Raw genomic sequence first — 144,179 nt, forward strand, 5'->3', positions numbered from 1 at the left:
CCGCACTACAGCCAAATCGCTGCCCCACTGACAGACCTAACCAAAAAGAAACAGCCAAATGCTGTTCAGTGGACCGGAAAGTGTCAGAAGGCCTTTAACAAGCTTAAAGCGACACTCATGTCTGACCCTGTACTAAGGGCCCCAGACTTTGACAAACCGTTCCTAGTAACCACAGATGCATCCGAGCGTGGTGTGGGAGCAGTTTTAATGCAGAAAGGACCTGATCAAGAATTCCACCCTGTAGTGTTTCTCAGCAAAAAACTGTCTGAGAGGGAAAGCAACTGGTCAGTCACTGAAAAAGAATGTTATGCCATTGTCTACGCTCTGGAAAAGCTACGCCCATATGTTTGGGGACGGCGTTTCCACCTGCAAACCGACCATGCTGCACTAAAGTGGCTTCACACCGTCAAAGAAACTAACAAAAAACTTCTTCGGTGGAGTTTAGCTCTCCAAGATTTTGATTTCGACATCCAACACATCTCAGGAGCTTCTAACAAAGTGGCTGATGCACTCTCCCGTGAAAGTTTCCCAGAATCAACTGGTTAAAATCGTCCTTGAGATGTGGAAAATATTGTTAGTCTTTATGTACTTGGTAGTATATTTAGAGATGCATGTGTCTTATTAACTCTGTTTTTCCTAGAGCTCCAGGAAGAAATCCCAGCCAGTGTTTCACCCTAGCTGAGATTTGGGGGGCGTGTCATAAATATAAAGGGAAGGGTAAACCCCTTTGAAATCCCTCCTGGCCAGGGGAAAGCTCCTCTCACCTGTAAAGGGTTAAGAAGCTAAAGGTAACCTCGCTGGCACCTGACCAAAATGACCAATGAGGAGACAAGATACTTTCAAAAGCTGGGAGGAGGGAGAGAAACAATGGGTTTGTGTGTCTGTCTGTAGTCGTCTTGGCCAGGGACAGAACAGGAATGGAGCCTTAGAACTTTTAGTAAGTAATCTAGCTAGGTATGTGTTAGATTATGATTTCTTTAAATGGCTGAGAAAAGAATTGTGCTGAATAGAATAACTATTTCTGTCTGTGTATCTTTTTTGTAACTTAAGGTTTTGCCTAGAGGGGTTCTCTATGTTTTTGAATCTAATTACCCTGTAAGATATCTACCATCCTGATTTTACAGGGGGGATTTCTTTATTTCTATTTACTTCTATTTTTTATTAAAAGTCTTCTTGTAAAACACTGAATGCTTTTTCATTGTTCTCAGATCCAAGGGTTTGGGTCTGTGGTCACCTATGCAAATTGGTGAGGCTTTTTATCCAACATTTCCCAGGAAAGGGGGAGTGCAAGTGTTGGGAGGATTGTTCATTGTTCTTAAGATCCAAGGGTCTGGGTCTGTAGTCACCTAGGCGAATTGGTGAGGCTTTTTACCAAACCTTGTCCAGGAAGTAGGGTGCAAGGTTTTGGGAAGTATTTTGGGGGGAAGGACGCGTCCAAACAGCTCTTCCCCAGTAACCAGTATTAGTTTGGTGGTGGTAGCGGCCATTCCAAGGATAACGGGGGTAATATTTTGTACCTTGGGGAAGTTTTGACCTAAGCTGGTAAAGATAAGCTTAGGAGGTTTTTCATGCAGGTCCCCACATCTGTACCCTAGAGTTCAGAGTGGGGGAGGAACCTTGACAACTCCGATTATATTTAGCTAGATAAATTTCATTTTACTAACTTTTGTAACAATTTTTTTGAATTCTTTGAAGCTGTGATATTGAGAGTGTACATGCACACAAAAACTGGAATGAGACTGAATAATTTGCAACTTTATTGTTTTAAGCACAAGTTCTGAAAAAATACTATGCATTCCCAATAGTTAATTCTATTAAACAAGCTTACACATTTGGTTATTTTTTTGTTTGTTTTAAAACAACAGTGAGCTGAAACCATTACAGAAAGGCTGCTGTATGGCCATCTTCAGAGAAATTTGAAACAACCAGTTCATTGAAGATTGCTAACATTGATCTCAGGTTCCAATATTCCTTTGCTCACTGTTTTTTTTCTGTATGTTTACTGTAGGCACACATTCTGAATGACTGGTTTCTGAGCATGTGGACAGAGTGTTGGAATAAGATTTTATAAAAGATTTTATTGTAAATCAATGCACAAGAATATTTTATGAGCAATTTTGAGAAATGTGACAGTTTAGTTCTTTACAAAAGTTTACACAGATGCCTTTTATATTTTTGATATACATGCTAATATACCCAAACTGAAAAATCTTTCACTACAGTTAAGATGCCTTTTTACACATATTTATAAGTAATAGATTTTAATCCCTTCACTTCAGTTGAAAATCGAATAAGCAACACTTAGGAAAATGTCTGATTTATTTGTGTGTTTGTTGCAGTTACGTTTTTTTAAATGCATAACAAAATGGTATATTAAAGTGCAGGGGTTAAAGAGGCTCTGATGTCTCATGGAAAACATTCTATTTAGGAACAGTTCCACTTAAGTACAATTTTCTGGTGTTCTACCCTCTCTGTTGAATGTTAAAGGCTTTTGCTTAAAGACAGGAATGAAATCCTGGCTTCACCGAAATTAGTGTTAAAACTCCCATTGATTTCAGTGGGGCCAGAATTTCATCTGAGAGCTTATTCCTTAAAAATTAATCTCCTCTTCTTAATTCTTCATTTTAAAATACAATGATCTGTGTGACATCATAATTATAGCAACTAATTGTGATTCACAGACATTCCCTTGGCCTAAATTACTGCGGGTGTAATACATAATTTCACTGGAGTCAGTGGAGTTGTGCCCATTTACACCAGTAATAATTTTTTAATTAAGGAACATGGGCCTGATAGTGCTTTAGTACCTTCTCCAAAATGAATGCTGAGTGCCCTCAATTTCCAAACAGGAGCAAAGACAGCTTAACAGCTGACAATAGATACTCTACCTCTTGCAGAAATGGAACCCTAGGAAAAGAGGCACAGGAGAACTCCAAAAAGCAACAAAGATTCTGTTTTCATATATCTGTTCCCTTTTAACAACAGAACAAGAGAAATGCAGAATTTAAGTTTTCTGTGAGACATCACCACATCTTTAAGTGGTCTGTTGTCATGCAAAAATAGTGTATTCTTTCTGAATTTACATTCATCTTATCGTAGTTTATTTACATATAGATCACAAGTTTGTGCTTTTCACACATGGAAAAGAAATTAACTCAATTTGTTTCATTCTAGAAGAATTATTAAAGAAAAATTACTTTGTTGTATGCAGCAAAATCATACCCAAGGCAGTAATGACACTGGACCTTACTGTTGCTGAGATAGTAGCAATTGCACAATGTACTGTAAAAGCATACTTTAGCAGCAAAGGAATTACCACTTCTCTATAATATACACTATAGAATCAAATATTTCACCCTGAACATTTATTTGCCCTTCAATACTGCATTACTTAATTACACATATTGCCCGTCCTGTAAGGTTAGGACTCAGTACTGTGTGAGTTCTATCATGTATCTTCTTTGTTTCTTTGCATCCGATGAAATGAGCTGAAGCTCACGAAAGCTTATGCTCAAATAAATTGGTTAGTCTCTAAGGTGCCACAAGTCCTCCTTTTCTTTTTGCGGTTACAGACTAACACGGCTGCTACTCTGAAACCTTTGTTTCTTTGATGGTTTCTGGGGCAGGAGAGGTATGTTGGCTGTGCAATATACTGAGTGAAGAACATCAGATAGATATATCTAACGATGCATTATTCTGTCAAGGGGATTGGGTTTGAAGGTTCACTATGTTTGAATCTGGTTTTCTCATATGAGCACAGGAGGCAACCTTTTTCAGTGGACATAGTATCAGGCCCAAGGAAACTCTTTTTTGACTATATAAAGGGGAAGAGCACATCGTATTATGAAGGAAAATGATTTGTAGAACTACCTCAACATACTAGTCTGCTCAAGGTAATGCCATCTTTGGGGGACCAGACGGACGGCACGCCACATAGGCCCTATTCTGATCTCACCCTGATTTCACACCAGTGTAACTCCATTGACTTCAGTGGAGTTACTACCTTTTCTTCTCTCTGGTTTGTATCAGAATCAGCCCCTATACCAGGGGTCGGCAACCTATGGCACGCGTGCCAAAGACAGCACGCGAGCCCATTTTTAATGGCACGCTGCTGCCTGCCGGGGTGCCAGCAGGCAGCAGGGTGCCATTAAAAATCCGGCCCTGCCCTGCCCGCTCTTCTCCACTCCCTGCCCCCTCCCGCAGGGGCAGCGGGCAAGGCGCAGAAGCTTGGTCCTGCTGGCTCCCCTGCCTCTTCCCGCAGTGTGCTGGATCCCTGCCCTTCCTCCTCCTCTCCGTCCCTACCAGCCACTCAGCTGATGGCCCTTGCGAGGGAGGAGCGGAGTCAACCTGCTCGCTGCTCCTGGTGGAGGCAGAGAAGAAGCGGGGGCAGGGCCTTGGGGAAGCGGGGCATATCCCCTCCAGCCCCCTGCCATGAGCACCCCACGACCCCAGCCCACACCCCCAGCCCTCTGCCCTGACACCCCCTCACACACACCCAGCCCTCTGCCCTGAGCCCCGCAGCCCCGCACACCCCAAGGCCACTGCCCTGAGCCCTGTACCCCCCTCACACACATCCAGCCCTCTGCTTGACTCCTTCACCCCCCCCCATGACCCCAGCCCTGACTTGGCACCCCCACACATACCCAGGCCCCCCACACCTCATGCCCTGACACCTGCACCCCCCTCACATGCCCCCAGCCCTCTGCCCTGACTCTTGCACCCCCCCACATACCCAGCCTTTCCACACCCCATGCACCCCCCCACATCCCCACCCCTACCCTGAGCACCAAATGGGAGCTCTTGCACCTCCCCCCCCACACACATATTCCCACCTGCACCCCTCCCACCAAATGGGAGCTGCCCAGGTAAGCACTCCACACCCAAACCTCCTGCCCCAACCCTGAGCCCCCTCCCTCATTCTAGCTCCTGGCCAGACCCTGCACCCCAACCCCCAGTCTGCTCCTTCACCCCCAGCCCTGTGCTCAGTGCACTCCCACCCTCAGCTCAGTGCAGAGAGAGAGGAAGAGAATGGCCAGAACTAGGGAGAAGGTAAGTAGGGCCGGGACCTCAGACCAGCAGCGGGTCCGGCAGCCGGGACCCCGGCTGGCAGGAGCCGGCGGACAGAACCCCTGAGCAGCAGTGGGCTGAGCCGCTCAGCCCACTGCCGGTCTGGGGTTCTGGCTGCCGGCCCCTTGCCAGCCAGGATCCCGGCCCTAGGCCCCGCTCAGCCCGCTGCCGGCCTAGGTGAACAGAACCCCACACCAGCAGCAGGCTGAGCGGGTCGGCGGCGTAAGATCAACATTTTAATTTAATTTTTAAATGAAGCTTCTTAAACATTTTGAAAACCTTGTTTATTTTACAATACAACAATAGTTTAGTTATATAATATATAGAGAGAGACCTTCTAAAAAACATTAAAATGTATTACCGGCACGTGAAACCTTAAATTAAAGTGAATAAATGAAGACTCAGCACACCACTTCTGAAAGGTTGCCGACCCCTGCCCTATACCTTCAAGTGATAAGATTAAAATACCTATTTTTAAGCCACCCAGAGTGGAAATGCTTTAGGAGAAGACCAGTACATACTATCATTTCTTTGATAGCACTTGAGTTTTGAAGGGGAATTCTCAAATAAGACAAAGATACATAACACACTGTGTAAATTATTACCCTGAGATACTATAAAGAGGTCGTAGGGGAACTCAAACCTAACGAACACTGGGATTTTCCTTGCAGTGGCTACAATAAATATTTTCACTTAAGGAAAAAACAAAGCATGCAAAAGGAAGACAGGTGTGCCAGATGTCTGAAGGAAAGCATATTAGTGCTTATGTTAAAGAACATATTTAGGCACATTCATTTGAGGTTTTTTATCCCTTCTAACGTTTCCGAGGTTAATGAGCTAAGAATGATCTGCAGAGGAAGTTCTAATTACACAAGATAAAATGACTGGAGGGTGGGGGTGGCTTTATTTCATGTACCAAGGGTTTCCCCCAAGATTTAAAAATTTACACACTTTCAGGATATGGCTGTAAAAAAATGTTCATTTGAGCCAATTCTTTCCAAATTTTACATCACCTTGGTGTGGTCATGTACATAGTTTCTTCCTACTCCCACCCCCTCTAGTATTAAAGTTAACAAGCATGTAAGCCATAAGTAAATTCAAATAAGGATCCTCAATATTTATACAAAATTAGATATCAGTTGTCTGGACAGGTCAGGTGGACTGAATCACTTTAGAGGAAAAGGAAAGTAAATTAAATTCATGCTGTAGAGAAAGGTCAGTGGAAAATAGCTTCTTTTTTACACATCTGTTTATTTAAGGAACTAGTTACTAGTTCCTAAAGTAGATCATATTTGCTTAAAGGAGAAAAAAGGTATTGCACCTGATGCTTTGCACTGTGGATAATCATTTATATCGGTGTAACATGAGTGTAAAACACTACCGGATTACAATGGTTGTGTTTTACACCAATTTTGTACTGATAGAAATGACTATACAAGATGCAGGGCAATGAAGAATCAGGCCCATAGAATGCACATTTGATAAATCAGATAAACACGTGCTGTACAAGTGAGATTATGTAACAGATGCAGTCGCCTGTGTAGTTTTAGCTGTTTGCTCTGAAATCTCTTTAATAGAACAGACTCTGCATAAAACTAGCTCATTAGTTCAATTATTTCATTTCTTTTAAAGCATGCAATGGAATTTCAGAAGGAAGGTATATGACAATTTAGATTAATAATTTAATTTAGGCTTTTTAGTATGAAAAGTAATGATGGACTTGTCTCAGACAGAAAAATAAGTTCATATTTACTGCCCTAGCAAACCAGGTCATCTAGCAGCCCCATGCAAGTGTGTGGATTGGCATAACTAATAGCAGTTATTAAAAAAAATAATTTAGGACCCTGTTCAGCTGGAAGAAGCCACCAAGGCTGTTGGCTCATGGAGTGTCCTCAGGTTCCTTGAATGGTGTAAGCCTGCAGCTTTTAACACCATGCAGTTGAGCATGTAGTTCCAGAGTCTGCTCCTATTCCACTGGGGAGATATTGCCTTTCTAGTGGCTTCCCCTTTGCCACAGTGAAGGCTAAGGCTTTATCTAGACCAACGGCTTTATATGGTAATTGGGATCATGGAATTGTATTAGAGCTCTGCAAATGTCCAAAATATAGGGAAGGTCCTTCTTTGATAGATCTTGATTCAGTCAGTGACAAATTTTAAAGTGGTTGTAGCACAAAGATCAATCTTTCCCTAGCTGAAGCTCAATTTCCAAGACTCATCAGAAAGAAAAAGAAAGAAACCTGTGCCCCCTCCCACTAGGGTTTCCACTTTTGAAATGCAAAAAAACCCAGTGCCTTCCCCCCACTACGCCTGCTGCAACCCCAACCATAAGGTAACTCTGCAACCCTCCTCCCCTTCAAACAGCCACCTATAATATCTAGAGAGAAAACTGGGGTGACCATACGTCCCATTTTGGCCAGGACAGTCTCTTTTTTAAGCCCCGTCCTGACTTTTTTTTTTTTTTTTTTTTTGGCGCGAAAGTGGGCATTTGTCCTGTTTGTTCTTGCCAACTTAATCAGTTGGCAAGAGCAATCAGGACAAATGCCCACTTTTGCAGAAAAGCGGGTTGCGATGTGGAGGACCATGCGGTGGAGGCGAGTAGAGATGCCAGCCACGTGCAAGGGGGAGGTAGAGTTGGGGAGGGGGAAGGGAAGCATTCAAGCATGCAGGGATCCGGGAGGGTTCCAGCAACCGGGCAACAACCTTGTGGAGGGGGCAGGGTTCAGGTGACCAGCAACAGCCTTGCATGGGGAGGGAAGGGGGGAGTGGCAGGGTTCCAGTGACCGGCATCGGCCTCGTGCCAGGAGGGGCGGCAGCTCGAGTAAGCGGCTGGGGGTGTCCCATTTTCCCCTTGGGAAATAGGGTCACCCTAAAGATAACACATGATACTATCACTCTCGCATGACTCAAGCCCTCTCTCACACACATGCATGCTGCGCTTGCCTGGGCAGACAGCTACTGTATTTTCAAACACTTTTGAGCGGTTATCGCTTAAACTGCAGAAGTGGGAACACCGCAGCATCTTTAACTGGATGCCGACTTTTGACATTAGATATCCAAGTGTATTATGATAATAATGCAAATCCTTAGGCCCACATTAAAAAAAACAACCTGGCAGACTAAAGTATTTTTCTGGTAAATCCATAAAAAAACTGGCCAGGCCGGTCAAATACCAGCCAGGTGGTAACCTTACCTCCCACCATGCCATCTCACCATGGTGGTGGGAAGGAAAACCGTCAAGGAAGCTTCCCCCTCAGCAACATGGGTACTCAGGAGTAACACTCCAGCAACACAAGGGAGGCCCTTTACCATTGCGCTACAGCAATGGGGATATGATGCCATCATTTCTAGCAAGTAAATTTGTTTTACTGAACACTGTTCACAATTATGGTTCATACACTGAGCCAGAGCTCCATTCCTCTGCCTGCAGCTGTGCCAGGGCATTAATCCGGCTGGACTGCATAGCACTAGCATCATGTGAAGCAATAAATTAAGAATCAGGAGTGTATAGGATGGTGAGGGCTCATTTACACTAGTTCTGCTCCTCTTGTGAAGCTTTTTATTTTGTAGCTCCCACAGAAAGCTGACCCTTATGAGTAGATCAGTCTGCCACAGAGCCACCAATGCGTCCACATTCTTCCCAGCTTGTGCGTTTGTGAGCCAATGGGCATACTGTGCTGAGTCAGCATCTCAAGGAAGATCTATCTGCCATGCTATAAACTGAATTCAGATGCATTGAAAAAAAGGAATACAGGAAATGTATAACTTCCTAAAATATTTTTGCAATTACGAAGTGGTATTAATCTGGCTTTTTCCATTACGCCTAATATGCTGATGGGCATATTGCATACAAATGAAATCAGGAAATTTATTCCTGGTTCTCTGTTAGTCAGGTCTTTGATGATTACATAAAGTCAGTGGAATTTATGTCTTGCAGAGTATAAAAGCTGTCACTTAAAAAAAACAAAACAAAACGACCAAAGATCTAACTTGAAGTTCTAGGTTAGGGAAAACAGATTTAGTTATGATTTTAATTATCAGCCTTTGAATGTTTGAGGTAGACCACATTATTGAATTATCCAGGATTTTAGTCATAATCTATAATGTTATATACAATCATATCAACAGATATATCACATACCTTTTTCCTGATGTGTAATCAATACTGTTTGGGGGCATTAATAATAATGTAACCTTCCATGATATACTTTAAGATGTGCTGGAATTTATGTATCTTTATATGGCTATGTAGCGTAGTTTTCAGTAGTCTCCTATAGCGTACTACAGCTGATGAAAAAGGAAATTTACTGTTATATCAGTGATGAGGCCTTGGAACAACAAAAGGTTCAGACATAAGGGCAGATGCTTGTTCATTTCAACTGTGTCATTCTGGCTCTGTACTTTTGAGTATGTACTTTAATATTGCTACAAAGTACATTATTCAGAAGAATTTTTCTGCCGCTTCACATGGAGACACTTGAATAAAGCTCTTCTATTTGTTTTTTGAAGTAATCTCTTAGCTCTCGTCTCCTAGCCTTTAGCGTTGGTGTCAGCAAGCCATTTTGTACTGAGAATAGATCAGAGTGGATGTAAATGGCTTTGACCTGAAATAGAAAATAAATATATTTATGGCAAGACTAAACTAACATCATCCACTATTAATAATTAGTACTAATCAAAACTCCTGAAATCATAACGATCCTGCTTAGGTTATCAGCAAAAATGACTTTGCTGGGTCCATCTTCAATCCTACTAGTTGTCTGTCCATATCACAAAGCATCCACACACTCTTCTTGTTTAACAGAATTCTCAGGACGGATATAATATTTGTGTTGCAGGTTGGAATTAAGAAGCACTAACACAGTGGCATGATGAAGTGTGAACACCACCTGTCCATACTATGGCTGTATCTCACCACTTCTCAATCAGTCCTTCATACTTTTATTAGCATCATCTTCTCCCTGCACCGTAAACCTTTGTCCACATGCTCCCCGCAAAATATTGCCCCCGTCCCTAAAATAAATATGCATTCAGTCTGCTGTGCTCTTGTTCCACTGCGTGGTATGCAAAGGAGCGTATCCCCAAAAAACTCAGAGTGGCTCAAGCAGAGGGGAAATGTGGCTATATGTGATGTTGCCCCATCCACAATATTTCCACATAGCTGAAGAGTCACAGAAGACGGGAGGGTGTCACAGAGTCAGGAGAAGGAGAAAGGATTTAAATCTGCCCAAAGACACTAAACAGCACTGATTCAGCCTTGCAAAGCTGTCATGAAGCTTTACTAGCCAGCATAAAAGTCTTCTGATCCAAAGTTAACATGATAATGATCATGCAAAAAAAGATGGTGTTTTAGTGACCAGTTACAGTGATAAAAATCACTCATCCCAGGCAAAGAGAATTTTACAAGGCTGCCCTTACTAATCCACGGCGTCTGAGCACAGCAGGAAGCTTGGTGGCACAAATGGGGGTGGGTTGTGTTTCCACTATATTTATGGTGGTGCTGGTGGTGGGAGACAGTAGAAAACTATTCTGTATGGCTGGCCACAATCTACATCATTCAGACAGGACTCCTTAGCCATCTTCTCCTTTTTTTGTCCATCACCAATCCTCTTCACATTTGGACAGACTAGGAGTTGTAGGAAATGTGGTTTAAGAATGACCTTTTTATTCCATTAAATTCTGTGGCTCTCTTTTCCTTGTGTGCATTTTATTCCAGGGGCAAAATGTAGGGACCACAAATAATTTCTTTATATACTGTGGCCAAGTGACTTTTAAAAGGGACTGATGATTTTGAGTTCTGTAATTTTTGGGTGCTTAACTTGAGACGCACTAAGGGGGCATGATTTTGGAACACCCATCCTCTAAACTGTCTCCGAGTTGAGCACTCAAAAACTGCAGAACCTTTTGAAACTCGTGACTTATATGTAGTTATATACAAAATCTTTACATAAAAGAACAACATAGTGGTACAGCAATTATTTTTAAAGTTCTTAAAATGGTAAACTTTGTGCATTAATGTTATAGCTAGTTAAAAGATTATGAAAGAGTCTGATTAAAATTACATGACCCCTCAAACTAACACTGTCCTGCCTAAATTCAAGAAAAGTTCACATATCACTTGTGACTGTCTTCTTTTAATAATAATAAAAAAATCCCTATGACAGACATCCAGAATATATTGGCCTGGATCTACTAAAAATCTCCAAAGGATTTTATATATCAGAAATTCAGGTCTTTTCTGCTCAGAAGTGCTTTTCTGCTCAGAAGGCTTACTGGAGAACTAGTGAAATGGTGACATCACAAGAATCAAGGTAGTGAAAGTGGAGCAATTGTGAGGGGAATGGATTTTTAATTAGACTTGTTTAAAAACTCTTGGGTTTGCTTGTTTTAGTTAATGCCTATTTAAGCGGTCATTAGACCAGAGAGTGAGAATGACTCTATAGTCTAGTGGTTAGGGCACTCACCGGGGAGGTGTGAGACCGAAGGTCATGTCTAATTATTTATACTCAGTGGAATAGCTTAAATAGGAGAGTCTGAGAAAGACCTGCCCCAGAACATCCCACTGCCCAATGACTGGAGTAATCTCCGAGACCCAAATTTAAATCCCTTCTCCACACTAGGCAGAGGGGTCAAATAGTGAATAGTTTTGGGTTGATTGAAACTACATTTTTTGGCAAATAAACTACTTGTCTGAAAAATTTCACACAACTCCATCTATGGGAAAGGTGGACCTGTGCAGTGGGACATCTCTGTATGGTCCATACTGGTGAGATAATCTGGCCCAATGTTAGGTCATAACAATCACATACTGCTCTACATATGAGGCTCTACACAATAGACCCTTGTTTTTGAACTGCAATACATTCAGGTACTGTATTTCCATTTCATATGGTTTCTTTCTATATTTTTTAGCACTGCAGCAGAGTTCATCTCATAACCTCACAGTTTATTTAATGCATGTCAGTAGAACTGTTGTGTTAAGGGTATTCATAGTGTGAAGATTAGGGCAGGAACAACCCAGGTAATTACTAGACAGCCAATTTCATGTATTATGATCCATGCTCCATGTGGAATTTCTTTTATCAGTTATGGAACTGTCAGAAAAATGGAGACAAAGAGATTTAAGGTTTCAGGAGCTTCTGCAAACTCTTTAACACAGTGGATTTTCACTGGACTTCTCAAGCAAAAACAGACAAATAAATGAAGCTTACTAGTGATATTTAAATAATGTCTTAGATATTCACTTTTATATTAATATTTTAATAACAGATATGCAATAAAACATTAACTTTTAAAGAAACATTTGATGTTAGCCTTTTTATGTGTTTTGATCTATATTATTGCTACCATGAAATACTGCATCAGTTTCAGAATTTTCCTGTTTGAACGTTTGTAAGTCTGTTGCACAAAATATTTAGGCAAGCCTTAGAAAAGGATTAGTGCATGCACTGAAAATAAGCAGAGCAGCTGTATTTTCTAGGTCAGTTACATGAATGGTACTGTAAACCTGATCCTACTTTGCCACATTGCTTTCAATGGGAGTAGGATCAGGCTCCTAAAAATACCTCTTGACCTCTGGTGATTATATCAGGGATTATATAGGGCCTGCTCTTGTATTCCCTATGCACCCATAACTCCCACTGAATCTACTCTGACTCCTGCTGTGTGCAGAAAACAGGATCAGGGACTATAGTCCTTATTTAATCAAAAATGACAAAAATAATTTGTCAGTGGCATAGTGGTGCTTTCACAAAATTCCTGCATAGAACCATCAAAATAATAATGAGGCTTTTATTACTGTGGACCTTTGTGGCAATATTCATGCATTCTTAGGGGCTAAAGAGTTTAAGAAATACACAAATGCAAGCTATAATTACTTACAGACACAACATAATCTGACATTTAGGCTTTATATGATGCATACTAACAACTGCCTATTCATCATAAAGGGTCAAGTTTTCTGACCATAGGGAATAATGTTATCATACCTGCTCAAAAGAATGAAGTCCACCTTCCTTCCCTAGCCGCACCATATCTTCCATTATTGCTTGTGTCAGCTCCTGGGTTAGAACACATAGTTTTCCATTACCCTTCAAGAGACATCTTTACATCCAATGATATTATTCAGCAGGAAAATAAAGTTTACTGATCAAAGCACAAATACACTGTTGATTCTGGCAGTTCATACATTAATTAGCAAATGTTGCTTTAAAAGAAATTCCTTTATAAATAGAAAACGTATGAATGCTTTATAAATAAATAATGTGATAATATTTTTATACAGCAGAAAATGTAAGGCTAACGTTTTCAAACTTTGGTTGAGGATAGACATTTAAAGCCTTAATCCTTCAAACTCTTAAGTGCCCGAATAGTCCCATTGACTTCAGTGGTATTCATGTGCTTTTAAAGTTAAGTGCGTGTGTAAATGGATTGTGGCTTAAATCATCTATGTTTCATGACTCTAGTTGGTGCTCAATACTTCTTAAAAACCATTCTGCTTATTAAGGTGCCTAAATATGAATATAAGTGCCTCACTTTAGCCACCAACGTAGAATATTTTCACTTAAAAACTTTGCATCTTGCCATTATTTATAACAACTACTTTGAATTTTTTAGCTGAGTTAAACATTAATAGGAAAGAAGTGTTACCTTTCATACGAGTCTAAAAAGAGATTGCATAAAAAAGAACCGTATGATATGTATTCACAGAAACATTCAGAAGAATGGTCATAATGACACAGACAAATGACCATCTAGTTCAGTATTCTGTCTATGACAGCAGGTGATGCTCAGTGCTTGAGGGGAAAAAAGTGGAATATGCAGGTGTAAGATCACTGAAGACCTTGTCTTCTTACATATTTGGAAAGTGCCATTAGTAGTGCTACTAAATAAGAACGATGTTAAGGAGCTTAAGGGCTTGGTTTGCCTATTCTCTTTTATGTGAGCATACCTTTATTTCAGTGCTATCGTTTCCTAGTGCTGCATCTTACAGATCACTGTTAATTAAACGCACACACATATGTATTTTTAAGGACACACCGTATTTTTACAGAGCTCTGCATATGTTCCCTCAAACCCTCTTTTCTTTGCCCAGCCTGGCATGACTTCAGAATCAGGTACAACAATTCCCACCAAGAAGGCCTGCATCAGAAAAAAAAAAAATGTATCAGCTGAGGAAAGAACCATATTTAAAATATAATATTCCAGGACATAAATAATCTTGGTTTGCCGGGTTTAATCATTTCAATGCAGCACTGTATTTGGCTAAATTTCATGATGAAGTATTTATGATGAACATTTCTTCTCCTCAGATAAAAGAGCCCTAAAGTGACAGTTAATATATTTGCCAGAAAAAATATAATACATTGTTAGCTTCAGTGCAGAGTAGAATTCAAATTGCAGAATCTGAGCCAAAGTTACTTTGCTTTTACGCTGGTGTAAGTGAGAGCAGAACTTGGTCCATTTTGTTTATTACTATTCCATTCATGGATCTCTGACCATCCGGGGAAATCATATTGATGTCAAAGAGAAATATGTATTTGGCTCAAGGGCATGATCGGTGGGTAAAGGTTAGTTGTTACAGTGTCTGAAATTGTACCTGTTGGTATGTAAAAACACCAGCCGTTGCATATGTAAACTGGATGCTTACACACGCAGCTATCTCCAATGTGTGCACAAAAGCAAGTTTTTCCACACACAAAGCTTTAGCGAGCAGAATTTTGTGGGCAGAATTTCAGAAGCCCCTTTTGAAAACATGCCCCTAACTATTCTGTTTTAATACAGAGAATAGTTCTGCCCACCTGCGTAAGCACTTGGCAGACAGATCTCTCACATGCAGGTACTATGCAGGACTTAAGTGATGAAGGGTCCTGCACTTGTGAATTAAAGTGCAGCTCTAGCATGTTCTCTGCTGTCCTCTATTTCTAAAAGTTGATGCCAGTAGGCTCAGCACCCCAGCAGCCTGACCTTTGTCAAGTTATTTGTAGGCCTCATGGCACAGGAGAGTTTTAAGGAGGGATTTGAAGGAGGAAAATGAGGTAGCTTTAGAGGCTAGATTGTCGCCCATTCCCCAAGCTGTGTATAGTCATTCGAGTGGTTGGGGGCCTAACTAGCTTTGAGCCCATTCCAGAGTTGGGGAGGAGGATGGTGAGGGATAGAAAGGTCACCTTTACTGACCCCTTGGTGCCAGGTGCAGAACCTGTCAAGCAGAGGGTCTGGCTCTAAAATTATTTTGAAGTGTTACATTTTACCTGTAAACTGTCTCCATGCACATATATCTGGGCAATAGGCTCACTGCGGATGTAGATATTCTCAATCTTTTCAGGTGCAATATATTCTCCCTGAGCAAGTTTAAATATATGCTTTTTCCGATCAATAATTTTAAGTGTCCCATTCTGTTGGGAAAGAGAGATAATGGTTACCAAAATGGTTATTTGAATATACAGGCCCAGTAAACAATGTATTTTTTGCACTTGACTCTACATTTCATTAAAAAGCTAACAATAAAACTGGGAGGAGGTGCACAATCCCCTGTCTACCAGCAAGACTGGACCATCCAGGCAGAGCAAAGATCAGAGCAAGAGTGTCTGAACCCAGGAAACTGGCCCTACTATGGGTTTATTGGTGGTGAACTGCCCAGCAGAAAAGGTTGAATTTAATCAGTCTTCCAGCCCTCACTTGGACAAGAGATTTTCAGGATCAGGAGGACATTTTTGATAAATATAGTCTCTTAAACACAGGTTGTATTTTCAGCCCATCAGCCATGATGGAGTCTTTTTAAGGGTAAGTCCAAACTTCCATTATAAACTCAACCGTCATCACACAGGGAAGGAAAGTGCTATTCTGGTAGTCAGAACTGTTTAAAAATACCAAAAAATACTTCATGACCACATTTGTCATTTTGTCCCAGGCCATCATGCTGCCCAGAAATTTTGCTTTTTGTGACATTTCTGCCAAATGCCCATTTATACATTGAAACCAGCAAGTTTTTGATATACATTGTCTTTCTTCTGAAAGACAGAAGAAAATAAGAAATTTCATTGGGGCGGAGAAAAGAAAGTCTTTTCTCCCCTCACTTTTCAGTCTGAAAAAGTGCTCTGTGCGCCTGCATTTATATGCAGGGTCCAGAATAATGGTGTTTAAAGAACTCAAAAGATAATGAAAATGCTTTGGTATTCAGAAGTTTCCCAGTTTTGTTTTGAGTTTGTCCTCCCACCTCTTGTTCTGGGTAGGATACTTTTTTCACCTGATAATTTTTAAAAATTATTCTTTAGTGCAGATGTTGCTGTTTAGACAGAGTCTTTATCAAATACTATTAGAATTTAAATATGAAAAAAAATCGCAGAAAGCAGTAACTTTATTTTCAAAAGTGCTGAGAACCTGCCGTTCTCATGGACTTGAATGGTATTTGAGAGCATTCAGTACTTCTAAAAAAAAAAAAAAATCAAGCTGTTTGGTCTTTAAACAAGTGAGTTGATTTCAGAATGCCACTGTAGAGGTGGCTCGATTTCAGAAGCAGTTGAACTGACCTCTGTCAAGCAGAGGGTAGATTGTCATCTCTACCAAAGTGTCATCTCTTCCAAAGATTAATTAAAGATGGAGTGATTGGCTTTGGATATTAAAATAGCCTCTGGGGAGAGGCAAATCTGCTTGATACCTTACATGAACTAATGAGATATCACAGAAACTTTTCTTTATGCTTTGCTTAAAACCTGGAATGCTGAGGCCTGAAGCAGACCTGTAACTGGGGCCAAGGTGCATGGACTTGACTCTGAGGACGCACCAACTCCTGGTGATTGACATAGGGTTATTCCACAAAAAACTGTCAGACAAAGATTTGCTTGAAAATACAAGAGTACTACCTTAGAATTTACATAGGAATATACAATTTACAAAAGAACTGAGAATCTGATCAGTACATACAGGTAACCATTTCCCAATGTCTCCAGTATGAAGCCAGCCTTCTTTATCCAGCGCTTCAGCTGTCTTCTCGTCATCTTTTAGATAACCTTTGAAAACATTGGGTCCTTTCACACATATCTGCAAAAGAGACCTGGTTGCTGACAAAGTCTCGCGCTTTTGTATGGAATTGCGTGGATTCTTTCCCATATGAGTGCTCCAACAAAATAAAATATTTCAAATTATGCTACCACCCACCCTATTTTTTAAACTAATGTAGGTGTAAAGCAGGAAAACAAGACTGTGCAGAACTGCAGTCTATTTGTGTCCGAAATTTTCTGGACTTTTCTTGTTTGTTTTTCTCAGCCCCAAAATTGTCTTTTGACAATATTTCATGAGAACAGAAAAACTGACTGCAAATGCATGTGATATCACAACCTTCCTCATATTTTTTACAAAGACAACAATTTTGCTGAAAAATGTGATCATTGTTACTAAAAATGAACTAGCTTTAGTGCTAAAAGAAAAGGAGTACTTGTGGCACCTTAGAGACTAACCAATTTATTTGAGCATGAGCTTTCGCTGCAGCTCACGAAAGCTCATGCTCAGATAAATTGGTTAGTCTCTAAGGTGCCACAAGTACTCCTTTTCTTTTTGCGAATACAGACTAACACGGCTGTTACTCTGAAACCTAGCTTTAGTGCTGATATTTTGCACTAAAAATTGGTCCATATTTTGCATTTACAGTGAAATAGGAAAACTCTTAGATTTTGAACATTTTGAATGTTGTTGTGAACATTTTGATCACCTCTAGTTAAAACCTAAATGCACTAGCAAGAATAAAGTGTCAAAGCTTTCAGGGTAAGCTGTGAACATAATTAGGGAGTATAGAGTACTCTGTGGTGAATCATATCACTGCACACTGTACATCCAGATGCTGGATGAAATCTTGGCCCCACTGAAGTCAATGGGAGTATTACCATTCACTTCAGTGGGGATGGGATTTCACCCACCAAGTTTGTGAGCTAAACTGTACATATGGGGCATTGGGAACAGAACTTAGGACTTGTCCTAAAATATGAACCCTTTACCTCTGGAGCCTAAGGAGTCCTCATTAGCTGAAGAGTTTTCATGAGCATTAAAAGTATTAACGGGTTTATTCTTTGTGAGACTTCAGCTGCTAATTTAGGCCTCAGTCCTGCGTTGGGATCCACTAGGACAACTGCATATGACTGCAAAGAGTCCTACTACAAATCAGTGGGACTCTGCAAGGGTGCAAGGATCCATGCTACCAGATCCCCATTCTATGGTATTAAGCACTCGCCAGTAAATTGCAGTGTGCTGGGATTTTGTTGCTGAAGGAAAACTAGAAATGCAGAACTCTGGGATAATATGAAATTACACTATTTCTCTTTAACGTAGCCTGCGTGATATTATAGGTTATGAAATGGGCTGACAACCATTGACATTAAAAGGAAAATTTAAATATAATCCTCAGCTTTGATTTTATTCTGTGAATCAATGGCCTTTCATTGAATTTGAAAATATAAATGGAAAAAAGAAAAATAGTTATGTTAAAAAGTACATAAATTAGTTCCAGTGCAGTATAAAAATAACTAAGCTTGATCCCACAAAGTCCTGCGTGCCTATTGCAAGCTGCTGAAAGCCCTCAGTGGGACAGGATAGCAGTCAGTATCTACCAGGACCAGAACCTAGGCCTTGATTCAACAAGCCATCCCTATTCTGCAAACTACATAAGCATATGCTTAACTTTAATGGGACTTAAACACATACTTAAAGTGAAGCATGAGGTTAAATGCTTTGCTGAATTGGGACCTTAAACATGTAGAGCCAAGTCTTACAATCCTAATGCTGTTCTTACTCAGAGGAAAGTCCTATTGACTTCATTGTTTATTTCAATAAAAGTTTTCACTGTACTAGGGATGCATGAGGACTGGATGAGTTGATCCTTATATAACGAGGCCCTAATCTTGTGAAGGGCTCCACTTAGGTGAACCCTTATGCCTCTATGGGATCCCATTGGAGTCAATGGGATTCTGTGTGAGTGTAAGGGTCTGCCTGTGTGAAACCCTCAGCCCCTTCAAAAATAATTAGCTGTAGCACTTGCTGGAGGTTCTGTAATACCCTTGTATTTGTAATTAACATTATGATGCTCTACTGCTGCCGGACCGGTTCATCTGTTCTGCTTTTTTCCTTTCATTTCTCAACTGGAGTATAGAACACATCTATGACAAGGGGCACTTAAAAAGGATTCTCAGATACAAGTAGTAACAAATGGCTCACAGATTTTTTATGACAGCCTGCCTCAAAGAATTAACTACCGAGGAGCTGTATATAATGTTTGAGATGATACCTCTCCTTCTCCTTTCAAAGCAAAATAATTCATCTCTTCCACATCCATCAGTTTGATTAAATTGCAGGGCAGAGGAGCTCCTACGTGACCTGCAAATTAAAGTTATTTGTCATTTCTTTCTAAAAATGGCACTCATTAGATTATTATTAGCACATCACCCATTTCTAGCTGAACTTCCTGAAGTTCAGTGTTCTTGAAGCATATGTGTCTGTGTGCAGAATCCTTTAACCTGTCTGGATAGGATTCCTATTTTTCAGTGTAACAATACAGGACCCTTTTGCCTTACCATCTTCCTCTGACCAACAGGAAATTAAATCAACCCCTCTTTTAAAGACTTAACTCAGAGTAACTTGTTAATAACAGAGCCCAAAGTTCTGTTTTGTGCATCATCTAGAAAAGTCAAAGGCTTTGAGTTACAATGGCTTTAAATTCAACCTTTTTCCAATTTCTCCAAAGTAAACTATAACGGCTTAAGCTACTCTAAATTATGCTAGCTGTCAATGACCAAAATGGAATGTTCTGGTAGACAAAGATCATAGGAGCACAAAGGTGTTCTGGCCCACCCCAAAGAATGGTCACTCTGAAGGGCAAGGTACACTGGTTCTCTGCCACCCAGGGTTTTGTCCACAATAGGGGACTCCTTCACAGATCTGCCCAGGTTTAAGTCTGCTTAGGACCAGCAGATTTAACAAAGTGAGGCTCCAGTCCTTAATATATATTTGTGAATGTGTGTTCAGTAATTATGTGCTGGGTAGGGCACCAAAATGAAGACAGTGTGAGACAAACATAGTGAAAGTATAACTGGAAAAATTTATACATCTCATAACAGGTAATTGGCCTTTTCTGCTGTGTAGAAAACAAGCTGATATACAGCAATCTGTACTGGAAATCATATTGTGTGCTCTACTCCAATCACAGAAAATTAGTGTTGAAAAGGGAGGTTTTTAGATTATTAATGGGACTAATAAACTATGTCCAATTGTTGTGCAGGTATTCATTTGAATGAATTTGATCATACCTGTTCCAAAGCCATTCTATAAATATTAATAATTAATACTGCAGTACTCTTATTATTTAAGATTTGCTGAACACTGACTACATGCTGGGTGCTGATTGAAGTTTTCATCTGATTATATTAACCATCATAAGATCCCAAAGGTTTGAAAGTGTAATAGCCTAGAATCCTTAAACCAGACTAACCGTAAACCTCTAAGCATCCTCTTTTTCCCCCCCATTATCTGGCATTGGATCTGTGCTCAAAGCCTGATTTTGGTGACAAGTGAATATGAATTTGTTAGATGTAATACTGGAACAAAGATTAGGCTAACAAACACAATTCAATAGCACTAGTAGTCTCTGCCCAAGGCAGGCCCGAAGTGGAAAGGACAGGGGATTTTTGCAGATCAAGACCAAGGCATAGTTCTAGATCTCTCTAGCAAAACTTGCAGAGCATCTGATCAAATTCTACCTTTCTTTGGCTAGTGCTATTAATACCTCACTTTCATAAATACTGAATTCACCCAAATTACTCAGCACAATGATAAAGTGTTGAATAGTATCCTATAGGTATTACAGCCCCCTAAAAGTGTTCCAAATACACTAACACAGGGGTTCTCAAACTGGTGGTCAGGACCTCTCAGAGGGTTGCAAGGTTATTATATGGGGGGGTCACAAGTTGTCAGCCCCCACCCCAAACCCCGCTTTGCCTCCAGCATTTATAATGGTGTTAAATATATAAAAAAGTGTTTTTAATTTATAAGAGGGGGGTCACACTCAGAGGCTTGCTATGTGTAAGGGGTCATCTGTACAAAAGTCTGAGAACCCCTGCACTAACAATTCTGTCCTTTCTTTGGAGAGACCGTCATTTTTACCTGAAGTCCAGTCACCTGGAGTGGTAAAGGTACATCCTGCTGTGCACTCTGTTTGACCGTAACCTTCATAAATCTGACAAAGAGATATATAGCTTTGAGTCTGTTGACAGATTAATACTTACATATGATTTGAACATTGTTCAGTTTCCTTCTTGTTGCACAATGCTGTGAATGTGAACCACAATGCAGTATGTTGATTAGAGAGACAAGCTGGGTGAGGTAATATTTAGATATTACCTCCTCTCCCACCTGTCACTCTAATATCCTGGGAGCGACGTGGCTACAACTACACTATATACAGTGTACGGACTGACAAGGAAAGTTGCTCTGGTCTTCATTGTATGGGAAACATTGTTAGGAATTATTCTGAATGAACATCACTGTAAGAATCTGAAAATAGTGGGAAGAGAGGACAGTTGTACTGATAGCAGTTGCTTGAATAAAGTAGTATGTACCTCTGTGAGAGAAACCAGATTCTTTGCACTAATATGAAATACAGTTTTGAAGACTGTCTTTTTGGAAACTTTTTTCTGGCAAGCTTCAGGCATCTGAGAAGGGTAGGGCTTGTTTGCCACTTCCTTCTAAAGGCCACTTGCTTTGCTAACCACCTGAGCAGAATTCTAGTACCAGGCAAGCTATGTGTTCTCAGACTCCTTGGATTCTGCAGTAAGTGGTTTGGCCCACACCATCTTCCCAGGACACTAGACAGGTCCCTTCAGTATGTGTCTGGTTTTCAGTGCCCAGGAAATAGGCATCTCCAAAGTATTATGCTAGTTCTTAATCAGTGTGACTTTTGAAAATTGACAAGTTCCACCATCTTATTGCCGCTGATCTTTCCCCCCCCTCTAGATATGGATGCAAACCTTAGATCCAAATATTCCTGAATTTGCTTCCAGATCCGAACTTTGTCACTGGCTGTCTCTCGCTATAAAGAACTGAAAGTCCTGGATCCAAACTCCTCTCAACTTTGGGAGAGTTTGGAGCCGTGTCTGACCTATGTGGTTGGAGCCCATTCTTACTATTTATATCTTTGACCATCAGAAATATACAATTTCTATTGTGGTTTGTGTTGGTAAATGTTATTTTAAATATACGTTTCCCTTGATTTCTTAACAACTTGAAGAGCTAGTACAACAGTGCGTCTGAATAACTGCATAGGTGAAGTGTACCTGACATCCAAGTGCTGCCCGAAGGAACCCCAGAACAGTTGGAGAAGCAGGGGCAGCTCCCGTTATAATCATCCTAACACACCCACCAAGGCTTGCCTGTTAGATAATAAGAGAAAATAAAACTCTTAGCCTCCCATATGAGCATACACCTTCAGTCAAATATTGAAAGAAAAAGCACTAACTGCATATAACTGGAAGTACCCCAAAAGAAACAACCCTTCTGACACGGAATATTATAATCACCACCATAGTGCCTAGGAGCCACATCATGGACCAGGAACCCATTGTACTAAACATTGTACAAACAGAACAAAAAGTCCATGTGCTTTGGCTCGTTGCTGTTCATATAAAGAATGGGGATTCCATAGTTTTCCTCAAGATTATTACAGTCTTAGATTCCAGTCCTGCAATTGACTCTGCAAGGGCAGACCTTTCTGCCCAAATAGAGCCCCTTCGAAGTCAACACTGCCTGGCACAGATGCAAGGGTGTGCCTGCATAGAATCATAGAAATGTAGGGCTGGAAGGGACCTCAAGAAGTCATCTAGTCCATCCTTCTGTGCTGAGGCAGGCATGAATCCATCTGGCTCTATATGACTTCATGGTTAGGACCAAAAAAAAAAACAACAAAACCCCACCCTAATGTACTGCCTCCATTCTTTTTTTGCTCATTTTCATCCCATTGTTTTGGTAATTCCTCCCTGAACAACCCAAACAATTCTGTCTGCTTTTTAATGTTGATGTCCTTCAAGTATGTGTAGTGTAGATGATATCACATCAACCCCTTTGTCACTTTTCAGCTATGCTGTAAGTCAAAAAAAGGAAGACAAAGAATTTCTTGTAATTTTTAGACTTTGAGGTTAGAAGGTCACGGTCACAGATCCCGAATCAATGCGGAGCCTGATTTGCCTTACATCTGTGAAGGACAAATGCCTCATCTGCATCATTTGAACTCTTATCTTTGCAGACTGTGGGTGAGCAGTTCACAAATGAAAGGAGCGATCAGTTTCGCTGGCTAAACATAAAGTGACATGTCATGGGATAAGTCATCCAATTAAGAAAATTAATTAAACCAGAGCTTGCTGGAGTGATACAGCATATCAGTGATTTAGCTGACCTAGGAATGCTTTACTGTGGGACCCTGTGGCAAATAGCAGGACTGTTCAGATTGCACCCAACAGGCCCTCAGATATTCTGTTTTCCTTTCCCTCTTGTTCAATTGCATGTTAAATGCACAGGCTTTCCTTTATGGCCTTGTATGCTTTTTCTTAGGGGAAAAAATGGTTTGGGATATGTACTGACTAAGGCCCTAATCCAAAAGCTACTGAAATCAATGGGAACCTTTCAGTGGACTTTGGAACAGGCCTAAATGTCTTCAGCAAAAATACTTCCCCCCGCCCCCTTTCTCTTTTTAACTTCCCCTCCACCTTTCTTTTATTTCAGCTTGGCTGGTGAGGAGCCAGAGTATTGCCACAAATACATATAGTACTTGCTGCTGGGGTTCAATGGAAAAAACACAATTCTATCTCATTAATAGACCGAATTCACAGGAGCAAGACCCTGTAAACCTGAGAGAGGCTGGATGATTAAGGAGGCAGGAAGCCCCAAAGAAAATAAGTTTGTTAACCTCATTTTTGTGCCATTCCTTCTTTCATGCCCAGTATTTTATTCATTGTTTTATAGTGGCCCACCTAGGGCATTTAGATATATGAAGTATATATTGAATTTCAATATAAAGCTAAACTTCTGGGTGAAATTCTCTGCTGACTTAATTTCTGTGGAGCAGAGGCCCTTATGCCGATACCTAAAAATACATAAAAATGTGCTCAGATTCCTGAGATTTTACATGAAAAAGCGAAGTGTTCTGCTGCCTCTTCACCATCTTAGATTTCATGTTATGCACCCCTTAAGGCCATAAAACAGCGCTTAAGCAATACTTCAGTGATGCCTACACCTTGTGCTGACCCTCCGCATAGGGATGGATTGCACCCAAATACCCAAAGTGAATAGCAAAAATAAGCAGAGTAAACAAATGCCTCTATTAAAAGAGAAACAAAAATGGTGCTCTCTCCTCTCTAGGTTCCTTTTTTTCAATTCCACTGTTTCTAAATCAGCCAAGCTGACTTCACTGATTTTAAACTACTAGTAGAAAACTGCAATTTTTCATTCCATCTATTTTCTTGAGCAACAGCTATACAGTCACTTTTCCCAAGTTCTTACCTGGATTTTATTAAAAAATAGTTTATCCCATAAACTGTCATTTCTAATGATTCCACTTTGGACTTCAGCCTTTTTACGTTCTGCAGCAAATTCCAGAAGCCAACGTTTCAATGGAGTATTTGCTTGGCTAAAGATCTAAGAGAATGCAGGATGGCATGAAAGATTACACAGCTAAGAAAGAAAACAGGGTGTATTAATATCTTTATGATAACAGTCACAGAATCAGATTTACCACTGGGCAAAGCAGACACCACTCTACTGATGTCAATGAAGTTACCGTTATGCCAGCTGTATCATTAAGACTACTACACTGCAGTTGTAGGTGTACAAATTATGTTTTGTTGCAATCTATTCTGAAATATACTTACTTTTCCCTTAGACAAAAGAGGGGAGAAATCAAGAGAATAGAGGCATTGACTACATTTATATGATCAGTGTTTCTTTATGATTTCTATTATATGCAACCATTAGGTGAAACTATGATACAGTTCTAGGGTTGAGCAACTTGAATGAGAATATTTGGCACCAAGCACACATATTGTTATTTGTTGAGGTGATGATGGCCTTTATGTTTTATCTTTATGTTTTATCAGAGAGCAACCAGAACCGGATCTCCATATCAGTACCCCCTCATATCCATCTTGATAATGAGGAACCAGAACTGCAGATCCAAACAGACCTGAACTTGCAGAAAGCTTAAATCAGTAGTTTGTGCCTTTAGATCCATCTCTTACTTTTAGGATAAAAACTCTACACATATTGAACATGGCTACAAAATATGCTATCCTCTTAAATACCTTCCATGGAGTTCTCAGATGACCGTCTCTTAGTATGAAGGATTTTTAGCCACAAAGCTAGCCTAGACCATGAAATATTTAAGCCCTTTTAAGAATGCTCATTATATCTCTCCTGTCACTGCCAGCAGCGAGTGAGGACCAAGCTCCAGCACAGGCTCAAAAGTAGAGAAAGCATTAGCACATCCAAGTTTGATACGTGCTACTCTGGGGCTCAGATCCTGTACCAGTGAAATCACTGGGAATGTCACCATTGACTGTAGTGGGAGCAGGAACAGGACCTACATGCACAGAATTTCACTTTAAAACACAATGGGCCAGGTCCTCAACTGGTATAAGCTGACATAACTCCATTGACTTCAGAAAGGCTATGAAGATTTACACCAGCTAGGATCTGGTCTAATGTATTTGCAGTGAGGCAAAAAGTGTACGAGAGTTAGGGGAAAAGGCCAAACCTAAGGGAAGTCTCTAAGTTAACTACTAGACAATTATTGACTTTATTACTACAAACAGAATAAATGAAACTTACCTTATCATACATTCTATTTAATAATCGAGGTACAACAGGGAAAACGGTTGGACGCAATGTTTTCATATCATCCGATAAGAGACGGATATCTCCTTGAAAGAATCCAATTCGCCCCCCATGGCAATATATGATAGACTGTGATGGGCGGGGGGAGAAACGGAATACTTATTTCCTTGCATTTAATCACTGTGGCAAAGCACCCCATCCCTGTTTTAAAGTCGCATTCCTGAAATTTTATTTACAATTGTGGCTAATGGTTTTTTTAAAAAACAACTAAACCACATAGTAAATTGGGTAGAAACACACTGATTTTGTATGAACCTTGATCATAGATTCTTTACTTAGCATTCATGTTTAGAAAACAAAATTTAGCACAATTTGTGGGAGAAAAAGGAATCAAAGCTGAAAGGTGCGATTTTCAAAAGCACTTGAATAACCTAGGAACCCAAAGTCCCATTGCACTCAATGGGGCTTGAGCTTTTAAGCCACTTTTGAAATTCCCACCCTAAGTTCCCAATTTCTGCTTTTTTATTTTTACCATATGACTCATTATGCAACTTTTCTGACTCCACAATTAAATCTCTTTACTAGGTTGTCATGTAATCAGATTGCACAGTTCTCTTACATGATCACTCCAGGACCACTGCATCAGATTGGGGACAAACTGTCTTTCAGTGGAGCATACTTCACAGACAGCTCTTTGTATGGCTGTGGGGTTCTACTGGATTCTGGCAAGATTGAGGTGAATGTTAGGTTGACCAGCCTGTGATTCCATGTTCTGTTGGACACCATTTTCTTTAGACTCACCTTTGATGCTGGGGACTAGGAAAACATTTAGTCTTTAATGTATAATTCCTCATGAAATCTCTATGCTAGCCCTTTTGTGATTAACAGAGGTTCCTTCATGTCTTTTTATGCCTACTGAGACTATCTTCATGCAGCTGTTAGAATATCCTATAACCCAATATGCATTTCCTTTGAGGAGAGGATGTACCTGTTGTTAACCCAATGGCAAATGGGAGATCCAACTGTGATTCCCAGCACATGGGCATGCATTCCACTGTTGCGGAGGCTGAGAGCACTGTGAAGGTATCTACTCAGCCCTGGGATGCAAGCATTAAGTCAGTTCTGAGTCTTCTGGCCTACAAAAGATTCCTTGTCTGGGTGCAGTGTGGAGCCATGAGGGCCTCAGGGGGGAAAAAGGGAGTTTCAGGTAGTGAGAAAAGAGGTAAAAATAATAAGAGCTCCCAGTCTGTGTCACATACCATATACACAGTTATTTGCACACTCTTATTTTGGTGAAAAGAAGCATTCCTTTGTAAAAAACCTTAGAGCATATTTAAAATGAAATTACTGGCTAGCAATCAAGGATATTCTGAGTCAAGTGTGGAGAGTTAATTCTTAACTCCCCCTGTACATTTTAGGCTTTGAAAAAAACGCAGTGTCTAATATCAGAGCCCTGTAGTATTTAGGTATCAGTGAGTGACCAGTTTTATTTATCTCTGAAATTGCTGGATTTTTGTTGGCATGGAGGGGAAATTTTCAGGACACAAAGGACAATAAGGAATAGGCACTCAACTCCCATTGGAAGTCATTGGGAGTTGACCACCTAAACTCTCTTATGTGCCTGTGAAAATCCTCCCCCATCTTAAATCTTACATTTCCAAAGCCATGAGGGAGTAGCCGTATAACTCCTACTGAGTTAATGGGATTTATGCAGCTATACCACATTTAAGAGCTCTGCATAAGCTTGTCTCTCATCAAGAGAAGTTGGTTCAATCAAAGGTATTACCTCACCTACCTTCTCTCTTTAATATCCTGAGATCAGCACGGCTACAACAACATGGTTAATACTTACTCTCCAGGTACTGACTATAAAACCATAGGAATTTAACCAATAGAAGCTTGTGGGTTTAAGAAATATCACCCTGTCCTATCCACATACTGTACTTCACATGTGCAGCAGGTTCCTGGCTAAATAATTAAAGATCCATATGGAAAAAATAGTCACTGTATATGCACAGGGAGCACTTAAAAAAAGTAAGTAGTCGAGATACTGAGGTTTAAAGAGTAATCCCAGGAGCCTGCAGGTTTCTTAACATGGCAAACAGTAATTTAAGTCTGGTTTAGCTGTTATTAGAGTTAGGCCCAAAGCAGCACTCCAAATCTAAAATCCCACCCAAAAACACAAAAAAAAAAGCAAAAAACTTTGGGAAAGCTTGGGTTCAGATTCTGATCCAAAAAACATGGCGTACGTCCAAATCTGACCACAGAATCTGAGCCCCCGCTACGTTTTGGGAAATTTGAGTCAGAACTGAATCCAGATCCAATCTCTAGTTCATGGATTTTCAGACCGGCAGCTATCATCTGCCTTATTTGGAAAGAAAGTGAAGTCACTTATATGGGCTGGCATGAGTCAGTACTTCTACTTGTCATTATTTCCAAGAGATGATGGCTTCCACTTATTGTGCATTATACACTGATCTGCCAGGAAGACTGCATGTGTCACCACTGTGGGGTTTTTTCCTGCTTTTCAGTTTCTGCAAATCTGACACCATAAAAAGAGTGGAGTTGATAAAGAATACGTGCAATATTATTTTAACCACCATGATTGCTGGTTCTATAATACTTTGAAAAGCTGCCCTCCCAAAATAATAGATATCTTTTGCCTCCAAAACATAATTATTTCTGCACGTGCCATTTTCTAATCTCAGTTACACTCCAGAGACTCTATTAGAGTTGCCCCAGATTTACCTGTGCAAATGAGATCAGAATCTGCACCCATGAAAATTTTGGAGTACAATCTGTTTGAGCTCTCCAGTATATTGTGGAGTATTTTGCCGTGTTTACAATTTTATTTCGTTATTTTTTAGTGTGGAAACAGAGGACTTCCACTGACCCCATGACCTTACCTGTACCATTTTCTCAAATATGTGTGCTAAAGGCAAATAGGAAATGTATACATCCTCACAAGAAGGAGCCCACTGACTCTGGAAGAAAACACAAGGAGCCCCACAAGGCCTAGTTAGTTCAGACAGGTTTCTTACCTGTATAACTCTTTCAAACATGTGAGCCAGAGGCAGGAAGGAGATGAGCACATCGTCCTGTCTCGGAAAGATCACTTTCTGCAGGTGAAGGGCATGGGAGACAGAAAGGAAAGAAACACTGACAGGAAGACAACAAGAGAGTCATAAAATAATAAAAAGAAAAAGGCACTAGAGGAGCAAAAGGGTAAAGATTATCGAGAGAGAGAGAAAGAGAGCAGCATACGAAGCGAAGCGTTAGGCCACAACATCAATGAAGCTAAGTTAGCAGGAGTAGTAAAGAGTGCAAGGATGTACATAGAGAGCAATGGAGAACTCTCCCCGCTGCAAAAGTGTATTTATCAAGCTCATACTGCAGACAGTTGCTGACACCGAGGAACAAATTTTCCTACATAGGCTTTTAAAGTGAGGTGATCAAATAAAGATTTGCACACTCAAATTGGCATTTGCCTCAAAATGGGTGTCTGGCATTTCAAGTGCCCAGATTCAGAATTTAACTATTACGGCACAGTGCTCAGCTGCACGGAGTACACATTCACACTTCCCCTCAGGCTCAGTGCAGCCGAGGTAGGGAAGAGCTCTGTCAATACTGGGACTGCCAGGGGCCAAAATGGCCCCCGAGATAAGTTTGAATGGTGCCCCAGGGCTGCTCTGCTGGCTGGGGACTGGTGGAATACTTTCTGTTCTATCTTGAACTTTCTTTTGCTCCTGGAATACCTTTTTCTTCATCCATCCGACCCTTACATGCCCCTGAACCAAGGGTTAGCAGGGGGATTGCATAAAGCTGGCTACCCCAGCTTTACACTAGGCCAGCATTCCTCCATCTTGGTGGGATCTTCAAGATGTCCCATTAGGGTAGCTTTAAAGTTGTTTTGTGCCACTCTGCCAGTGTGGAGTGAGCTTAACACAGCTGACAGTCTGGCTCCTAGCCATGATGTCTAGGTTTGAAGATTTGGGCTTATTAAGCAGAAAATTTGTATCAAAAGTTTAATCGTGTACAGAGATGGGTTCTTTCCTCCTAATTACAACCCTGATCCTGCAACTGGATTCAAACAGACGGCCCCTTTAGCCCATGTGCATCCCCCCTGAAGTTAGTGGAGCTCTGCAGAAGCACAAGGGCCACTTGTGCAGATCCAAGTGCAGATTCAGGCCGTTAGATTGAAAGATGCCAGATTTTTTGCAGAGGTTAATTATTGATTTTAGTCAGAATAATATGTTGGATTACTGAGCTGCAAAAATTAATTTGTTTTGGTTAGTGTTTCTTCCAATTTTAAGCATCTACGTTATCGGTGCCCCAGAGACAGATGTGGGGGAAGAAAGAGGCTGAATAAATTATAAAAAGAAAAAAAACTGTTTGGTTTGCTAAGATTTCGTATTGTGTCTTATTGGACTGTAATTTAACAAAGGCCCTTAGCCTCACATATTCCATACAACACAAGGAAAGCTAAAAAACAAAAAAGAAACTTCTCTACATAAAACAGTTCCCCAAGGTGTAGGGATAGCCATGGGCTTACAACGATTACAGAAACTGATGGCTTGATTATCCATTACGCTGCACCTTGTACACAGGGCAAAGGGGGTTTAAAACCTTGCTCAATCACAATGGTATCGTTTCACATCCACTTTGCACTCCCATTACTCTGCTGTATATGTCAACACAAGGTACAAAATAATGGCGTGTAACAGAAGCGCCTTAGTTGCTTTCCCATGGAAAGGAATATTGAGATTGACTCTCTTTGGGGCAGGTTTTCCTGTCACCGCCTGAGGTCAGGTGTGATAAGAATTTAGTGTTTTCAGGGTCTTTTTTTCACCTGTTCTTTTATACAGCAGCCTGAATATTCTCTTGTGTACAGGAAACTAAGGTACTGCGATCTGCTAGTCTACCCGCAAGTGTTTCTTCAAACTGGTCTCCTTATCCATACGTACAGCTGCGAAAAACCAGTCTCATCACTGAAGAAAAAGTCATATTTTTCCAGTTTTGCTAAAAAGAAAATATTTTGTGCCTTTGATGCAATATTTTTCAAAAAATGAAAATCTTTGTTTTTTCTCCCCAAAACCAACGACTGTATTTTATTTTATATTTGGCAAATATGATCAGGCTTGTTCCAGGGTAAACACTTGGCTGCTGTGGAAGTGCCTTTCCTTGGCATTTGACAAACACTTTTTAGAAAAATAAAAGAAAAAGTCAGTTCATTTGTAAAACGCAGCCAATGGGAGCTGCGGGGGGCGGTGCCTGCACGCGAAGGCAGCACTCACCGCACTGAGCCGCGCCTAACCCTAGGAGCCAAGGAACATGTCACCGCTTCCATGGAGCCCCCGAAACTAAGCACTGCCTGGAACCTGCACCCCCTCCTGCATTCCAACCCCCTGCTCCAGCCTGGAGCTCCCTCCCACACGCTGAACCCCTCAGCTCAACCCCCAGCCCCGAGCCCCCTCCTGCACCCCTCATCCCTGGCCCCACCCCAGAGCCCGCACCCAATCCCCTGGCCCAGCCTGCAATCCTAAGCTCCCTCCCGCACACACTCTCCCTCCCGGAGCCTGCACACCGCATCCCCTCCCCTGCCCCAGCCCTAAGCCCCCTCCCACACCCAAACTCCCTCCTGGAGCCACACCCCCTCCCACACAACTGCCCCAGCCCTGAGTGCCCTCCCATACCCAAACTCCCTCCAGAAGCCCACACCCCCTCCCGCACCTTGAACTCCTGGTTTCTGGCCCCACCGCAGAACCTGCACCCCCAGCCCAGAGCCAGTACCCCCCTCCCACACCCCAACCTCCTATCTCAGCCTGGAGCCCCTTCCCACACTTCAAACTCCTCGGCTCCACACCCCCCCCAGCCCAGAGCCCTCTCCTGTACCCCAAACCCCTCCTCCCTGGCCACACCCCTGAGCACGCACCCAATCCCCTGACCCAGCCCGGAGCCCCCTCCCATATCCTGAACCCCTCATTTCTAGGCCGTCCCCCCCAGAAGCCCTCACCCTCCCCTGCACTGCAACCCCCTGCCCCAGCCTGGTAAAAATGAGCGAGAGAGTGAGAGTGCAGGACAGCGAGCGACAGGGCGGGGATGGAGTAAGTGGGGGTGGGGCCTCAGAGAATGGGCAAGGTAGGGGCAGAGCAAGGGTGTTCAGTTTTGTGCAGTTAGAAAGTTAGCAACCCTATTAATGGCAGTCTGAGGTCTTGAACCAATACCCTTTGAAATCAATGGAAAAAATCCTATTTCCTGCAATGGACATTGTATCAGGCCTTTGGGGCTTGATTCTGCAAAATTCAGAATAGCCTCAAACTCCCTTGAACTTGAGGGTGCTCAGTATCTTGCAGGGTCAAGCTCTTAGTTCTTACTACTGTCAACGGTCCCATTGACACTTTATGGTGATCATTAATGAGGCCCCAATCCTGCAGATACTTAAACAAGTTCAGTGGGATTACTCTCATCACATGCATGAGTATTTGCAGGACTGGGATTTACACCCGGGAACCTTTACAGATTCAAGCCAGGAAACAGGTGGGTGTGTTAACAGTACATTGTTTCTTTAACTGTAATAGTTCAGCCAATGGACCTTTTACGGTGTACCAGTAGATTCTTTCCACCACTTAATTATTAGCAGTCTATTAACATGATTAATCTGTGCTTCAGCAATGCTGTTTCCCATATAGGAAGTATGGTCTCCAAATGCATGTTTTAAATGTACTGCACCATATAAAAACTGGCCAGTTATCTATTTTTTAAAAATTATGTTACACAGTGTCACATATATCATACTCAAAATACAGGATGTAACAAGTTGTGTTTTAATATAAATAAAACGATTTTTGTAATATTTAAAATATGTTGCATAGGTTATAATATACGTTATATACATTGTGTGCAGAACGATGGCTAGCAAACAAATAACGAACATGTGGGAAATTAATTTTCTCTAGGGGTTGGTTTATTGTATGGGCATCCCTGGGAAGCTTGTCGTCATTTTTTAAGTTCTAAGCACGAGTCACAATTTTACTGGGTTCTTTGGCCTTGACCAGGGGCCCAGTACTGCAAGATCAACTCATTGACTTAATGAGAGTTGAGGGTGCTCCCTAAAAGCAGTCAGCATCTCGCAGGAGCAGGCCCCAAATGCATGTGCCGTAGTTGAGGGGGAAAATCTACTGTCATTCACCACTAAGGGCTTAACCTTGCTCCCATTTCAATGACTTGGGCCCCAAGAGTGAGATTTCACTTATCTCCTTGAGCATATTTCCACATCTTTGATAGATCTGAAATAACCCAAAAATTCAAACTGAAAAAGTCAAAGGATGCGGTAACACTCTCTAGATCAAGGTATTCACCTCTGTCACTTTCAGAAAGCCTGCCAAATCAGCAATCATATTCCTGTGAGTCAGCATAGCACCTTTGGGGTTCCCTGAAAAGAAAAAAAAAAGAAAAAAGAAACAGCATTAATAAAAGACCCTGTAGTAAATTTTCAAAGGCTTCTAAGACCTGGAGATGTTAAAATTCTTTTCAGTGTCCCTTCCTGAATTCTAAAATAGCAATTTTCACAAATGAGTTGTTTCTATGCAATAAAATATACAAAGATATAATATATACATGTTCAATATAAACACACAGAAGACCAACAACATGATTTTATTGCCCATTCTCTGGGCCAGATACTGTGAATCAGCCATTGAATCAGAGGATTTAAGAATGATATGCAACTTTTTATAAAGTATTACTGTAAAATAAGCATAGCATGTTTTAACTGAAGGTTTTCTTCTCTGTTTGCAGCTGCTCAAGATACCATTTGACACACAGACCAGTCACCGAGATTTTGGCTAAGAATGAGCTCTTAACATGAAGGTTTCTTTGGCAGTTCACTGACATTAGCACCACTGTCTTCTCTATTCTGAGTTTTGGCTTCTTCATGGCCATTTGAATAACGTTTCTGATGTTCACACCTCTCAATACACCAAAGTGTAGAGATTACTGGGTAACACACAGGGCCACAGATAAAACTGCAGCACTTCTTACCCCTAGGCAAATAGGACACAGTCAGCACAGAACATTAAATACTTCTGAGCATGTAAATAATAGAAAACACCTAGCATCGATCCATTCGCAGGACCATGGTCAGGAGGAATAAAGGGACTCCCGACCTTGAAGTGCTAGTGACTAGGACTTGACATATCTTCCTTTGCTTCAGCACCAACCCTCTTCATCACTCTTAAAAGGGACTAGTCACAGAGTAAGTTGCTACTCAGTGTGAGTAAATTGTCAGAAGGGGGCCGTATTTCCCCTCCATAAATGGTAAGTAGATTAGTTTTAAAATCAGACTGAGCCACTGTATTGTACTTCCTGGGACGGGCTGGGTGGAACTGGCCCTCAAAGAAGCCTTCATTCTTTAACAAAAAGTAGATGGAGCAGTTTGTCATATAACAGGTGCATGATGAATCAAACCATGCCATGTTGAATCCCACTGAAGTAAATGGGCCTGCCCAAACTATACGTCCAGGCAGAATTTGCTCCCTAGATAAATGAATTATGCCCCTGGCATTTAGAAGGGGTCTCAGTGGCTTGGAAGTTAATGTATCAGGCTATCTTTTAGGGACTGGGCTTCAATTCCTCTTCAGTTCACAAACTTTGCAGGTACCATGCCACTCCCTCTGTGGATACTTCTTCAGATCACAAAGACGCTGCACAGGTCAGCACTATCAGCAGTTACTGCCCAGGAACAGCAGGGGTGTTGAGCTCAGTTAGAGCCTCATGGACAAGACTGCACAACGCGTGTTCTCTTCGTTCTCCCTTCATTGCATGAACACCAAATTCACACAACATTCAGACGAATTAAGTGAACCCTGAACACAAACATTTGCCACTGAACATATTTATTGGAATGAACTGGACATTTATAACATGTAGAGTATTTTAGAACATGTCTTTAAACAGTGTTCCAAGCACTTTAATCCCATCTTTAAAACCAAAAAATTTTTACCAAAAAATTGGCAAAGTTACTATATTACATAGAAAGAGTTCTAAAATGTTGTACTATTTTGGTGTAACGTACATGCATGCCATTCTGTTTCATAACCCATAGTCAGGGAGAGAGCTAACCATTCTGCCACCAGCAAGTTTCAGTGCTACACGCAGACTGTCAGATGCTTGCTTGATAAGGCAGGTTTTCTTATAAAGTACGAATATATTCATGGGTGGGGGAAAAGGCAGCCTCACAGGCATGGGAATCCAGACAGAAAGAGAATTCTGTGAGCCAAGCTAAAAAGTAGATGTGCATAGGAGACCAAGAAACTGCTCGTCTTACATTGTGTGTCTTGCCAAAAAAAATTTTCTCAAATCAGCCTGTACAATTCAGAGGGTAGCTGTACTTCCACAGAGTTGACTTCAGGAGAAACTTGTGAATGCACCAGTCCACTCATCCATTTCTTGTTCAGACCAGCAAGAGAAACCTGCCCCCGTGAATTTTTCTTCAAAACAATTATTGGATACTCTTCCTTAGTTTGATTACCTCGCTGAAATGCATCCTAGAATATATACCCCCAACTATATCAATTAAGTGTTTTTCTTTCAGTACCCAGCGAGAAATCTTCAGACATCCTGGGAAATGAGATAGATTCTTAGTTTCTTTCAACACTTGAATTCACTTATTCGGTCCGTGAAGATTTTCATTGCATATTCAGATAATCCAGAACATCTGCTCCGTTTGCTCAAACCATCATCATCACCACTGCAAATAGGAAATTCGGTAAATATATCCCTTCCTTCCTCCCCTTTTTTCTATGTGAATAACAGCTGAATTCAGTGTCCCAGAGTATTTGTGACACTATACACATCAGAGAAGAGCACCAGTTTTCATAACCTTAATCACCAGAAGCCTGGGACTATTTGACAGAATGTCCAGGCAAACAGAGTTCCCTTTGCTACAAGTCCTTTCCCAGAACCCATCCTGGATGGAACAACAGCATATTAGTGATATAGCTTTTCCCCCCTTTATTTTTAAGTCATTCATAGATTCATAGATATTTAGGTCAGAAGGGACCATTATGATCATCTAGTCTGACCTCCTGCACAACACAGGCCACAGAATTTCACCCACCACTCCTGCAAAAAACCTCTCACCTATGTCTGTGCTATTGAAGTCCTCAAATCATGGTTTAAAGACTTCAAGGAGCAGAGAATCCTCCAGCAAGTGACCCGTGCCCCAGAGGAAGGCGAAAAACCTCCAGGGCCTCTTCCAATCTGCCCTGGAGGAAAATTCCTTCCCGACCCCAAATATGGCAATCAGCTAAACTCTGAGCATATGGGCAAGATTCATCAGCCAGATAGTACAGAAAATTCTTTCCTGGGTAACTCAGATCCCACCCCATCTAATATCCCATCACAGGCCATTGGGCCTATTTACCATGAATATTTAATTACCAAAACCATGTTATCCCATCATACCATCTCCTCCATAAACTTATCGAGTTTAATCTTAAAGCCAGATAGATCTTTTGCCCCCACTGCTTCCCTTGGAAGGCTGTTCCAAAACTTCACTCCTCTGATGGTTAGAAACCTTCGTCTAATTTCTAGTCTAAATTTCCTGGTAGCCAGATTATATCCATTTGTTCTTGTGTCCACATTGGTACTGAGTTTAAATAATTCCTCTCCCTCTCTGGTATTTATCCCTCTGATATATCTATAGGGAGCAATCATATCTCCCCTCAACCTTCTTTTAGTTAGGATAAACAAGCCAAGCTCCTTGAGTCTTCTTTCATAAGACAAGTTTTCCATTCCTCGGATCATCCTAGTAGCCCTTCTCTGTACCTGTTCCAGTTTGAATTCATCCTTCTTATACTGGGAGACCAGAACTGCACACAGTATTCCAGGTGAGGTCTCACCACTGCCTTGTATAACGGTACTAAGACCTCCTTATCCCTCCTGGAAATACCTCTCCTAATGCATCCCAAGACTGCATTAGCTTTTTTCACGACCATATCACATTGGCGGCTCATAGTCATCCTGTGATCAACCAGTACTCATCATTAAAGTATCCTCTACTTGAATTTGCTTCACAGAGATGACAGCACAAAATATCCTCAAGATAGCACAGCACATGGACACAGATGCACAACTGAGGAGTATCAACAATGGTAAGTGATTCCGGGCAGTTAATCAATAACCAGAATATGACAGTCTTCAGATAGGTTTCCTTGGAAGATTAGTCACTGGTCTGTACTTGAAAAACTGAAGGGTGTTTTTTCAGAGCAGTCAGTACACAGAGTTGCATAAAAATGTTTCATGTACATTTCCACTCTTAGCAACAACCATTGCCTCATGCGCAGTTAGGAGTTGTGTTGACAAATCAGGAAAAAAAAAATGAAGGTGAGTCCAAACATCTCAGAGTCAACCTCTCTCTTCCTTCTGTGAAGGCATTTTGTATGTCTGATCCTATGAATCATATACAAAAATTAAAATCCACTCCTTAGTTTACTAATAAACATCCTCTCTGAGCATGGAGGATCCTACAGTTCTTCCTTCAGTTGCTGTCCCAACTCCTAGAGGATGTGTTTAGTGTCTGGACAAGGAGTTCTGGACACAGCTCTGTGCACACAATGTGAGTGCAGAACCTGAGTTGCCCAGGGGCTCGCGGCTGAGAAGTGAAATGATTTCATCCCCCATGCAGGCTGAGCAGACTGTGTCCACAACATTCTCAGCCCAGAACACAGCAAAGGCTCTGTGATTGCTGTGTTCTATTGCCTACCATCGTAGTGTGTCATTTTACCACTAGTCTGTCAGGCTAGCCTCTGGGACTCATATATGTACGGTGGATGCCATTAAACTAAAAGCAAATACCTGACAGTTATAGTGACTTTGCCGTGGTTTGTCCAATATTTAGAATGTACACCACCGTGAGGCATTTATTCCATACCATGGTCACTCTTTACTTTATAAAGGACACTCATTATAAAGTTCTTAATGGAACAAAAAAACCTCCCTTCGTTCATTGGTTTGCATTCTCTGCAACGCAGAACACTTCAGGTATAACTTCCCACAGTAAAACATATATGATGCAGAGGAAAAGATGCTTTTAATAGACTTGCAGCATTAAATACTGTATTTGGAACTGATAAACACATTTACCTATTCTGCAATACACATTCTCCCCAGTAGATGGCAGGTCACAGCCTAGACTCTTGTGCTGCCTACATTCTGTGCTTATCAAGCAATAGACAATTCTGTTCTTGGAAGGTAACTCAGAACAAGGCCGTTCAGTTTCAGTTGTTGACTCTTGCTTGGCTACCACAAAGGAAGCCATTTTGAGGACACTAGTGGGTAGTACAGAGTGATAGACAACCCCAAGAACAGACAGTTAAAGAAGTAGGGGCTGGATGAATGGACTATATGATGGATAGAAAGCTGGCTAGATCATCAGGCTCAACGGATAGTGATCAATGACTCCATGTCTAGTTGGCAGCCGGTATCAAGTGGAGTGCCCCAAGGGTTAGTCCTGGGGCCAGTTTGTTCAATATCTTCATTAATGATCTGGAGGATGGTGTGGATTGCACCCTCAGCAAGTTTGCAGACGACACTAAACTGGGAGGAGTGGTAGATACGCTGGAGGGTAGGGATAGGATACAGAGGGACCTAGACAAATTAGAAGATTGGGCCAAAAGAAATCTGATGAGGTTCAACAAGGACGAGGGCAGAGTCCTGCACTTAGGACAGAAGAATCCCATGCACTGCTACAGATTAGGGACCGAGTGGCTAGGCAGCAGTTCTGCAGAAAAGGACCTAGAGGTTTCAGTGGACGAGAAGCTGGATATGAGTCAACAGTGTGCCCTTGTTGCCAAGAAGGCTAATGGCATTTTGGGCTGTATAAGTCGGGGCATTGCCAGCAGATTGAGGGACGTGATCATTCCCCTCTATTCGGCATTGGTGAGGCCTCATCTGGAGTACTGTGTCCAGTTTGGGGCCCCACACAACAAGAAGGATGTGAAAAAATTGGAAAGAGTCCAGCAGAGGGCAACAAAAATGATTAGGGGGCTGGAGCACATGACTTATGAGGAGAGGCTGAGGGAACTGGGATTGTTTAGTCTGCAGAAGAAAAGAAATGAGGGGGGATTTGATAGCTGCTTTCAACTACCTGAAAGGGGATTTCAAAGAGGATGGATCTAGGCTGTTCTCAGTGGTAGCAGATGACAGAACAAGGAGTAATGGTGTCAAGTTGCAGTGGGGGAGGTTTAGGTTGGATATTAGGAAAAACGTTTTCGCTAGGAGGGTGGTGAAGCACTGGAATGGGTTACCTAGGGAGGTGGTAGAATCTCCTTCCTTAGAGTTTTTAAGGTCAGGCTTGACAAAACCCTGGCTGGGATGGTTTAGTTGAGGATTGGTCCTGCGTTGAGCAGGGGGTTGGACTAGATGAGCTCCTGGGGTCCCTTCCAACCCTGATATTCTATGATTCTATGACAGATGTGGACAAAAGAGTGGTATTTTAATCAGTATTTCAGGACTAAAGTGCATTTCTGGAATGTGTTCCTAATCCACAGATAACTGCTGCATGCTGCAATATGAATTTGGATTGATGCTTGAAGAACTCTTGGAAGAGGATTAGCTCTAGGTTTCTATTTTTGCTTTTCTATTTTGAAGTGTTATGCTTTTATGTCATGGTGGATACTGGGAATAAGTATCAGTTATGCTCTTTTTTTTTTACATCTGCAGAGAGAAATTTTTAAAAAAATCCAACAGATACACACAGAGTACATTTTCATACACTTGGAAAATCATATTGCCAAAATATATTATTTAAGGAGTTACAAAAAATAATTTTTCTGCATTTTTATACCAGTGTAGTCTAAGTTTTTTATTTGATTATAATTTTATATATATTTGGATATAACACACACACACTTAATAGACATAAAACAAATACCATTGTTCTATATATGCCAGAGCTAGATTGTGTTTATACATGGTGAGCTGTATTCAGATTGATTTTGGTAGTCTAATGTAATGTATTTCGATTAAAATGTCTGTTCTGTTACCTGTAGTGCCACTAGTAAAACAGACAATTGACAGATCTTCTGGTCGAGGAGGCTAGAAATACACAAAGAAAAAGGAAATTATAGAGTCACAGGTTAGCATCATTAGCCTTTGTGCTCACTTCTTTATTGAACCAATAATATCTCAACCCTGTCCTTTCGATTTTTTCCTGGAGTTTTCAAAAACACATAATGTAATTCTTCCTCTGGTACGTTTATCCATTTGGTCTAGTTTCCTTCTTTTCCCCTAGGTTTAAGTGCGTTAAAGGAGTGTGCTTTAGTGTGACGAGTCCATCATGCAAGATTCTTGCCTACTTATAATATGCTATATTCCCTAATGAAAGAAAACCACAGTCCTCAAGCTTCTGCATGACAGCTGTTTGAACTCCTTGTTAAAAATAATATTTAAGCATTTGGCCCCTTTGGGGATTAGGACATTATTTGCTAACAGATCCTGATTTTCTTCATCTGTATTTGTTATTCATGAGTGTCTCACAGTTGGGATGAATAATATATAGATGATGAGTTTGAAAACAGATATTTTCTATTTGTTATTCATGTCATGTGTTGGGTTCTCTAAGTCACATGGCATTTTTTCTGGTCCCTAACTGGATGATAAACTTTTTATTAAGAACAACAACAAATATTGTTCTAATTTCTGGCTGAATGCTCATTCATTCTAAAAATTAGGGACATTTTTGGAAGGTACCAGCATTTGCACAAATAGCCACAAGCACCAAATGCATGCAAGTAACAAATAATAAGACTGTAGGAAATTAAACTCAGCATTTTTACCTGTAAAGTATTTGGAAGTCAGGTTTCTGTCTACCATGCATCCAGCCTTAATCTGACAATGTAGTTAATATGTTTAAATGTTTGGGGGCCTTAGTTTTTGGAAGTCCAGTTTGAGACATGTTGGGCCTAACTTTCACTGCTGAGTGCTGCTATCTGCAATTGAAGTCAATAAGATCGGTGAGTGCTCAGCAGCTATGAAGATCAAGCCCTGTGTGTGTCAAGTTGGGCCACCAAAAAGTAACACACCCAAAATTACAGGCCTCTTTTGCATAATTGGCCGTGAGTGCACCCAGCAGTACCACAGTCATTCTTAGTAAAACCATACCTAATTCAACAGCTTTCAAAATGCTCTTGACTGGCGCTGCCGTGGTGCATTTTTCAGTTACAGAAACCCCAAGAAGTCTCCAAAGGTGGCGGTAGTGGAGGAATCCACTCATACGCATCGGGTAAACTTTGCTAATTACCATTTAAATATTATACTTAATATTAGAATTGAATCCGGCTACACATAGCTGGCTCTGCAGGGATGAGGCACGTCATCTTTCATTTGATCAGAAGATAACTCATGACTGTGCCGTGGCCACCCATTGTGATTTGTCTTTTCTGGTTATTGTTTTGTTTCCTAAGGAACATTTACTGTGAGTTGACGTGCTGTGGAGTGTAAAATTAGACACAGTGTCACCAAGACCATGAAGGTGACTTGTGTCGGCACATGAATCCTATTCTTCTGTAATTCTGGAACTGCTGTTTTAGGGTCCAGTCTTACAGTGTAGGAAGTTCAATAGGGTAGACCTCTAAAACAAATGTACATGTGTAAGTGTTTGCAGGACCTGTCCCATTTTTACTCTGTGAGAACACCCCTCGCTGTAGTACAAACAAAGCCCTTTGATTCCTAGTATGGCTAATGACAGTATGCTGAGCACTTTAAATGGTAGTGTCAGGGAAATAGAGGGTTTCAGTGCAGTCAGGATATGTTTTCCTTGTGGGGAGATTGTCTTGGAAACAAGGACAGGAGGTGAATAAAAGGGAGTTCTGCTACTAGAGATTACATTAGAGTACTAGCTCTTAGTCTGATTTGTAGGACTGAGTGCTCAGAAATCATACAAGAACAAAATAAAGTAGGAAGAGAAACGGGAAGATAAAAGGATTCGGGGATACAACTAATAAAGGGCTATGGGTTTTGACCACTAGACTCTGCTGTAAAGGGCCACTCTCATAAAAGAATGAAAGTTATCCCTTATCCTCAAATACATCACAAGTCTCCACTGAAATAGAGAGAGGAAGTAATTCTCAGATAACAGTAACTTGTCTTTTATTATTACAAGATTTAGAGATGTCCATATGCAAACCACAAAGTCTGAGTTAATGACTTCAGGGCTGAGTTAATGACTTCTGAGTTAATGACCACAAGGAGTTTGCCTGAGTAAGGATTGAAGGTATGGACCCTTAATGTCCACCACAGTTTTTTTTAACTCCACAAAACTAATAACAGCCCCATCTGTAATTCTGTTCTTTGCTTTAGAATGTAGTAAACGAACATGACAGATTGACCAATCCAAGTCCAGCTCTAAAACGGTGGAAGAATGAAAGGGGCAGTGCTAACAGGAAACCATTGGATTGCATTGTGCACACCTCATAAATAGTCTCTTCTCTAGTGAAAGGTGCTTAGGGCCCAATCCAAACCGAGTGAAGTCAACAGTAGAGCCACTTGAAATTTTTTCCCTCACAAAAGGTTTTTCAAAGAGAAAATGCTTTTTAAAAATGAACCTAGAATATTCATTTCCAGCCACAAACTTAGCCTGAGGCAGTCACCCAGCCCCAATGCTAAACTTATTCCAAACTAGCCAACTGGGATGCACCCTACCTAATCAAAGCTAACAAGCCAGCCTCAGACCCAAAGGTAGATTTTTCTGGCCAATACATCTGAACCCTATCACAGCCAGAACTGGCCAGCTAAACCAACATCAAATGTCTCAACCTCAGCATCTATAACCATCAAAAGCCAGGATGGCCCAAAGGCACAAACTCTAAAAACAGAATGTCAACCAGCCTCAAGCCTAACTCTGGTCAGAAGCCATTAGCACACACCATCACTAGCCCTGCCTAGGAAAAGCAAGAAGGCCCAACCATAATATTCAACCATACTACTAGCCCCAAACAAGCTTTGATCAAGGTAGCTCACTAAAGATAGCAACATAGCTGTGGTAGCAAGGGCAGGAGCACTGGATAGCAAGCTGAGTACATCACAAGAGACTGTACTTGGATAGTTAGACTGTGCTGCCTAACTTTAGCCCAGGGCCCCCTGGCAGCCCCAGCCCTAGCCTGGGCCTCCCCACAAGCCTTTACTATTATCATAGCCTGCCCTCCCATTCCCATCACGCCCAGTCCTACTCAGAGCCCTGTTGCTGCTCTACTCCTAATTGTCGTCTGGGTCCACGTGCTGGTTCTGACTAGAACCCTCATCTGTGCCCACATATCCAGCCCAGGCCAGCATTTGAACCTCATTTGTGTAAAATCAGGCTCCAAAAATCTTGAGATTGGGTTAAAAATCCTGGGATTATAATTTTAAAAAGAGTGTGGTTTTTATTTGCGGCTGGGGTTTAAACCGTTAGGATTCACTCAGGACATGTTTTCAAGCTTTTCTCTCAATCAGGCTAAAATTTACTTCCCCCCCAAAAAGGAAAATGGAGATTCTTATGAAATAACATGACTCCAGGATCTGAGGCTTTATTAAAATCACCATATATGAGATTTGCAATAAAAAAGCCATCTCTCCCCTAACATTAATCCACATTTAATTCCTAATGCTAGCTCACTCCTTTATGTTTACCATAACCCATGACTTCCTACTAGCCCCAACCTTATGTCTGGAGCTATTTGGTGGGCAAAAGTGAGACAGAAGATTGAGGTGGGTCAGTGTCCTGAGGTTCATGGCGTAGGATCACACTGCAGGTGAAGGTTACGAGTTCATGCCAGTTGACAGGCATCAGTTAGGTTAGGATAGAGGGCAGGCTGAAGAGCTTTGTCTAGTGTTATTGTTGGGATAATACAGGGGTCAGCAACCTTCAGCATGCGGCCCATCAGTAATCCACTGGCAGGCTGCCAGATATTTTGTTTACATTGACTGTCCACAGGCATGGCCCCCTGCAGCTCCCAGTGGCCGCAGTTCGCCATTCCCGGCCAACGAGAGCTGCAGGAAGCTGCAGGCCACAGGGACGTGCTGGCCACCGCTTCCTGCAGCTCCCATTGGCTGGGAACGGTGAACTGCAGCCACTGGAAGTTGCGGGGGGCCATGCCTGTGGACGGTCAATGCAAACAAAGTGTCTCGCGGCCTGCCAGCGGATTACCTTGATGGACCATGTGCTGAAGGTTGCTGACCCCTGGGATAGTAGGTGGGTCCATATTCTGATTAGGGTTTGAGTTAGGATTCAGGCTTGTTAGCAGGCTGGGGCAAGAGTTAAGGATGGGACCAGTTAGCAGATGTGAACAAGGATTAGGATTGGGGATGGATGGAGCTCTCAAACTAGGGTTAGGGATTGGGTTTGTATGTGGACCCAGATGAACCTATAGGAATCTAGTCTGAGATGTTTCCTGTTTTTTTCTGACTGGCAATCGAGATGTCTTAACTGGAGCCATTAATTATTATTACGTTGTTTTTATACTGTCTTATTGTTGACTTGTAGCTCATTTGCCTTTCATAAATGACACTATTAAATTCATGTAGTCTGAAATCTATTCTAAAGTCAGGAATTTTGTTTAGCAGTTTTTTGAAGATGGTTCGTTTAATTTGTCCTACTTATTCTCACACTTAGCATTCACAAAGCTCTCTAAAGAACACTGTAGAGTCTCATCCTCTATTATTGCTTCCTTGGGTTTATGTCCTGAAGTTCTAATTAAGGATTCAGGGGATATAATTTATGAAGCAAATAACATACATTTCAGCAAATGAGATCCACTACTCAGACCATTAGTAGAAGATAATGGAGCATCTTTAGGATCCTTCATTGTCAGTCACCTCCTGCTGAGGAATATACCAGACACTACATTTAATGAACATGCAAACACAGTGCAGGGTTGGTGTGCACACTCTGGCAAATTATTCTCTCTTTCATTTGTGAAATTTGTTTAAAGTAACTACACGCAATTAAAGGTTGGAGAAAAGAATGATTGGACTCACCACAGGGACATGCCGACTCTCACGGCCACAAGCCTGAAAGAATATTAACAAAATCATTTCCATTCTAACATATGCAGATTAACGTGCTTGTTAATAAACTGCAAATGACCGAGGAAGCTGGAGACAGAAAGGGAGAAAGAAGAGCAGGAAAATCCTGCCCTGACATCTCTACAGGATCCGGTTTAGAACAAAGTTTAGTTGCAGTAAAACCTCTGAGAAAAATACATAAAACAAAAGAATCCAGCATAAAAGAGAAAAAGTAGCTGATCAATGTGCCTACTAATAATAATGTAACTTTATTCATGAGAAGCAGCTTCTTGCTTTAACTGAACATCCATCTCCTGGATTTCATCAAATAATATCTGAGCTGATTATTTCTGAGTCTAACATTAAACAAGAGGGATAGGAACTTCACCTCTACTTCCTGCATGGATTGGACCTGAACACCACATCTTTGCCCTCTTTCCTTTAGGTCCTTCTCAAAAGGGTCCATCAGAATAATAGACTTTAAGCTTGGCATTTCTCTTTTCTCCACGTGATCCAGGAGGATTCTGGCTTTTTCTGGTTTGTCACAGATTATTGTGGAAATATCAGCTAAAAAACAAAAACAAAATAATTTTTTTTAACTTAAATTTAACACTAGCTGCACCTTCACAGTAATCTCTGCTAATCAGTCTTTGACAGTCATCTTATATTTATACCGTGAGAGCTTGGAATATAATATATATTTTCTCTTAGGAAACAAGTACATTTTAATATTTAACCCTAGTCACCATAAATCAACACTGAACAGAGCACACTACTGTATCTGAAATTGAATGAGTGGTAAGGCAAATATTTGTTTGTAGCACAAAGTGCATCAAACCGACAGCTACAATTATTTTAGGATTCAATTAAAAATATTAAAACTGAATCTCCCACCCCAAAAAAAACCCCAACCCTGAATGGTATGAAGTGGTTGTTAGAAACTCAAAGCCAAAATGATAAAAGAACAGATAGTAGCACTGAGATAATTCTTCTCACTGGAATGATCTTGTCAGTGCCTGGTTGCTGTTATGAGCCTGAGCTATCCTGCAGCCACAGAAATAACAGCCAAGCTCTCCTTGAGCCAAATTGAAATGCACACTGGGCCAAACCCTGGTCCCACGGAAGTCAATAAAAAAAGCTCTCGCTGTCCTCAATTGGAATTGGCCATCTGTACAACATGTAAGATGCAGTGGAAAGAAAGGGCATAAAAAGAGAAAGGACATTTAAAAAAAAGAAAGAAATACATCCTCAACTTGTGTCCGCGATTAATTGTAAATCGACAGTTTGCATCCTCAGAGGATCTGGCCCATTCTTTAAAAATATACATCAAACGAGTGTCCAGAAGTCTTGAGGGAAGTGATTATAGCACAAAAACCTTCCTTCTGAGAAAGCAGTGTGTATTCAGGATTCTCATTTTCATATGGGTTATAAAGTTAGATGCCACTAAAAATCAGCCCTGCTTTTGCATTATTATGGCTCAGACCAGTCCCTGCAAAACAATTGTACAGCCTTGTGCTCAGTTTTTGAGCCTTTATAAAAGACTTTATAAAAGTCTTTATATTTTGCTCTTACGGTCCTGAACCCTGATCTTGCAAAGTTTGAAGAAGGGGCTTAACTTTAAGCTTGTGAGTTGTCCCATTGGCTCCGATGCTTAAAGTTAAGCATGTGCTTAAGTGCTTTGCAGGATTGGGACCCTAGAACTTTAAAATTCTATTTGTAGGGAGAGAGAGTCTCATTTTTTTGGGGAAGTCTATTACATAATAGAATTTACCCTGCCAGGCAGAAATCCCAGTAAGACGGGTGCAATGTTAAGGCTCAAGACCCATAATGTTCAAAATAAAATACATGCATAAAGTGAGGTTACTAAATGATAGATTAATTGTTAGCTCTTGTCATTGGAACAAAATATGTAGTAATTGGCTAATGTTGTTACAGAAAAAATGTATAAGGGAAAACTTATAAACACTACACTAAGTTCAGCAATAGAACAAGCTGCAAGACGATGCATGGCTGCAAATATACAAAGTTTATCCATTAGGGATAATTTCAGAATAATAAAGCCGATCCTGCCATGATACATAGAGATATACTATATAACCCAGCTCAGGTTACTTCCAGCCAAAACGATTCACTGAGACAAAGCATCTGCCTTTAGGAAAGCTGAAGAGAAATCAGTCATTCTGCATAGCAAAAATGATTTTCTGAAAACCTCAATGATATTTATGCATGTCTGTTTTTACCTGTGTTGATAATGTAACGAATGGCTCCATGGCCCAATGTGTCATACAGGGGGACCACCACCATAGAATAGGTATAACAACCCAGCTCAGAAATGATCCACTGGAAGGAGATGTTACAAAGAGAAAAGGGGTAAGGGATGAGGAGTGATTAAAACACTTAATGAGTTTAAAATTTAAAGTGAGATCAAAACTCAAGAATATTGTTAATACTGCATGAGGTTACAGCAACATCTCACCTCTGGACGATTTTGTGCAAAGATCCCAATAAACTGACTTGTTTGTTTACATCCCTGTTGGAGTAACCCTGATCCTAAAGCTTCTGCTCTTTCAAAGACCTAAAAGTGGGAGAAAAATGGATAAGAGAGAGGAATGTAAGCAGCAGACACAAATGAAACCTAATCTACAGTGGTGGGCTCTAATATTAGTTTGTTGGATAACACATAAAACAGACTCTGGTCTCCTGTAACCATTAAGGAACTCATGACACTTTTGGCATTCACTCTAGAGCCCTGGCTAAATTCCAACTTGAGCAATTAAATTCTGCGTACTTAAAACTCCCCCACCACGTGAAATTGTTTTGATGCTCTTTATTTCTGGTCTTAGAGCTAATCAGTAGTTTATTTATTTCAGTGTGCATAATACTTTGAGTGCTATTACACGGCTGCTCCACCCAGAAGTGGCTGCATAACAGTGGTGAGTGAGGCAAAGTAATCACATTTGATCAAATCTGTACACCTTACACACACGTATGCCCACTGAAGTCAGTGGAACTACTTCCATGAGTGAAGCCATCAGGATACAAGTTTGTAATTCTCCAAATTTGGCTTGCGAAAGATGCTCTGTAAATCAGTACCACTACTAGTCAACACTAAGCTCCCAATCCTGTTAAGTGCTGAGACAGCTCCATGGAAGTGAAGAGTGCTTATAGCAGCTGCCAGAAGAAGGTGTGCAGCATCTTGGAGGATCCTGACTCAAATGAAAACAAGCAGGTAATTGAAAGTGGTAAAATAATACATGATCCCCCTGCTCTCCAGGATAGCACTAGAGGTTTCTTTTAAAAACAGCTACGTTTAGACAGAAAGGATAAGAATTCTTGGTGAAAGAAAGATTCATGATAACCTCACCTCTTTATACGACAACCATTGGTAAGGCTGCTTGGGCTTTCTGAATCCTAGACAGGGGCCATTCTCTAAACAAAATAAACAGATTACAAAATTATGGGGGGGTCTTAGAGCCAAGTGCTAATGAATTCTAGGACCCTGAGCACCTTAACAGTAGGAGGTTGCTCTAAAAGTTACACCCATTGTTATTATCAAGGTCAATCCATGTTTCTCTGAGGCAGAGTTCACACAGAGTGCTGCCAGATTAAAAAGGAAGACAGCCCTGTATAATGGTGCACTGGGTTATGGACCATTTTGAGCCTTCATTCAAAATTGCAGAGGTGGTGGTGACACTGAACAGGCCCAGTGCCCTGTTAAACCAGCTTTTCCTTAAGACAGCGTGAACATCATTATCTGACAATGGCTTTCATCCTAAATGTCACCTCCCACAGATCTGACTGCCCTTTCATTGAAGCTCTAGGAAATCAAAATTATTCCTAATAAAAATTCACTTCTCTGGGAGAGGAGTGGAGAACATAAGTGTCTCACTGTGGAAAAGGGGACAGCAATACTTGGAATGTTAAATTGCCTTTCTTCCCATACCTCACCACACATAACCCACCTGTCCACTGAGGTACTTACATGTGCCTCATCACCGAAGAACAAACTGCATCATATACAGCAGTTATTCTGTTGAGGGTTCTGGTGGCATTAAAACACCAACCATTTGAGAACAAAGCTCATGTGTTTTGTTCAAGTCCAAAAAGGATCACAGCAAGGGCCCCATTAAATCGGTGGCCAGGAGCCTAGATACTCAGATTGTGAGCTTTTTGGGGCAGGTCTTTTTGTTCTGTTTCCACAGTACCTAGCACAAAGGGTCCTGGTCCATAACTAGGGGTCCTAGGGGCTATGGAAATGCAAATAATAATAAATAATGACACACTTCAGGGTACCAGACAGGAAATGCTCAGAAAGCTTCAAATACATGTTAAATATGGAGGGTTTTACTGCATTTAATGTAGAACCGATACAGTATTCCAGGTGTAATTTAATTTTATACTGAATGTAATTAAATTTACTCTGCCTGTACATTTAATTTTCAATGTACTGCAAAATTTTGTATTGAAAACCTATAACTGCTTTGTAAAAGCGGTCAAGGCTGAGAGGTTTGGCAGCTGGGAAAGACATAGTGGGAGCTTTTGGCATCTGGGAAGGTGTGGGAGGCAGTTGAGGACTGTGGGACTCATTTACCGGGTGTTCCTGCTAAATGATCAGTTACCAATGTTGCCATTTAAACTGTCATCATTAGGTTTCAAAGTTAACATCTCACAGAGATGAGGGCAAGATCGCACACACCTCTCAAAGCTATTGTTTCAGGCTGTCTGCAGACTCAGGCAGGCATCGCTATGCTGGTTTATACTTGGTTCAAGTTTGGAAGGTCCCCCCCCCCCCAACCCCATAACCATGAAAGCTAGAAACCTTTTTTCTTGACATTAGTGCTTAGATTCCAAGGCCCAATTCTGCAACATGAGACAGACTCTGAGGCAAATTCCACTGTGCAGATCACAGGGCTCTGACTAGAACCTGTACTTGCATGCATTCCTTTCACTTAGTCCCATACATTACATCCTCTTCGCCTCCCTCTCTTTCACCCCTGTTCCTGTTCCTCTTTTCCTCAGCTTATCAGTTCAAACATTATTCATGTAGTTACATTTTTAAGATTTTTCACCTTAAACTTCAGGTGCAGTAATAAAGAACAAAAAGGTGTCAAGACCAGTTTATTTATATAAAGATGGGGAAACAGAATTTAAGAATTCAGGCTGCGTTAGGACTCTGGCATTAGGACTCTGAAATTCACAGCTTCCAGTTCAAGAGCTCTCAGACTCAAAAACCCCATCTTATCAGGACCTGTGTTTGGAAAGTCCTCATTAATAAAAGGTCCAAGGTACTTTTCAGGTACTTTCCTCCTCCCCACTCCTTTTGTGCTCTTGCAAGGCTCTGATAGGAAAAGCTGATACTTAGAAGGGTGACAAAGGCATCCTTTAAGAGTCATAATCTTGGAGCTACTCAGACTCTCCCCTGCTCCTGGCTCCTAGTGTCCTATCCACTGGACCAGTCCTGCCATTCCAAAATCACAGTTCAAATAAAGGAATGCAGACAAAAAATGCTTAATAATTCTATCCATCTAAACCACCCGTTGGCAGGGTTTGTGTCAACTGTAATTTTTAATAGCACTAACATGATGCTTTCTTGAGGACATTTCAAGCTACAAAATTAGTATCAACCTAGGCCAGAGAGAGATTTATTGCTTGCTCCCTTTAGTTTAATTACTGCAAGATAAATATATCATTCCTGCTTTCTGTTCCCTGTAGCCACTGTTTTATCCCTAGACAATTAAAACAGCACTTTTTACAGTGAAGTGTGTCAGATGTAGGTCAACTGAGAAAGATCAGTGGTGGAAGGGGTGTAGTTTATTTGCTAAGTTATGCAGATGGAACCTTGCAAAATTTCTGCCATTTACCCAAGCAGGGTCAGATGCAAGCCCTCTGTATGTGGAACTCCACGATCATTGCCAGGGGATTGGAAGGTGCTCAGCAGCTCTGGAAGCCAAACTACTTATTCAGGTGCTTAAATCTGAATTTAGGCACCCAAGATTAAAAATGATGGCCGTAAGATAACATCTTCTAAAGTGCCAAAGGGATTGAAGTGTTTATGAAAGCCAATGGGATTTAGGGGCCTCAGCCATTTTGCCACTTTTGAGTTTCACCCACACGCCCCACTTCAGTAAAAATACCATGGCTTCCATGCTTGCTGTAGCCTGTGAAGCTCTTCCATGGCTGTATGCTGGTTTCTGCAGTTAAGAAGCTGATTGTGGCCTGAATTTGCTTCACTTCTTCACTCAAAACTCCTACAGGCCCACATTTTTTTGGACCGGTTGTTTCCCTAGCCAGCAAGGCCCAATCTTGGTCAACAGCAGACCTCTTATTGACTTCACTGGGAGTGGGATTAAGCCCCAATCTGTACAGCTGTTTTCTCCAAGGACATCAGACCCAATTCGATGCTCTGACCAGTGCTGAGATAGCAGCGTTGAAGCCCAGTGGGGTTTTAGTCAATACAATGATATTTACATATCCTCATCACTTACCAGATATGTTAAAACCCCTTCTAAATACTTCATACATTGTCCTTACATCATCATAGTAGTTAGATAATAATTCTGGGCTGTCACCTATCACGGACCGCCGAGCTCCATCCCAGCCCTATGGAAACCAAAAACAACATATAATGATCGGATCAGAACCTTTGGAAAGAGAGAGACTAAAAAAACCAAACAAACCCAGCACACATCTTCGGAACCTGGTCCCATAGTGCAGTACTTAGGCCATGACAGCCTGAGCATAAAATGCAGGATCAGGCAAGCTGGCCTCATAAACCTAGAGGCAGAGAGAATTTAATCATGAACCTGCCTTAAGCTTATATTATAACCTGCATGATGGATTAGCCTCCAAATTACAAGTGCTCTAATATTTTTTGTGGGAAAACATATTGAATTATATTCCGGTGTTAGCCTTGACATGAATATTTGCTTTTGTCTAAAACTGTATAAAAGTCAGACAGGCGGGTTTGTTATGATTTTCCTTAACCCACCAAAAAAATTCCCGCTGTTCTGTTTCTGTAAAAAATAAAAAAGACAAGACAAGCCATAAGGGCTTTATAAAATGAAACACAAAACACAGCCTATGTGATTCACTTTGTAAGCACATTTATTCTTCACTCATAAATGCAGTTCTTTAAGTAAAAACCAAGGAAAACAACAACTGAGCCCCAAGCCTACTGACTAGTTAGGCTACTGGGTTTTTGTGTTTGCCCAGAGATACTAATGCACTTGCACCAGCTTCACCACTGATTTTGCTCTCTAGCCATGCCCCAAGGATTTAGCCCATTCCTTCCCTCCAAGGCTCTAGATCTGATGTGGGGGACTGGCAATTTTTTTTCCAATGTGCGCGCAGGTCCGCGGACCGCCACTTTGAGTAGCACTGCTCTAGATGATTGTATAGCTTTCTTACTCTCTCCTAGTACATGGAACAAGAATCTTTACATGCTCATCATTTAGAGCAGCTGTCGGTTTTATTCACAGATTGAAATTAGAGACTAATGTTTCTAGTCTCAAAAATCATTTAAATAGTTCCTACATTCATGGAAATATTTTAGGCTGATATAGAAGGAACAGACTAGATAACAAAGCCCCTCAAATTGCATTGAATCTCCCTTACACCTCCCACTCTTCACAGAGAAATCTCCTGGTTTTTCATGATAGGGAGCAAATTTCCATTCCATGTCTTTCTTTGCTTTAAACAGAGTTTGATTAAAACTGATTTGACATTTTTTAGTTTTATTATTTTTTTTCCATCCTCTCTTTGGTGGGTTTCAGCCTAGCTTTGCTCTCCTATAAGGATGCTACTTTTAAAAATGAAGAATTGAAGGCTTTCAGGACATAATTTATTTTAAAAAAATAATTCAGTAACATAAATGTTGTGCATTTATATTCCGTCCATCATTCAGAAGGATTTCAGAATGCTTTTTTATGAACTTTACACCAGAATTCACCACGGACATGCAGCTATTTCTATTCAGCAGCTGCTGTATTCCGTCCCAGAATACAGAAACATTAATTCTTGTATAATGATCCAAAACATCTTATCCATTTATAAATTGAGAGGCAATGCGAGTAGGCAAAATGTAATTAATTAATCAGTCTAAAATTTGGTCTGCTCCCTGGAGTTATCATACCATACTCTTGCAAAAGTTGCCATGAGGTTTTTTTTAAAAAATGGTCTGACTCCATTGAACATCTTGGCCTTATTGAATTCAATGCTAGTTTTGTGATTAGCTTCAGTACGGCTAGGATTTCGCCCTTTACCTAGAAGACTTCATTGGCACCAGCACAGTGCCTGCTAATGCAATGGGTTGAGCACTGGTTCTAGGCTGACCACATAGCAAGTGTGAAAAATTGAGAAGGGGTGGGGGTTAATAGGGGACTATATAAGAAAAAGCCCCAAATATCAGGACTGTCCCTATAAAATCAGGGCATCTGGTCACCCTAACTGGCTCAGTACTGACTCAGAAAGAAAAATGACAGCTACTGAATGAGCAACATCCTTACAGAAGACTGCTTTTACTTTGGGAGTTTCCTATCCAAGTACATTAGTCTTAACTTGCACCATCTGGCTGTAGGTACAGTCATATCTTTAAAACCAGCTAGTCTGTATTTTTGGAAACATTGCACCAGTTCTGCACTAATGTATAGATATAACCAATCCACAGGAGCAACTCACAGATCTCTGGTTTGACACAGTGCTCTAAACATCAGCAGTAAAAATTCAGACAACTAGTCAGACTGCTGGGACATACATTTGTTTACAGGGCAATACTGTAAGATGTTTACTTTTTGAATAATTCATAGATTCATATACTTGAAGATCAGAAGGGACCATTATGATGATCTAGTCTGACTCCCACATAGCACAGACCAAAGAACCTCACCCAATGATATCTGCATCACGTCCATAGCTCATGTGTGAGCTATAGGCTATCATTAAGATAAGACAGATCTCTTTCCAAAAGTCTCCAAGTGATGAAGAATCCACCACACTCCTGAGTACATTGGTTTAGTGGTTAATTACTCTCACTGGTAAAATTTTGTGCTATATTTCCAGTCTGAATTATTTTAAGTTCAGCTTCCAGCCATTGGATAGCGTTGAATTCAAGACCAACTCCCACAAGGAGCATTGCTATAGCCAGTGAACACACAAAGTACAAAATAGTAACTCTGACAAAATCAATAAAGCCAGACCAAAGTTTTGAGAGGTTCTAGTTACCTATTCTACACTAATAACTATTCTAGCATCAATGAAGCTTGCAGAAGACAAAACATCTTTTTATTCTTGTACTTGATCTTGGACTTCAAAACAGCATTGATGATAGCTGTGTGACAGAAAATAATCCAGTCTTTCTGGACTAGGTATCTTTGAAAAAAAAAAACGTAATAGAACTAAGTAACTGATTTTAGTGCTGATTAAAACAGCCTAATTGTTTTTTGCGGGAAATTTTAATAATTTTGTTTGTTTTTGGGAAATTTCCCTCATAAAATTTCAGTTTTTTCAATTAACAACCAAAAGTCAAATATTTTTTAGTTTACAGTAAAAATGTTCAGTTAGAAAAACCCAACTTTTCTTTATACAAAAACAAAGTCCCCTTCCTCCCTCCATTTTTACTAATTTTTTCCATGAAAACGTTTCTTTTGGGCAAAAGCTGTTTTTCATTAAAAAAAAAAAAGTTTTGACCAATTCAAATAAATGAACATAAAGGCCTTGATCCTGCAAACACTTACAAATGTGCTTAGCTTTACTACCATGAGCAATGCCACTGAAGTCAGTGGGACTACTCATGATAGTAACATTATATACATGTGTAGGTGGTTGCAGGACCAGGGTCATAGTTTGGACCTATCTGTCAAATTCAGTCCTGGCATAAGAGCACATAGCTCCTACTGACTCCAAATGGAGGTGCACCTGTTACCCCTAAACTGAATTTGATCCCAAAAGTTCAAAGAAATAGTCAAATTCCACCCTCCTGCAAGAAAAGGTACCTCAGCATGCTATCACTGGCCACCTCTGCTTTTGTTTGCTTGGTGGTTTTAACTAGTGTAGTAAAAATTAATAGCCCTAGTAGAATCATTACCTTCCTATGACACCACTCAGAGGAGTTTAAAGTCCCAGAAGAATTTGTGCAATGAAAGTTAGATAATGACTACGTTACATGAATTCTAAAGCCAGAAGGGACCACCAGAGCATCTAGTCTGACCTCCTGTGTGAAAACTGCTTTCAGAACAACGTTGGGACAGCTCCCACAAAATGCATGACACTGCACGATTCTCTTGGAGGTAGTTTATGTTTCCCAAAGACTTTTGAAGAAGGATTGCTATAAATCTGTAGATGGCATAGAGAAAAATATTTCTGGAAGCTCATTTTACAACTAATGAAAAAAAAAAACCAAAAAGGACACCTGCTTGTAGCCAAGAATTCAGAGCTGGAGAGCCGGAGGGATACTGATAATACTGTAAAAAGTGGAGGTTAATGCAGGTTCATCACAGTAGCTCTGCTCTGCAGCGGGAAAGGTGAAGAAACATAGTGGCACTGAAATTTGCCATTCAAACATAGAAGTGATCTCTCCTCTATAAGTGCAATATTGCACCCTTTTAAAAAGGGAACATTAAATTGCACCAAGGGGCAAATGCGGACCCCAGACTTGGTGGGCACCAAGGTCAGTAGATGCAGCAGGGTCAGGAGCAAGTTTTGGGGAGCCCAGGCAGATAGTGTTCATCCACCAGTGTACTGTGGACTCTAGCTTCCTGGCCTGGGAGTTGCCTGCATAGTCGTACATGCAAGGAGAGGTGGTTAGAGAACAATGTGGGAACAGTGAATTTGCTACTATGTGGATCTACTTCATTCCCTCTTTTGGAGAGGCACTGACAAAGATACAGGGCAGCTTGTGGGTTTGGGCTGCACTGGAATCAGTGGAAGTTTTGCCATTGGCTACAATGAGATCAGGAGCTAGGCCTCAGTATGGCTCATGCTTCTGGTTACTCTCAGGATTGACAAATAAATACCATCTCAGGTCCACAGACAGGCCAAGCTCTTGGGAAGATAAAGCGGGTTTCCCATTAAATAATTCATGTCAGAGTATGTTCAGCAAAAGTTTTGGACTCTGGATTTTTTTTTTGTCCTTCCCCATTGCCTTTTGGTCTTTCTAATTGTCTTGTGCCGTTGCCTAACGATAGCCTTTGAGAGAGAAAAGATGGTTATTAGTAGGGGAAGCAAAAGTGGATGGGAATCTGGGAGGCAGTGACCATGAGTTGGTTGAGTTCAGGATCCTGACACAGGAAGAAAGGTAAGCAGCAGGATACGGACCCTGGACTTCAGGAAAGCAGACTTCGACTCCCTCAGGGAATGGATGGGTAGGATCCCCTGGGGGACTAACATGAAGGGGAAAGGAGTCCAGGAGAGCTGGCTGTATTTCAAGGAATCCCTGTTGAGGTTACAGGGACAAACCATCCCGATGTGTCGAAAGAATAGTAAATATGGCAGGCAACCAGCTTGGCTTAACGGTGAAATCCTAGCGGATCTTAAACATAAAAAAGAAGCTTACAAGAAGTGGAAGGTTGGACATATGACCAGGGAAGAGTATAAAAATATTGCTCGGGCATGTAGGAATGAAATCAGGAGGGCCAAATTGCACCTGGAGCTGCAGCTAGCGAGAGATGTTAAGAGTAACAAGAAGGGTTTCTTCAGGTATGTTGGCAACAAGAAGAAAGCCAAGGAAAGTGTGCGCCCCTTAATGAATGAGGGAGGCAACCTAGTGACAGAGGATGTGGAAAAAGCTAATGTACTCAATGCTTTTTTTGCCTCTGTCTTCACTAACAAGGTCAGCTCCCAGACTGCTGAGCTGGGCATCACAACATGGGGAATAGATGGCCAGCCCTCTGTGGAGAAAGAGGTGGTTAGGGACTATTTAGAAAATCTGGACGTGCACAAGTCCATGGGGCCGGATGAGTTGCATCCGAGAGTGCTAAAGGAATTGGTGGCTGTGATTGCAGAGCCATTGGCCATTATCTTTGAAAACTCGTAGCGAACGGGGGAAGTCCCGGATGACTGGAAAAAGGCTAATGTAATGCCAATCTTTAAAAAAGGGAAGAAGGAGAATCCTGGGAACTACAGGCCAGTCAGCCTCACCTCAGTCCCCGGAAAAATCATGGAGCAGGTCCTCAGAGAATCAATCCTGAAGCACTTACATGAGAGGAAAGTGATCAGGAACAGTCAGCATGGATTCACCAAGGGAAGGTCATGCCTGACTAATCTAATTGCCTTCTATGATGAGATTACTCGTTCTGTGGATGAAGGGAAAGCAATGGATGTATTGTTTCTTGACTTTAGCAAAGCTTTTGACACGGTCTCCCACAGTATTCTTGTCAGCAAGTTAAAGAAGTATGGGCTGGATGAATGCACTATAAGGTGGGTAGAAAGTTGGCTAGATTGTCGGGCTCAATGCGTAGTGATCAATGGCTCCATGTCTAGTTGGCAGCCGGTGTCAAGTGGAGTGCCCCAGGGGTCGGTCCTGGGGCCGGTTTTGTTCAATATCTTCATAAATGATCTGGAGGATGGTGTGGATTGCACTCTCAGCAAATTTGCAGATGATACTAAACTGGGAGGAGTGGTAGATACACTGGAGGGCAGGGATAGGATACAGAGGGACCTAGACAAATTGGAGGATTGGGCCAAAACAAATCTGATGAGGTTCAATAAGGATAAGTGCAGCGTCCTGCACTTGGGACGGAAGAACCCAATGCACAGCTACAGACTAGGGACCGAATGGTTAGGCAGCAGTTCTGCGGAAAAGGACTTAGGGGTGACAATGGACGAGAAGCTGGATATGAGTCAGCAGTGTGCCCTTGTTGCCAAGAAGGCCAATGGCATTTTGGGATGTATAAGTAGGGGCATAGTGAGCAGATCGAGGGACGTGATCGTCCCCCTCTATTCGACATTGGTGAGGCCTCATCTGGAGTACTGTGTCCAGTTTTGGGCCCCACACTACAAGAAGGATGTGGTTAAATTGGAAAGAGTCCAGCAGAAGGCAACAAAAATGATTAGGGGACTGGAACACATGACTTATGAGGAGAGACTGAGGGAACTGGGATTGTTTAGTCTGCTGAAGAGAAGAATGAGGGGGGATTTGATAGCTGCTTTCAACTACTTGAGAGGTGGTTCCAAAGAGGATGGCTCTAGACTATTCTCAGTGGTAGAAGAGGACAGGACAAGGAGTAATGGTCTAAAGTTGCAGTGGGGGAGGTTTAGGTTGGATATTAGGAAAAACTTTTTCACTAGGAGGGTGGTGAAACACTGGAATGCGTTACCTAGGGAGGTGGTAGAATCTCCTTCCTTAGAAGTTTTTAAGGTCAGGCTTGACAAAGCCCTGGCTGGGATGATTTAATTGGGGATTGGTCCTGCTTTGAGCAGGGGGTTGGACTAGATGACCTCCTGAGGTCCCTTCCAACCCTGATATTCTATGATTCTATGGTGCTGCATCAGTGATTAAGCTTCCACATGATTCAGATTCCTATTAAAGCCCTCAAGGACTCAGGTGAGGCAAATCAGCTCAACACACAGTGTCTTCAATGAGATCGTGCCTCTCATCTGGCAATTACTAGTGTGGATAACCCTGGATTAATCCTTACAACATCCAGTTTCTCTCTCTTTCAAATCAGTGAGTACATATAAAATAAAAATACAGGGTAGCAGATAGTTTAGATAGGGAATCTCATGGGAATATTATTAGTTTGCTATGTCAATTTCATTACAACTATAACCTTCTTTTTCCAAAGTACTTTCCAAATGCTAATTATTCGCACAACACCTCAGTAAGTTAGGCAGGTTTTATTCACTACATGGTACAAGGGTTTAAACTGAAGCAGAGAGCCCAAGGTCATACAGTGAGACAGAAACATGGCTGGGGAGAGAACCCCAGAGTCCTTGTTCTAATCAGAAGAAAATGCTTCCATGGGAAATGTAAACTTTTGCCCATTTTTTTAAAATATTTAAGGACAGTGAAGTTCTCTTAACGGGGAACCTGCTAGAAGGACAAACCTGTCATTAACCTTTAGATTCATACTATATGTCTCAATTTTGAATACGAGTTCAACTTGAGATGTTTTTCTTGGATGGTTTTGCGCTTCAACAGGGGGCAGTTTCTTTAGACCTCAAGGCTCCTTAAAAGCATCACGATGAATAAATAGCCTCAGGTTTGAATTAAAGCATAATTTTTTGCGGTATCACTGAACATACAGCAGCCACCATTACAGAGTTAGCATTGCACATGGTGGTATGCGAGATTATAATTACCATCTTTGGGAACAGTAAATCTTGGGTTTTAGTGGCTTGTATGTAATTTTTCAGTGCTTCATGGTCAAGCCAGGCTAAAACTGGAGGAATTAAGTAGGGATTAAATTCATGGCTTGGATGTTAGTTTTCCAGGAGTTTAAAAGGAAGGAACAAAGTGGGTCAAATTAATCTGTGGTGTAATAGACTGAACTATTGTCCAGGATGGAACAGTATAGCACCCACAACAAATAGCTAGGGCCTGATTCTCAACAGCCTTGCAGCCATGTACACCCATGCAAAGTGGGCGTAAAACAGTACGCTTCTGATTTAGTAGCACCCTACAACCACTCTGCATGGGTGTGAATTACTGTACAAGGGACCCGGCCGTGGAGACTCAGCCCATGGAATCTAGCCTGCCCAGCCTCTGCATTCATAAGGGTTACTTTTTTATTCGTTGAAGGGTATAAATAATGCTAGCCTTACCGCAACTTCTTCTGTCTGCATCAAGAGGTCACATGGGGGCTTCAAAGCCTTTGGCCGGCTAGCAAACCAGTATGTGATCATAGCTGCAAAGGCACCAATGCCAACTAAGGTGGTAGCTGGCAAGCTGTGGAAAAACTGGCTGAAGCTGTCAAACTCGGGCAGCCGCAGGCTCCTCAAGATTTCCTGTGCTTGCATCTTTTCAAAGATTGAAAGGGCAAATTCTGCAGGATCCAAAGGAAAAAAATGAGTTAATGCCACAGGATTAACAGACATAGTAGACATAGGCCAAAACATTTGCCATACTTCTCAGGGAACGAAGGCAAGGAAAGGCAGTTCTCTCTTTACCTTTTAGAAACATACTGCTATGCTGACCCAGAAACAGCTGTCCACAGAAAAAGAAAAAAGCAAAAAAGGCGCAGCTACAAAAGAATGGCACAGAGCAAAAAGCATAATTAGCATCACAGCAAGAGGAACCATGTATATTTAGACTGTTCTGTGTCTGAAACATGTATTGAAAGCCCCCTGGCTCTGCTTGAAACCAGGCCCTTACAAACAAAGGCAGAGAGACTGAGGCATGGAAGGCAGCTGACTGCTAGAAGAGATGCCTTTAACCTGCATGGATTTTTTCCATTTCAAATATTCTTAGCACTGGTGATAATCACATGATAACTGAAAGTGGCAGTGTACCCTCGGCAAAAGGATGCGTCGCTTCCGTCAGCGAGAGGATCCTTGACTATTCCACACTTCACAGTCATTACAGAGACGCAGAGTTTTGAAAATGACTAAGAATTTAGCAGCAGCTATTTAAAGCTGCAGCTTTTTCTTTTACTTTGTGAGCCAACATCTTTCAGGAAGCCTGTAATTTTTCTCCCACCTCTAACTCAAGGTACTGACTTCTGTGAGCCCCTGATACTGTGCTGTCATATCTCTTAAGTAAAATAGAAATAAAATTAGCAATCTCTCCATTTCTTCTTTCCCAGCCTGTAGGAGAAAAAGCCCGATTAGTTTGTGTGTCGGTTTTCGTATGTATCTGAAGAACAAATTGAAAGGAAGCCAAGTCAAAGCGATGAGTTTTGCATTTAGTTTTGATGTGGTGCATTCTAATCTCTTGTAGGAGAGAGTTCCAGAGTCTAGGTCCAGTTCCTGTGAAAGTTCTTCCTGTGCTCTTGAGCTTTCCCCTGATTGGTCAACAGTTTCATTGTTTGGGTGGAATACAGCTCCTTCATGGGAGGTCCTGGCTGCAGTGGCAGAGGTGATTTCTCAGGTAGCTAGGGCCAATCTAACAGTGAGCTCTGAATATCAAGAGACAGACCTTGAACTGGACTCTGCATGCTTTGGGGAACAAGTGCAAGGAGCAGAGCACCAAAGTTATGTGTTTATGCATCCCATGCTGCTCAGCCAATGACCTATTGTGCTTTGTACCACTGGGAGCTTTTTCGGGCTCTTTGGATTCATTCTGATGTGTAATGAGGTGCAATGATCAAGCCTGAAGGTCAGGAATGTGAACGTAAGAACAGTCATACTGGGTCAGACCAAAGGTCCATCAAGCCCAGTATCCTGTCTTCAGACAGAGGCTGGTGCCAGATGCTTCTGAAGGAATGAACAGAACAGGGCAATTTATCAAGTGATCCATCCCTTGTTGTCCAGTCTCAGCTTCTGGTAGTCAGAGGTTTAAGGAAACCCAGAGCATGAAGTTGCATCCCTGACCATCCTGGCTAATAGCCATTGATAGACCTACCCTCCAAGAACTTGTCAAATTCTTTTTTGAACCCAGTTATAGTTTTGGCCTTCACAACATCCCCTGTGAATGAGTTCCAGAGGCTGACGATGCATTGTTTGAAGAAGAACTTCCTTTTGTTCGTTTTAAACCTGCTGCCTATTAATTTCATTGGTGACTCCTGGTTCTTGTGTTATGTGAAGGGATAAATAACACCTCTCTGTTCTCTTTCTCCACACCATTCAGGATTTTATAGACCTCTCTCATATCCCCCCCCAATCATCTCTTTTCTAAGCTGAATAGTCCCAGTCTTTTTAACCTCTCCTCCTATAGAAGCTGTTCCATACCCTTACATATTTTTTGAATATGTAAAAGCGCCACATATGTTCTAAGTCTGAGGTTTACTTGTTTCCTGCTGGGTGGTGGCGGGGGGGGGGGGGGCAGGGGTTAGCAAACTGTTGAGTATTTGATCTTTATCAGGCCTTTCTTTAACTTATTGCTGGATCTTTACAGCCAAGCCCTCCCACTGTGTCCCTGACCATATTATATGTCAACTTCGGGCTCCTATGAGCATACTGTTTGCAGATGGCAACAGATCAGCCTGCTTGTATGTAAATTTCAAATGGCTAACTACCACCTGGGGCCTGATCCTGCAGCTCTTACACATGTGAGCAGTGCCAGTGAAGTCAGTGGGATTATTCCTGTGAATACAGGCTGCAGAAGCAAGGAGGAGGCTGTCAAAGTGCTGATTCTATGCTACTGGAGGATCTGCTATGCAAGAGGGATCCTCAGCTGGCCACAAGGCCACCTTTAAGTCCACTGTCTTCTTGAGAGTCACAGAAGAACGGGGTTAAGGAGAAGAACCTTAAGAAAGAGCCGTAGACATGTAAATGGTTAGATCATGATAATATACCAGTAGATGGCACTCAAAAATATGCAGCATTTGTGCACTGCAACTGGCTCCTAGGGCTCAGCTTTTAACAGTGGGAGACAGATCAAGTACAGATGCTTTATGCTGCGTAATTGATCACAGTGTTATAGGTTTTAGTGGCACAGGGAACGTGCTGCTGTGTGGACTGGCCAGTACAATTCTAGCAAAGAAGACTGGATCTGACTTCCCTCACTTACTCCAGTTAACTGATTTCGATAAAGTTACTCCTCATTTACACCACTGAGAGGATAATCAGGTCAGAAGGGCATCATTTCATCACTGTGCTAGGATCCCTTGCCTCACAGGGGTTATAGGGCAGGCCTGTGTCCCTCTGAGAAACACGCCCAGTACCGGGAAGCCCAATGGCCACGTGCTATGCTCCCACAGCTATCTCTGCTCTACTTCTGCAGCACTCCCAGCTGCAAGGGGCACTCAGGGGAGGAGCAGAAGAGGGCCAATGAAAGCAGAGGGTGCGAGACATACGCCTGGGGCAGTCTCACAACTTGGCAGTTCTGAACCCCAGTAGGCTCCACAAGGATCAGTGAAGCAGGGGCCTCAACTTAGGGAAGCTCTGAGGACTCCCCTAGTCTGTGCCAAAGGCCGCGCCGTCTGTGTAGTCCCTGAACAGGAGAGGCCCAAGATACCTCCATTGTGTCCTATGCTGGCACCAGTGCAGGCATCTCCCTGCTGCAGAGCGATTAGGATCCTTCCACTGCAGAGGAAGAAGAACCTCCTCGAGAGCAAATGCTCCCTCATTGGCCCAGTCCTGAACCGGGGTAGCCGACATAACTATTCAATTCTCTGTTACCAGAAGGGCTGAATATTTTCCCTGGAGTACAGATGGGGAGGGGAGACCAGAAAGAACGAGAGGAAAAAATCCTTTTCGGTGTAGATCCTCAGCTACTGAAAGGGACACTGTTGAGGTTGTTAGGCATTAACTACCTTGGCAATTGCCCCATGTTGTAGGTCTGGCCTCTAAAGACTCTAGCAATGGAGGTTTTTTTAAAGGGATATATTTCTTCAGCACTAAAAATCAAAGGAAAGAGAGGGGGAAAAGAGACCCTCAACTTATCTGCTTCCTTCTGTAAAGAGATCAGTGCACAAATAGGGAGCCAAAAGAGTTGAAAAGTCATGTGACATGTCACAGTAATAGGAAGGGACACCACGCAGCCCCCAGATCACTCCCTTTCAAATTCAGGAATGGTTTTGTCTTTGGTGATATAAGGAGGAGACTTGCCCTGGCATATTATTGCCGTCCTCAGTGGATCAGTGCAGTGGGGCTCATTCAGACACAAAACAGAGACAAGTCATTGAATTGGGATCTTTCTGAATACATATTCTGTCAGAGGTGTCAAGTGGTACGTGGAGTGATCGCCTTGGGTATAGAGACTATGAAGGCAGGTAGGGTAGGTAGTGAATGGGGAAGAGCTGCTGCATGGCTGCTACTGCTGTCTCAAGGCTGGAATAGCCCCCACGGCTGCTGCTCCCACTCCATTCCACTCCTCAGGAATGTATTTCGGGGAATCCCAGACATATTGGCTCTGGCCTCAGCCCCTCAAAATCCCTAGGTACAGGGAACCCAGAAGGAGCTGTGCCTTATGTGATACAGGGGGTGTCCTGCTTCCTGTCCTGTACAGTTGAAGCACCCTACCAATTCAGCTCAGGTCAGGAGTCTCAGGACCCTATTTGCCAGCAGCTGGAGGGATAGATCTTCAGTGGGTGTAAGTCAATGCATTTCCATTGCCTTCAATGGCGTGATGCCTACTTATACCAGCTGAGGATCCCGCACTGTTTGATGAATCTCCTTGCTTTTTTCTTTTATGTACAAAACTGTGATCATCGGTATAAAGGACATATCCCCCATCCCATAATCAATGGCTTGCTTGTCTCCAGAAATCTGGGCCTGATTCCTCTCCCACAGGGTGACAACCACAAGTAATTCCATCAACGTTAATGGAGCTGCACTGGTGTGAGAGAGATTTGTTTGTGTGTTGAATATACAAGTCACAGCCTGTGTTTTAAATAACTGCTTCATGTTGACTGAGGTAAGCAAGCTCACAAGGCAACCCCCCTTAGCTTTGAAACTATGAGGGGAAAATACCCCAGGCCCAGGTAAATTAGAATCATAGAATATCAGGGTAGGAAGGGACCTCAGGAGCTCATCTAGTCCAACCCCCTGCTCAAAGCAGGGCCAATCCCCAACTAAATCATCCCAGCCAGGCCTTTGTCAAGCCTGACCTTAAAAACTTCAAAGGAAGGAGATTCTACCATCTCCCTATGTAATGCATTCCAGTGTTTCAGCACCCTCCTAGTGAAAAAGTTTTTCCTAATATCCAACCTAAACCTCCCCCACTGCAACTTGAGACCACTACTCCTTGTTCTGTCATCTGCTACCACTGAGAACAGTCTAGAGCCATCCTCTTTGGAACCACCTCTCAAGTAGTTGAAAGCAGCTATCAAATCCCCCCTCATTCTTCTCTTCCGCAGACTAAACAATCCCAGTTCCCTCAGCCTCTCCTCGTAAGTCAAGTGTTCGTCCCCTAATCATTTTTGTTGCCCTTCGCTGGACGCTTTCCAATTTTTCCACATCCTTCTTGTTGTGTGGGGCCCCAAACTGGACACAGTACTCCAGATGAGGCCTCACCAATGTCGAATAGAGGGGAATGATCACGTCCCTTGATCTGCTGGCAATGCCCCGACTTATACAGCCCAAAATGCCATTAGCCTTCTTGGCAACAAGGGCACACTGTTGACTCATATCCAGCTTCTCATCCACTGAAACCGCTAAGTCTTTTTCTGCAGAACTGCTGCCTAGCCACTCGGTCCCTAGTCTGTAGCAGTGAATGGGATTCTTCCGTCCTAAGTGCAGGACTCTGCCCTCGTCCTTGTTGAACCTCATCAGATTTCTTTTGGCCCAATCCTCTAATTTGTCTAGGTCCCTCTGTATCCTATCCCTACCCTCCAGCGTATCTACCACACCTCCCAGTTTAGTGTCATCTACAAACTTGCTGAGGGTGCAGTCCACGCCATCCTCCAGATCATTAATGAAGATATTGAACAAACGGGCCCCAGGACTGACCCTCGGGACACTCCGCTTGATACTGACTGCCAACTAGACATGGAGCCATTGATCACTACCCATTGAGCCTGATGATCTAGCCAGCTTTCTATCCACCTAGTTAGTTGGGAGGGAGATGGTTAATGGTGTCCCTTTAAATTGCCAGAGCACAATTTAAGGCTGCACCAGCGGTTGGGCTTTGAGAGACAAATCTTTTACGGTAAAGGAAGCTGAGCATCCTTTTGTCTCATGCCCTCTGTCCCCTGTTCAGTCTCTGTAGCCGCTGGCTGATTATTGGAAAGGATTCTGTTCCCGTGGGGAGCCCCCAAGTATTTATGCACTAAATGTATGCACTAAAATGCTGTTGCACTAAATGTATGCACTAAAATTAATAGAAAACTATATGGTGTTTCTTCTTCGGAGTCATTGCACGTGATTTATTTAAGGTCAGGCTAATTGTCTCTCAAGTTTTCTGTCACTTCATGCTGAATATGCTCTAGAAAACATATTTAGCTGCTTTTAGTAAGTAATTTTAATAGTACGTGTGCTGAAAGCTACACACATAATAAATAGCTAGACCCTGTCCCAAAGAAAGAGCTTGTAGACTTAGTGTACAGTGAGAGAAAACAAACCAAGCAGGGTGAGGTAGGGAAGACAGGATGACAAACAAATTATATTCAGTGAAATAAACAGTCTTGTCAGCCCAAAGCCCAGCCATTGTCTAGTGTTTTATAGGCATCAGAGCAGACCTGACTTGGAGGAGGACAATGGAGTGAGTGTACAGATTTTTAGGGAGAGCGCCTCCCATGGATAAGGGGTTTGTCAATAATCCCTGCATGTATTTAATAAAAATCTTCCTTCATGAAAAATACTAAAACCAAGTTAGTTTCAGGTCCCAGATTGGGGCCTTTAGGTTCTACTACAATAATTAAACATTCACCCTATGTTTCCGTTTGGAAATATCTTCCTATCTAGGAATGGATCCCTGGCCTCTAGGCACCTTTACAGAGTTCTGATTATTTAACACAGTGTCTAATTACATTATTCTGACAATTTAGATCCATGTTACAAAGCCGCAGGACGTGCTGGATCAGAGTTAACAAAGTGGCACAATAGACTGCGGTTACATCCTAAAGTGTTGATTGTCCCTTTATCTCAAGCAGAATTTCTTCAACACCATATTGGCCATGATTTTAAAATCAATGTGTAAATCAGCAGGTTTTCACTAACCGACCACAAACAGATGGAAGCTCATTGCTAAGCAATTCTTAAGGCGGAGTGAGAGCCTTGCACATCTAGGTTACTTAAATTTTCTGATGCTTACAGAAGAGCAGTCAGTCTTAATAAGGTTATTTGGCCAAGTTTGCAAATTGGTGCCAGAGTAACTAAGAAGGGAATCTGACTTGCTTTCTGATTATACTGTCTGTGGTCTCTCTAATTTGGAAACAACCCTCCCAATAAGTTGGTGAGCAATGCTGGAACCACTTATGCAAGCAAGCACTGGACAACAAACTAGAAAAGGCGTTAAAGGGGTGGGGAAATGGAGCAGAGCTTTGCAACCCACGTGGTGGGGGAGGTCAAGCTTTCTCAGCTGCAGCCGTTGCTTTTAATGTTTGCCAGGCAGAATGTGCTTGTACCTAACATCAGGAACCATTCCTTGAGGGACATCTAAAAGGAGAAAATTAGTGATCAGGTTGAACTTCAGCATTCGGATCACCACCGAGAGCAAGGTGTACTGGGGCACTAGACCTTGTTTTGGGTATTTTAGGGTAGATTCCCAACAATAAGGGCAAGTCTTGACTTGAAGCGAAGGGTGAAGCCTCCCCTAGCACAGGCCAGATGCCTGTATGTTAAGGGATGGGTGGTAGTCCTGGTGTGCTGTACAGAACGGAGAGAGCTTGACTACCTCTTTAGCCATGTCTCAGGAGAGTGGATTATTATTGCACACGATTGCTTTGTAGCCTAGGAACACAGTTTAAGGCCAGAAGGGACCACCAGATCATCCAGTTTGGCCTACCTATCACAGGCCATTAAATTTCTCAAACAGCCCCCTGTTCAGTCCAATGACTTCAGCTGAACTACTGCCCTGGCTCTTTGCTACATGTTAGCATGGTGTAATGTGTGTGAAACATCTAGATTTTGTAAGTTGTTGATTGGTTTTAGAAAACTCAAAGCGGTGTCTTTTACCTTCCAAGAGAGTATGGTGTTTTCATTTAAAATTGGCAGGGGAAAGGTATTTGGCTGGGGTGGAATTTGACCTATATGGAGCTATTTATTCTTGCATATAGTACATTCCCATTATATAAGAACAATGTTAGGAGGTCCATGAAATTGCAAATACAGTAAGCAGAATGTCATTAGTAGCGTCCGCTGATGAATGATACATTATAAAATCTACAGTAATAGGCAAAGTTTCCCCATGACTCCTAGGGGAAATAATTTTCAATTGGGCTCATTCCATCTGCTACAGTAAATACTCCAGGGAAAATCCAAATATTAAAATCAATTTAATGTATTAGGTACATGTATGATTCTTGATTACTGGTGGTTATTCAAGATCCCATGACCCATAACCCCAGCGTCCTGCTAAATTCCCACTTGGGCAATTACTTTCTGCCAACCTGAAAGTTTCCTCTGTAGTTTCATATGGCTAAAATAAGTGCCAAGGTACTTCAGAAAAAAGGTACTTTACATATATTACATTCAAAAAGTAGGTCTGAGAGGAGGACAGACAGTCCCCCTTCACTTCGTGATTGAAACACCTGCATCATGCTAATGAGCGCTTTTAAACAGTTCCTGTATTCCTTCCTCCTCAGAAAGGACTATATTTCAGGGGCAAGTTTAGTGATTCCTGTGTTTGTGAAGTTTGTAAAGATTTTCAAATCCTTTGTGATTAAAGGAGTTATAACTATGTTATTATTATTAATAACTCAGTCTAAAACACATTGCAAAGCATCGTGGAGGATTCCATATTGATGGAAATAACACAAACAAATGGGAAATTAGACCTGCACACTGTGCGTTCCAATACATTAATCAACTCAGCAATCCGAACAAATCAGTGGCAGGATTGCTGGAATCTTTGCATACACTAACTTGCAGATGCAGTAAGTAAAATTTTAGGGAGTGTTGCATAATATTTTCCTGGTTATACTTACATGTTTTCATGGTTTAAAAACCATGATTTGAATGGTTTCAGAGTAGCAGCCGAGATTTTAGGTGTGTAATTTGAAATCACATTTCACTCCCATCCTCACTAATGAGGATAAAGAACTTCTCAGTTTCTCATTTCTCATATTCAGAATCTATAGTTTCTAGAGTAACTCAGTCAGTGACCCCTATTTCTGATTACATATGATTTTAGTATTATTGTGCTGCAGATCTTATCTGGCTTGGCTCTTGCAACAGTTAATCTTGCATCTAAAAGTGGCTTGGCAATGACCCTGTCCTTAACTATGTTTGGGTAAGCGGCCTTGCTTTTGGAACATAGCCCACACTTACAATGTCAAAATAACTCAGACAGCAGCAGCATCTGGACATAGGGGAAAGGCACTGGTTGCTCTGGGCTGACCACAGCGAGAAGAATTTTGTAATGGGGGGTGTGTGTGTGTGTCTCTGTGGAAGATCTTCCACTTTTGCTCATACAACCAGGACAATCTCGAATCTCTTTTGTGTCCTTGTCCTTGTGAAAGGCACCATGCTCTCTCAACAAGATCAAACTGATGCTGTTCGAATCACTCCTCTGTGATTCCATTTTGTCCCCTTCCATTACCTGCAATTGATGCACTTTTACGGAACAAATTCCTGTCACATAAACCACTGACAGACAATAAGTTCCCTCTAGGCTGCGCGGCCATGCAGCTGCCTATTAAGCCCCGCGCAGGGGTTCAGGGCTGCGGCGGGAAGAGGCGTCCCTCCCCGCTGGCCCCAGAGCAGACCTGTCCCACACTTGCCACTGTCGGGGGAGAGGAGCCCCTCCCTTGGCCCAGCTCAATTCCACTGGAACTGCCGCGGAGGAGAGGCACCTCTCCCCCAGCTGCTACAGTGAGAGAGGGGGCTGGGGGGGTGGGGGATGGAGTCCTTTCTCCATGCCGCAGCCCTGGGACAGCCTGCACCCCCAAACCCCTCATCCCTGACCCCACCCCAGAGCCTGCCCCACCCTGCACCCCAACCCTCTGCCCCAGCCCTGAGTCCCCTCCTGCACCCCAAGCCCCTCATTCCCGGCCCCACCCCAGATCCTTCACCCCTAGCTGGAGCCCTCACCTCCTGCACCCGATCCTCTGCCCCAGCCCTGAGCTCCCTCCCACACTCCGAACCCCTCAGCCCCACCCCCACCGCATGACTTATGTGCGCCAATACGAGGGTGATGTGTCACACGTACCTCCATATTGGTGCACATAACAAAATTCATTCCACACATGGACATAAAAAATTAGAGGGATCACTGCCTATTGTAAATGAAAGTTTTCTGGTGTGCCTACTGCAATAAATACCTCACTGGCATTCAAAAGTGCTGGTGAACGCTGTCTACCTTGCCTTCCCTCTTCAGGTATGCAACTCTACTGATATGAAAACTTTGATGTTACAATTTATTTTATATTGAAGTTGAAGCTTCAAAGTTTTCACTTGATTTCTAAATTATTCTTATGCGGGAGAGATAAGGCAGGAGAAAGGAAGGGGGAGAGGGTAAAAATATGTGCAAGTGAGAAGAGAAGGGAAATGGACCAAAGAAAAGGCTAGTTAACTATCAGGAGGGAATGAATATAGATCAGATGTCCTGAGGTGGCCAGAACTGAGCATAATGTCTCAAGTCTCTAGAGCATGTGCTGGTTTAGGGTGAAGATGCCTTCTGCAGTAGCGTACATTTACTCTCCATCTATAGATGTATCGGTGGCTTGAATTACCTGCCAGGCTCTGGTAATAACTAATACTCACTTTGATTATTCTAAAATTCCAAATGTTCCGTACTTGAACTCAGTACATGAAAGAGCTGTTGAATAGGCCAGGGAGATCAACTCTTTTATAGTTCTTATAAGGGACAATAATCCATTCGTGTAACTGAAAATATTCACCCTTTTCACTTGTAGTAAGAAAACCTTTGCTTAATCCTCAACCATTCTATGCAGCTAACTGTATAAAAGATGCCCTATTACCATCTTTAATAGATCAATTATGGCTAAAAAATTCCAATGAGCATATCTTAAAGCAGCACCACATGAAAGCAAAACTATATCAATGAGCCAACATTATTCTGACAATCACTCAAATATGCTTCTCATTTTTTAATCTCTAATTCAGTGGTTCCCAAACTTGTTCCGCCTGTTGTGCGGGGAAAGCCCGTGGCGGGCCGGGCCGGTTCGCTTACCTGCCGTGTCTGCGGGTTCAGCCGATCACGGCTCCCAGTGGCTGCGGTTTGCCTGGAGCAGCCAACCGGAGCAGCCTGCGCCGCTTCCAGCAGCTCCCATTGGCCTGGAGCAGCGAACTGCGGCCACTGGGAGCCACGATCGGCCGAACCTGTGGACGCGGCAGGTAAGCGAACCAGCCTGGCCCGCCACAGGCTTTCCCTGCACAAGTGGCGGAAGAAGTTTGGGAACCACTGCTCTAATTTATCGTTCTCCCTTCCAGTGTCACAAATACAGTCTATAAAAAGGTAAATCCCAGAGTTTTCTGGACCTGGATTTGCACTCTGAGGTGGACAATAGCTTAGTACTCAACAGTGCCATCAGTTGGTGGATCACTAGAAAGCCTAATTTAAAATAAGCTACTCCAAGTATGCCCATTTGAGGCGGGTGTTTTTAATAGTTTATACTGTGCTGGAAATATAAAATTATACTGCAACTGGATTGCATTATGCTAGACCACACTGATCTCAAACACCCAGAATCTCCCCTTGGTTGCTGTAGGTAGCTGGCAACCCATACACTCCTTCTAGTTTAGACTGTGGTTCTGGACCATCAAATATTGCCCCCCCGACTCCACACCGGGAGGCTACAAAGATAGTGTAAAGCTATTTCCAGTCTTGTATTGAGCATAGCTTGGCCAAACCAGAGAATCTGCCTTCTAGTTTAAATACATCATTAATCAAAATGTAGACCATAACTGCACTATTAGTTTATGTTTAATATCAGGTATGTCACTCAAGTAGACTGACTGATCTTACACTGGTCTAAACTGTAACTCCAGTGAAGTCAATGGAGTTAATGGGTTTAACCCCAGTGTGAGAGCAGAATCAGTCCCATGGTATGTCTATGATGCAGTTTAAATTTTACTGAATGTCCAATTTGGTTACCTGATGACAATATTCCTATAATTATTTCATATTTTTAATCCCTGTTCTGGAGGCCAGAAGTCCCAATGAGTTCAGGAGACTAAAATTTACATGTCTAGCATCCAAGTAAAATTTATCATTATATCCATATCCAAGCACAAAAGAGTATCTGAAATCACACGCCCAGTTTACTGAGGTGCACTAAAGGCTGTTAGTTATAGCTATGAGCTAGCAAAAATAAGCAAGCTCTTATTTGGATTAACGCTGTCAAGTGATAAAAAAAATTGTGATTAATCACACAAGTAAAAAAATTAATCGCGATTAATTGCGCTGTTAAACTATAATAGAATACCATTTTAATATTTTTGATGTTTTCTACATTTTTCAAATATATTTATTTCAATTACAATATGAAATACAAAGTGTACAGTGCTCACTTTTATATTTAATTTTGATTACAAATATTTGCACTGTAAAAAACAAATGAAATAGTATTTTTCAGTTCACCTAATACAAGTACTGTAGTGCAATCTCTTTATCATGAAATTAGAACTTACAAAATGTAGAATTATGTAAAAAACAAACCCTGCATTCAAAAATAAAACAACTTAAAAGTCCACTCAGTCCTACTTCTTGTTCAGCCAATTGCTCAAACCAATATGTTTACATTTGCAGGAGATAAAAGGTGCTTGCTTCTTGTTTACAATGTCACCTGAAAGTGAGAACAGGCGTTCACATGGCACTGTTGTAGCTGGTGTTGCAAGATATTTACATGCCAGATGCTCTAAAGATTCATATGTCCTTTCATGCTTCAGTCACCAATCCAGGAGACGTGCGCCCATGCTGACGACAGGTTCTTCTCAATAACAATCCAAACCACTGCAGACCAACGCATGTTCACTTTCATCATCTGAGTCAGATGTCAAAAGCAGAAGAAAAGGAGTACTTGTGGCACCTTAGAAACTAACCAATTTATTTGAGCATAAGCTTTCGTGAGCTACAGCTCACTTCATCAGATGCATTCAGTGGAAAATACAGTGGGGAGATATATATACATAGAGAACATGAAACAATGGGTGTTACCATACACACTGTAACAAGAGTGATCAGGTAAGGTGAGCTATTACCGACAGGAAAGCAGGGGGGAAAAAACCTTTTGTAGTGATAATCAAGGTGGGCCATTTCCAGCCGTTGACAAGAACATCTGAGGAATAGCGGGGGCGGTGGGGAATAAACATGGGGAAATAGTTTTACTTTATGTAATGACCCATCCACTCCCAGTCTTTATTCAAGCCTAAGTTAATTGTATCCAGTTTGCAAATTAATTCCAATTCAGCAGTCTCTCGTTGGAGTCTGTTTTTGAAGTTTTTTTGTTGAAGAATTGCCACTTTTAGGTCTGTAATTGAGTGACCAAAGAGATTGAAGTGTTCTCCGACTGTTTTTTGAATGTTATAATTCTTGACGTCTGATTTGTGTCCATTTATTCTTTTACGTAGAGACTGTCCAGTTTGGCCAATGTACATGGACACTGAACTATCTAAACTACTACATGCCACAGGGGGCCACAAGAGTGGTTCCCTTAACCCACCCAGCAATATTGTTAATCTATCCAACTGTACTCTTAGCCCAGCAGAAGAATCTGTCCTATCTCGAGGCCTCTCCTTCTGGCCCTCCACCCCCACGAACATGATACAGTTCTGTGGTGACCTAGAACCCTATTTTCGACATCTGCAACTCAAGGAATATTTCCAACACACCTCTGAACAACATACTAACCCACAGAGACCTTCCTACCAACACTACAAAAAGAAGGATTCTGACTCCTCCTGAAGGTCGAAACAACAGACTGGACTTCTACTTAGAGTGCTTCCGTCGACATGCACAGGCTGAAATTGTGGAAAAGCAGCATCACTTGTCCCTTAACCTCAGCCGTGCAGAACACTGTGCCATCCACAGCCTCAGAAACAACTCTGACATCATAATCAAAAAGGCTGACAAAGGAGGTGCTGTCGTCATCATGAATAGGTCGGAATATGAACAAGAGGCTGCTCGGCAGCTCTCCAACACCACTTTCTACAAGCCATTACCCTCTGATCCCACTGAGGGTTACCAAAAGAAACAACACCATTTGCTCAAGAATCTCCCTGAAAAAGCAGAAGAACAAATCCACACAGACACACCTCTAGAGCCCCGAACAGGGGTATTCTATCTGCTACCCAAGATCCATAAACCTGGAAATCCTGGACGCTCCATCATCTCAAGCATTGGCACCCTGACAGCAGGATTGTCTGGCTATGTAGACTCCCTCCTCAGGCCCTACGCCACCAGCACTCCCAGCTATCTTCGAGACACCACTGACTTCCTGAAGAAATTACAATCCATCAGTGATCTTCCTGAAAACACCATCCTGGCCACTATGGATGTAGAAGCCCTCTACACCAACATTCCATACAAAGATGGACTACAAGCCATCAGGAACAGTATCCCCGATAATGTCATGGCAAACCTGGTGGCTGAACTTTGTGACTTTGTCCTCACCCATAACTATTTCACATTTAGGGACAATGTATACCTTCAAATCAGCGGCACTGCTATGGGTACCCGCATGGCCCCACAGTATGCCAACATTTTTATGGCTGACTTAGAACCATGCTTCCTTATCTCTTGTCCCCTAATGTCCCTGCTCTACTTGTGCTACATTGATGACATCTTCATCATCTGGACCCATGGAAAAGAAGCCCTTGAGGAATTCCACTAGAATTTCGACAATTTCTATCCCACCATCAACCTCAGCCTGGACCAGTCCACACAAGAGATCCACTTCCTGGACACTACAGTGCTAATAAGCGATGGTCACATAACCACCACCCTATACAGGAAACCTACTGACCGCTATTCCTACCTACATGCCTCCAGCTTTCATCCAGACCACACCACATGATCCATTGTCTACAGCCAAGCTTTATGATACAACCGCATTTGCTCCAACCCCTCAGACAGAGACAAACACCTACAAGATCTCTATCAAGCATTCTTACAACTACAATACCCATCTGCTGAAGTGAAGAAACAGATTGACAGAGCCAGAAGAGTACCCAGAAGTCACCTACTACAGGACAGGCCCAACAAAGAAAATAATAGAATGCCACTAGCTGTCACCTTCAGCCCCCAACTAAAACCTCTCCAACGCATCATCAAGGATCTACAACCTATCCTGAAGGACGACCCATCACTCTCACAGATCTTGGGAGACAGGCCAGTCCTTGCTAACAGACAGCCCCCAACCTGAAGCAAATAGTCACCAGCAACCGCACAACAAAAACACTAACCCAGGAACCTATCTTTGCAACAAAGCCCGTTGCAAACTATGTCCACATATCCATTCAGGGGACACCATCATAGGGCCTAATCACATCAGCCACACTATCAGAGGCTCATTCACCTGCACATCTACCAATGTGATATATGCCATCATGTGCCAGCAATGCCCCTCTGCCATGTACATTGGGCAAACTGGACACAAGAATAAATGGACACAAATCAGAAGTCAAGAATTATAACATTCATAAACCAGTCGGAGAACACTTCAATCTCTTTGGTCACTCGATTACAGACCTAAAAGTGGCAATTCTTCGACAAAAAAACTTCAAAAACAGACTCCAACGAGAGACTGCTGAATTGGAATTAATTTGCAAACTGGATACAATTAACTTAGGCTTGAATAAAGACTGGAAGTGGATGTGTCATTACATAAAGTAAAACTATTTCGCCATGTTTATTTCAACCCCCCCCCCCCACACACACACACACATACACACACACTGTTCCTCAGATGTTCTTGTCAACTGCTGGAAATGGCCCACCTTGATTATCACTACAAAAGGTTTTTTCCCCCCTGCTCTCCTGCTGGTAACAGCTCACCTTACCTGATCACTCTCCTTACAGTGTGTACGGTAACACCCACTGTTTCATGTTCTCTGTGTTTATAAATCTCCCTACTGTATTTTCCACTGCATGCATCCGATGAAGTGAGCTGTAGCTCACAAAAGCTTATGCTCAAATAAATTGGTTAGTCTCTAAGGTGCCACAAGTACTCCTTTTCTTTTTGCGGATACAGACTAACATGGCTGCTACTCTAAAAGCAGAAGGTTGATTTTCTTTTCTGGTCGTTCGGGTTCTGTAGTTTCTGCATTGGAGTATTACTCTTTTAAGACTCCTGAAAGTATGCTCCACACCTCTCAGATTTTAGAAGGCACTTCAGAGTCTTTAACCTTGACTAGTGCTGTAGCTATCTTTAGAAATCTCACATTGGTACCTTCTTTGCATTTTGTCAAATCTGCAGTGAAATTGTTCTTAAATCAAACATGTGCTGGGTCATTATCTGAGACTGCCATAACATAAAATATATGGCAGAATGCGGGTAAAACAGAGCTGGAGACACACAATTCTCCCCCAAGGAGTTCCGTCACAAATTTAATTAACACATTTTTTTAACAAGCCTCATCAGCATAGAAGCATGTCCCCTGGAATGGCAGCCAAAACATGAAGGGACATATGAATGTTTAGCATATCCGGCATGTAAATACCTTGCAATGCCTGTTCTCACTTTCAGGTGACATTGTAAATAAGAAGCGGGCAACATTATCTCCTGTAAATGTAAACACACTTGTTTGTCTTAGTGAAGAAGTAGGACTGAGCTGACTTATGGGCTCTAAAGTTTTACATTGTTTTGTTTTGAGTGCAGTTATGTAACAAACAAACAAATAAAATCTACATTTGTAAGTTGTACTTTCACAATAAAGAGATTGCACTACGGTACTTGTATGAGGGGGAATTGAAAAATAGTATTTCTTTTGTTTATCATTTTTACAGTGTAAATATTTGTAATCAAAAATAATATAAAGCGAGCACTATACACATTGTATTCTGTGCTGTAATTGAAATCAATATTTGAAAATGTAGAAAAACATCCAAAAATATTTAATACATTTCAATGGGTATTCTATTGTTAGTGCAATTAAAACTGCAATTAATCATGATTAATTTTTTTAATTGCAATTAATTATTTTTGAGTTAATCGTGTGTGTTAACTGCGATTAATCAATTAATTTGGACAGAATGACTCTTAGGCTACACTCTTTAAAAACTGCCAGCACTTGCCCAGATTCTCTAGGACTACAGTCTCCTCAGTCATAGTAAGGCAAACTCCCCATGCTAGACAGTATTTGCTGCAGAAGCAACATACTCCTTCTCCATAAAGGGTGACCTTGACAACAGTACTGTTTTCTCATTCGTAGTTGAATCGACAGAGATGAGGAAACAAAGCTTATTGGACCCAAAACATCTTAGTCTAAAGGGTGAGATGCAGAGATACGTCATTCAATGAAAAATTATTCTACAATGTAAGCTTTCTGAGCCTTTAAAGCTGGATCTTAACACCGCTTTGCTAAATATTGATTGCCCCAACCTCATAAGCCCACAAAATGTTATTTGGGCTGGTAGTTACATTGTTGCAACTCTACTGACCTCAGCAAAATCGCACCAGCGTACCAATGAGCAGAATGTGCGGTGATAATTTCAGCTCGCCCTCCTTGCCCTGCCCCGCCCCAAGCCCAAACGGAAGAAAAGTCTTCCTGCATGTATATTTCTTTACACTTAAATTAGTGCAATTAGTCTAATTAATACCTATCGCAATGCTGGAAGATCTTATTTTAGACCCGAGTACTTTAGACTGTATCTTTTTCCTCCAGGACAAATATTTAAAATCAAATATATTATATATCATTGAAAGAAAAGGAGTACTTGTGGCACCTTAGAGACTAACAAATTTATCTGAGCATAAGCTTTCATGAGCTACAGCTCACTTCATCAGATGCATTGGTTTTATTGGTTTCAGAGTATCAGCCGTGTTAGTCTGTATCTGCAAAGTACTCGTTTTCTTTTTGTATATCATTGAAATTCAAATGATTTCCATTAGACTGTTTAACATTTGACAGTCAACAGGAAGATGTCTAGTTTTTTGGTTATTGTTTTTAACACCCTGGCCCCGGTATTTGGGGTTTCCCTATACTAAATGTGAACAGCAAGCACAATCCTGTATTTAGCACAAGAATTCCATATCATCTCCTAGGGATTAACACAGGTTTTTCTGGTCAAAAAAGTTTATGTATTGCAAAAAAAAAAAAAAAAGCCTTTTCTTTACTCTTACACTAACAGTTTACTAGATTTCTTGCCTCCAATGAGATTTCTAGGGTTTTTTTTTTTTTAAGCAAAGCAGCATTTAAGGCATTCAAGTGCAGACTTTCCCTAGTTTGAGTATTTGATAAGGGGGGCTTCTTCTGCCCAAGCACTGAATCAAAGTTTAGTTACTTACTGGATCCATGTGGGGATTCTAAGATTCTCATGCGAACACACCCTTTGATTCAGGACTATCCATTCCTTTTCTTCTCTTACAGGAGCAGCAGCTAAGAGTGCAGCACTGCAATGACAGGCAACCTCCTCCAAGATGGGAAAGTCATTCCAAACTAGCTGCCAGGATTCAAAAGCACAGTGCAAGCTCCACCCTCTCTGAGAGACCAACTGGATCAACTCCTTCATACTTCCAGTTCTCTCTGGATGCAGGAGTCTTGAGACCCCTCTCAAAACCACTGCTCCCTTGTGACACGGTACTGCGGTAACCCCTCATGATCGGATTCAAAGCCCAGTGAAATCAATTAAAAGACTTCACTGTGCTTTGCAGCAGATCCTGAATCTTTAGGCAGACGGGCAGAGTGTTATTTACCTAGCCACGCACACACCTGCCCCCCATATACAGGACATAGCACACATTTCCATGGTTATCAACTTTGTTGTAGTTGAATTGTTATTTAAATGACCCTTTAAAGGGAGGCTTGCAAATTACTCAGTATTCTAGTGTGTACGATACTGTGGACAAAATCATTACTTTGGTGTCACATGATGAGAAAACAAATGGGAGGAAGTTGCTTTTAGAGTCTAAGATAAATTTCTTGCAATATTTGACTTACTAATATTTCCCAAGGGACCCAGCAGGCTAGTCATTTGGTATTAAAGCCTCACTGCTCTCAGGAACAGCAATTAATAGAGACCACACTGGGGAAATAATTGTGTCAGATACCACTGGGTCATTTTTCCAAATCTTAAAATGGATAATTCTGAAAGCATTTCTATAAAGACAGAGTATATTTCCACTGCTGCACTACTGTATAAAAATTATGTTAAAAGGTATTCACTATATATCTGAAGACTTATTATCATTGCTTAGAATTGATATTAATTTCTCTGAGACTCATAACACCAGAAAGAGTTAGTGTGAAACAATACTGACAGTAAACATTTGTAAATTCTGTCTGTAGCCAGCACAATATAATTATACATGCCTGATGAAAGCACTCAATGGGAAAGCAATTCTAGTAACAACTAGTGTCATTAAATGCTGTTTAGCTACTGTTGATTTACAATAACTCAGATGAAGGAACCTGGACCTTAGGAGACTACAGCCTATGAATTCATAATAATTGCTATAATTAAAAATTAGAGATAGTCCAAAATAGAATTTTGACTGTGAATCTCTCTAACAAATTTCAGGTGGGGGGAACTAAATGTCAATCAGTTCAGAACCTGCAGCTGTGGATTTAGTTTGGTTCAGATCCCAACTAGAAGAGTTTTGCAATTCTGGTCTGGATGCAGCTCAAGTCTCACCAGGCCAGTCACTCATAAGTTTTTAGCCCTAACTGGCAAAAACTCTGAGAATAGCTGATCGCCTGGCATGCCCATCACTTTCGGCCAATAACTTGTGAGATTTCAGAGATATCAAAGCTTGACCTGAACCTAGCTCTGGCCTCAAATGCAATATCTGAAGATGTTTTCCTTGGCTCTCCTCTAATTAAAATTAATATGAAATAAATGGGGAGTGGGGCATCAGAGCATTCAAAATGCCACATTTGTATTTGCAGCTAATTGAAAACTGAAGCAAACCTCATCCTCTGTTTCAATTTATGTAAGATCCTAACAGTTAAGGAAATGACACTATGATACTTTCTAGTAGGCACAGAACCATTTGTAATGCTATTAATACCGAGGAGGAAATCTATGGCAACAATTCGATGTCGATTGTAATACGCAGTAGCAAAACTCCTCGGAAACTGAAGATAGTGAAAAGGAATACTTGCAACAAGACAGAAGGTAACAAAACCAGCAAGTACTGTGAAGGGTAAGAAAAGTAGCATGTCTTAACTGATATTGGAGCAGGTTTCAGAGTAGCAGCCGTGTTAGTCTGTACCCGCAAAAGGAACAGGAGGACTTGTGGCACCTTAGAGACTAACAAATTTATTAGAGCATAAGCTTTCATGAGTTACAGCTCACTTCATCGGATGCATAGAATGGAACATATAGTAAGAAGATTGTGTATATACACACACACAAACATACAGAGAAGGTGGAAGTTGCCATACAAACTGTAAGAGGCTAATTAATTAAGATGAGCTATTAAGATTTCAGAGTAGCAGCCATGTTAGTCTGTCATTTCCCATTAGGATAGGTGCTCTAATCACCAGGCTATAAAGTAATTCTTACACTTGCGCTTTCTTTCTCTGGCCCAATGACTCAAAGTACTTATCCAAAGTTGAAGAACTGCAACAGGAGAGACTGGGGGAGCTCTCACATGAGACTATCCCATAGCCCACTGGTCAGAGCACTTTCGTGGGAGGACCCTGTTCAAATCCTTCCTCTGAACCTGGGAGAGGGGCTCCCGACTGTGGATCGCAAGCACCTCCCTGCAGCCTGGAGGTAGGCACCTAACTCTGAGGTGCAAGGCTTAGGACACACCTCTTTTGTTAGCATCTCTCATTGGCTAGGTTAGGTGGCTCCCTACCTAGCATGCTGGCTTTTGCAGATCCCATTCTTAGGACTATCTTTCCCCATGCATCCCCTAGAAACTTAACTCAATCTTTGTGGATCCAATTGTTGTTCCAGTGATTTTCTAGAAGCCTAAAAGTTAAGTGTCCCTTTGTGGATCTGGGCCCTAAATCCTTTTACACTTGCATGTGAACATAAATTTCAATGGAATTTAGGCACCTAATTCCTCAAGGCTCCTTTGAAAATCCCAGCATTGCTCTATTTGCTAAGACACCAACAAGCAATGTAGCCACTACGGGATGGATGCATTATTTAGTTTCCTGCTTATTGCCAGTTATCAACTGGCATACAATTCTCTATGTAGTCTAGGGTGACCAGATGTCCCAATTTTATAGGGACAGTCCCAGTTTTGGGTTTTTTTTCTCTCATATAGGCACCTATTTCCCTCCACCTCCTGTCCTGATTTTTAACACTTGCTATCTGGTCAGTCTAATGTAGTCATTTAGTGTATGCAAATCTATTACATTTCGCCCACTGCTGGTGAATAAGGAGAAGCAGAATTAATTTCCGCTGTAGGAAGAGGGTGATTAAAGTGTGGTATGGGAAAAAAGAAGTTCCCTTTTGCATGCATGCTCAGCTAGAGCCCACCTACATATCCATATTGTTATCTGATTTACCTTCACTTTAGGTATCGTATTTAGGCAACTAGTAAATTGTATCTTGACTGATTAATGGCTTGTCCCTCTGGGACACTCTGTACTTCAAAGTAGCACCCTGGAACCTCCACATTCACCACTGTGATAAGATTCGGATATGTTTTGTACAACGTACACCTTGTGAGGTATCATTTTGTAAGTCGTGATCTATTGATCAATAATATCCTGTTGAATTGTAGATACTATCATTGCATGTGAAGTTATGAAGGGTTGCTACAGGAGTACTTGTGGCACCTTAGAGACTAACTCCTTTTCTTTTTGCGAATACAGACTAACATGGCTGTTACTCTGAAACCTGCTATAGGAGTGTTACTGAAATATATTAAACTGTGAGGTTGGGAATGCCCACTGCCAGCCTTTCAGTTACAACAAAGGAGTAGCCATCGCCAGCCAGATGGTCGTTAATGGCTCATCAGTACACAATCCACTATCCTAGAGGCTTCTTTGAGAAGGCAGTCTGCCCCCATGGCATATGTAACACACATCACAGCAATGATCTTCCTAGCAGCTGGAAAAAAGTAAAAAGAGGGAGAGTGACATCACTTGGGCTGTTCCCCTTCCACACTTGTACCCATCTCAACACCTGGAAGAAAAGGGACTTTGAACTGGGGAAGAGTGGTCCCAGGGTGGAAGGGTGTCTAGTCTATATTGAGGAACTGTAATCTGCTTGTACCCTGTGTTAGGGTGAGTTACTGCTTGATTCAAATCTTGCTTAGTCTGTTAAAGTTAGAATTTAGATTTTATTTCACAGGTAACCAACTTTGATCTGTATGCCTGCTACTTAAATCACTTAAAATCAGTCTTTCTATAGTTAATAAATGTTTTATATTTTACCTAAAACATTGTGTTTTGGTGGAAGTGCATGGAGAATCTCAGCTCAGATAACAAAGGCTGGTGCATGTCCACTTTCCTTTGAAGAAGTGGCAAACTAACACTGGTCAGGCTTCTGGCCAGTGCAAGACGGTACATTTATGGGGTGCAAGGCTCGGGGGAATTGGCTGGAGCCTCTCTATTGATGGTTCTTGAGTGGCTGGGAGATTATTCATGTAACTCAGCTGGGAATGTCCCTGCCTGTGGATGGCTGTGTAAGTGCAGTGCCTGTCAGATGCTTAGAGTTTAACTCTAAGCCCAGACTGGTGGGACTGGAGGGCTCAGTGGTCCACGGTCCAGGCTGCACCCCAGGGACCCCGTCACACCATGCAATTGCTTCCTGCTTTTCTAGACTCAGCCATACTTTTTAATATTCTTTTGGGAATTATGACAGGTTTCAGAGTAGCAGCCGTGTTAGTCTCTAAGGTGCCACAAGTTGTCCTTTTCTTTTTGCGGATACAGACTAACAAATTTATTTGAGCATAAGCTTTCGTGAGCTACAGCTCACTTCCTCGATGAAGTGAGCTGTAGCTCACGAAAGCTTATGCTCAAATAAATTGGTTAGTCTCGAAGGTGCCACAAGTCCTCCTTTTCTTTTTGGGAATTATGTTCATTACTCAGCTTCAGAGGATAACAATGAGAGCCCCATTCCTGCAAAGAATTCAAGCGTGCTTAATTATATGCACTGTGAGTAGTCTCACTGACTGCAATGCGAGCGTTCACAGTACATAAAGTTAAGCGCATGCATAACCCTTTGCAAGATCAGAGTCTAATATAGTTCTTATAGGACATAAAGTGCTGCTTGAGTCTGGAGCTGGGAGATTTCTCAGAGACAGTAAAGAGGGATAAAAATGAAAATAAAACTCAGAAGGGAAGTTGCTTGTTTTGATTACTATGCAGTAAGCGAAGATTTAAACAACATAAGCTGCACATGTGACCGAGGGTACATTTAGAACCACATGGTCTTGCAGAATCACACAGAACGGGAGGGGAATACGATCATAGTGACCAAGAATGGAGATGGACATAGCAGCTGGAATGGCTTTGAAATATCAAAACGCAGCAAGCAAGGAATATAGAAGGCTCCTATGAATGAGAAGCAGGGCATAAAACCAGGTAATTTTTAATTATCAAAACAAAACAACCCACCCCTTTCCCTTTAGGAATTAAACCAGCTGAATCTGTTAAGCTGTCTACAGGCCTAGAGGACGGTTAAAGAACTAGCTTTCAACAAGTACATAAGCCTCTTTAGCATGAATCTCTTTTGTGCCTGCAGGGCTGGATCTCAATTCAGTGAGCCTTGAGCTGAATGTCTGGAACTCAGGAAGTAAAACCAGAACTCTGGTGCAGCAGGCAGTACCTGTTCCCTTCCACTGCCACGGTTCTCAGCATCCTGCATTGCATCCTTAGCATTGTTCTCCAGTGGTGATCTAGGAGGACCTAACTTCAGTGCAAAAGGGGTTAAATCCAGCTCAAACCTCTTTGAGCAGGAGATCTGCTAAAGAGGAATAAGGCAAATAGTGTTCATATTGAGTAAGCCTTCAATATTTTCTCATGACCTTTAGTTACCTTCTGGAGGGAGGGAGGAAAACAGATCTTGTGATTAGTTCCACCAGGCCACATTTATCCCTAGTATCAATAAATTTGGTCCACTGATGTAAGTGGGCCTATTTGAATGAGAGAAGCAAGCAGGATTTGGCCCCAAATGGAGGAAAAACTGTCTTGTAGTTTAGATAAGCTATTACCAGCAGTAGAGTGGGGTGGGGGGGAGAGAAAACCTGGATTTGTGCTGGAAATGGCCCACCTTGATTATCATAGGTTTCAGAGTAACAGCCGTGTTAGTCTGTATTCGCAAAAAGAAAAGGAGTACTTGTGGCACCTTAGAGACTAACCAATTTATTTGAGCATGAGCTTTCCTGAGCTACAGCTCACTTCATCGGATGCATACCGTGGAAACTGCAGCAGACTTTATATACACAGAGATCATAAAACAATACCTCCTCCCACCCCACTGTCCTGCTGGTAATAGCTTATCTAAAGTGATCATCAAGTTGGGCCATTTCCAGCACAAATCCAGGTTTTCTCACCCTCCCCCCACACAAACTCACTCTCCTGCTGGTAATAGCCCATCCAAAGTGACCACTCTCTTTAAAATGTGTATGATAATCAAGGTGGGCCATTTCCAGCACAAATCCAGGTTTTCTCACCCCCGCACCCCCCTCCAAAAACCACACACACAAACTCACTCTCCTGCTGAGGAGAGTGGTCACTTTGGATAAGCTATTACCAGCAGGAGAGTGAGTTTGTGTGTGTGTGGCGGGGGGGGGGGCGGAGGGTGAGAAAACCTGGATTTGTGCTGGAAATGGCCCAACTTGATGATCACTTTAGATAAGCTATTACTAGCAGGAGAGTGGGGTGGGAGGAGGTATTGTTTCATGGTCTCTGTGTATATAATGTCTTCTGCAGTTTCCACGGTATGCATCCGATGAAGTGAGCTGTAGCTCACGAAAGCTCATGCTCAAATAAATTGGTTAGTCTCTAAGGTGCCACAAGTACTCCTTTTCTTTTTGCGAATACAGACTAACACGGCTGTTACTCTGAAACCTGTCTTGTAGTGAAGAGGAATGTAAGAGAAATGAATCAGGAAGATTATATGGATGTATTTTCATCTTGTATGAAATTATTGACAGATACTATTTCTGTACATGGCAGTTCTTCACAGAGAAGATAAGGGTCACAATACTGATCAGTGCTCTCTGGAGATATTTTTATTTCAATGAAGCATTAATCAATTTAATTTATGCAGCACTCAATTTTCCCAGCCCCAGGAGCCAAAACACTTGTGCCTTGATATTCAGAGTCCCTGACCACCACAAATCCTATTACAGTTAATAGAGGCTAGAGGTGCTCCGCATCTTCGGGAAAAAATTAGGCCATTAGCGCACAGTACAACAGTTGTAAACAATTATATGCCACACTAAAATTGCCACCCTGTTAACTCAGACAGCTTGTTAACTCGTCACCAGCTGTGCTGTTCACTTCCTAAACCTTTTGCTAAGAAGGTGAGACAATGTCAAAGGAAATACAAAGATCCACATCTTTGGTTTATAAACACCCCATAAGGAATGGGACTGGCCTCCACAAAGCTGCACTGACAGATGCATACATAAAACTGAAAGATTTTTGCAATATATAAACAAATAAAGGATCTGAATGTCCTAGAAGTCCCAACTGTACTGAAAAAGAGCATGAAGACCTCACTATACCTACCTTACAGGGATGTTTTCCAATCATATCTAAAAACCAAATACAGTAGATCAATTATTTGCCATGTTAAATGATTAAAAACATTCAATGGCTGTACAGAAATCTTACTGTTTTGACCCTTGTACCATTTCAGGGAGAACCCTAGTACCCCAATTTATATCAGTTAAGGATCTGTATCTTCACTTACCTCAGAGCAATGCCAATTTACACCAGCAGAGGATCTGGCTCATTACATTTTATATATATATTCAATTATTCATTTCAAAAGCCATGATGAACGCATTCTCTTTTTCTCCCCCTCTCCCTGAACGCAATCAATAAATGGCCTATAGACGTACACTAATCTAAAAATACCTGTCTCACAACCAAGTACAGCAGATGCACAGAGGAGTTGGTGACTTGTCTTAGAAGGAAAACGTGATTTTGGATGCTTAATTGAACTCTTGAAGACCTGCCTTTGACCTGGATAAGGAAGGTGAAGTAGGTATATATAACTTTACTTGTGGGAGAAACTCTACTGGTCAGTGCTGTGGTGTGTCACAAATGCATCACGGAGCCCGGTCTCTCTAAAGGAGGGGTCAGTGATCGTCTCATCTAATTGCAGACAAGCTCATTAAACACTTATTACCGTGGGTATCCGTGTGAATGAGGTTGTACTGCACATCAAAGGTTTATTGATGGGGCCTAAAAAGTCTCAACCCTGATTTTTTGCGGTCCTGCACTTTGTCTGCTCCCTTACACCTGTGCAAAGTGGGTGTAAAATTTCCCACTTTGTACAGGTGTAAGGCAGCAGAAAAATCAGGCCCTTAGTCCAGCACAGGGAGAACTATCTCAGATCTATATTCGGTAGAGTTCATACCCCAAGTGCCACGGGCGCAGCACATCCTAGGTATTTTCATAAACCTGCCTCCCTCCTTTTCCTTTCCATTCTTCTAAGGACTTGGGTTTTTTGAGTGATGAAGTTTTCTATTGTACAATTCTATAGACAGACACTCTATAACTAGCTTGAATACATACATACAGTTAAAGAACAGGAGGACTTGTGGCACCTTAGAGACTAACCAATTTATTTGCGCATAAGCTTTCGTGAGCTACAGCTCACTTCATCGGATGTGAGCTGTAGCTCACGAAAGCTTATGCTCAAATAAATTGGTTAGTCTCTAAGGTGCCACAAGTCCTCCTGTTCTTTTTGCGGATACAGACGAACACGGTTGCTACTCTGAAACCTGTCATTGTACATACACTTAGTTACCTGGGACAGAGTATAAAGAGAAGCAGTAAATTGAGAGGAAAAAGGTGTACACACACCCGTAACAGCTAGGTTTACAGGCAGAGTAATATGCAGGTACACGTAGCTTGATAGCACGTGGCACGGCAGCGTTCAAATTTAGCCTGTAAAATGATTGGCCCCCCTCCCAATGTATTTGAAGGTTATGTACCAGCTAGAGATCTCAGTTATCTGATTTTGCAGTGCTCAAGAAATGGGATTGTACGCCTGGCATCGCTCATGAAAACCTTAGCCGATACTTGCCCAGGCCTTTGAAGACAGAAAGCAGAATTATGTTATTGTATTCTTAGAGGTGGGCCTGGACCATGCCTCAGGACTGGCACACTGTGATGAAGTTTGGATCCAGATTTGAACTCTGCTGCTTGGGCCAACGTTCACTATACTATTATTATTCATTTTGATGATGATGATGTAAGAAAACAAGCATTGTTTTTAGCTGTCAGAACTCAGCAATATCTACAGTATTGTCCCTTCTCTATACAAGCCCTCGTTTGTTAGTCTGTCTCTTCATTCATATTAAGACTGTCCAAACCTTGCAGCATTTACTTTATAAAGGAGTCTGCTAACTACACTCTGCAACTTGAATTGCAAAAGGTTGTAAGTGGCCGGATCTCTGCAGGTTGCTTGAAGGTATCCCCAGACCCAGTCCCCCCTAAGTCCACCAATCACCCCTCTCCAAAACACAGACTGCCTCTTCTACCTTGTGGTGTTCCTTGAGCTTGTTTGGGGAGTGAGGCCTGGCTGTTTGCGGGAGGATGAGGGAGGAGATACACTCAACATGCTGACCCAACTATCCTGAACATGGGCTGAGGTTTGCAGAGGCATCAAGCGTTTCAGTTCAAGTAGGTTTGAAGTTCAAGGCATGCATTTTACATAGCTGCGCCTCACATGTTATGCACATACATTTTGTCAGGTATTAATCCCTATGGAATCAAAAGCTAAACCAAGGGCTTTACCTTCTAAAGACTCCAGCTTAGTTTGCCAGGTCTTCTGCAAAGTTCTGTGGTGCTCTGTTTGTGGCTACATTTTTCTGGGTTTGGGGGCAGGCAGAGTTTAAAAAAAAACCAAAAAAATCTTTTTGTATCATGTTTTCCAGTTTATATTTAGGACCGCATAAAGCAGGTCTGAGGCTATAGTGCCCGGAGAGAGATAGTGCCAGGCAAACTCAAATGTACGTGCCCTCTAGAATATTAAACAGGAAGCTCAACAGTATACCTAGAACTGATCTAGCAAAGCAAAAGAAGGAAAAAGAATGGCACAAAGTTTGTACAATATTTTCCTACTTATCTTTTCCTTCACGATTCTTTTTATTAGCCTGAAACACCTGACTGAAAACTCAATGACTGGACTGATGTTTGGAGGAAGCCTTTACTCAGTCAAGTCTTAATTCAGTTTTGCCTTCTGGGAGTTTTAAAATTACTTGGGTTCAGATCCTCAAAGGTAGACAGACACCTACCTCCAGATGTCTTTAATGTGAGTTAGGTGCCTAACTACCTTGGAGGATCTGGGCCTTAGGAAGCACCTGTAGCTCTCACCAACTTCAGCTGGGGCAGTACGTGTGCTGAGCACGTCTGAAAGTCAGGCCCTCTGTGATGTGCAGGGTGCTAAAACTCTTGCTATTATGGCTCTTCGTCTACAATTGCATGAGCTAAGGATGGAGGGTCAGATCTTCCTTTCTGATCCATTAGCCAGCCACCTCTACTTGTTAGCATTAAGGTCAACGTACAGCTTTCACTACTCAGGAATTATTAACAAATTGAAAACAGAAGTGTGCAACTGGTAACACAAGAATACATTAAAAGGTTCTCCATGGCTGACATGTCAAATGCTTTAACATGGGAACAGTTTATTGCGGTCATTACTAAGTCTGATAGAAATACATTTTGTGGGTAACAATAAAACATTGCAACTCAAGGGTTTTTTAAAAAGTAAAACTTGTGTAATGACGCAGGCATTCTACTGAATCCATCCCACTAATTCCACTGTGCCCTCCGATACAGCAAACGTTCTGTTATTAGGCACCCATTTGCAAACAAGTGCCGATCAAGTTCTAGTGCCTTTCCTAAGGATCCTGTCTATGCTACAGAAATAATGAAGTGAGAGGACCCTTGTCATGTTTTAACTGAGTTGCAACTATACTTGGCATGTGGGGACGTCTGTGTTTTGACCAGATCCGTTACATTGTTATATATGCAACACACACACACATATATCTCTCACCTGCAGATAGGTGATAGGCAGTGTTACTGCCTGTACTCTCTAGTATTAAACCCAGTCTAGATTGCAGAAAATCCTTGTCAATTTTGTTCACCATACAGAAATTGGGCTAAGTCTCTCAATGCCCTCACCTCCTCTTGACTTCAAAGTTAATAAAATGTGATGACTAGTAAATGCTAGAAACCTCTAACTGATCTCAGATAGCTTTTCTATGCACAAGAATGTCATCATATTTTTAAAGCATATAGTTTTAGTTTCTTGCACACACAACCGATAATAAATGGGCCATTAGTTACAGCAACAGTTGTGACATTAGAGACTAGCATTCTTGCTGGACTAGAAAATCAGTGAGTAACCAGCTTTTCTGTTCAGTTCATACAGAAGCTTTTCAAAGAAGGGCCTGCATATCTAAGCAGTCATTTATCCAGCCCTGCTGAGATACTCAGGCTCTGTCAGACTTGACAGTATGGATGTGATCATTTCAAATCTCCAAAAAACACATAGAATTTGCTGAGTTCTCAGAAAACAACATTCTTTTCATAAGCACACTTTAGCTTCCCCTTCACTTTTTTAAAACTTTCCAATTTATGTAATAAAAAGATGCATTCTCCCTATATATTAAATGGTACAACCTCCAATAGAAAATAAACCCAATATTTAGCTACATTTGCAGCATGTTGTTCTTCCTTACATTGCTCATAAGTAAGGCTATATTATCCTCTTCTTCATTGCTGTCATTCTAAACTTATTGTAGATCTTTGAAATTAAAATAAATAGCCAGGTTTAGCATTTAAAGAAATCTCTTCATATGTCTTCAAAGAACGGTTGTCAAATGGCATAATATTAATTGGTTGCACCAGATGCACACAATTCAAGGCATAATGACATTCCACACTCCCTGCATCCTTTCATTAAGGGTTTGTCTACGCTACCCGCCGGATCAGCAGGCAGTGATTGATCCAGCGGGGGTCGATTTATTGTGTCTAGACGGGACAAATCGACTGCTGAGCACTCTCCTGTCAACTCCGGTACTCCACCAGAACGAGGAGCACAAGCAGAGTCAACGGGAGAGCATCAGCTGTCGACTTACCGCAGTAAGTAGATCTAAGCACACCTCTACCCCGATATAACGCGGTCCTCGGGAGCCAAAAAATCTTACCACGTTATAGGTGAAACCATATTATATCGAACTTGCTTTTGCCCCCTCCAGAGACCCCCATCCCCAATCACCCCCAGGACCCCTCCCAACCCCCCTGCTCCCTGTCCCCTGACTGCCCCGACCCCTATCCACACCCCCACTCACCGGCAGCGGCGGGAAGGGGAGCAACGTGGCCCCAGCCCATACCACTCCGCCAGCTCCCAGCCGCGGCACTATGCTTCCTGCCGCTGGTGAGTGTAGGGAGGTTGGGGAAAGGAAGCCCCCCATACTCACGTGTGGCGGGAAGCAGAGCAAGGTGGCCCTAGCCCGCTCCGCTTTCCTTGCCCTGGCCCCAGCTGTGTCGCTGGGGGTGGGGGGTTGGGGAAAGGTCCCGCACTCCCCGGCAGCGGGAAGCAGAGCACCACAGCTGGAAGCTGGTGGAGTGGAGTGGGCTGGGGCCGGGCTGCTCCACTGCTGGTGAGTGGTGGGGGATCCCTTCCCCCCATCCCCCTCCCCCGAGCAACACGGCTGGGGCCGGGTGAGGGAAGCGAAGCAGGTTGCTCCGGGCCCCCCGTTAATCCCCCAGGCCACTCTGGGCCTGTGGGGCCCTCAAAAGTGCCCCCCCCAGCTGCTGTCTCCCAGACCCTGCAGCGGAGGGGGGGGGGAAGCCCTGCCCCTGCCCACCCTCCTGCCCCTTATCCAATCCCTCGGCTCCGGCCCGTCACCCTTAACACGCCGCTCAGAGCGCAGCCCCGCCCCCCCAGAGCACTGCTTTACTGCGTTATATTCAAATTCATGTTATATCGGGGTAGAGGTGTATGTCGACTTCAGCTATGCTATTCACATAGCTGAAATTGCGTATCTTAGATCGACCCTGCGCGGTAGTGTAGACCATTGCTACTCAAAGTGGTGGTCCGCAGACCAGTGCCGGTCCACAAGCCATCAGCTCCTGGTCTGCGCGCCCATTGGAAAAAAAAATTGCCAGTCCCCAACATCAGATAGCTTGAGAAGCACTGGTGTGGACAAGCCCTAAGCATAGGAACCAGTCTACCTTTCCATTTCTGCATGATGCTCTTGTAGACCAATAGGAACATTTCAGTTGTGATGATTTTATACTGAACGACTCCTCATCATGGGATAATTACTGATGAAGCCAGCTAAGAACAGAAACTTTAAGCATTCAGAAAAAGGACTATGTAATTCGACAGAAGCGGAACATTGTGAACTGTAGCCAGCCATGGTGGCATGTCTGCTGGCCTTTTCTGCCCTGGAGACAAGGATTTGTGTTTTAGTTTTCCTTCTAATGATGTTTGCTATAAGACTGCCAAAGTTCTAAGCCATAAATTTTACTAGTGGTCTTTTACCACTTTCACTAGAGATAAAATGACTTTCAAACCCATGTATGCAAATATAGTGGAACAGATAAGTAATGAACTGCAGCCGACATTTAGCGTGGGGGAGGGGGGTATATTTTTTAAATGTTTGCTTAGCGAAGTGCCAATGGGTTCACTTAATCAAGCCAAGTATCTGTATACAACCAGACTACAAAGTGACAAGCATTAAACAAACAAGAATGTGTGTGTGTGAGCGCGTATACACCTTAGGTCTGTGTTTAGGGTGCCCAGATGTCCTGATTCTATAGGGACAGTCCCATTATTTGGGGCTTTGTCTTAGATAGGCACCTATTACCCCCCACATCCTGTCCTGATTTTTCACACTTGCTGTCTGGTCACCCTATCTGTGGTGAACCGACAGCATTTTAATTTGCAAACTAAATCCCACGGTTTGTTTTGGAAAGTTTAGAAGGGAATCAAACCCCACAAGTCCACTTGGGCATTCAAGTTCAGCATATTTAAATCTCCAAAGCGACAGGAGATATTCATATCAAACATAGTCAATAAGAGTTTGGGATTTCATATCCAGTGTGCCTGTGACCATCTTCCTCCGCTTGTGAATCTTTGGCCAATACAGACTGGTTGTTAGCACAGCTGGTAAGCCAGTGAACCTTCCTCCCCTTATCTGGCCTTCTGTGCTCCATCATCCCCTTAGCGGTGCCAGTTACTTGAAATATCTGTGGGGCATGAGGGGGATAAAAAGGGACGATATCCTGGGACTTCTTGGGGGAGGGATAGGTCTAGGAGCGTACACACACAGTTTCCCATACGCAAGAAGCGGTTTTTGAAGCTCATGTCTCATAAAATGCTATTTAAATAGTTAGCCCAGTCTCTGGTACTATCAAAAAAACCTCAGGCTTAAGGCCAAGTAAGAACCATGGTTCAAAACAGAATGCAAGATGCTCCAGAAATTTAGGTCCAAAACTTGAGATCCTTGCTTAATTTATTTACACCATCATTACCCAGGAAAACTCCAATTGATTTCTATAAAAAGAAAAGGAGGACTTGTGGCACCTTAGAGACTAACCAATTTATTAGCTCTATAATAAATTTATTATGCTCTAATAAATTGGTTAGTCTCTAAGGTGCCACAAGTCCTCCTTTTCTTTTTGTGAATACAGACTAACACGGCTGTTACTCTGAAACCTGTCATTGATTTCTATGTGCGTTTGCCTAAGGGCTGAATAAAATCAGAGCAGTGAAGACCTCAGGATTTGGCCCATAGAAAATAAAGTTCTATCATCATGGGCTTGGTTCCCTCTCAAAGTGACACAATTAACATTATGAAGTTTGCACTGATCCGATACCCTGGGCAAGGCTTCTATCATCTCAGCCTGACAAACATGGCTCAGAAAAGCTGTTCCAGAAGAATTTGGCAGAGCCTACTTTCGCAATGGAACCGACAGCTTCTCTATATCTAGTCCCAATGCCACTCATTCAAAAGCCTTGCTGGGCTTGCTCTTTTGAAAGTGCTTTTTGAAAGACAGTTACTTTTGAAAGTGAGCTGTAGCTCACGAAAGCTCATGCTCAAATAAATTGGTTAGACTCTAAGGTGCCACAAGTACTCCTTTTCTTCTTACACTTAATAAAACTCTCATTGTTTTTGCAGCTGAGCGTCTCACCCCTTTGCATAGCCATATTCACATCGTCAGCCACCTCTGGAGTTACTGCCTTCGAGAATTGGAGCCTTCATCACAGCAAATACTAGATCCCTTCCCCACTTTATGGTTGTTAGAAGACAGCTGAAAAAACAGGAAACACTTCACAAGCCACAAACAATTTTCATCCCTATAAAGCTACTGTATAAAGGTTTAAAGAGGGTTCCTCCCTCCCACCCCCAATTAAAAATTAACAGAAATTATTCTTTTTCACAGGGAAAAAAAGGTCTTGACTTACATTATATATAAGCTTCCATTCAATATTCTGCGGTCCCTCTTCTTGCTCAGCTTGTTCCCTGCCTTTCCTCAAGAAGGATATGCCTAGAAGGTTGTAAAATGTATACCCTACCTTTCCGGAGCCGCTTAGAGAGCCTACTGCTTGTCAGATTTCACAGCTGGTAACTAGCTAAAGCTTTCCTCTTTTTATAAGAGACCTACCACCAATGCAAGAGTCCTTGCTCTGTTCTGCAGTGGGGCAGAAATTACAACACTTGTGTACTGAAGTAATCAACAGATTCTGCAACTAAGTTCCACCTCTATGCAAGTCCAACATAAACAGACTTTTGGTGCTGGGGCAAACTGGTTAGGCTCTTAGAACATATATTTTGCCTTTGATCCAATTAGCTCATTGTTGAGAATAAATATGCCAAGATCTTGTTGCAGAAATACTTGTTAGGGAACTGCTGCTAACTCCAGCATGTCCCACCCCCTCCCCATCTGCAAACTGTGGCAAGTAGTTAAGCTTGGCTAATGTCAGCTTAGTCTGCATTAGAGACATCACCACTATTCAGAAAGTAACCCTTGATGTACCAAATATTTTAGTTCATGAAGGCAGATTGCTTTATTTCAGTATAGTTTTCAGTGACATATAAAACCATGCTTAAGTCTACACAACATGCAACATTGATTGCAGATTCTGACACAAATGTATGTGAAATAGATTTTGAAAGCTTTGTAACTCCTAGCCATATGAAATGAGGACAAAGGTTTTTGGTTGTAAATCTGTAACAACAACTACAGAGTTTTTAGAAGACAGATGGGAGGGTCCTCTTTTGCTAAGTAATGACCAGAAAATGAAGACAAACTGAAGCTTCTGACACTAAGTAAATCAGTGGAGTTTTTGTATGTTGAAAAAATTGTTGTACTTTGAACAGAATGAACACACTAACAACTTATTCCAAAAACATCTTAATAAAATGCTTCAAGAACAAACCTACTTACGCAGACTATTGCCAACACAGTTATGATGTTCAAAGAGCTGCAGATAATCATTGTTGTAGCCAGTGTGGCTTTTTGTCCAGGGTACGCTAGTCACCAATAAAATCTCTACAAAAGCTTTTGCAATTCATTAATGTTACTTCTCTGAAGAATTCTACAGTGAGATTCCCTATTTATGGAGGCAGAGTGGTAGACATATAATGGTAAAAAATGTATGCAAAAATTTGAGTCAATGGTCACTAGACTCAAATATAGATTCTGTGCAATCAAACTTAAAGAAGTGCCTTGGCAACAATGATGTAAGTAGAACATTCTCTTTTCAAGGAACTTTGGGCCAGATTCTCTGCTGGTGATTTAAATGAGGCCATGTCAATTTACATAAGCTAAGGATCTGGCCCCTTATTTCTAACTGTCTATAAAATGGCAGATGCTCTTAAAGTTAGTTTAAAAATATATTTATCAGATGTCCTCAAGGTCAAACCCAACTCTAGGAAAGGATACTCCAACAGTATGAGACAGTTACTTTTTCCTAATTGAGATGTTGGCTTGCACAGTAGAATCTTCTCCTCAAACGAGAGGTACAAATATACTAAATTTGTTAGTCTCTAAGGTGCCACAAGTCCTCCTTTTCTTTTTGTGGATACAGACTAACACGGCTGCTACTCTGAAACCTTGTCATTTTAAAACTTGTGTCTGTTGAAAAAGAAATGTTCTTTCTAATAATACATGGTCGCCATCTTTTTCAGCAGGGCTTTATGGGTGTATATGAGGCACCTCATGAAGAGAGCCCTCTCATTTACTGTCTGGGCAGCTCACCTGCAGCTTGCAGTACTTGGTATTGCCTAAACAGAGCATGAAAGTGCTGTAGAATTTATTATTAGACGTCCCATGCCACTTTGTGGGGAAGTGGTCTGCCCTTTAGAAGGGTAGAAGTGCCTAGTGGTCAGCCCACCCCTTCATATGGCATGGCCCTTTAAGCATCTGAGAGGTCTGATTATATACACAAGGACTTGGGAGAGAGGAAGTGATCCCAGCAGTAAACAGAGTCCAGGAGGAAATCCCATTACTATTTCTTAGTGGGCCTGAGGCCAGGAGCCCGGCAGACTGGGAGGGGCAAGGTTTTCCTCTCCCCAACCAGCTGAGGATGAGCTGGGAGAAGGGAATCAGCACAAAGACTTCAGAGTAACAGCCGTGTTAGTCTGTATTCGCAAAAAGAAAAGGAGGACTTGTGGCACCTTAGAGACTAACCAATTTATTTGAGCATAAGCTTTCGTGAGCTACAGCATCCGATGAAGTGAGCTGTAGCTCACGAAAGCTTATGCTCAAATAAATTGGTTAGTCTCTAAGGTGCCACAAGCACAAAGGCTGCCTCCTCCTCCCTCTCCTGGCAGCGTAGCTACCAACAGGAGAAAGTTGTCAACTCTCTGAGCCTAGAGAATAAGTGGGGACAGCTGAGGGAGAAACTGGCTAAGGCCCTACAGCAGAGTAACTCACAACCCAGCTACAGGAGAAGAGCTGGGGATTCCTACTTTAAAGAGAGGGATAATAAGTGCTTGAATTATCCAGCTCTAGGAAGAGGACTGGTGCTCCTGCCACAGAGAGAGGCAGTGCCTGAAAGGTAGTCCTGAGAGTACTGGGAACAGGACTCTGATTATAGGCTTCAGGGGAAACCCAAAAACCAGGAATGTAACTCTGACCTCTTGAATCCTCACCCTCTGCCTTAATCATAACACCAGTCCTTCTTCACCAAAATATGACACTGCCCAAACACCAAGTGATTAAACAAAACAGATATTCTGTTCCATGTACTTGATGGTAGATACACTGCAAGAACTGACTTTTGGTGAAAACAGCATTAGAAGAAATGCAGCATGGTGCCAGGGAAGAAAATTGGGGTTCCTACTGTTGAGGCAGATGGAGAATGATTGCACTGCAGAGATGACATAACCAGTATGCAATTTGAATAGTTCCCATGCCACTCCCTGCCAGACAATTTGCAGAGTAGACTAATACTTATTGTAGCTTTAGAGGTAGCCAAGTTCCTTTCTTGGATCAGTGATCTCGAGGGAACCGCACTAGCCCTCTCACTCTCTGTTACAGTAGCTGTAGACTTGCCAACACTCTAAATCCAGAAAGAGGCTTACATACAGATACTGAAAAATATGTAGGCAATGGGAGTTGCAGATGCTAAGGCCCAGATTTTTAAAGGCATTTAGGCATTGTGGTGCTCAACCTTGCAACATCTAAATGATTTAGGAGCCTAAATCTCATTTTCAGAAGGGATATAGGCACTTAGGAGTCTAAATCCCATTGACTGCTTCTAAATACCTTTACAATTCTGGTCCTAACTTCTACTTTAGTACAAATATGATGAATACTTACTGAGGCCTAAGCATGTTAAATGAGCTAGAATTTATCTTAATACAGTCCACAAATACAAAGAATGTAACCTCTATATTTTGTGCTGACTATTCCTCATTAAGGGCCTGATCCAAAGCCCAGAGGTCAATGGAAAGCCTCCAAATGTCTTCATTGGGCTTTGGCTCAGGCCATAATTCTCCAGACAGAAAACAGTTATATCAGTAAGTGAAAATATTTTTTAAATGTCTCTAACCAAACAAAACTTTTTGACAGAAGTACATAAATATACCAACTGGATGCCTCTTATGTACATCCTACCTTATTATGCCATAACCAATAGTATGCAGAACACCAAGTTTGCTCTGAAATTTAAATTATTTCACTCAAACCTATGGGGACGAGTATCTTGTCCCAACAATAAAGTGATACTAGACTCCAGGGGACTGATTTTAAGCTTGTCATAGTCAGCAGAAAGACACCTAGTGACTTCAGTGTGCACTGGATTGGGTCCTTGGTGTCTTTTCATTCTTCCCCTATTTTACAATCCCATATTAATCTAAACATCAGGATTAGCACTTTTAGGTTGTCTACAGCCAAACTCTACAATACAACTGCATTTGCTCGAATCCCTCTGACAGAGACAAACACCTACAAGGTCTCTATCAAGCATTCTTACAACTACAATACCCACCTGCTGAAGTGAAGAAACAGATTGACAGAGCCGGAAGAGTACCCAGAAGTCACCTACTACAGGACAGGCCCAACAAAGAAAATAACAGAACGCCACTAGCCGTCACCTTCAGCCCCCAACTAAAACCTCTCCAGCGCATCATCAAAGATCTACAACCTATCCTGAAAGACGATCCCTCACTCTCACAGATCTTGGGAGACAGAGCAGTCCTCGCTTACAGACAGGCCCCCAACCTGAAGCAAATACTCACAGCAACCACACACCACACAACAAAAACACTAACCCAGGAACCTAAGCCCGATGCCAACTCTGTCCACATATCTATTCAAATGACACCATCATAGGACCTAATCACATCAGCCACACCATCAGGGGCTTATTCACCTGCACATCCACCAATGTGATATGTGCCAGCAATGCCCCTCTGCCATGTACATTGGCCAAACCAGACAGTCTCTATGCAAAAGAATAAATGGACACAAATCTGACATCGGGAATCATAACATTCAAAAACCAGTAGGAGAACACTTCAACCGCTCTGGTCACTCAGTAACAGACTTGAAGGTGGCAAGTTTGCAACAGAAAAGCTTCAAAAACAGACTCCAGTGAGAAACTGCTGAACTGGAATTAATTTGCAAACTAGATACCATTAACTTGGGATTGAATAGAGACTGGGAGTGGCTGGGTCATTACGCAAACTGAATCTATTTCCCCATGTTAAGTATCCTTACACCTTTTCGTCAACTGTCTGAAATGGGCCATCTTGATTATCACTACAAAATTTTTTTTCTCCTGTTGATAACAGCTCATCTTAATTAATTAGCCTCTTAGAGTTGGTTTGGCAACTTCCACCTTTTCATGTTCTCTGTATGTATAGCTATCTTCTTACTATATGTTCCATTCAATGCATCTGATGAAGTGGGCTGTAGCCCAGGAAAACTTATGCTCAAATAAATTTGTTAGTCTCTAAGGTGCCACAAGTACTCCTGTTCTTTTTGAGGATACAGACTAACACAGCGGCTACTCTGAAACTTAATAAATGGATACTAATGAGAGACCTGCAGATTATCATTCCCCCCCCCCCCGATTTCCTTATTCTACAAATACATGAGAGAATGAGACACTAAAACTGCAAGGATGTTCTCTCAGGCCAGTAGATGATGACCACCTAATAACACCACCTAACTCGTATAGCACCTTTTATCAACAGATCTTCAAAATGCTTTACAAAGGAGGTAAGGTGAATGAGGTAATAGCTTTTATTGGACCAACTTCTTTCACCAGAAGAAGTTGGTCCAATAAAAGATATTACCTTCCCCAATTGTCTCTCTCATGTTTTAATTGATATTTCAAAATAATCAGGAAAACTTTTCTATTCATATTAAGTTTGGTAAATTCTCCCCATGACCTATATGTGAGCAGATACACACGTACACTTTTAGTTTCTACAAAACTTCATTTTGCAGCTTATATATTTCTTCCATTATTTCTTTCTTCAGAAGAGTCCCTATAACTAGGCTACATCTTTTCCTGTTGCAAAAGGCAGCCTCTAAAATCTACTCTCTAGATGTTTTTTATGGTCTCTAAAGTGTTCTGTTTGCTCAGATTTCTTCTTGGCAAAGTAAAGTTTTCAAAGTGTTAAAAGTACAGAGCTAAGTGCTCAGACAGTTTATTCTTCAGTCTCAATGGTTGAGAACTTTGCCTTTTCAATCGTGTTTGAGCAAATAAAGTGAATAGAGAATATGCAAATAGCCTTTCCTAAATGAAACACAAGACTGAATTGTTGTTGGCAGCTCACAGTATCACACCACCCTCACCAGCCTGTCAACTGAAAGGATTTTTTTTTTTTTAAACATCATCATCATGATTCAGATAACTGGCTGTAAAGTCCAGTCAGAATAAGGCTGTTTTTCTCAATACACAACAAAAAATCCTTTCAGGCAAAATAAAATGACAGCTCAAGCGTTACACTGAAGTGCAGTTACACTGAAGTGCAAGACTATTCCAGGTCATTCCCAATCTGCTGTCTTGTCAGAGCAAACTAGGAAGGCCAATTACAAAACTCCAACCATTTACTAAAGGGACAAAATGTGCCAAGTAGCTGACAAGCTGCATTGCTGCTGTCTTCTAACAGAAAAGGAAAGCCAGTTCATACTGAAAGCCCTTATGGAAAAGTCAGGGATAAAACCAACAGGTAAAAATTAAATAGGATTCATGGATATTACTCTAAAACTCCCCCAATAATATAATAGAGAATGAGATCATTTGGACAGAATTTGTGAGCCATTCTACAGAATTCAACAGACACAATCCAAACTGTACAATTCTAAAGGTTGGTCTAAATATTCTATAAAGTGTTGATAATTCCAAGTTTCAGAGTAACAGCCGTGTTAGTCTGTATTCGCAAAAAGAAAAGGAGGACTTGTGGCACCTTAGAGACTAACCAATTTATTTGAGCATAAGCTTTCGTGAGCTACAGCTCACTTCATCGGATGCAAGTGAGCTGTAGCTCACGAAAGCTTATGCTCAAATAAATTGGCAAGTGAGCTGTAGCTCACGAAAGCTTATGCTCAAATAAATTGGTTAGTCTCTAAGGTGCCACAAGTCCTCCTTTTCTTTTTGCGAATACAGACTAACACGGCTGTTACTCTGAAACCAGTCCTAACTTAGAAAGTCTGCCCTCTAGCCGCAAAATAAATTATTTTAATTCTGAGTTTCTTGCTCAATACATTGTATATAGCATCAGACACAAGTATTGAAAGTAACTGGAAGATATTAAAAATCTAGAACAAGGAGGCAGTCTGGGTACTGGCTTGTCTATTTAATTATTGGATTACAGCTGGATTTTGCTATTTTTGGGGTTAGCCTAATTTATGGGTATTTTCTTCTGCATAATTTTGTAGGGGATTTTAAGTAATTGCTGGCAGCATAGAACAAATGGCTTTTTGTTTCAGAAGTCAAAATAAACATGGCTCTAATCGTGCCCACGTGGAGTCATTTGCAAGACTAGGCCTAAAGAAACAAGTAAACAGTGACCAAAATAATAATAAATGAATAGCAATATATTTAGCCAGAACTGGAGGAAGAAATAAAATGAATATTTAGTGTAATTGTAAATTCTCAAAGTAAACCCAAATGGCAACCAGTCCATCATTCAGAAAACAACTCAAGTGTCAAGAATCTCAGATGGCACCAGTAAAAATCTAAATGAAATAACACAGTAGACTAAAAATATTACTCCAAAGGGGACACTCTTTTACTATTCTAACTCACACCATTGCCTTGAGACATTTGCAATAGTTTGGTACTGTGGGGTAGAGTGCACTGAGTGGACAGCTGCCATACCCAGTCCTACTCTGGAAATCTTGCCTTTGATCAGAAAGTCTTTTCAGCATTTCTAGTGTGTATGTGAGCTGAGTGGTTATTTCTTGAGGGAAAAGGCCATTAGCATTGCCAGAGACTCCCCAAGGGATTCTTACCAGCCAGCACACAGTAGAGCAGCCCTGAGGCTGCTATAAGTTGCAATGAGGACCTGTGTGGTCCTCATTTGCCTCCGGGATTGGTGTGGGAGGGAAAGGCAGTGTATCACCACCTTGATCTCTCTTCCTTGGTCAGTTGCTAGGGCCCTACCATATTCACAGTCCATTTTGGTCAATTTCACAATCGTAGGATTTAAAAAATCATAAACTTCATGATTTCAGCTATTTAAATCTGAAATGTCATGGGGTTTGTAGGGGTCCTGACCCAAAAAGGAGTTGTGTGTGCATGTGGGGGGGGGGAGATCGAGTTACTACTGCTGCTGCTGGCGGCGGCACTGCCTTTGGAGCTGGGCAGCTGGAGAGCGGCAGCAGTTGGCCAGGAGCCCAGCTCTGAAGGCAGCAACACAGACGTAAGGGTGGCATGGTATGGTTTTGTCACCCTTCCTTCTGTGCTGCTGGTGGGGCACTGCCTTCAGAGCTGGGCACCTGGCCCAGCCACTGCTCTCCGGCTGCCAGCTCTGAAGACAGTTCAGAAGTAAGGGTGGCCATTGGCACCAACTCCGTGGCTGCTCCAGGACTGAAGTAAAAAAAATGTGGGTGCTTATCACCCACCAGCAGCCACCCTTGCAATGCCTCTCCCACCCCCCAGCACCTCCTGCCCACTGGTGGGCCCCATCGATCAGCACCTCCCCCTCCCTGCCAGCACTTACCGCCTGCCGCGGATCAGCTGTTTCGCGGCATCAGGAGGCGCTGGGGGGGAGGAGGAGGGGCGAGGGTGCAGCACACTTGGGGAGAAGGTGGAACTGGGTGGGAAAGAGGCAGGGTGGGGGCAGGAAGAGGCAGGGAAGAGGTGGGGCGGATACAGGACGGGGATCTGAAGAAGCAGGGCGGGGTGGGGCATTGGGGGGAAGGGGTGGAGTGGGGGCAGAGCCAGTGGGGAGTACTCCCCAGCAGATTAGAAACTCGGCACCTATGAGGGTGGCGACATCCTTTAAATAATATTGTGATTCCTCCTGCAACTCTCTTTTGGAACAGGACCCCCAGTTTGAGAAATACTCGTCTCCCCCATGAATTATGCATAGTATAAGGTAAAAACATACAAAAGACCAGATTTCACAGGGGGGAAGACCAGATTTCACGGTCCGTGACATGTTTTTCATGGCTGTGAATTTGGTAGGGCCCTATCAATTGTCTAGCACAGCTTACCTGGACCCAACGATCTGTCCCATAAAGTGAAGACAGTCTGATGATTGCTGATGGACTAGCAACCCTAAAGACTGAACTCCATGATTTATGAAAGCACAGTCCCGTGCACAATAGTGTCCAGACAATGTAGCACAAACCCGTTCTGAAAAGATCATTCATATGGCTGAGAAGGTTGTTCAGACTCCAGAACCATGTCAGTTCTTGGTCTCTCTGCTCAAACTACCACCAAGAGCACCAAAGGCAGTTGTGATAGTGGTTGTCATGGGTGCCTCACCACTAGGAACTGGACTAAAATTGTCACCTCATTTCACATTGGCCACTGTATATAGCTCTCAAATGGGAACCCAAAAGTCAAGGGTTCTGTCTGCAATTGTCAGTCCTCTGAGCCTCTCAGTTCCTCACAGAACTGTTGCTTTTTTTTCCTCTGCTTCTTCCACAAATGACTTGAGTCCATTGTTCCTCAGAGGAACTAATCAGTAGACTTAAGAGACCAGGAAAAATCACTGAGTAAAATTTTGTTCCCAGTGAAGTTAATGGGCAAAACTCCCATGGACTTCTGAGGACCAGAATTTCACCCAGTTACTTCATCGTATTACCACATTACTTTTGAAATATAATATTTTTGGACATGGATTCTGTGTCACAATTCACACATGACATTTCTGAAATATTATGTCTATCCCACCAGAACCAGATAGGCGACCAAATGGAAATCCTGAGAACCTCAATTTTCCTTGCAATGCAATCAGTCACATCCAGTTCTAGAACCTTAAAATCACCTCTCCCTGACCGGGGATTTCCCTTGCCGTGTGGTGAATCCCTTTGAATACCAATTCTTTCAGAAATGATACTTCCATCTTGTAGGAGAGGAGGAATTTTTAAGTTGATATGCAAAGGAAAATTGGGCTTATTTCCTCTTTCCTTCTTTTTGATTAAACAACAACAATTAATAATATGAAAGATTTAAAAATATCTTGCTTGTTTTTTTCTACTGTAGACATTTCAGGACTATCTGGCCACATTTTTAAAGGTATTTAATAGGGCGGTCGATTAATCGCAGTTAACTCATGCGATTAACTCAAAAAAAAATCAATCAATTAAAAAAAATTAATCACAATAGCAGGTTTAATCGCATTGTTAAACAACAGACTACCAATTGTAATGTATTAAATATTTTGCATGTTTTTCTACATTTTCAAATATATTGATTTCAGTTACAACACAGAATACAAAGTGTGCAGTGCTCACTTTATATTATTTTATTACAAATATTTGCACTGTAAAAATGATAAACAAAATAAACAGTATTTTTCAATTTACCTCATATAAGTACCATAATGCAATCTCTTCATCGTTAAAGCACAACTTACAAATTTCAATTTTTTTTGTTACATAACTGCACTCAAAAACAAAACAATGTAAAATTTAGAGCCTACAAGTCCACTCAGTCCTCCTTCTTGTTCAGCCAATTGCTAAGAGAAACAAGTTTGTTTACATTTACAGGAGTTAATGCTATCCCCTTCTTATTTATAATGTCACCTGAAAGTGAGAACAGGCATTCGCATATCACTTTTGTAGCCAGCATTGCAAGGTATTTATGTGACAGATATGCTAAACATTTATATACCGCTTCATGCTTTGGCCACCATTCCAGAGGACATGCTTCCATGCTGATGATGCACGCTAAAAAAATAATGTGTTAATTCAATTTGTGACTAAACTCCTTGGGGAAGAATTGTATGTCCCCTGTTCTGTGTTTTACTCACATTCTGCCATACATTTCATGTTATAGCCGTCTCGGATGGTGACCCAGCACATGTTGTTCATTATAAGAACATTGTCACTGCAGATTTGACAAAAGGCAAAGAAGGTACTAATGTGAGATTTCTAAAGATAGCACAGCACTCGACCCAAGATTTAAAAATCTGAAGTGCCTTCCAAAATCTGAGAGGGACAGGGTGAGGAGCATGCTTTCAGAAGTCTTAAAAGAGCAACACCCCAATGTGGTAATTACAGAATCTGAACCACTAAAAATGAAAATCAACCTTCTGCTGGTGGCATCTGAAAATTAATGAATTCATGAAAATTAACATGCGCCGGTCAGCACTGCTTTGGATCGTTATCAAGCATCATCATCAGCATGGACGCATGTCCTCTGGAATGGTGGTTGAAGCATGAAGGGACATATGAATCTTTAGCGCATCTGGCATGTAAATATCTTGCACTGCTGACTACAACAGTGGCATGCAAATGCCTGTTCTCACTTTCAGGTGACATTGTAAACAAGAAGTGGGCAGCATTATCTCCTGCAAATGAAAACAAACCTGTTTGTCTGAGCGACTGGCTGAACAAGAAGTAGGACTGAGTGGACTTGTTGGATCATATTAAAGAAGTTCTGTATTAAAATCACAAATGAGTTTGATTCCCCATAGTTTAAATTCCAGGGTATTCCTAATTAAGAGGGAGCTCTCTTGGTTTTTGGACTCAAAGTGATACTTTGTAACAACAGAAACAGCACACAGAGACTCCCCACCCTTTTGTTGTATTTATCTCGCTTTGTTAACAATTGTGATTAAAATAGAGATAGAGGATGTATGTGGAGCCCAGTTCTTAGTGATTTCAGCGGGTGGTGGAGAACCTCCCTACTGCTGCTTCCTCCTTTACAGTGTCTTTCACCAGCACACTGTCCCCTCACGGGACCGAAGACTCAACTCCCTAGACCAATCTATTGGTGCATTCAGCCCTAGTAGTCACTAAGAAGAGACAAGGACTCTTAACTGAATCTAATCAGCTCTATCTTTACACTCTGGAGGGGAAGGTTCAAATAGCACCTCGGAACCTTAAAACAGAGCCCTCTCCTATCCCACCCCCTCTGACCTTCACTTAGATTTACTTTACTACCCCTCAGTTAGGTGACCCTTCAGTTAGGGCCTAGGAAGTACAGTTTAGTCATGCAGTAAGGGTAACTACATTTCCTTACCCCGGCATCCACGACTTAAGAGAATTTTAGCCTAAAACAACCAAACTTGATCACCTTGCTAAAGCAGATATGCCAATTGATCACTGTAGGCAGATTAGGTGTGTTTATGCAAATACTGTCTGCTAATGCAGTCTTTTCCCGCAGGTCAATAGACGACTGGAGAGAATTCATTCAGATCAATGGCTTACATACAGAGACGGTTAAATAAACTAGAGCAAGTGAGGCATACAGTGATATTAACCCTTTTTTCTGTCTTTTCAAATTTTCCATGAAGAACCATCTAATTAACCCAAAGGCAATCCTTACTCCAAGTTACCCAATAATTTCTATACATATCGGACTATAGATGGTCCATGAGCAACCTAGGTTTATTACATTTTTATTCATTAGGAGTCAATTTTTCTAAAGCGCTTAAGTGCTTTAGGAGGCTAATCCAGGAATAACTAGAACCGATAGCAAGAAGCTCAATCCACACAAATCAAAATTCAAAATTAGACACATTTTTTTTTTAACAGTGATGGTGATTCGGCATTGGAACAAACTACCAAGTATTGGGTTCTCTTTCTCTTGGTATCTTCAGATCTAGACTGGAAGCCTTTCTGGAGGGTATGATTTCATCAAACATATGTTATTGGCAGGGCCGCCCGGGGAGGGGGGCAAGCGGGGCAATTTGCCCCACACCCCCGGTCCTGCTGGGCCCCCACAAGCATTTTCAGGGGTCCCCATGGGAGTCTTCAGTAGCACTTCGGTGGCGGGGGCTCCTTCAGTGCCACCGAACACACCCGGAGTGAAGGACTCGCCACCGCTTCTTCTGCTCTTGGTCTTCGGCGGCAATTCGGTGGTGGGGGTCCTTCCACTCCATGTCTTCTGCGAAGTGCCCCGAAGACCTGGAGTGGAAGGACCCCCACCGCCGAAGACTCCAGGCCCCCTGAATCCTCTGGGAGGCCCTGGTTATTGGACTTAATCCAGGGGTGACTGGGTGAAATTTAATTGCCTGTGAGACACAGAAGATCAGACTAGATGACCTATTGTCCCTTGTGGCCTTAAAAACTATGACCCATTTGATCTCCACACATCACCTGTAACAGAGAAAATATCTAAGAGAATATTTATGTGTGTTTTAAGTTTCCCAACTAAATGAGGTTTTTCTGATGACTTGTTTGATGTAGCCATTTCTCGTAAAGATGTTGTAAATTGCTTGCTCACACATCAACGTCTGAAATGTGGTTTTACTGTGAATGATGACTATATAAAAAATGGAACAACTTTACCCAAGACCTCTGCCCCTATCCGGTATCCATTCTACAGATATCTTTGCTACCTGAAGTAATACAAGTGCAATTGTCATCAATAGTGGGTTTATAGTGGTGCCATGGCACCGGGCCCACACTCAAAAGGGGCACCAGCCAAGCCCACTCCACTTGTGCTACACTGCTTCTTCTGCTCTTGGTCTTCAGCGGCGGTAGTCCTCCCACTCCATGTCTTCGGCGAAGTGCCCTGAAGACCTGGAGTGGAAGGACCCCCACCACCGAAGACCCCAGACCCCCTGAATCCTCTGGGAGGCCCTGGTTATTGGACTTAATCCAGGGGTGACTGGGTGAAATTTAATTGCCTGTGAGACACAGAAGATCAGACTAGATGACCTATTGTCCCTTGTGGCCTTAAAAACTATGACCCCATTTGACCTCCACACATCACCTGTAACAGAGAAAATATCTAAGAGAATGTTTATGTGTGTTTTAAGTTTCCCAACTAAATGAGGTTTTTCTGATGAATTGTTTGATGTAGCCATTTCTCGTGAAAATGTTGTAAATTGCTTGCTCACACATCAACGTCTGAAATGTGGTTTTACTGTGAATGATGACTATATAAAAAATGGAGCAACTTTACCCAAGACCTCTGCCCCTATCCGGTATCCATTCTACAGATATCTTTGCTACCTGAAGTAATACAAGTGCAATTGTCATCAGTAGCGGGTTTATAGTGGCGCCATGGCACCGGGCCCACACTCAAAAAGGGCCCCAGCCAAGCCTGCTCCACTTGCACTGCACCCTGAGTCACTGGCTCCTCTCCATCCCCTCTTCGCCCCCACCACTCACTCCTCTCTACAGGGCTTCTCTTTGCCCCCTGGATCCACTCACCAGCTCCTGCTCGCTCCTCTTGACTGGTGGCCAGCCACCTGCCTGTCAGTGCCAGGGCGCAGAGGAGCTGTGCTGGATGGAATGTATATTCCTGTTATTGTGTTTTTCTGTAACTTAAGGTTTTTGCCTAGAAGGATTCTCTATGTTTTGAATCTGATTACCCTGTAAGGTATTTACCATCCTGATTTTACAGAGGTGATTCTTTTACCTTTTCTTTAATTAAAATTCTTCTTTTGGGTACCTGATTGATTTTTCATTGTTCCTAAGATCCAAGGGTTTGGGTGTGTGTTCACCTGTACAAATTGGTGAGGATTCTTATCAAGCCTTCCCCAGGAAAGTGGGTGTAGGGCTTGGTGAGATATTTTGGGGGAAGACGTCTCCAAGTGGGCTCTTTCCCTGTTCTTTGTTTAAATGCCTGATGGTGGCAGCATACAGTTCAAGGACAAGGCAAAGTTTGCATTTTGGTGAAGTTTGTAACCTAAGCTGGTAAGAATAAACTTAGGGGATCCTTCAGGCAGGTTCCCACGTCTGTACCCTAGAGTTCAGAGTGGGGAAGGAACCTTGAAATGGTGGCAGAGCGGTGTGATCATTTTGAACCGGAGATCATTTCGAATCAGAGATTATTTTGAACCAGAAGCACAGAAGGATTTTAAAAGGTTTTGTAAAAGGTGATTGCAGCTGTAGATTCTGTCTCTCTGCCTGGGGGACAGAGGAGCAGGCATAAAAAAAGGATTTTTCTGTAGGCTGAGAACAGCTATCAGAGAAAAAGGTATCAGGTTACAGCACAGCAAAATTTTACAAGCCAGTTTTTTTTGTTTGTTTTGTTTTCTTTCTAACTCTCGGGTGTAAAGTTAGTTAAAAACAGAGAGGTTAGGATGACAGACTGCACTGTTCAACAGAAGCTGGAATTAGTCAGATTTGAAGCTGAGGAAAAACAAAAGGTACATGAAAGATGGGTAGAACTCAGACAGATGGAAATGGAGGCAAAAGAAAAAGAAATGGCAGCCAAAGAAAAGGAAAGGGAGGCTGCGCACAGGAGAGGAATGGAAGCAAAAGAAAAAGAAATGGAGGCTGCCCACAGGAGAGAAATGGAGGCAAAGGAAAAAGAGAAGAAGCATGCACTGGAGATGGAGAAGGCAAAGGCTCAGCAGAATATACCAAATAACCCTAACAATCCTTCCCCAACAATCCACAAATGGGAGCAACTATGTCCACAGTATGATGAATCCATTGATATTGCTGATATTTTCTCACCTTTGAGAGACTGTGCACACTCCATCAAATTCCTGAAGATCACAAGATGACCACGTTGGTCGCAAAATTGACTGGAAGAGCTCTGGACATATTCAATAAGATGCCTATTGAGGAGGCTTCTGACTATAATAAATTCAAGGATTTGGTTTTAAAACAATTTCAAGTTACACCTGAAACTTACAGAGTAAAATTTAGAGCCCTTAAGAGAGGACCTGGACTAAGCAATGTGGCTTATGTAAACCAGATGACAGATCTGTTTGATAAATGGCTCAACGGACGGGCTGTAACTAACTTTGGAGGAATGTGGGATTTGATGATACAGGAGCAATTCCTGAATATGTCCAAGGAGGATATAAAACAGTGTGAGAGGGTGGGGGCAGTGCTGGGCAGTGGGGGAATTTTGTATGTTTGGGGATACTAGGCAGTGAGGGGGTCTGCTGGGGGGGCGCTGGGCCAGTGGGGGGGTCTGTGTGGAGTGCTGTGTAGCTGTGGTGGTGGGGCTGTGGGGAAGGGCACTGGGTAGTGGGTAGTAGTGGAGATCTGTGTGTGTTGGGGTGCTAGGGAGTGGATTGTTTTGTGTGGGGTGTTGGGCAGTTGTGGGGGTATGAGAGGCGCACTGGTCAGGGTGGTGGTGTGCAGGGCACTGTGCATTTGTGGTGAGAGGTCTGGAGGGGCGCTGGGCATAGCAGGTGTCAGGGGCACTGGCATAGGAAGTCAGGGGGTGTTGGACGGGGAGGCTGTGTGGCGTGGCATGGGCCCACCCCTGAGGGGAAGGGGCATGCTGGCAGCACAGAGCCAGGTGGGCCAGTGCGTGTCTGGCAATTGCCGGTTTGTAAACATTGCCCTTGCACTAGGCTGGGTGAAGTGGAGCTGCACCCGCCGTACCATGCCCTATTGCCTCTGGCCGGCCCCTCACTCCGGGGACTGTCCTCCCCCACACCATGCTCCAAAGCCTCATGGGGGCCCACAAATATGTTTGGTGTTGGGCCCACAAAAGGTTAATCCGGTCCTGATTGTCATTACTGTTTGTCCTGCAGTGCCAAGAGAGGACTTGTGGCATAAGCCCCGCACCTGATAGGAGAGAATATTGGAGTACAGGCAAATAGCATTAAGGGTTTTGTTTTGTATTCCTCTAAATCATAATCTTAAGTTTTTTTAAACATTCGCCCCTCCCCCCCAAAGAAGGAGAGAACAGCAAAAAGAACAAAGAGAACAAAAAAAGTAAAGGAGTGGGACGGAGTTAATCAAAGGTTTCTAAAAAGTTACACCAAATCTTTTCAAATTTGTTTGAGGTCCCTCTTCTGGGAAATGTTACTTGTTCTCTGAGTACATTTTCAAAACCTGAAGAAGAGCTCTGAGTTAGCTCGAAAACTTGTCTCTCTCACTCACAGAAGTTGGTCCCACAAACATATTACCTCACCCACCCTGTCTCACCTGTTCTCTAGGTCAGCCAAGCTGAGCCCAGCTTCTATCTCCTATTCCATCTAAGCAATATGAGTTGTTTGGCTACAAGCTCTGCTCTAGAGGACCAAGCTTTCCGTGAGTTGGAGAGTTTCCCAAATGATGGGATAGATCCCAAAACACAGTTCTGGGAAGTAATTTTTAAGGAAGTATCCATTATCATTTTAATCCTGCTGCCTACTTCAAGCCAAAAGGATTGTATCTTTGGACAGTCCCAAAACAGGTGAGCCAGTGTGGCTCCATATTTCCAGCAGCAGTCTGTTTTGTAGGATGATAGGGAGCCAAGAGCCTGGAAGTCCAGGAAGCCCTGATTCCCGAGCTCACGGCTCCTCAGTGGCCCAGGCTTACAGACTCCAGCTCCTCAGCATCCCACCACGCAGGCTTGCCTGGAGCCAGGGAAAGCATGGTGTCCCAAAACAAGGCTCCGTTCCCTTTCATGGAGAATTTTGAAATGGGGGGGGAGGAGGGAGACGGGGTGGGGGCTGTTTATGCTGAATCAGAACACCACCAAGTTGTGAAATATCAGAATCCTCTGCCAGACAGAATTACCATTCTCCACCTGGCTCCAGAAACTGCAGGAAGTTTCATGCAGGGTGGATGGGATGGGAGAAGTTTGCTAAGAGTAGAGCAAGTTATTAGTTCAGTGTGCGGGAGATGGCTCGCGTGAGGCTTGTTCCAAAGTGAAGAGTGCCAGCAAAAAAGGTGGTATCACAGTTATGGGGCAAACTGTACCTCTTTTCCAGTGCTGGTGTCTCTGAAAGCATCCACCTCATGTTCGGGTTTCTTGTTCTTCCTTGTCTTGGGGTGGAATCTCACGCATGAGCAATTCTTCCCCTCTTACAACAGGGGCAGATACACTACCCTGTGTGCAGAAATCACCAGTCACCCTGCAGGCTGTTGAGGATCCAAGGGGTAGGTTCACAAATTTAACTGCCACTTCAATAGGCTATATCTTTGATTTAGACACCACTGGTATTCACAAAACCCCTGCTCAGCTGCTACCGAATGCTGTCGGTGCCTAACCTCACTTGGCACCTAAGTTTTTGCAGTGAGAGTTCCCTATGTGCCTAAGTTTTAGCCTCTGCACTGCCTCACTTGAGCTCTCTGGATGCCTAAGCCACAGTGTGATTCACAAACTGGGGGAAGATAGGTGTTCCTTTGCCTAACTCACCAGCAGGGCCTGATCCATTAGGGAAGCTCGGAGTATGCCTATCTCCACACAAAATACCCATACAGGGGAGGGCGATGATCTCCCTTGCAACTTTTAGCCCAAAGGTTAGAGTACTCACCTGGGATGTGGGGGATCCCCAGTTCAAATGCCTGCTCTGCCTGAGAGGGAGAAAAGATTTGAACAGGGCTAAGGGATATTCTGATGCGGGTCTCCCTCAATCTCGCCTGTTGAAGGTGTTCTCCATTAGCTCTGTGGTTTGGACACTCACCTGTGAAATGGCAGAGATCTGTTCATATCCCCTATCATCCAGCAGAGGGGGGAACTTGAATGGAGGGTCTCCCACAAGCCAGGTGAGTACCCTAGCAATGGGGCTAAAAGTCATAAGGGAGGTCCTGCCCCCACCCCATTGGATTGTCGCAAGAAATGCCTTAGATGCCTAACTCCAGGAGAGGATTACACAGCTGCGAATTCCAAACAGAGGGCAGGCACCACCCTCCAAACTCCAGTCAAACTCCCTCACAGAGGCGCTGGGGCGGGACTTAGGACACTACCCTCTTCTGGGCAGCTACCACTGGCTATTTTAGGTGGGGAGCTGACTTTTGTGAATCCCATTCTTCAGGCCTATCTCCCCTCAACTTCCCCTAGCTCAGGCTTTCTGAATCCCAGTGATATGCTAGGTGCCTAGAGTTAGGTATTGTAATGCTGACGATGGCAATGCCCAAGTCCCTTTGTGAATCTAACCCCAGGAGACTGAGGGCCCAAGCTCCACAGCAGCCAACTAGGCAGACTGTTGAGGAACCATCCCCACTTCAAATGACAAGAGTTTTCTCTAAAAAGCAGCATAAGTTAAAAAAATTGTCGACAGAAGTGATCATTCAAGGTATCATTTCATCACTTAGTCTGAACAACGTCAGGTGGCCACCAAGCTTCAATCCCGAAGGTATATCAGAAAATATTTCTTAATCAGGGGACTATGGTTTAAGGAGTCATTATGGCTCAACCCCACAAGCTACTCTATTCTGGTAAGCAGGGAGATTTCTAGACTGTGCTATGGCGCTTAATTGCAGCATTAACCTTCTGACTCCTTTGCAGATAAGAACTGAAAAATATTTTAGGACATCTTGTGGCTGGCCTTGGGAGAGAGGGACAAGCCACAGGAAGAATTCCCTCTATCTTGTGCCCCTGCATATGGGCTAGCCATAATCCCAGTCCTTGTGCTCAGTGACTCTCAAGGAGCAGAGAATATAACACTACAATGCTAAATTCTTCAAAGGGGGTAGGGACATCGACTTATCCCCATTCTGCAATGGCTCGCAAAGCTGGGCCAGTATGGAGGGAGTACATGTGCTTCCATTTTTTAGCGGAAGTTGTGGGCCAATTATGGTGAATGATTGACCATCACCCCCAAGGTATTCTGGCAGGGTAGACCCTCCCCCATCAACCAAAACACTTGTCCATGCTCTGGCTATTCTCACTGATTTATTTTCTTCCTACCTGGTCTCCTCAAATCTCACAGTACTATTCAAAACACAAATGATAAAATTAGCATCTTGACCATGTCAATTCTTTATCCTTGCTTTCAAGGCCCTACATAACCCACCTGGGCCTACAAAACCAATCTTAATTCTTATGGGCCCCTTGGTCCCCTTCTCTCTATCCTTGATGCCAGGCTTGCAATTCCTTTGGTTTCCTTCTCCCACTCTCATCTTTGTGACTTCTAGGCTGTCCACTGGCATGGAATTACCCAGTGCCACCACATGCCCCTGGACACTAACCCACATTAAACAAAGGCTTTCACGACCCAAATATGACTTATGATTTTGATGTTACGGAAGAGTCAGCATTTCCTCAGAATGTCTGGATTTATACATCTGTCTTTCTGACAGTGAACTCCTCCGAGTCAGGTACTGCCCTTAATTTTTGTCTTGTACAGCACTGAACACTTTCTTGCTGCCTAACTGTAAATGACATCAGCAAAAGGGGCTGAAAAAAGCACAATATAGGCCTTGTCATCTTTCTGCTCCCCCACACATACACCCAGTTACTATTATTCACTTAACTGTGATCGTCTTTTTTTATTAAATGCATTCTGACTTAATTTTTCTTTTCTTAAGGAAAAATACACTAGAACTCAGAGTTCTCCACCTTAAACGAGCCTTTTAAACACAAAAGCAAATCAGAGATGCTGCCCTGCCTATGGGAGAGGACTCTCAGGAGTCGATAGTTATGCCTGGGAGAAGCTCGGGAAGATCTTGTTGGCACTGGACAGGCATAGCAGTTTTTGTTAATCTCGTTGATAGAGAGCCCCCTGTATTAAGATCTTGTCACACAATTGACCAGCAGGGACACCTGCCCAGGTGTGGGGTCCAAACGGTCAGTTTATAGGGCAGGGTAAGGGCCCAGACCTGTACTCTGTGTGGCGAAATAGACAAGGGCTGGTTGGGAAAACATTGGTGACTACAAAAAGGTTTCTGGGTTTCCACCATTCTATGGTGGAATGGATGGATCGCCCCCGAGTGGGAACTAGCATGAAGTTTTAGCATCCAGCAAACGTCAGAATATGGTGAGCTTGAAAGAAACTGAATATAGCTATTATTGTGAACATATAAAATGGACTCCAATGAGGCTGTGAAGGACTACGCACATGAGTAAAGGCTTGCAAGATCAGGCCCTGAACTAGCCATTGTTCAACACATAAGCTTTGGATACCAGATCCCCATGTGGTCACAAGCAGCACAGGTGTTTCTTCCTGTTAGTTTGATTTTATGTGCACACCTCTTTCTTTGATGGGCTATTTTAGAAAGGTGTGTGAGACATCATACTTTAAGGGGGGAAGTTATAGCAGTACAGGCTAAAGGGAGGCTAAAGAAGGTAACTGAATGTCCTTAGCTGCTGAGTTATTAACTGAGACCATGTCTGAAACATGGAAACATCTGCAGGAATAACATGGATAAACAGAGACCACTTAAAGTGGGAGGGGGGCAGAGGGTTTTTCAGAATCATATACCTTGTGTACAACCATCAACAGAAGCCCCACTATAGCTGAATGTGGAAATAATATGTTGACAGGATAGCCCTAACCACTGTCCCTGTTATTAAAGTGAAAACCTCTTCAGATGAGCACGTATTTTATTTTGGAGTAATATGGGAAATTGTCAAGTATCTATTTACAATATTTCTCTTACAGTGGGAGTACTATGGCTAGAATAGCCATTAAGACAATGGAAAGCTTGTACTAATTATAGGGAACCATTTGTTATACATTGCTTTTTTTTTCTTGGATCACTTTCTCCAGTATTTTAAATAGCTTCAATTTTGCTTCATTCGTACAATTGTTCTTAGAAGTTTAACATTATAGATTAAAAAGCCTACGTAGCTCAGCAGATTAGTCCTAACCAATTGTGGTGACAATTCTTATCAGATTGGAAGTCTTAAGTGAAATAAATTCGAGCATTTGCTTTGGGCTGCAATGGATGGTAATAGGCAGCATTTTACGTAAATCAGCACAGCTGCTAATCCTTCCTTTTTCTGAAAGTGGTGTCTTAGAGGGTGGATCCACGCTAGAAAAATGAGTATATGAATTACAGAACAGCAAGCAATGATGCAGCTGCCCCAGTGCTAAGCCACTATGGTCGATGCAGTTCAGACATTTATACCTATTTTCCAACATACGTTTTCAACAAATGAGCTTACTAGTGATTACTATGAATCTCCACTTCTGCTTCTTCTCCATAGTGGTATCAGCGAAGTGGCAACAAAGCTGCCTCATCCTTTCAAAGGCAATGTATTCATTTGAGGTCAAAATGTTGGATAAAAGTCAACCTCCACATGGTAAAGTAAAATAGGATGTGGATTACAGGGCATAGTGAGTTCAGGCAGCAGACTTTTGCCTCTATGGACACAGGCTCAAATCGAACGGCTCACAAGTGAAATGCATTTGGACACGAGCCTCCACTGAGCAAAATAAATGCCCAAACCGGTGGAGTCCAACCCCCAGTTTCTGATTAGTACAGGAGATGATGCGGAGAACGGGGTAGAGATGCTTGCATAGCATGTGCTTTCACTGCACAGGCCAAATTCTGTTCTACGCCAGTGAATTCAGGAGTGTAACTCAGGGCAGTCTTTGGGCCTATGAAACAAGTGCAGCCCTAGCATGGCCTTATATATTTACCTGAAGTCACTGTGCCAAATTCTGCCTTCAGATACGCAAATGCAATTTCCACTGGGCCAAATTCAGCACTGGGCCAGTTTTTTCATTGACTTCAGTGGGAACAGATTAAAGGCCCTGGTATAAGCAGACAAAAGATCACCAATTTAAATGGAAGTAGCCAGCATATATATGAGAGCAAAATTTAGGCTAGTGATATTACGCACTCACTTGTTTCAGCATTAAAATATTCCCTTTCCTAAAATGAAACCACAGAAGCAGAGTAAATATGAGCACTAACCACGACTGCAAGCTATGCTGTTTCTGGTGCCTTTTGCTCGAACATCTAACCCAACGCTGCAGAGAGAGGCTACATTTTAAAACCATTCCCTTTTTGCATTTCTTCCTAATTGGATGACTGTATTTGTCTAGAGAAAAGTATATTATTAGTCAGAAAAATAAAGCACAAATATTAGAAGTTACCTTTCCTTAGAAACATCTTCTTTCCCTCCCCCTCCCACCCCTCACATTTGGAGTACTCAATATTGAATCTATGCAGCAGATTACAACCATTTAAAGCTGAGCCTTTAAGTACCAAAGAGAAGAACACCTATTACACGAATGCAGTAATTCTTCTGGCCTGATCTGACACTCTTTAAGTCATTGCTTGTTCAAACAAAGCAATATGGCATATATTCTCTCTACTCTCTAGATATATACCTATATAGATATGTACACACCCCCATTACTCATACACACATAATAAGGAGAAAAAAGCCCTATCTGAACAAAATTATATAGGATGGACCTAGCTGAATAAGTCAGCGAGATCAGAGGAGAGGAATTATGTAATCTTTTCAATTGAGCACACAGCTATAATTACTTTATCAAGCTGCATTAATATTTCACTGCAGTTTTCAGATTACATGTATGCAGCATTATATTAAGTATTCATCTATGGATTAAACCATCTCAGCTTTTAACTGCATGTTTCTCTCTGCCTCTTTTTTCTCTAAAGGTATCGGAAATAATCTTACTGTACTGCTGGGGGGGGGGGGGAAGGGTAGAGAGAAGATATGAACGTGCTGAGTAGCTGAAACAGAGTAAAGACAAATGCACAGAGGTTATTTCACAAAGGGCCTAATTTGTAAAGGTCCTGAGCTGTCATTTCTCTCTTGCTGGACCGAAACAGCATCCCCTCTGCTGATATAACATTCATGCAGCCTAATTCTGATTATAATAGAAAGGAGAGGATGAAAAATAATACAGAACAGGGGGGAGGGAATAGTAATAAATGCCAAGAAAGGGATTGAAAAGGCAACATCAAGGAGGAATGGCGAGAGCTAGAGCAGCACTTACCCATAAACAGCCAGATGGAGCCACCAGACACTAGGAAGAAGGTGAGCATGCCTGCTGGATCTGGCTGCAGCATGGGCAGCCTGAAGAGACTGAGTGTGTGTGGGGGGGGAGGGTTGGGGGGAAGGAGGGGGAGGACTGCAGCACATTCACTGCAGAGACTGAGACAGTGGCACCAGCAGGGACTCGACCACTCCGCTTGCTCCAAGGCACAGCATGCTTGTCAATTACTCCCACGGCATAGGACGATATTTTTAGCAATCCCCCTTCCTCTGGGACCTCTAGCTTCTTCTTAAAGGGGGCAGTATATCCCACTTGGGTAGGGCTCACTAATGTGCACATGAGCCATTTCCCCCTCCCCCCCCGGAAACCTAACAGCCCAGGCAGCAAGGGGGAGTGGGAGGGGAAAGAGGGGATGGGAAGGGGAAAAACTTTATTTGGTGGTTTAACCCGTGTCCAAAGAAATTGCCCAAATATTGTGCCCTGCAGCAGCAATGCACCAGAATGCTCCTAAAGGCCCCAATTGTCAGAGCTGCTGAGCAGTTAAACTCCACCTGAAGCCAATGGGAGCCGTAGGCACTCAGAGCCTCTGGAAATGTTCAGGTCTTCATATACGGCGAAGGACTATGCAAGAGAACAGAGAGCCAAGTTGGTCTTCATGGTGTGTGGTGCACATTTGGACAAAGCATATTGGGGGTGTAAGTTATTCCATCCTTTCCTGAACGTACTGGTCTCAGAAAATTAATCTCTCAGCTGCTGGGTATGAGAAGGGCTTTGCAGAAAGAGCAGAGGCACAGAGCATTCTAGGGCTGGCCAGTGGTGAAGTCACATGTGCTGTTCCTTTGCCAGTCAAAGTGTGGGAGTTGGTAGCTGTGACAATAAAATAAAATGTCTTGGTTAGACTGGGGGTTTCAACATTTGATGGAGATGCATTAGGGCAAACCTGCATAGCAGACAGGCTAAACTGCGATAAGCTGTGATTTGTACCAGTGCAGTTTATCCCTCCTGGAAACCAGGGTAAACTGCACTGGAGCACATCATGTCTTTTACAGCTTTGCCTGTCTACATTAGGGACCAGCACCAGTGCAGCTATGCCAGCTGTAACTGGTGCAGAATTCCCAATGTAGAGAAAGGCCCATGTTTTTCTTTACAGTAGAAGGAATGAGAGTGGTGGGAGCTTTCCAGCAAGAGAAACGGATTCTCCTTAGGTAATTCTTGCACTTCTAAAATTGTGATAGTGTAGCACTGTTATTGGGTTTTCAGAACTGAAGGATGGGGTGCTCAGATCAAGCTGGTTTGACCCATCAGCACAGTTACTCCACAGTGCTAGCATGCAAACTGCTCCCTGCTCTCCAGACTCAGTGCAGGGAGAGGGTACCCAGGCTGCTGGGGAAGCATCTCAGCCACTGGGAGATCTGGAGTAGAGCTGTGAGGGAACCGGATTTTTCATTTGGGGGGGGGGGGAGTTTCACAACTTTGAAATGCCTTTCATTCCAAAATGAAAAAATAATTTAGTAATTTCCTGTAAACATTTAAATTCTGTTAAAATCTTTGTTTGGGGTAGATTGAAACATTTTGTTTGATAAGATCAAAACATTTTGTTCCAATTTTGACTTATACATTTTTTTATATTTTATTCTCTAAAATTAAAAAATGAAACCGACATTCTGAATGGGAAAATCAAAACTCTTCTTCAATTTCTTGTTCTAACCAAATTTTTGTTGAATGTGATATATCCACGAAATGGCACCACCTCTCCCTAGTTATCTCTGTAAAGGCTTTATCACCTTGACCCAGGGGTTGGAAAATATTTTCTATGACAGGACATGGCTCAACACAAAGTGACTCAGCACTTCCCTACATTTCAAAGTCAATGCTGTCTCCCACTTTCACACCCATCGAGATCTCATCACCTCACCTTCCGTTTCATTACAAAAAGATTAAAATCCTTCACATCTCTGAGTCAGTCAGATCCATCACTCATCTCTGGAACAAATGCAACCTACCTGCTAGTATCAAATATAACTACCTGGAAAGCTACTATTTTCAAATTGTGCTCATCACCAGGATATCTAAACTGCTCCAACCTCCTATCAGTCTAAATGAGTGGACTCTGCACCTCCCCCCTTTAAACTACCCACTGAAATGAGTAACAGACCACATGATTTTCATGTTGTCTCCTGAAAAACTAACTTTCCACCCTGTTGACTGTAAAGAGAAAAAACCTCACCAGCTTGGTGTTCAGCCCCTCCCTCTGTCAGCTGGGTGTGCTGTCTCTGTGGGATTCTCCCCTCTCCGTCTCCCAAGGAGCTACTTTGCTAGCCTCTCCCTTGCATGCCACTACAAGACCAGGGGGAATCTAAGCGGGGAACTGCTAAACTGTGCACATGGGGGACAGGCATTGTCTTCCATATGCTACTCCTTCCCTCAAATTCTCCTCCAGTCTGATCAATAACCAAATGCCAATTAGGGCAGACTGTGTCTGCACCAATCTCCTCTTTCACCCAACTTTCTAGCGATCTCCACCTATCACTTTTCTGTGCAGTTGATGTAAACTCTAACCCCTAACTTCTAATACTAGGTGACATCTCATCAGTTGAGTCCTATAGGTGACTGGCAATATTACACTGCGTATTCCTTTAAACTACCAGCACTGCCAGACCAAACATGAGGCACAAAATACATTAAAATAGCCTTCCATGTTATCGCTTAGTCTCACCAAATAATCTCCTTGATGGGAGCTGGGTGCCTAGCTCCATTAGGTACTTTTGAAAAATCTACCCATTATTAAATTAACCTGAGTCCTACATGATATCCCATCTTTTGGGGGCGAACTGCTGAGTTCCCAAACTAAAAGTTCCCATCACTGCTTACTCTAGTTTGCAGTTAGCAGACTGCATAGCATAACTTAAATCACTCCCAACATTTTGAATCAGAAGTCCAGGGAAGTCATCCGATATGCAACATTTAAAACATGGGTAGATTTTGATAAGCCATCAAGTCAGGAGAAAAAATGGTCCTTATCCAAGTGAACAATGATTAAAATGGGTTTAATGATTGTGGAAACCTCAGTTTAACAGAGGGCTACTTAATTGCTAAGACTCACAGAGAGTTATGATCATGCAGCATTTGTATGCGGGTAGAACCCCAATTTTGCTAGTATGATGCAGATTATGGAGAAATCTCATTTACCTAATATTTTGTTTCAAAGACACATTTAAAAAAAGAGGAACTGCAGCTTTAGGCACAATTTGCTGTTTTATACTTTCTAAACTTGTCTGCGGTAAGTTTATGGGAAACTTGCTGAAATACACCCGAGAAAAGGTTTTTCCATAACATTCTGAGAACTTTATTAAAGTGAGATTTGGAGAACTACAGTTGATTAAAATTAATGCATATTCAGTCCGCTGCTATGATGCAGAAAATGTACCTGAGGAGCTATAATTTACCTTCCATTGGGCACCTCAGTTCTCTTCCACTCTCAGATCAGCTGTGCTGTACATTTAAAATTCTTATCTTACACTGGCTGTGATGATTCACAGATTCTAAGGCCAGAAAAGACGACTGTGATAATCTAGTCTGAGACCCTGCATAACATAGGTCAGAGAACGTCCCCAAAATAATGTCTGTTTGAACTAGAGAATATCATGTAGAAAAATATCCAGTCTTGATTTAAAAATGTGTAATGATGGAGAATACATCACTACCCTTGGTAAATTTTTCCTGTGGTTAATTAACATCACTGTTAAAAATGTGTGCCTTACTTTCAGTCTGAATTTGTTTAACTTCGATTTCCAGTCACTGGATCTTGTTATACGTTTGCCTGCTGGACTGAAGAGCCCATTAGCAAATTTTGTTCCCCATATAGGTATACAAACTGTGATCAAATCATCCCTAAACCATATCTAGTGAAGCTAAACAGATTGAGGTCCTTGAGTACATTGCTATAAGGCATGTTTTCCAATCCTTTAATTATTCTCATAGCTTTTCTCTGAACCCTCTCCAATTTATCAACATCCTTCTTGAATTGTGGACATCAGAACTGGACACAGTATTCCAGGAGTGGTCACACCAATGCTAAATACAGAGCTAATATAATCTCTCTACTCCTACTCAGAATTCCCCTGTTCATACATCCAAGAAGAGCATTAGTCCTTTCAGCCATGGCATCACATTGGGAACTCATGTTTTTAGTTGATTATTCACCATGACCCCCAAATCTTTTTCAGAGTCACTGCTTCCCAAGATAGAATCCCCCATCCTGTAGGTATGGCATACATTCTTTAGTCCTAGATGTATAACTTTACATCTGGGCATATTAAAAGGCACATTGTTTGCTTGTGCCCATCTTACCAAGAGAACCAAATAACTCTGTACCAGTGATCTGTCCTCTTCATTATTTACTACTTCCTCAATCTTTGCATCATCTGCAAAATTTATCAGTGACGATTTGGTGTTTCCTTCCAGGACATTGTTAAAACATGAAATAGCATAAGGCCAAGAACTGATCCTTTTGGGACCCCACTAGAAACACACGTGCTCCGTGATAAATACTTTGTACTACCATGGTACTTTCTGTCTGATGATTTCAAAGTGCTTCACAAACAATAAAAAATAAAGCCTTCCAAAATTACAGTAAGGTAGGTAAATAATATTTTCCTCAGATACAGATGGGGAAACCTGAGATTAAGTAACCTGTTCAAGATTCCTCAGGAGCCCAATGGCAGAGTTGTGAAAAGGACCTCGATCTCCTGGTCTTTGGTCTTGGGATGCGAACACTAAACCACCCTTCCATTATTCACTGGACAGAAGAGTAGCAATGTTTGCAATTTCTTGCTTGACTTCTTGAGTGTCTCGGGTAGGATGGCAGGGAATTAGTAGAAGTGTCTTTTTTTAAACCAAAAAGAGAGGTCTAATGGGATCATCCCCCTACAGGGGGGAAGATTCCTTCTAATAGCCTACTTCATTCTTCCATTTCTTACCACTGTCCTTGCTCCTTCTTCTGGCCATATCTGAAATTCTATATAGGGGTAGTGTATGTAGGTGAGATTTACTGGATGGGTAAGTATACAGAAGACCAAACCAAGACTGAATTGTACTCACCATTGTGTCCTCCAGTACCAAGGACAGGGGTTCAAGAGAAAACAGTTGCTTCATGTAATATTTCCTCCTTCCCAAATATATTAGTTCATGGTGCAGGGGAATGAAAATGAACTTTCATATATTGTGCTTCAAGAAGGTAGTTCCTCTGTTTGTGGCAGTCAAGCAGCCACAGTCTGGTTCATCATCTCATTTTTCATCTAATATTATAGGATACAGTGCAAGATGAGTCAGAGACGAACCCTGGAAGACAGAACCCTTAATTAGTATAGAAATCCCCCAAAGAGATAAGAGAACCCAACAATGCAGAGAACACTATAGCACAGAGAATCCTGAGAGAAAGAACATTCTATGTAGACTAGAGCTGTGCAAGCTATTCACATCAAACTTCAAATCCACTCAAAAGACAGGATTTAGCCCTCTGTTGCTGCATGAAATGTGTATGGTAAACTTTTCTTCCTCCCCCTGAACCTTAGGGACATCCAAATTGGAATTTTATAGCATGGTTTGGAGCAGATGCTGCTGGTGGGAGAGAGGGCCAGCATAAGATTTATTTTTTTAATAATTGCTCAGTACTGCTTTTTTGTTTATAAGTAATTTTTTAAAAAATTACTGAGCCAAATCTTTGCCCCTTTAAAGTCACTGGAAGTCTTGCCATTGACTTAGTTGGTACTAGAACGTGGCCCAGGGTGATGGGTGGAATTACTGTAGGTTACTTGGCAAGTGTTAAAATAGTCCTTGTATTTGTCTCCTTTGAAGTATGCTGTTTGATAATTCTTTGCTATACATGCACTGAAAGTGCCTAGATTCTTTTATGCTGCACCCTACACACTCAGAATGTGCATTCAGCATCCCTATTGCATCTCTCATCACTTAATTCAGGAACAAAAATTCCAATTCCAGGCTGCGAGTCAGCGTAAAAGAGGTCTTATGTGATGGGGTCAGGACTTTACTTTGAAATCTAAATTCCTTTGCCACATTCACAAATCTTCACTGGTGGAGGAGGAGCTGGAGTGGGAGAAGGGAAGTCTCTGGTGAAACTCAAAATCCTATTGCAGGCTAACAAACAGGCCTATATACTAACAGTGCCCACTAGTGAATTTTTGAAGATTTTTAAATATTTTGGAGCTATGAGGTGCCAAAGTCAGCCCTGTTGTAAGCAAGTGTAAAACTTGGCTTTAGCTGATGAAATTGCAACCACTAACACCGGAACGGAATTGGGCAGCTTGCATGTTTGAGATTGTTCCTTCTTACTTTGCTACTTGCTGCAGCTTCCATTGTCTTCCTCTTTTAGGGCTTTTGCAGTCCAGACTGTATATCTGGCAAGTTTCCCTGGAAAAGGAACCCACAGTTTAAGATGGAAAATACAGGTGTGTGATTTTAACCATATAGTGCACAGCTCAACTCAGACCTGTGGTGGGAATAAAAGCAAAACAAATTAGGCCCATCTTCATTTATCAGTAGTGAGCATATGCCTACCAAGTAAGGGTCCAGGTCTGCATGGTAATGAGCAGTTCAGCTCCCAGTGATCAGCATGAAGGGTCAGGCCCTAAGGAATCACCCTTTGGCCTGGTCTACGGGGGAAGGGTGGGGGGGAGTTGATCTAAGTTACGCAACTTCAGGTACGTGAATAACCTAGCTGAAGTCGACGTACTTAGATCTACTTACCACGGTGTCTTCACTGTGGTAAGTTGACAGCTGATGCTCTCCCAAAGACTCCACCTGCGCCTCTCTCACTGGTGGAGTACCGGAGTCTACGGAAGAGTGCTCAGCGGTTGATTTATCACGTCTAGACTAGATGGGATAAATTGACCCCTGCTGGATCGATCGCTGCCCGTTGATCTAGTGGATAATGTAGACAAGCCTGAGTAATACAATTTGTAGGATGAAAAACATTACAATGTGCTAGCTAGTTCATGCTAAAACATGCTTTTATTACTGTTATCTTGTCCTCCTCTCCCCACACACTCCTTGTTTATTTCACCCACCTTGGCTGTCTTGTGTTATGAACCCCAAAACAAGTATAGACATCAGCGCGACTACTCCTAAGCTTCAAGTTACACATGTGCTTAATTGCTGGATTGCGGCCATTGAGCTTAAGATTTTGGGGGTAGGGGCTGCCTCACTATATGCCTGTTCAGTGCCTGGCCCAATGAGGCCCTAAGCCGGTTGGGTTTCTGGGTGCTACTGCAATAATGGCATTAGTAATTCCACTTTTAAGGCAAGAGAAATTCCAACAAGCCAGAGAGTGGGAATGCTCTAGGAGCACTTTTTATTGTTTTGTTTTCATGTCTTTTCCAATCTCCATAGTCAACTCTTTCAACCTTGGCAACACTGGCAGGGTCAAGTGAGTACGGAGCTGATTAATGTCAGGCTTCCCTGCTGCTAGTGCTACTGCTAAACCATCCAGGACTCCAGATGGTTTTGGTTTGAAAGCAAGGCAAGAAAACTTTTGTGAGAGTTTTTACTGCATCTTCCTGAGACCAACTGAATCCTGGTCAAGCTCTCCTCAAATGGTACCATGACATAAGGAAATATGTAGCTGTATTAAAGCTGGGCTAAAGCAAATCAAGACCACAGAGCAGAGTAGGACAGAACACCTGTTTAACTGAGTAACCTTTCAGGCTTACACACTGCAATCATCGTAAGGCAAAACAGGAGACAGTCAGTTTAATCTTTTATGGCTTAGAAAGCATATGTAGATTAAGATATCAAAAGAGCCCTGTCTATATTTTGGGCCTGATTCTGATCGTGCTTCGTTGGTGTAAATTGGGAGTAACTATTGAAATGAGTGAAATTATACCAGTGTAAATCTTGGGTAAGTGAGAAGAGGATAATTTATACACAGAAAAATTATAACATGCTTTGTGCTGCCTTTTAATTAGGCAAAAGCTCTGCTGGATAATATAGTGACACAGATAGACAATGCTACCAGAAGGGTTCTGGATGGGATATTCATAAGTGCTTTAGGAGCACAAGTCCTTATACCTACCAAACAAGTAAATGGGAAAGTCAAAGACATTTAGGCACTTTTGAAAATTTCACTGTTTGTTAGCATCTCTGATAGTAACACCTCAGTTTTAAGAAGTTACTAACTCATGCATCCTAATTCACTTCAGAACAAGTTTTGGTAGGCATGAGGTATTTTTATATATGTAGGTACCCAGGATGCCCATGTAAAGCAGGCCATACTTCATACGTGGGTGGCTAAATGTAAGAAACTGATTTACCACTGATAGTAACCTGTTCATGTGGACTTGTCTTTTTGTGAATTAAGATTGCTTGTACGTGGTGGTGATATTTATGTTAACAACACTGAGTAAAAGACACTGTGTCTTAACTAGAACCATCCTAGCATTATAAGCTTAAAGCTGATGCATAAAGTAATCCATTTAGCTTTACTTTTTTGTACACCTCACTGATCTATAGGTTTATAGTACAGCCATTCTTGACAACTGCTAAGGTTTAATTGGGCAACACAGCTCTGGAAGCTCTACAGGAAATTAAAATAGTGTGCCTGGTAGGGAAAAACGCTATTCAGCAGGGTAGGTGAATGAAGACCAACAGGGAATTAATTGCCAGGGGAGTTTTCCCTTTCAGAGACATTTATAGCGTTAAGACAGAATATATTCTCAGCAGTTTTTGCTGGTGTGATGCAGACTCACCCAGAAGCACACTCTGGAAGGGCTTGGGAAAAGTGAACATTTTAGGATGGCTGAAGGTCAAAAAAACCACCCAAATCCATCCTCTCTTTTGAATTAGAGGAGAAAGATAGTCTTGTGGTTAAGATACTACAAATGGATCCAGGAAATATAAATTCAGTTCCTGGCTTTGCCACAGACTTCCTGAGTAACCTTGGACAAATTACTTAATCTCTCTGTATCTCGATTCCCCATCTATAAAATAAGGGCAATAATACTTCTGTTCTCCCATCATTTGTCTGTCTAATCTGTTTAGATTGTATGTTGTTTGGAATAAAGGCTGTGTCTTACTACTATCTGTTAATTTACTTTTTATTACTATTATTTAATATCATTTTATTTTCCGTCTTATTTTGTTCTTCTCTTCTACCCAAGCATATGAATTCACTCTCTGCAGCTCCTGACATGAAATGACACTGAACAGTCATCAACATTCATATTAATCCTTTTCAAAGCTTTGGTATGGTGGAGAAGTTCAGTAGTCAGCTTGTGCCTTCTGGGTCTCGATAAATACATTCCAGTTGTAGTATACCTTGAAAGACTAGCACTGATCATCTTTAGAGTCTCTTTGATACCAGGGAAAGGTCATGATCATCCTTTAAGTACCTGATCCAATGCTCATTGAGATCAGTGGGAATCTTTCCATTTACTTCAACAGGCTCTGGGATCAGGCCCTAAATGAATGAATGCAGGCTAGAAATAGCCAAAAACACGCAGTATGGACACAATACTCTGGACTAATTTTACTACACCAAGGAGGGTCTCTAAGTTTATAATAGTCTCAAAATTTCACCTAACAAGGAACACATAAACCATCTCTCTGACCAGGCATCCATAAGTCTACCTATCCATTTCTACTTCTTCTTTCTATTTCTTTCCTCTGATTAATCCCTATGTATTTGAGTAACCACCAAACAGAACCCAAAATACGTAGGGACAACTGTGTGGTACATAGTCATCGTGTTTACTGTATTAAAGACATTCATTTTATAGGCTTGTATCCATGAGATTATATTCCCTTTCCAGATGTCTGCGGGAATATCCTCTAGTCAGAATTCGTTTTTGGATCCATTTGTGACTATTTTCTTTTTCTAAAATTAAATGTTGGGTATTTTTAAACCAAATTGTTTGGTTATCATTTCTTTTATGTGGCATTATTCTTAACCACCTCCTTTTCTGTGACAAGAAAATGAATGGAAGTACTTTTTTAGTGTGCTCACATGCACCTTACTTTCTTCTGACTAGATTGAATTAAAATTCTATTTAAATGTGTGCCTGCCCATAACTGATGTAATGCAATGCACAAATACTGTCCAGGACTTAAAACATCACTAGCTTTGCTAAAACGCCAGCTCAAAAAAAAATTATATTATATGGAACACTCTCTTTGGTTAAGCAGAATGCCCTTTTATTTGGATTTAATTTGATAACAAGATAAACACTGATGAGTATAGTTCTCTTAGATAATTAGAGTAAGCTCCTGAAACATTTTATTTTATAAACTAGTATATCTTTTGAGGGTATAGTTCTCCCATGATGCATATGTGTTAACTTGCATCCATATTAAAAGAAGTTACTTATGTGTAAGAAAGATAATTATACCCTGTGTTCCTGGGTATGTCCATTTCACTTCTACTTTGTAAAATCTATAATAGAAGTGAGAACTAAGTGGCCCTGACCAATGACACAACTAATCAAGTCTTGGTCTCCCTTCTTCATTGGAGGGGCATGGATCAGCGTTCATGTTGCACTCCCCGTCAGTGCTCGGCCGAAGCCGGGGAAGCGAATGATCCAACCAGCGGACAAAATTCGGTGATGAATCCTGGTCACGTTCCACCTGCGGCACATTGTGCAGGTGCTAAGAAGCTTAGCAAAGGAGGAGGGGTAAGGATAAAGCTGGGCTGGGGGACGTGTTGATCTGTTAACTGCGTGGGACTGAATTATGAGTGTAAGAGTTCTTTATAGTGAATTTTAGTAATTTAGTGTAATTGTGGATCGTGTTATTTCAAATATTGGGGAAGGGAAGCAGAGGGAGCATGCAGCTTTCCTAGTGTATATAGATTTTATAAATAAAAATAAACAATTACTACTCTCCAAGTGTATCTGTATGTCAAGATTCCATTATGTTGCAGCTCTGCCTGTCTATCAGTCAAGTAACCTCGTCAATAGTCATATGAATGCAGCGTAATGATGAGCTGGGAATGATCTAGTAAATTTATGTTTTGTTTTATTCTTCACGCATGCTTTTTTCATTCTGGTTCTATAAACTTGAGTAAGGTGCCATCTGTTGTTAGAAGCTGGCATTGAGATAATGCATTTGGGGCTTGATCCAAAGCCCAGTGAAGGCAATAGGAGTCTACTGACTTTAAAGGGTTTTACTAGGCCCCTAGGGACTGCAAAATGAAAAGGTATGTCTCCAACTTGGTATTAATGTCTGTTACACACATAAACCCATTATTCAGGAGAGAATATACTTAGTTCTCTGAAGTGGAACTCTTTTGAACAGGAACACATATATGTGGTCATCTCAGGGACATGTAATGGGCTACTGAAGCCTCTTGAACAGCATGGGTCCAGTCTGTGTTGCTCATTATGCTTAACACATTCTGAATGGCTGCAAACTGATGATTTGTGCTGGTCTTGCCAAAAGATAGGAACTATAGTCATGTGGTTTTTGATTGTAGCTGTATTAAGAAGCACTGCTCTCAAGCACGGGACTCCGTCTGATCTGGAGCAATAGTGGGTAGTGTCTCAGCTACAGAATCATACCTCTATTAATTTGTCTACTAATTGGGAGGAGATCTATTGGTTTGTCTATTAATTGGGAGGAAATCACTGAAAACTAAGCACTGTAACAGTTAGTATGGCAACTGAGTTTGTAGTTTGTTGGGACAAATGTTCCAAATTAAAAATAAATTAAGAATAGATATCAAGGCCTATATATAAGTTGATGGGCTCTTTAGAAATAGCTTAGAAAAATCAAATTAAAATCAATGTGTTCCATATATAAAGAATGCAAATATTTTTTTAAAAAATTGGAAACATACAAAGAAAAATCATTTCTAAATAGTAGAAATTATTTCTGGAGGCAGCTATTAAACCTCTGATGGAGTTAGATGTATCTTAAGATCACAAGTAGTTTGATCTTCATTCCCAGACACTACAGGGATAGTGTATTAAAACAGTATTCATATGCATTTTTATCTGAATCCACATCTTTATAAAGGTTATATTTATGTGTTTTTATGGCAATTAACTTAATGGACATAAACGGGCACCAATATAATAGAACTGAATCTTTACAACATATACAGGGAGAGCACGCATGAAAAACTGTCAACATACCTTTAATGAGGTGATACACAGCTTACTCATTATTAAGCTTTTAGGAATTAAAATTCAGGTTTTGGTTCTTCCTTTATCCTTTTGGTATTCCTACTGTATTATACCTTTAGTCAGAGATTAAGTATAGGCCTGAAACAGGTTGTGTTTCAATACCAAACCTAGATCCAGATATGAACTTCACTGGCCCTATAGTTTTATAAGAAGCAAAACCAAAATCCTAGATCATAACAAGCTCAGAACATTGAGGTGGTCAAAATCCAAATTCAGATCTCAGTTTGGTGGCTCAGGCCCAACTGCAGTGAAAATACTGTTCTCTGTCACTGAGATAGACAAGATAGGTGAAGTAATACCTTTTACTTCCAACCAAAACTTGTCCTCAGGTCGCTATTCTCTGTCACTAGCATCTATACATATAACCAGCCCCATCTGGGCTACCAGCAGGATTTGAACCCAGAACTGGCTGCACTAAAATCTTGCTTGCTTGAGGTACAGGATAAAAAGTCCCTTAACTGGCAGTTTTCTCAGACTCATTAACCTCATTTGGAACAGCCGCTAAAGGGGTTATCTATTTAACAAACCAAAAATATTAGTATGTGAAACAGATACTAGTTACACTCTATTAATAAAGTTAGGAGGATTTCTGCTTAGGTAGCTTCTTCAGATATTAAACCAGAAGGAAATTAAATGGTGTCATTCAATCATTGTGACCATAACAAAGATAAATAAAGATGCCAATGCCAAAGTATAACCAACCATTAAATTGCTGTAATCTGATAGGGAATGCACTTTATAGACATGTGAGCCACTAATCTGAGCTCAAAATAATTTAAAAATAGAAAATGTAGGGCCTCCAAAAATAATGTTTTGTGCTTCCAGGATCAATTTTTTCAAAACCTAGCTTTTTGTTTGTTGCCTGCAAATTTATGGGTGCAAATGCCCACAATTATTTGGGAGTGCCATTTAAGTTACATGGAGCCAAACTTGCAGAGCCATTTACTAAACAGGTGCTTCAATGTGAGGGTATCCAACTAATTTTCAGAGGCATAAGGCTGTCACAAATTAGGCACCCAAAAATTGAACCATACAAGATTAGTAATCACTGCTGAAAACAATGGCCTCAGATATTTAAAATACCAGCATTGCATTCAAATATCATATACTTGGACATCTAAATAGCAATTAATCATTGCCGTAGAGTTGCGGATGCTGAAAAGGAGGTTTGCTTAGTGGCATGCTGAAAAGGAGACCAATATAAATTATTCTGCTGATTCTAAAACAGATAGGTAGAACTACTGCACAGAACTGTTCACATTCATGCTGACATCACTGATGATGCTTATCCTCAAAGGAGGCTAGCTTCTACTTGAGTGTGGTGAGTATGGGGAGGAAATTGATATTGGGACAAAATCAGTAGAAAAGGAATATGACATGTATTTTCACGCTTCTATGAGGGTTTTATAACCACTGGAAAAATTAAGAACGCATTTAAACTACGACATTGAAACAGTCTTCCCTCAATGTGTGGGAACTTTCGGATGTACTCCTCTCTTCATATTGCTTTAGATGAGTCACTTTAGGTGTTAGGGAACTTGTAGACTTCGATAATCAGACACATTGTCAGCACTCAAACAGCAGGAATTTTCTTCAGCAACTACAATAAAATGTATTTAATGCATCTTGAAATATAATATTGTTCATTTTAACAACAGGGCGAGAACATGTATATAAGCATTGGTAGGGGGAAAATGAGGAGTGTTGATAACTAAATAGGGGATGGCTTCCTTTCATCCTAAATAATGAATATTTTAGATGCTCTTTGCTGACAGCTGCATCAGCTGCCTGTTATCCAGCCACTGCATCTCAAGACCCCAAAACTAAGGAAGGAGCCTTCCCCTCCCTCTTCCTCCACAAGAGAAGAGCAGTTTGAGCTGCTAACAAGGACCACAAAAGGGTGGGAGAGGCCACACTACCTCTAACACTGTCAGTCACTGGTAACTCAGGCACCATTTGCTGGCTATTGAAAACGTTACATATATGCTCTCACACTGAACCCACTTTGGTGCGTAGGGTGGAGGGGAGTGAACACTGTGTCAGCAACGATGGTACAGACTGGCAGGGGACACCTGGCCAGTGGGGAGTATCTGTAGCATGATTTGTACATTTGTTTGGCTCATGTTACCATTTTTGAAAGTCTTGTTTTTACTTATGGCTCAGTACTCAGAAGACTGAGCATTTTATACATGCAAATTATTATTTTAGTAATTATTATTCACAGCTGGCCACAAGAGAAGACCTAGCATGCAGCTGACCTAAGCGGTCTCTATTCTAAAAGCTGAAACGTAAAACCCAGCTAAAGCTTCTTCGTAGTTAAATAGCCTATTAAAATGTGGACAGCATCACAAAGGCACAGAGAGCTCTAGAGACCTGAACATAGCTTTGTTCCTTAATCATGGGTAGGGAAGGTATTGGTCTGTCTTTAGACCAATTTCTGGCTTTCTAATTAGTAATTAATAATAATACGTAGCTGTGTATGCCTCAAACACTTTACAAGGGGGATAAGCATTTTTATCATCCCCTTTATGGATGAGAGCCTAAGTGACATCCTCAAGGTCACACCAAAAAACAACAGAAGAAATGGGAATAAGACCAGAGCTTCTGCCTCACACTCCAGTGTCCTATCGGGTTCTCACAACAAAATTTGTGGTGGCCTCAGGTGTGGCCACCAACTCTTGCTCTGACAATTTTTCTTAAAATACTTAATACACTTTATTTGTTTTTCCTAAATATGCACATGTACATGTCCAACTCATTGCAATTTATTTATATAGGGTTTTTTTGCAGACTCAATACTAAAAATAATGTACAGTTATCTCTATTCTTTACTGGACCTAAACAGAATAGAAACAAATAAGGTGCTCTGCATATTCTTGTCTTTGGTGACTGGTTTCTTTTGCTTTTTTCCTTGCTGTTTTGTTGTTGTTCTTGTTGTTTTTAAAGACTTGTTGTTAGTAAGTCTGTTTCTGTGAAAAGTGACGTTTGTATGTTTGTTAATATCACAGTTCACAGCAGCAGACTAGCTAGCTGGGAGACAGAGAAAAGTGATAATAGCAAACATTCAAATATCACTTTTCACAACAGACTTACTCAGCCCTGGCAAGCCGGGGGACAAATTAAGCCCAGGATGGGGAGGTGGGTAGGGAAGCAGCGGGGGCCAGGGCGATGGGGGACTGAGGGAGGCAGGAGGTGCTGGCGGGAGGGTGTGTGAATGGGGGCTGCGGGAAGCAGCGGGGCCCAGAAGCAATGGGGGGATGAGGGGCTGGGGGAGGCAGTGAGGGCCAGGGGCAATGGGGATGGTGTGGTGTGGTGAGCCCAAGGCCGGCAGGCACCCGCTGTCATGTGGCTGGGGGCCAGGCCCTGGTGCCTGCCACCACATGGCCGGGGAACAGTGCGTGTGGCTGAAACCCGAGGTTGGAGGATGCAGCGTGGGCCAGGGGTCATGGGGGAGGTTGGTGAGCCCAGGGCTGGGGCCCACCAGTGCTGTGCGGCTGGAGGCTGGATTCCGTGGCCCCACAGCCAGAGCCTGAAACCCTGCAGCTGGGGGACTGAGCCGTCAACCGCGTGGCCAGAGCCCGGGACCAGAGGAGACAGTGGGGCTGGAGCCCGAAGCTCCATAGTCAGGGGATGGAGACTGCTGCCCGCCACCCCAGGGTTGAAGCTGGAAGCCTGAGCCCCACCGCCTGGGAAGGTGGGGAACTCACACCAGCTGCCTGCTCCTCCAGCATTTGTGGCTCCAGAGGAGGGCAGGGCCCAACCCCTGCTGGCAACCCCAGGGGGAAGGGCTGCTGCTCTGCCCTCCCCCCACCCCCCAATCATCACCCGCACTCCCCAATCACTTCCCAGGAGGCTGAGACGGCAGAAAAAGCCCCTGGTGGCCGCATGTGGCCACGGTGGCTGCATTTGAGAAACATAAAACAGAGTATTGCTTAGTAAGCTGCTCTGATTGCTTAATAATTTTGTGTTTGTCTTAGTTATTTTAAATCCCTTTTTGAATTACATATTTATGTTTGCCGGAAGTCACCTGATGCTATCTAATGGGAGGAGATGTCCTGACATGCTGGCCAGGACAATGATGTACTGGTTCCTTCATTATACATGACTCTCGTATCAGGGTAACTGATGGATTTGTTTCAAGAACGGAAATGTACCACACTAACTTACTAACATGGAGGAGGCATGTAAATGTAAAGAACAGAGGTCAACATTTTTCTACCTGGGTGCTTTAAGGCAAGCTCCAAAATCCATATTTAATTACCAAATAATGTTAGGTTCCAAAATATCAAAGTTCGTTAGGTGACCAAATGTGGATTGAAGACTTTACCATTAGGGACCCAGATACGAAATTTTTGGCCCAAATCTCCACAGCGATAAGAAACCTCCCTTTTGATTTCTGTCGAAGACACTGAGCCTGGTCTGTTTTGCTTTTGCAAGTCATACCCTCTACACTGTACTGTAGCTGGCTTTCAGCCTCAGGGATCAGTGAACACGCAAACAGCTGAACACTGGACTGAGGCTGGCTATCTTAGATTAATCTTTCCACAGAACAGCAAAGGAGTAGAGAGAAAAAGATCATTGCAGCTGGTTCAACGGATTTGAACCCAGGTGAAAGATAAATGGTCCCTTTTCTTCCCAAAATAACGTGGTCAATTCCAGGAGCTGCAATTACAACTAAAATCTGACTGACACCTTGAGAACTTCGAAGAGACTCAACTCCAATTCTTTTGTAGATTCCACAGTGTTTGGCACTCAAAGTGCTTTGGTGGTTAATTCATTTCCCTGCAGCTAGATTCCTCCATGTAGCTTTATTTAGAGCTCTTTAACCTTCTGACTCACCAACATTCGTACCACCTGACCGTAAGGCATTATTGTCAGAAACAAGCCTTCTGCGGGAGAGCACCTCATTACTGCAACTATAGAAATCACCTGAGTGCTGCCCATTTACAGGGCCTGCAGCAACTAGTAAGAGTATTGTTACATTTTAGAACATAAAATGTGATTGAAGTGTCCCATGTTGTAAAGTGGGAGAAGGGGAGGGCAGAGAGAAGTGGGTCATTCATGTTATCATCAAGCAGGATCTTGTTTTTTCAGTTTTTACTCCTGTGTGCTACATGCCCTTCCATCTTTCACCAATTGTGAAGCAAAATTATAGTGCAAAGTGCCTGTTCACATGAATTTACACAAGTTGCACATTTTCAATTCTTCTCAGAATTGCCTAGAAAAGCCTGACAGAACAGATTGTTGTCTAGCCCACTGATCTGCTAGTTCAGAAAAGGAAAAGGAGGTTAATCAGAGGGCGGGAGACTGACATGACAAGAAATTTCAGGAGTTTCAAATAGGAGGATGGTGAGGCCTAAGGAATACAGTTCCTGGTCTGGCCAGGGACTGAATACTGGTATGGATGACACCACTCCAAATAAGTAGCTGATCAGTAAGTTCTAAGTGACTGAAGATGATTTTGCAAGTGTAACTCAGTATTTCTACAAGTTAGGTGCATGCTGTAGAACACTGTAGTAATTTCTGCTTTCTTATACAGTGAAAAAGGAGAGATATTAACAGCAAAAGGGAATTTCACTTTGGATTAGACAGTCAATGTATGAGAGACAACATAATGCTGAGTGAGAGAGGATAGGATGGGAGAATTCCCACAGTGCACATAAACCCAGGGAGCTGGGGATCTACTGAAGACTCCATTCAGTGTAAATTAGTTATTTTGTTTTCCTGCTAGCTTTCTAATGTAACTTGGCCTTCCAAGGAGGGCAGCTGAGACTGGAAGCCAGAGGTAGTAGGGGGAAAGGGAAGAACAGATACATTGGACACAGAGCTGGAGGGAGCACTGGGACTGGTTGATCAAGGAGAGTGGAAATAAGGATTTGGGGCATGAGCAGAGGCAGATTAAGCTTTTGTGGCTCCCTGGCCCAGAGGAAGTGAGGGCTCCTCAGCACCCCTTCTGCGCTCCTGCTGGGGAAATGGGGTCAGGGTTCGGGGGCTTACCCTGCTCTGCCCGGCACTCCTGCCGGGGAGTGCGGTTGGGGGGTTCCCCCACTCTCCTTCCGAAGCGCTGGGCGGGCAGAGCAGGGCAAACCCCTGCACCCCGACCCCAGTCCCTGCCAGGAGTGCAGAGTGAGCGGAGCTGGGCAAGTCCCTGTGCCCTGACCCCACTCCCCAGCAGGAGCACAGGGTGAGCAGGCAGAGCGGGTTGGGGTGCAGGGGCACCCATTTTTCTGGGGTCTCCCAATTGGCCAGGGCCCCTGGTCATGGGACTCATTGGCCCAGTGGCTAATCTGGGCATGAGAAGTCGGTCTGATTGGGCAAGGAGACTGGAACTGGGTGTGGGGTGAAAGGGAGAAACTGGGGGTATGTCTACACGACAATATTAGGTCAATTTTATAGAAGTCGATCTTTAGTAACCTATTTTATACAGTCGATCATGCGTGTCCCCACTAAGTGCATTAGGTCGGTGGAGTGCGTCCTCAATACCGTGGCTAGCATTGACTCACGGAATGGTGCACTGTGGGTAGCTATCCCACAGTCCCCGCTGTCCACTGGAATTCTGCATGAAGCTCCCAATGCCTGATGGGGCAAAAACATTATCGCGCGTGGTTTTGGGTACATGTTGTCAGTCTCCTCCCTCCCTCCTTGAAAGCAATGGCAAACAATCATTTCATGCCTTTTTTCCTGGGTTATCCATTCAGACACCATAGCATGGCAAGCATGAAGCCTGCTCAGCTGCACACTGCTGTTGTGAGCATTGTAAACACCTTGTGCATTATCCTGCAGTATGTGCAGAGCCTAGCTAGGAGGACGATTTTGATGAGGACATGAACACAGACGTTCCTGAAAGCATGGGCTGTGGCAATTGGGACATCATGGCAGCAGTGGGGCTGGTTGATGCAGTGGAATGCTGATTCTGGGCCTGGCAAACAAGCACAGACTGGTGGGACCGCATAGTGTTACGGGTATGGGATGATTCCCAGTGGCTGTGAAACTTTTGCATGCGTAAGGGCACTTTCCTGGAACTTTGTGAGTTGCTTTCCCCCACCCTGAAGTGCAAGAATACCAAGATGAGACCTGCCCCGACAGTTGAGAAGCAAGTAGCAATAGCCCTGTGGAAGCTTACAACGCCTGACTGCTACTGGTCAGTCTGTAATAAATTCGGCAAATCTACCGTGGGGGCTGCTGTGATCCACGTAGCCAGGGCAATAAATGCCCTTCTGCTAAGAAGGGTAGTGACTCTGGGAAATGTGCAGGTCATAGTGGATGGCTTTGCTGCGATGGGGTTCCCTAACTGTGGTGGGGCAATAGATGCAATGCATATCCCTATCTTGGCACCAGCCCACCTTGCCAAAGAGTACATAAACCGCAAGGGGTACTTCTCAAAACTTGCAAGCACTGATGCATCACAAGGGCCATTTCACTGACATCAACGTGGGATGGTCAGGAAAGGTGCACGACACTCGCATCTTTCGGAATTCTGGGCTGGTCGGAAAGCTGCAAGAAGGACCTTTCTTCCCAAACCATAAAATTACCGTTGGGGATGTTGAAATGCCAATGGTTATCCTTGGGGACCCAGCCTACCCCTTGCTCCATGGCTCATGAAGCCATACACAAGCAGTCTGGACAGCAGTAAGGAGCAGTTCAACCATAGGCTGAGCAAGTGCAGAATGGTGGTAGAATGTGCCTTTGGACATTTAAAGAAGCGCGGGCACAGTTTGCTGAGTAGGTTAGACCTCGGCGAAAGCAATATTCCCATTGTTATTGCTGCTTGCTGTGTGTTCCATAATATCTGAGAGTAAGGGGGAGACATTTATGGCAGGGTGGGAGGTTGAGGCAGATCATCTGGTGGCCAATTTTGAACAGCCAGACACCAGGGCAATTAGAAAAGCACACCAAGGCACACTGCACATCAGAGAGGCTTTGAAAAACAGTTTCATGACTGACCAGGCTATGGTGTAACAGTTGTGTGTGTTTGTCTTTGACACAAACCTGCCCCCTTTGGTGAATGTACTTCCCTGTAAGCCAATCCCCCTCCCTCCTTCGACCACAGCTGGGACAGGAAATAAAGTCCCTATTGCTCTGAATCCATTCATTATTTAGTTATTAAAAAAAACTTGAGATCACTGGCAACGCTGATTAATAAAAGGAAGCCTGGGTGTACAAAGGGTTTGATAACAGAGTGGGAGGGGGGAGGAAGGAAGGACAAGGCCACATTGCTTGTTGTAGCCACACTACAAATCAAAGCTGTTTGAATAGCAGCCTTCTGTTGCTTAGGCCACTCCCTGGAGTGGATTGACTGGGTGCCCGGAGCCTCCCCTCGCCCCCACACATTCTTGGGTGTCTGGGTGAGGAGGATATGGAACTTGGCAAGGAGGGCAGGTGGTTACACAATGGATACAGCTGGGGTCTGTACTCTAGTTGCCTTTCCTGCAGCTCTACCAGATACCTCATCATGTCCATTTACTCCCCCATTAGCCTCAGCATCTCCTCCTGCGTGTTCTGATCATGCTCACTGTGTGCTTTCCTGGCCTCTCCTACTAAATGCCTCCATGTATTCAGCTGTGCGGGATGATTGCATGAGACTGAAAACATGTCATCGCGAGTGCGTTTTTTTGCCTTCTAATCTGCGATAACCTCAGGGACGGAGTTGATGCGGGGAGCAAAGCAGCATTTGCAGTTGCAGGAGGGAAAAGGGGAGAGTAGACTTTACAGAAGATCCTTTTGTTCTCAAAAATGTGAGACTCTTTCACAGTGAATCAAGCAATTGACAGCAGACAGCACATGTGCTTTAGGTACAAGGTCGCATTGTGCCTTTTATATTGAGCGCCTGCTGGTATGGTAACACATCACACACAGCTGGGCAACAGAAGTTGGTTTCCGGGCAGCCATGGTAAGCCAAATGGTATGTGGGGTTGGCTTCTTCCGTGTTCATAACATGTGGCGTCTTCTCCGCCTTCAGGGTCCAGGAACAATAAGCCCTGGAAGGGTATTGGCTCCAGGGTGTGGAAAAGGTCCTGGCTGCTGGGGAGAACGGATTCGCCGCTTGCCTGCTACGCATTCTCCTCCTGCTTCTCCTCCTCTTCCTCATCCACAAAATTCTCATCTATGTAGCATGAAGCTGTCACCTTGCAGGTGTCCACGGAGAGTGTTAGGGTACTGCTAGGATCCACCCCTAGAATGCCATGCAGTTGATCATAGAAGCGGCATGTATGGGGCTTTGACCCAGAGCGACCATTTGCTCCCTTTGTCTTTTGGTAGGCTTGCCTGAGCTCCTTAATTTTCACACGGCACTGTTGTGTGCCCCTGTTGTAGCCTGTATCCACCATGTTCTGTGCGATTTTCATATATATATCAGCATTTCTTCTGCTGGATCAGAGTTCTGCCTGCACAGATTCTTCTCCCCATACTGCAATCAGATCCAGTGTTTCCCATTTGCTCTATGCTGGAGCTCATTTGCGATTCTGGGGGGACTGCATGGTCACCTGTTCTGCTGAGCTCGCCACACTGACCAAACAGGAAATGAAATTCAAAATCTCCTGGTGCTTTTCCTGTGTACCTGGCTAGTGCATCGGAGTTGAAAGTGCTGTCCAGAGCAGTCACGTTGGAGCACTCTGGGACAGCTCCCGGAGGCCAATACCATTGAATTGCACACCCCTGCATCTACACTACCCCATATTAGACCCAGGAAGGTAGACTTTAGCGCTACTCCCCTCGTTGGAGAGGAGTACAGCGATAGATTTTAAGGGCCCTTTAGGTCGGCGGAATGGGGTTGGTTGTGTAGATGCATTCATTATAAAATCGACCTAACATGGCTAAATTCGACTTAACCTCATAGTGTAGACCAGGTCTGGGACTCAGAGCAGCTCAAAGGGGAGGCTAGGACTGGCTGGGCAATGAGACAGGTACTGGGATGAGAAGCCTGAAGAGTAGAGACAGAGACTGGCTAGCCAAGAAGAATGGGACAGGGATGAGCTTGAGGCTGAGGGAAAACAGGCAGAAGGGTCTGTGACTATGAGAGAACACTCCCCTCCAGATCCTGGAATGGAACCTCAAATTTCTGAGTCTCGCCATTCCTCTGCTGGCAGCAAATATCTGTGAAACCCACTGTCAAAGTGTATGTCTCATTCCCCTCTCATGCTGATCTAGAGTGGATGACAACCTATAAATAACTCTGTTTACTCATGTGGCAGAAGTCTACATGATGATCTAAAAGTTCCAGTCCCACCAATGAACCATGTCAATATGATGCCATGATGGCATTCATTTTTTGAGTTTGCTTTTCTTTAAAACCTATGAAATTATACACACAAAAACTATGTTAAAAGATTAAGACTGCAAAGTCAAGCACTCAAAAGTTAGGAAATGCCAGAATTAAGTCACAGCTATGATTCATCCCAAGAGCAGGACCATTCTGTGTACTGAATGAGGCATCAGTAATGTGCAAAAAATTAGCATGTGATCATGTAATTAAACACTGCATCATAATGTGTACGCACAAGGCGGCCAAATTAAGGCAACCTTTTGAATGCTTGACTTTGCAACCTTAATAATGTTCTTTTAACATAGCGCTTTTGTATGTAATTATTAAATATAGTATACTCAGTGGTCTTCAGTTACAGTATTTGCTATCCAGACAACAAAAAAACAGCATGTAAACAGACTCATAAACAGAATATAGGCTACCATCAGGTTCACTTCTCTAATTTAATAGGATGGTTTTAGTTACAGAATGTAACACAGAATACGGCACAATGTTCAACAGTTACTCTGTTACTAGGACAAAATCAGCACCTGTAGCTTTACAGGAGTAACTTTCTGCTCCCGGGGTTAGAAAGTTCAGCACATGTGACATGTAGTTATGTGAAAACATAGATAGGCACCTGCCTACAGAAATGCAGAACCAACCAACTTTTCCTTAATTTTGGCTCACGACATGACGATAATCATAGAATCATAGACTTTAAGGTCTGAAGGGACCATTATGATCGTCTAGGCTGACAACCTGCACAATGCAGGCCACGGAATCTCACCCACCAACTCGTGTAACAAACGCCTAACTTATGTCTGAGCTATTGAAGTCCTCAAATCATGGTTTAAAGACTTCAAGGTGCAGAGAATCCTCCAGCAAGTTATCCATGCCCTATGCTGCAGAGGAAGGCGAAAAACCCCCAGGGCCTCTGCCAATCTGCCCTGGGGGAAATTCCTTCCTGACTCCAAATATGGCGATCCACTAACCCCTGAGCACGTGGGCAAGACTCACCAGCCAGACCCCCAGGAAAGAATTCTCCGTAGTAACTCAGATCCCACCCCATCTAACGTCCCATCACAGGCCATTGGGCATATCTACCGCTAGTAGTCGAAGATCAATTAATTGCCAAAATTAGGCTATCCCATCATATCAGATCCTCCATAAACTTATCAAGTTTTGTCTTGAAGCCAGATATGTCTTTTGCCCCCACCGCTTCCACTGAAAGGCTGTTCCATATTTCCCCTGTAGGCAATATAGTTTTTCCCCATCCTCCTCTCCATGGCACTAAATCATAACATCCATAAGACCAATTCAAAAATCTAGACATGCCAATAAAATAATGTCCATGATACAGCTGATGCACCTGGCAGCCATCTCAGATTAATTGCAATCACACAGTTAAACTCTGTTTTACGTTTGTTTGTTCAGCTATCTTGATTCTGGTGGAGCCATTGTATATAAATTGTTTTTATGCCTGAATATTTCTACATTCCCCAAATCATACTTAGCTAGTGGATCTGGCCCATAGACTTTGCTGATTTACACCTGCTGAGAATCTGGTCCATTGGTTTATTTTAGCTGTGCTAATGTCTATCCTATAGATGATGCCCCTTTAGTAGGCTCAAGGTGCCTCAGATGCAACTCTTGCCATAAAGATATGTATTAACATAATCCCTCACTCACATGTAATCTTTTCTTATTGTATGTGATTCATTGTTTCTTGAAGGCAAAATGCATACAGAGCTCTTAGAATACTACCTATAAACATCTGGCATTGGTGACTGGATTTAAAACAATTATCAGGAAGGGGGCCACTGTTTACGGAGTCATTGTGTAGTATAAATAATTCCTGGGAAAAGCTTGATATTAATATCATAATGTAATATAGAAAACACAATATTAATTGGCATTGATCCTAGCTCATTACTGGAAACTACCCAACAGATGGAAACAAGGCGGAATGGCAGAATGTACAGGCTGGATGGAGGAATACATATTAAAACTATAATTCTTCAACATCTTTATTTCCAAGTAGAAATGCCTCTTTTTTCTCCCTCCACAATTTTTTTTAAGACCTCTGAGCAGAAAATTATAGCTATACCTAAAATATACATATCCCAGCGTGGGCTATCACTCTACAAAGGAAGATGAGAAAGGGACCATTACACAGGTTAGATATTGGGGCGGGGGGCAGGGGGGAAGGTATTCAATAGAGTAACACAGAATATATCCCAAAGATAACACTGAATGAACCTTACAAGTGGGGAAGATTGAACATATGGGGTAAAATAGGAGCCAAACTGGATGTCAAATTTAGACTCCTAAATCCATATTTAGAAGCCTAAATGGCCTGATTTTCCAGAGTAATGGCCATGCAGCAGTATTGGTGGAACAACAATGGCATCAGGACATGAACACTAATCCTGAGATGTAACAGGGTGTGCATACAATCAGCCTGGGAAACAGCCTGTTACACAGATATTGGAGGGGAAAGGGGGAGAATGGGGAAGGACACTGTGTTACAGTGGCACATATCTGCTATAGCTATTGAAACATATCACCATATTAATTACAAGGGCTTCTCAGGTGTCCTGTTCCCCCCATACCTCCCACAGTGTCTGGTCGATCCAGTCTCAGTTCATCAGCTGGGCTGCTATGACTTGCTCCGGAGTTGGGAATTCTGTGCTGATATGGGCTGGGAAAATACGGAGTACTATAAGCAAGCATCCCAGTACATACCGTTCTCGTCACAGGGAACTCCCTATAACAAGGCCCACGTGTTCCAGCACTTCAACCAACATTTGCACTAGACTTCGGACAAAGGACTCTCTCTCCCTAGGCCAGAGAATGGGTATCTTCATTCAGTGACCAGCCACCTCTTGCCTTACCTCACTACTCACAGATTGACTCTCAGGAGAATGCTGCCAGTGGTTACTCTCCTTTAGGGCTCTTTCTCTCGATGTTCTTCCCTTACATTCTCGTTAGCCTCCCTAATCCATGATGAGCCTTTTCTGGAGCAGCCACAGCAATCCCTGATTCCAGCTTTTCACAGTCCTCAATTAGGTTCTTGTATTATTAAACATGGTGATTAATAACACGCTCACCACAGTTTCCAATCATTCTAGAACACTTCCAGTACAAGAACCTTTGGCCAGGACCCCTTTAAAGCCCTCCTCCCACTGCTTAAAGGAAAAGGAAACAGTACATGGAGAATGTGGGACATTTCGGTATTATTTTTATGAAAATTATGTGTGACTTGGTTTACCCATTCCCTTTTGTATTGCTACCTTCTTGGTTTCAAGGGGATAACGTCTTTGGAGAGACAAACCCAGGGAAGAGGGGAATGAACTGGGTGGGGGAGGGTCACATAGATATGTTTGATTTGGTATGAACAAACTATCAAGAATCATCAATACGTGAATAAGTTTACGTTGGAGATACGGTGGAGACCAACGAGTGGGCCATTAATGTTTTAACAACTGCTGGCCAAGGGGACTTTTTGGAATATGGATGGGCAATTACCTGTCTGACCATTACCCCTCCCCTGGGTGCTACATGTGAAAACAGCATGGCTGGGACTTGAAACACAGGACACAAATGTTAAGGGACTTGAATACAAAACTTGGTCTCCCAGCGGGAGATGAGATTCCAATCTGGAACAGTTGGGCAGGGCCTGGGTGCCATGCTGCAGGCATGCAGCCTGCCTTTCAGGTCAGTGCAAAGAGGGCCTCTCCTAACCAAATCAGGGGAAGCTGACAGGTTAGGTGAGAGTTATGCATTTAGGCTTTTCTTTACCATTTTAATCCAATGACCCTGAACACTGTGTTCCTGTTGATTATTAAATAACATCTTGTTTTGAAAAGGCTGACTTGTGTCCCTGCAAATATTTGCTGCTTGCATAATTCCCAAGAAGGTAAGCCTATAACAGGGGTCCAGGCTGATTTGGGCCTGCTGAAGGAGCCATGATGAGAAACAGAGGTGCTAAACAACCTTGACAAATGGGAGAATTAGTCTGAAAATTAACAAAGTAAAGTTCAGTTAAGATAAGCACAAAGTACTTCACTTAAGAGGAAAAATCAAATTCACAACTATGAAATGGGGAATAACTGGGTAGGTGGTAGGACTGCTGAAAAAGATCTGGGGTTATAAAGGATCACAAACTAAATATGAGTCAACAATGTGATACAGTTGCGAAGGAGGCTGGTGTCATTCTGAGGTGTATTAACAGGAGTGTCATAGTGTCCCACTCTATTCAGCACTGGTGAGGCCTCTGTTGGAGTACTTGTCCAGTTCTGGGCACCACACCTTGGGAATGGTGGGTGGATGTGTTGGAGAGGGTCCAGAGGAGAGCAATTAAGGTGATGGAAAGTTTAGAAAACCTGACCTCTGAGGAAAGATTAAAGAACTGGGTATGTTTAGCCTTGAAAACAGAAGACTGCGGGTAGAGCTGGTAAGTCTTCAAATATGTTAAGGGCTGTTATAAGGAGGACTATAACAAAATTATTCTCCATGTTCACTGAAGGTAGGACAGCAAGTAAGATTTAGGTTAGCTATGAGGAAAACCTTTCTAACTATAAGGATAAGTAAGCTCTGAAATAAGCTTCCAAAGAAGGTTGTAGAATTCCCATTACTGGAGGTTTTTAAGAATAGGCTGGTGTGACGGGTTGGGTCACAGAGACCCCCTTGGGACTGCCACCTGATGTGCTGAGACTTCCTCTGAGCCCATTTTCCCTGGCAGCTTGGGACTTCAGTACCCTGTCTTGTTGAGCCAGACACGCTAGCCTGCTCCAAACACAGACCCAGGTCTGAACCACGTCCCCCACAAGCTGCAGATTTAACTGAAAACAGCTTACGAAGTGCTTCTGTCTCTAGCACCCAGAAACCCAGTTCCCAATGGGATCCAAACCCCAAAATAAGTCCGGTTTACTCTGCATAAAGCGTACACAGGGTAAACTCATAAATTGTTCGCCCTCTATAACATGGATAGAGAGATATGCACAGCTGTTTGCTCCCCCAGGAATTAATTACTTGCTTTGGGTTAATTAATAAGTAAAAAGTGATTTTATTAAATATAAAAAGTAGGATTTAAGTGGCTCCAAGTAATAACAGACAGAACAAAGTAAATTACCAAGAAAAATAAAACAAAAACAT

The 144,179-nt window shown here is 42.4% G+C and overlaps 1 protein-coding gene across 7 annotated transcripts; it reads right to left on the bottom strand.

Moving 5' to 3' along the window:
• Window positions 1-5,334: 5,334 nt before the first annotated feature.
• Window positions 5,335-116,676, bottom strand: ACSL6 (acyl-CoA synthetase long chain family member 6). 7 transcript variants are annotated; one of them, XM_073355626.2, is made up of 25 exons: window positions 116,586-116,672; window positions 115,528-115,654; window positions 115,251-115,364; window positions 110,641-110,770; window positions 108,448-108,570; window positions 59,722-59,942; window positions 51,450-51,564; window positions 48,329-48,393; window positions 47,441-47,539; window positions 47,205-47,304; window positions 45,353-45,531; window positions 44,938-44,970; window positions 39,969-40,020; window positions 33,282-33,355; window positions 28,965-29,042; window positions 25,918-26,052; window positions 24,595-24,729; window positions 22,377-22,472; window positions 21,208-21,280; window positions 19,337-19,425; window positions 16,987-17,103; window positions 15,315-15,458; window positions 14,104-14,205; window positions 13,053-13,124; window positions 5,335-9,668 (listed from the first exon to the last, which is right to left on the bottom strand). In XM_073355626.2, the coding sequence occupies exons 5-25, from the start codon at window positions 108,470-108,472 to the stop codon at window positions 9,528-9,530; spliced, it is 2,145 nt and encodes a 714-aa protein (XP_073211727.2). In that variant the 5' UTR covers window positions 108,473-108,570; window positions 110,641-110,770; window positions 115,251-115,364; window positions 115,528-115,654; window positions 116,586-116,672; the 3' UTR covers window positions 5,335-9,527. The 7 variants fall into 7 exon arrangements, with proteins under 7 accessions (XP_073211727.2, XP_073211726.2, XP_073211731.2 ...); XM_073355625.2 differs by lacking the exon at window positions 115,528-115,654 and having other exon boundaries at window positions 116,586-116,676; XM_073355630.2 differs by lacking the exon at window positions 115,251-115,364.
• Between the last annotated feature and the right edge of the window lie 27,503 nt (window positions 116,677-144,179).

This window comes from Lepidochelys kempii, chromosome 8, assembly GCF_965140285.1.
Source record: "Lepidochelys kempii isolate rLepKem1 chromosome 8, rLepKem1.hap1, whole genome shotgun sequence".
Lineage (NCBI taxonomy): Eukaryota > Metazoa > Chordata > Testudines > Cheloniidae > Lepidochelys > Lepidochelys kempii.

Coding starts and splice junctions, on each gene's coding strand:
- ACSL6 (XM_073355623.2), bottom strand. CDS start 116,658: ATGCTGCAGCCAGATCCAGCAGGCATGCTCACCTTCTTCCTAGTGTCT. Junction 29,043..33,281: donor GCTTTCTGAAAGTGACAGAG/GTGAATACCTTG, acceptor CTTCACCTGCAG/AAAGTGATCTTTCCGAGACA. Junction 22,473..24,594: donor TATTTTTTAATAAAATCCAG/GTAAGAACTTGG, acceptor ATTATCTAACAG/GCAAGCCTTGGTGGGTGTGT.